The sequence below is a fragment of the Aquarana catesbeiana genome, linkage group LG06, assembly GCF_042186555.1.
Source record: "Aquarana catesbeiana isolate 2022-GZ linkage group LG06, ASM4218655v1, whole genome shotgun sequence".
Lineage (NCBI taxonomy): Eukaryota > Metazoa > Chordata > Amphibia > Anura > Ranidae > Aquarana > Aquarana catesbeiana.
This window is the reverse complement of record NC_133329.1, coordinates 13,490,681-13,624,347: the sequence shown is the minus strand read 5'-3', so window position 1 is coordinate 13,624,347 and position 133,667 is coordinate 13,490,681. Positions and strand designations below refer to the sequence as shown.

The following is a 133,667-nucleotide window of genomic DNA, read 5'->3' as shown; positions in this document are numbered from 1 at the left end:
CCACTGTGCCATCAATTGCAGCCACTGTGCCCATCAATTGCAGCAACTGTGCCCATCAAATGCAGCCACTGTGCCATCAAATGCAGCCACTGTGCCAGTCAAATGCAGCCACTGTGCCCGTCAAATGCCACCACTGTGCCATCAATTGCAGCTACTGTGCCCATCAATTGCAGCCACTGTGCCCACCAAATGCAGCCACTGTGCCCACCAAATGCAGCCACTGTGCCCATAAATTGCAACCACTGTACCCATCAAATGCAGCCACTGTGCCATCAATTGCAGCCACTGTGCCCACCAAATGCAGCCACTGTGCCTGTCAACTGTAGCCACTGTGCCCATCAAATGCAGCCACTGTGCCATCAATTGCAGCCACTGTGCCCACCAAATGCAGCCACTGTGCCCGTCAACTGTAGCCACTGTGCCCATCAAATGCAGCCACTGTGCCCATCAAATGCCACCACTGTGCCCATCAAATGCAGGCACATCACCCTGATGGCTCCAGTCCAGCCCCACATTGCGATTATCCATCCTGACCAGTGTCAGAGTGGAGACTGAATTCAGTCAGACTGTCAGCGCTGTGCAGGGAAGTGTCAGTGTGTGTGGAACAGAGGGGCGGGTGGCAAAATCTCAGAGAGAAGTGCAGTCTTGTCTGAGGCTGAGGCTAGCGGTGTTGGCACTTACCTTTAGCCACAGGCGCCAGCGCTGCTAAATCCAGTCCACCGCACCCACACTAGTCGACTCCACTCATCTCACAGCAGTGAGTGATGGCCGGGAGACCGGAAGTGATGCAGTGGTGCCGGAAAAAGCATCGCCCACTGTCCTCCGGACCCCGCCAATACAAAACAAGTTACTGGAGTATTAGACAAATAAGTGGAGAGTGGGAGTGTTTGCAGGCGCATCGCTTGCACCCCAAACACGCCCTAAACACGGGCAAATCAGCTTCCCAGCTTGCAATCAGCTGATTGCAAGCTGGAAAGCTTCCCACAGACCGCCGTGTGTCCGGCGCCTGGTCACTCTTAAAGTGACCTTTATTTTTATTTTTTTAGAACAGCTTGGGTGGGGCGGCGCCCATGTACCCCCCATGGACGGGCCACCACTGGCCGATTGCCCCTGCGACCTGGGCTTCCCCCATGTTGCCCCCGCCCCGCAGTGCAGCTGACTTCCCTCCTCTCCTGGAGAGTGAATGGGGAAAGGGGCTAGAAAATATGTCATTTACCAGACCCTTCCTTTTCTAAATGAACACAGTGAACACACTCACTCACTGTGTTCATTCATAACTAAAGCATAAAGTAAACTGTTTACTATGCTTCAGTTTGTGAATGAACAGGAAGCCGTTCAGCACAGAGCACTTTCCATTCAAATACTACCCAGTGCAGCTGAGGCTGCCGAGAAAGCCATGTGTGTTTGAGCTTTGGGGTGCACACCCTAATGTAACAGGCTGCGCACACCTATTATCATTGATTTCATTTACCCATGACAATAAGGATGAAATTGATGTGCTCCGACAGTGTCTGGAAATTAGCTGTCTATCTGCGGAAAGAAAAAATCTAAGTAGACTGGGTTTTTGGGATTTGACTGTGTCCAGAAGAATGGATAGTAAGGCTATGGAAGGGAAAGGGGTGAGGGGCTCATCGTAGACCTCTATATATATCTGAAAGACCTGCCACCAGAAAGGACGAATGCAATCACAATCCCACCAGATGTGCATATACGTTCCTATCTCCGAATGGCAGCACCCACATGTATCCGTAGAGGCTGGGAAGATCCGGTGAATGGTCACTGGGTAACGGTACCACCTGGATAGTAACTTATAATTTTTCTCTTTGGCGTAATAGAGGATATATGGGTAAAGAGAAACGCAGAGTGCCTATCCCCAGCAGGGACCTCAAACCCCAACTCCCTGGAGCACATTTTTGTGAACGCTGGAAGTGTTTTAATAATTATGGGTTCAAATAGATTTATAAATCTCTGACAGAGTGTGGCAGGGGACCTCTGGAAGAAGGCATAAGCGTTCAAACTCCAATAAGGGCCTGTGTATATATCACCTGAAGCCAAAAGCGATTTACAGTAGGTTGACAACTGAAATTTCGTCAGCCAGTTCAGCGAGGGAGATGTTGGGTACCCTTAAAAAGGACTCTGGGGTCCCCAGATGATGTCTATTTAGGCGAAATGCATCGGAACGGGCTCCACTGCTGCTATACACATTTCTTAAGCGTTGTTTACTCTTCTCAAAAATGTGAGTTTTTTAACCTTATTAAATTTCTAATTTTTTTACGGAATTACGCTATGTGGCCCTTTTTTGTTCTCCTTTCCTCGATATATACATGAACACATGGGAGAAACCATCCGTTTTTCTTATGAAATGGAGACTACTACCCCAATGACTGTGTGAGGAAATGGCTTCCGTGTCAAAGGTCTCCAGATCGGATGTCTTCAATTTTGGCATTTGCCAATACAAGCCTGTTTGACTCATAGGACGTACGTCCTTTTGAGTTCAAACCATCTGGTAAGCCTTCATCCTATCGGTGGTGGACTATATTCACACACTGTTTCAATATTGTTTTATTATTTATTCACCATTTTCGGATGTCCTAAAGATGCTATAAACACTTCGCGAATGTCCCTTTAAGGGCCATCCAGATTCATCACGTTTTTCACTTTACCTATGGACTCAATGTTTATGTGTTTTCTTGTTGATTTTTTATACAGAATTACTGAACATTCATTGCATTAGAGTTCCACTTCACTTATATTCATTATTTGTGAGATTTACTCTGTTCACTCAGAATTTTAGCGCTGCACTTTCCATTTATTACTAGTATTGCAATTGTCTCCTTGCTGTGTTAGCTCCTTTTTCCCAGGGCGCAGCACGGTATTATATTTGCACTTTTTAAATGGCTACGATTAAACTGGTAGACTGAGAGGGTCTGCTGACATAGAGAAACTCAGTCCTGAATGAAAAGGGTGTAATTACCGTATTTATCGGTGTATAACACGCACTTTTTTCCCCTTAAAATCAGGGGAAAATCGTGGGTGCGTGTTATACGCCGATCCCCGCTATCTGTGATCTATCGGAGCGATCGCCGCGATCACAGCCGACATTCACATAGCGTGTAGTTTTAAACATGGCACCGAAGAGTTCGGAGGGACTCGGCGGAGCTGAACGAGCGCCGCCGAGATACACATAGTCGAGTGTTCTCGGCTCTTTCCGGCGCCGTCCACAGTCACACCCAGTCCCGCCATTGGACCTGTGTTATGTCCATCATGGGGCGGGACTGGGCGGGACTGTGAGCGGCGCCGGAAAAAGCCGAGTACACTCGACTATGTATATCTCGGCAAACGATCTGTCCAAGCATGTAATGGACACTGGGGGCAAGGCTGCACTGACCACTGGGGCAAGGCTGCACTGACCACTGGGGCAAAGCTGCACTGACCACTGGAGCAAGGCTGCACTGACCACTGGGGCAAAGCTGCACTGACCACTGGGGCAAGGCTGCACTGACCACTGGGGCAAAGCTGCACTGACCACTGGAGCAAGGCTGCACTGACCACTGGGGCAAAGCTGCACTGACCACTGGGGCAAGGCTGCACTGACCACTGGGGCAAAGCTGCACTGACATGGCTGCACTGACAATTCTGCACTGGGGCAAAGCTGCACTGACAAGGCTGCAATGCACACTGGGCAAGGCTGCAGATGGACATGATAAGGCTGCATTGATGGGCATTTTAATGTAGTTTTTTTTTCCTTAAAATTCCCTCCTAAACTTGGGGTGCGTGTTATACGCCGGCGCATGTTATAGGCCAATAAATAAAGTATATGGCATGGAGCATGTAAAAACCAGGTCAGGCATCTGGTGCCTTCCCTTGGTTTTAGAAATTACCAGAAAGTTCTAGAAACTTGTGGGCAGAGGTGAGGAGGCATTGATCTGCATATTTATGGAAATCTGACCAATCCCCAAGCAAGAGGACTGGCAAGGCAGTTGAATGAGACCATAAATATGGAAGAGCCTGGCTAGCAGGAGTGGTTGTTGTTGTTGAGTGGAAGATGGAATGCTGAGGCTGAAGTTGTGAGGCCTGTTAGGGGGCCCTGGGCTGGGGGGCTCTGCCGCCAGGCTGGAGCTGAGGAGAAAAACGTTTCTGAGGGATCTCCACCAATCTGCAGTCTTATCCAGGAGACACCTTGCTTAGCAAGCAAAGACCTGTCCAGCAGGAGGCCTGAACAGCAGTCTCTGCAAGCAGCAGGATTCAAAGGACAGTGTGAATACCTGCTACCTGATCACCCCCAGGGCCAACAAAGGGAGAAAGCTGCCAGATGCAATATTTATCCAGCATTTATGGAACAGTGTCACAGCTTACCTAATTCCCTTGCTCTGGGACACTATGAAGACGGTCAGGTACACTGGCATTTTCTTCATAGGGGACATAGAGCTCCTGTTAGCAGTTGGGACTTGAGCAGCTGAGTGCTTTTTCTTCACTAAGGTCGGGTTCACACCTATGCAAATTGTATGCCGATTTCCCTGCATCCTATTTGCTTAGCAGGAGAATGTGACTGGCTCCCTATGGAGCCAGTTTACATATCTCTGTTGCGGCTTCGGAGCTCACTGCACAGAAACACTGTGCGTCTTTGGCTCAGTTTCAGGACCAAATTCAGGCATAGATTCGGCCCTGATTTGCCCCTGAAACGGGTAAGAGGGACGCACAGTGCTCCTGTGCGATCCGCAGCTGGTTCCAGTGTGAACTAAGCCTAAGGGGACATAGAGCTCCTGTAAATAGAAGGGAATTTGTCAGTTATCCAACGTAAGTCTTCCAGAGCTTTCTGTAGAAGCCTAGTGGAAAAATAGTTTGTCCTCAGTTGTTGCCAACTTCAAGTTTGAGCATCCCATATACCTTCCATTAACTATCTAAGTTAACATCCCCAATAAAACAAGAAAAACAACCCCAGCTTCTGACTGGGGTTTCTGACTGAGGATTCAAGTTAGAAAATTTGTGTTGCCTGGCTGTGCAGAATTAGGGGGACCCAAAATCTAGTGGGCGTAGCGCTACACAGCCACTGTCTCCCTCCACAGTGGGCAAATTGATAGCAGCGGGAGCCATTGGCTCCCGCTGCTGTCAATCAAATCCTGTGACACGGGAGTGGGGGGGTGGGCCGAGCCCTGCTGTCTGCGTCAATGCATGCAGCAGCGGGACTCAGGAGCGAGCATGCACAGGTGCCCCCATGGAGAGAGGCTTTCCGTGGAGGCACCGATGAAGAGGAGGAGCAAGGAGCGTCGGCTCTGTGCACAACAAGCACAGAGTAGGTAAGTATAGGTATGTTTGTAATTTTTATTTAAAAAAAAATAAGGTTTAGAAAACACTTTCAAATGACTCTTTTATGAATGAATATTTGGAGAAAAATTACTTGCCAAATAGTTACCCATTTTCTATTTTTTCCAGAAATCATTTCACCTCCTTTTTCTTTAAATTATCATTTGTATTTGCCAAATCATCATTTACTAATATATTTTGTTTTAAACAATGTGTTAATTGGGTTTCCCAACATTGCATCATAACCCCCCCCCCTTTTTTTTTTCTATAAACATACAATGTACATTCATTTATGACCACAACATCAAAAAGTCAATCCCAACAGAAGAACGGAAAGACATGAAGAATGTGTTTTGGACATCAAGAGACCTAACAGATATAAAGGACAATTAGGTATAAACAGAAGTGCCATTGCTTGGCCCAAGTCTTTCCAATGTAGTGTGACCCCGAAGGAGTCACTGAGTTTTGGGCCCTCCTATTTCCTGCACAGCCAGACACACCACATTTTTCAACTTTTATACCGAGACAAGAATCAGTCCATGGGCTTGGTTTTGTTGTTTTACTGTGGAACTTGGACAGGGTAAAGGGGTTTATGGAATACCCAGCTAATGTACAAATGTAAGAGGTTCCGGCGAGCATTGGACAGATCAACATAAATAGCAGGGTTGAGATACTTCTTGTGATCAGATTCCAAATTCTAGATAAAACATTGGATCTCTCCAGCCTGAGTTTTCTTTAAATAAGCCCCATGCTGAATAAAAATGCCCCTAATAACACATTTGAGAACTTCCCATTGGGTAAGAGGGAGTCAGAGGCATGTTCTACAAGAAAATTCTGAATGGCACGGGAGACATCTGCCACACAGAGGGAATCTTTTTAATAAATTATCATTCAGAACTCCAGCAAGATTTGGGCGAGTGACCTAAAGTCAAATGAATAGGGGCATGGTCTGACTATTAAAGTTGACCTTTGGAGGTGTAGAGAGGAGAGTCCAATAGTGATTGAGAGACAAAAAAGTAGTCTATGCAACTATAGGAGGTATGAGCAACAGATAAGGAATTGGGAGACATTGAAGGGTTACCAAGAGATGTGTCCATGGAAGGGGACAAAGCGACATTAAAATCTCCACCCACGATGAAAAAGGGGCCTCCCAAAAGCCACCAATTTGGAAAGGATCGCCGAGAGGAAAAGGCCCTGATCTTGATTGGGCACCTAAATATTGGCCATGGAAAAACAAGCTAGATATCTCAGTTTGAAAAAATAAAATGACCTGTACAATCTATGAGAGAGTCCAAAACATCCGGAGTGAAAGATTTGTTTAAAGCAATAGGTACCTCTTTGGTCTTAGCATGTGGATTAGGACAGTGAAACTAAAGTATTGTAATATTTATTGTGCAAAGCAGGGATTAGGGATGAGCCGAACACCCCCCGGTTCGGTTCGCACCAGAACCCGCGAACGGACCGAAAGTTCGCACGAACGTTAGAACCCCATTGACGTCTATGGGACTCGAACGTTCGAAATCAAAAGTGCTCATTTTAAAGGCTAATTTGCATGGTATTGTCCTAAAAAGGGTTTGGGGACCCGGGTCCTACCCCAGGGGACATGTATCAATGCAAAAAAAACTTTTAAAAACGGCCGTTTTTTCGGGAGCAGTGATTTTAATGATGCTTAAAGTAAAAAAAAAAAAGTGAAATATTCCTTTAAATATCGTACCTGGGGGGTGTCTATAGTATGCCTGTAAAGTGACGCGTGTTTCCCATGTTTAGAACAGTCCCTGCACCAAATTTCATTTTTAAAGGAAAAAAATCTCATTTAAAACTGCTTGCGGGTTTAATGTCATGTCGGGTCATGGCAATATGGATGAAAATCAGTGAGACAAACGGCATGGGTACCCCCCAGTCCATTACCAGGCCCTTTGGGTCTTGTATGGATATTAAGGGGAACCCCGCACCCAAATTAAAATAAGGAAAGGTGTGGGGCCACCAGGCCCTATATACTCTGAACAGCAGTATACAGGCGGTGCAAACAAGACAGGGACTGTAGGTTTGTTGTTAAGTAGAATCTGTTTGTAATTTTGAACATTTTTAACGTGTTTAGCTCCAGCCAAAAAATCTTTTCTAAGCTTTTTGGAAAACATAGGGAAGGGTTATCACCCCTGTGACATTTGTTTTGCTGTCTTTCCTCCTCTTCAGAAGATTTCACCTCACTTTTTTGTCCCAATGAAAAATGTTTTTTGAAAATTTGGGTTTTTTTGTGGAACAAGGATTGGAAAGCATCAGTGGAAAGGAGAAATTGTTTTCCCATATTAACTCTTACAGGAGAGAATTTCCCTTCCTAGGGGTAGATTTCATCTCACTAACTGTTGTCTCCTTCCGTTTGCAAGTAGGAGTCGTTTGTAAGTTAGATGTTTGAAAGTAGGGTCCTGCCCTATATACTCAGCAGAAATTTGGGCCTTAGGTTTTGCTGTGGCCACAACACTGTAAGCCCTCACAGGGCCCTGCTGTGAAATATTAGATCAAGAATTGTAATTACATGCCCCTGTTGAACAGGAGCTGAAAAATTAGGCCTTAGGCACTGGTGCTGGTGCCACAACACTGCAACCCCTCACAGACACTCTAGTTGGAACGCAGGAACGAGCCCTGCTGCAAATTATTGCTTCAAAAATTGTAATTACACGCCCCTGTTAGACAGGGGCAGAAAAATTGGGCCTTAGGCACTGGTGCTGGTGCCACAACACTGCAACCCCTCACAGACACTCTAGTTGGAACGCAGGAACGAGCCCTGCTGCAAAGTATTGCATCAAAAATTGTAATTACACGCCCCTGTTAGACAGGGGCAGAAAAATTGGGCCTTAGGCACTGGTGCTGGTGCCACAACACTGCAACCCCTCACAGACACTCTAGTTGGAACGCAGGAACGAGCCCTGCTGCAAAGTATTGCATCAAAAATTGTAATTACACGCCCCTGTTAGACAGGGGCAGAAAAATTGGGCCTTAGGCACTGGTGCTGGTGCCACAACACTGCAACCCCTCACAGACACTCTAGTTGGAACGCAGGAACGAGCCCTGCTGCAAAGTATTGCATCAAAAATTGTAATTACACGCCCCTGTTAGACAGGGGCAGAAAAATTGGGCCTTAGGCACTGGTGCTGGTGCCACAACACTGCAACCCCTCACAGACACTCTAGTTGGAACGCAGGAACGAGCCCTGCTGCAAAGTATTGCATCAAAAATTGTAATTACACGCCCCTGTTAGACAGGGGCAGAAAAATTGGGCCCTAGGCACTGGTGCTGGTGCCACAACACTGCAACCCCTCACAGACACTCTAGTTGGAATGCAGGAACGAGCCCTGCTGCAAAGTATTACATCAAAAATTGTAATTACACGCCCCTGTTAAACAGGGGCTGAAAAATTGTGCCTTAGGCACTGGTGGTGGCGCCCAGAACCAAAAATGTTCTTACAAGCTATCAGCGTGATGATTGAGGAGGAAGAGGATAATTACTCAGGGATAGTCACTCAGCATCAGCATAGGCAGTCTTTGAAGGGATCTGAGATTTCAAAAAAAATTATTCGGTTACATCAGCATCAGGTGCTTGGTAGCTGGTGGTGATCCAAGACTCATTCATTTTTATGAAGGTCAGCCGATCGACCGAGTCGGTGGACAGACGCACCCTGTGATCGGTTACCACGCCTCCAGCAGCACTGAATGTGCGTTCCGAAAGAACGCTGGATGCAGGACAGGCCAGTAGCTCAATTGCATACTGTGCAAGCTCTGGCCAGTGATCCATCCTCAAGACCCAGTAACCCAGAGGATTTTCGGTGGGAAAGGTGTCCAAGTCTGATCTTGCCCCTAGGTATTCCTGCACCATGTAAAACAGACGCTGGCGATGGTTGCTGGAACCGATCATACCTTGGGGCTGCGGACCAAAAAATTGTCTGAACGCATCGGTCAGACGGCCACCTTCTCCACCGCTCCTTCTTTGACTGACCGAAGCCTCAGCAACACGTTGTCCAGAAACAGGAGTTTGTAACCTCCCAGTCTCTGGGAACGCGTTGCACAGACCTTTCTGCAAGGCCTCCCGAAGATGTTTCATCCTCTGCTCCCTCTGCGATGGCAAGATAAGGTCCGCAACCTTACCCTTGTAACGTGGATCAAGGAGGGTTGCCAGCCAGTATTGGTCCTTCTCCTTGATACCACGAATACGAGGATCCTTACGCAGGCTTTGCAGGATCAGGGAGGCCATGCAGCGTAGGTTTGCTGAGGCATTCGGTCCGGAGTCCTCTGGGTCACTAAGAACGACATGGTCCGCAGCCACCTCCTCCCAGCCACGTACAAGTCCATGTGTTTCTTGGGACTGATCCCTTAAAGACTGCTGCTGATGCTGAGTGCCAGGCTCCACCTCCATACTGACACAATCTTCCTCCTCCTCCTCTTCCTCCTCGTCCTCTTCCTGTGTGATCGGCGGGCACGCAGGAACACTGTCTGGATAAAGGGGGCCTTGAGAGCTAAGGAAGTCCTCCTCTTCCTGCCTCTGTTCTGCCTCAAGTGCCCTGTCCATTAATCCACGCAGCGTGTGCTCCAACAGGTGGACAAGGGGGACAGTGTCACTGATGCATGCACTGTCACTGCTCACCATCCTCGTGGCCTCCTCGAATGGTGACAGGACAGTGCATGCATCCCTGATCATGGCCCACTGGCGTGGGGAAAAAAAACCAAGCTCCCCTGACCCTGTCCTGGTGCCATAGTCGCACAGGTACTCATTGATGGCCCTCTGCTGCGTGTGCAGCCGCTGCAGCATGGCCAACGTTGAGTTCCACCTGGTGGGCATGTCACAGATTAGGCGGTTCTTGGGCAGGTTAAACTCCTTTTGGAGGTCCGTCAGCCGAGCACTGGCATTATATGACCGGCGGAAATGCACACAGACTTTCCTGGCCTGCCTCAGGACATCCTGTAAGCCCGGGTACCTGCCCAAGAACCGCTGCACCACCAAGTTAAGGACGTGAGCCAAACAGGGCACATGGGTCATTTGTCCCTGTCGGAGGGCAGAGAGGAGGTTGGTGCCATTGTCGCAAACCACCATTCCTGCCTTAAGTTGGCGTGGCGTCAACCACCTCTGAACCTGCCCCTGCAGAGCTGACAGAACCTCTGCCCCAGTGTGGCTCCTGTCCCCCAAGCACACCAGCTCAAGCACCGCATGGCATCTTTTGGCCTGCATACTTGCGTAGCCCCTTGAACGCCTACGGAGCACCGCTGGTTCCGAGGAAGAGGCCATGGAGGAAGAAGAAGAGGAGGGGGTGGAGGAGAGAGGTGTGTCACAATCAGCATTTTGGATGCGTGGTGGCGGAACAACCTCCAACACTACTGCACCTTGTCCTGCATCCTTCCCAGCTGCCAGCAGAGTCACCCAATGCGCTGTGAAACTTAGGTAACGTCCCTGTCCATGCCTGCTGGACCATGAGTCAGCGGTAATATGCACCTTACCGCTGACCGCCCTGTCCAGCGAGGCATGGACATTGCCTTCCACATGCCGGTAGAGAGCCGGAATCGCCTTCCGTGAGAAAAAGTGGCGTTTGGGTACCTGCCACTGAGGAACCGCACATTCCACAAACTCACGGAAGGGGGCAGAGTCTACCAACTGAAAAGGCAGCAGTTGAAGTGCTAGCAATTTTGCCAAGCTAGCATTCAACCGCTGGGCATGTGGATGGCTGGGAGCAAACTTCTTTCGGCGGTGCAGCAGCTGGGGCAGGGAAATTTGCCTGGTACAATCTGACGTCGGTGTACCAAAAGCAGATTGCCCACAAGTACTTGGCTGTGACACACCTAATTCTACACCTTCATTCCTCTCACTGCAGGTCTCAGAGAGGACTGAAGGTCTAGTGGGGTTGGAAATCTCAGCTGATGAGGAGCAAGGAGAGATCCTCTTTGTTCTTTGGTGTGGGTCTTTTAGATACGCTTGCCAACGAACTGCATGGCAGGTCAACATATGTCTGGTCAAGCATGTGGTACCCAAGCGGGAGATGTTTTGGCCACGCGAGATACGCTTGAGACATATGTTGCAAATAGCAGCGGTGCTATCTGATGCACTCGTCTCAAAAAAGGCCCACACCAAAGAACTTTTTGAATAACGCGCAGAGACTGCAGCGCCCTGCACATGTGGAGCTTTGGGGTGTGATGCAGTCAATGTGCTGCCCTTAGGCTGGCCCCTGGAGGGCATCCTGCCTCGTTGGTGATGTGCTGCCGCCTCCTCCTCCTCCTCCTCCTCCTCCTCTCTCCTATCAGGCACCCACGTTGAGTCAGTGACCTCATCATCCCCTCCCTCCTCATCACTGGAGCAAACCTGGCAGTATGCTGCAGCAGGGGGAGCATGACTGCCAGATTGCTGTCCTTCTTGGGCACCCCCTCTGTCCGCGCTCATGTTACTGCCTTCATCGAGCTCAGTATCGTCATCAGAGCCTTCCAAACGCTGGGCATCCTCCTGGAGCATGTACCCAACACTGTGGTCAAACAGTTCGAGGGAATCCTCATGAGGACATGGTGGAGCTAGGGAAGGAGTCACTGATGACATTGAGCTGAGGGAAGAGGCCGCTGCTTTGCCAGACAAAGCACCCTGGGCATGGGTGAGAGAGGATGAGGAGGATGAGGACGGCTTGGTCATCCACTCGACCAAGTCTTCCGCATGTTGCGGCTCAACACGGCCAGCTGCCGAAAAAAAGGCCAAGCGTGTCCCATGGCCACGTGCTGATGAGGATGCACCGTCTCCACGACCAGCACTAGACACAGAGCCTGCTTGCCCTCTCTTATTGGCTTGTGACTGTCTGCCTCTCCTTCTTGGCCTTCCAGACATACTAATGGCCTGTAGCTGCACTAAGCTGGGATAGAACACCTGTAATTTTCTTCAAGTAGCTTTATATACTGTAACCAGACAAGCCTGCCTGTCAGTAGGAAGATAACAGGAACGGATCTAGCTGAACACTGTGAGCAGGACGCACTGTACTAAATGTAAATAGTCTAGCTGCCTGACCGTGGTACTAATAGGATCAAATAGAACACCTGTAATTTTCTTCAGGTAGCTTTATATACTGTAACCAGACAAGCCTGCCTGTCAGTAGGAAGATAACAGGAACGGATCTAGCTGAACACTGTGAGCAGGACGCACTGTACTAAATGTAAATAGTCTAGCTGCCTGACCGTGGTACTAATAGGATCAAATAGAACACCTGTAATTTTCTTCAGGTAGCTTTATATACTGTAACCAGACAAGCCTGCCTGTCAGTAGGAAGATAACAGGAACGGATCTAGCTGAACACTGTGAGCAGGACGCACTGTACTAAATGTAAATAGTCTAGCTGCCTGACCGTGGTACTAATAGGATCAAATAGAACACCTGTAATTTTCTTCAGGTAGCTTTATATACTGTAACCAGACAAGCCTGCCTGTCAGTAGGAATTTAACAGGAACGGATCTAGCTGAACACTGTGAGCAGGACGCACTGCACTAAATGTAAATAGTCTAGAAGATAACAGGAACGGATCTAGCTGAACACTGTGAGCAGGACGCACTGCACTAAATGTAAATAGTCTAGAAGATAACAGGAACGGATCTAGCTGAACACTGTGAGCAGGACGCACTGCACTAAATGTAAATAGTCTAGAAGATAACAGGAACGGATCTAGCTGAACACTGTGAGCAGGACGCACTGCACTAAATGTAAATAGCAGGAACGGATCTAGCTGAACACTGTGAGCAGGACGCACTGCACTAAATGTAAATAGCAGGAACGGATCTAGCTGAACACTGTGAGCAGGACGCACTGCACTAAATGTAAATAGCAGGAACGGATCTAGCTGAACACTGTGAGCAGGACGCACTGCACTAAATGTAAATAGCAGGAACGGATCTAGCTGAACACTGTGAGCAGGACGCACTGCACTAAATGTAAATTGCAGGAACGGATCTAGCTGAACACTGTGAGCAGGACGCACTGCACTAAATGTAAATAGTCTAGAAGATAACAGGAACGGATCTAGCTGAACACTGTGAGCAGGACGCACTGCACTAAATGTAAATAGCAGGAACGGATCTAGCTGAACACTGTGAGCAGGACGCACTGCATTAAATGTAAATAGTCTAGATAGAAGATAACAGGAACGGATCTAGCTAAACTGAATACAGTGTATATATATATATATGCAACACCTGGGATGCATGTATATACACAATACACTGTAAGTGCAGCTAACTGACTGACTGTTCTGCCTAATCTATCTAACTCAAATCAAATGACACTGTCTCTCTCTCTCTCTATCTCTCAGCACACCGGAACACACACTACACAGGGCTGCCGTGCAGGCGGCCTTATATAGTGTGGGGTGTGTACTAAATCCCCTGAGCCATAATTGGCCAAAGCCACCCTGGCTTTGGCCAATTACAGCTCTCTCTACTGTCGGCGCTGTGGTTGGCCAAGCATGCGGGTCATAGTGCATGCTTGGCCAATCATCAGCCAGCAATGCACTGCGATGCCGCAGTGAATTATGGGCCGTGACGCGCCACACGAATTTAGCGCGAACGGCCCATAACGTTCGCAATTCGGCGAACGATCGAACAGCCGATGTTCGAGTCGAACATGGGTTCGACTCGAACACGAAGCTCATCCCTAGCAGGGATATAATTGGAACGAAAATGTGCTTCTTGTAGGAATAATAGCTTAGTCCTAGCTTTGTGAAAAATGGTACCAAATTTGGTTCCGCTTCTCAGGTGTATTAAACCCCCAACTGTTGAATGAGGACATGGTTATAAATCATCTATCCGCCATTGTGGCAAAGAAAGAAAATGTATAAATATGGCCTCCAAGACCATTCACAGAATGAAAAAAAAAGGGAAAAGAACTAGAAAGAAAGAGAGGAAAGAAGAAAGTACAGTAATGAAGGAAGCACCTTACATCTCAAAAGTCAGATTCAAAAAGGCAGAACCTAGAAAAATACGGAGGGGAATTGCCACTAGGTGGCCATGTAGTACACAAAATAGCTAGATATTGTAACCATAAGAAGAAACAAATGTTAAACATAAAACAGTGCATTGACAAAGCAACTGTTTAACATATGTTTCCTCTTATGGTTACAATATCTAGCTATTTTGTGTACTTAATTTTATTAATTTGCACATTATATGTATACATGTTTATTTATTTTTATATCTGAGTATTGCTTTATAGATTTATTTACCAGAAGTCATTATCACACAGCGCCCTCTACACATCACCCCTTTTGAGTATCACTATACCCATTTTGGGGAGCAGCTTTATATCTTTAACATTTTTTAGTTTTCTGAGCGTTTATTATTTGGCACGGAGCACACACCAATTTCTCTATTGATCAGATGTAAGCAAGGATTCTCAAAACAGAAATGGTTTTCTTGGTTGGTTGCAATCCTAACTACTATGTCCCCACTCCCCAGTCCATTAATATGATAGCAACTTGTTGTCCTAAAAAAGGCTTTGCTGGAAAGTTTAGGAATCTGAGTCTACTGCTCAGAAAATGGAGCGCTGCCATTTTTGAGTTCCATGGTAGAACTTTGCCATTGAACTCCAATATACAGTATGTGTTTGTTATACACTGGGGAGAGCAGTGATTTCACAGAAATAGATTTTGCAGTAACATTTTAGGTTGATCAAATGACACCATGCAGACAGCTTAGCTCAAAATTTTGGTGAAATGTATTGATTTTTGCCAACAAATCAATGAAGGTAAAAGTCCAAATTTTACTCATCACAACTAGACACCTATTTGTCCTTTTAACCATATAAAACTTTATAGGCAGTTAGTTGCGATAGATGTAGCACCCTCCCAGATAGGCTACTAAGATGTTTGGTAAATTTAGTTCTTTCTGTTCCCTTTGTAATCATTGGTGCAGCTGTTGATTGCTTTGGGCTCTTCTGGGTCTCACAGGCTGCAGGTTTGACCAATTCCCCCTGCTAGACATGTGCAATTTGTTTCGTTGTTTTTTAACGAATTTCGACAAATTCCTTAATTCGGAAATATCCGAATTAACGAAAAAAAATTTCATAATATTCGTAAATTTGAATATTCGAATATTTGTAAATTCGTACATTCGTAAATTTGAATATTCAAATATTTGTAAATTCGTACATTCGTAAATTAGTAAATTAGTAAATCCATAGATTTGTAAATTTGTAAATTCGGAAATCTGAAATAATAATTAACTAATAATAACTTAACTATTACTAACTATTAAATTATAGGTTTTGTAATTTCCTTTCAAATTTGGCTGTTAGTGAACGTAACGAATACAAATTTATCCAAAGTTACAAATTACCCAAAATAACGAATGCCCTATCCAAACGAATGGAACGTAATTAATTAATAATAATAAATAATAATAATAATAACAATTTTTTTTTATTATTTATTATTAATTTGTGCTGTTCCATTTGTTTAGATGCGGCATTCGTTATTTCGGATAATTCCTAACTTTGGATAAATTTGTATTTGTTACGTTCACTAACAGCCAAATTTGAAAGAAATTACAATAGCTATAATTTAAGAAATAGTTACTATTGCAGATTTTCTAATTTTTGGGTTTTCGGTTTTTCGAATTTCCAATTTCCAAATTTCCAAATTTTCTAATGTGCGAATTTACGAATTTACAAATGTACGAATTTACAAATGTACAAATTTACAAATGTACGAATTTACGAATTTATGAATGTACGAATTTACAAATTTCTGAATTTACGAATGTTCAAATGTGTGAATTTACGAATGTACGAATTTAAGAATTTACAAATTTCTGAATTTACGAATGTACAAATGTATGAATTTACGAATGTACGAATTTAAGAATTTACAATTTCTGAATTATATGAATGTACAAATGTACGAATCTACGCATTTACGAATGTACGAAGCCAAATTTGAAAGGAAATTACAATATCTATTATTTAATAGTTAGAGTTACTATTTCACATTTTCTAATTTTCGGGTTTTCGGTTTTTCGAATTTCCAATTTCCAAATTCCTGAATTATCTAATGTACGAATGTACGAATGTACAAATTTCCGAATGTACAAATTTCCAAATGTTCCAATGTGAAAATTTCCGAATGTACGAATTTCCAAATGTTCGAATGTACGAATTTCCGAATGTATGAGTTTCCAAATGTACAAATGTACGACTTTCCGAATTTACGATGTACGAATTTACAAATGTATGAATTTACAAATTTCTGAATGTACAAATGTACAATTGTACGAATTTACGAATGTACAAATCTATGAATTTACGAATATACGAAGCCAAATTTTAAAGGAAATTACAATACCTATAATTTAATAGTTAGTTACCATTTCAGATTTTCTAATTTTCGGGTTTTCGTTTTTTCGAATTTCCAATTTCCAAATTTCCGAATTTTCTAATGTATGAATGTACGAATTTACGAATGTACGAATGTGCGAATGTACGAATTTACTAATGTAGGAATTTACTAATTGCGATCATAACGAATGATCCGAAAAACAAAACAAAAAAAAGAAACGAAAACGTACAAATTTTTTTGCAGTGCAAATGTCTACCCCCTGCATTCTAGATGTAGAAATGTAATCTAGTAATGGATTTTCTTTATCTGCAAAGGGATTACAATCCAGCACATCTCTTAGTAAAAGCAACACACTGCACTCACACAAACACTGGCTAGGCACACATTTAACCCTTTGATGGCCCCAAATGTTAACACCTTCCCAGCCAGTGTCATTAGTACTGTGACAGTTAATATTTTTAGCACCGATCACTGTAATAGTGTCACTGGTTCCCACAAAGTGTCAGTTAGTGTCCGATTTGTCCGCCGCAATATTAAGTCACTGATCACCACCATTATTAGTAAAATAAATAAATAAAAATTCCAGTATATTTATATAGTTTGCAGACACTATAACTTTTGCGTCAATATACGCTTATTGGATTATTTTTTTTTTTTACCAAAAATATTTAACAGAATACATATTGGCCTAGATTTATGAAGAAATTACATGTTTTAATTTTTTTCGGATACGTTTTATAGCAGAAAGGTAAAAATATATTGTATTTTTTTTTTCAAAATTGTCGGTCGTTTTTTGTTCATAGCCTAATAAAAAAAAAACTGCAGAGGTGATCAAATACCACCAAAAGAAATCTCTATTTGTAGGAAAAAAATGACATAAATTTTATTTGGGTACAACATCGCACGACCGCGCAATTGTCAGTTAAAACGTTGCAGTGCCGAATCGCAGAAAAATGGCCTGGTCAGGAGGGGGGGTAAATCCTTCCGGAGCTGAAGTGGTTAAAAGTAATAAATAAAAACATTGAAGTGATACATAATATTATTATTTTGCTCTATTATAAATCTGGACAGAAAAATAACCATATCTGTGCTTGTACTCACTTCTGAAAGGGTCCCAACCTTCAGTGTAACATTCCAGGTATGTATTACCTCTCACAGAGATTACAGGACCCCCCCCCCCCCGATATTGCCTGCCTGCTTTTTTTTCTCCGGAAGGACGAGCTCATCTTTGTTCAAGCATCAACCAGGGTCACTGGATGCTGGCTCAGAGATGACACAATTGTGCAAATCCTGGTGTTTGTGCAATTGGAGGCTGTGTTCACAAATATCTAACAGATCAGCCCCTGATGCAGCCTCTGAATTGCCACAAAGTTACAATGCTCCAGTCTGATCACTGAGGGAGGGGAGACTGAGGAAATTCTTCCCCCTGCCTGCAGCAGACTGATGACATCATCTCAGCCTTGGCAAAGTCGGTGACTTGGGATCAAGGATGACTTTTTAATGATTGTCACCAGCACCGGGACAAGGTCATCTAGAGCCCAGGGCAAAAAAGCCAACCCCCCTGCAGCTTGCTGATGGGACAGTGAAAGAGCAGGAGCAGACTGATGAAGTCATCTCTCTGCTCACTCTCTAATCTCTCCTGCTATCAGTATGCTCCTAGTGAACATATTTGTATCCAACACCCTTGATTGGGTTTAAATCCTGCCCCTTCCTCTCCTAGTCTGAGTGTTTCTGTACAGGACTTCCAAGAGGCTGATTTCAAGTGAAATGCAGGTACTTACACTTGTTTAAATTTTAAAAAATACATTTAACAACATGATAATGAACCCAGTGTTGAATTACATAGTTACATAGTTAGTAAGGACACCAGTCCATCCAGTTCAACCTGAGTGAGTACACACTCACATCAATCCCTACCCTCAAGGAGCCCACAATCCAAGGTCCCCAACTCACATTCATATACTAGGGCTAATTTTTGGACAGAAGCCAATTAACCTACCAGCATGTCTTTGGAGTGTGGGAGGAAACCGAAGTACCCGGAGGAAACCCACGCAGGCACAGGGAGAACATGCAAACTCCAGGCAGGTAGTGTCGTGGTTGGGATTCAAACCAGCGACCCTTTTTACTGCTAGGTGAGAGTGCTACCCACTACACCACTGTGCCGCAAATTAATTTGTTTCTTCAACTTTAACTTATGCTCACAATTTACTGTAGATGCAAATATGAAATAAAAATATTTAGTATACATTTAAAGCCGTGTATAATGGTGAAATGATGTGGAACAAAAATAAAACAATGTTATCTGTAATGCCGCGTACACACGATCGGAATTTAGGCCCGCAAAAGATCGATGAAAGTTTTTCGTTGGAAAATGCGACCGTGTGTATGCTCCATCAGACTTTTGCTGCCCGAATTCCAGCCAGCAAAAGATTGAGAGCATGTTCTTAATTTTTCGGTTGGAAAAAGTTCCTATCCAAAAATGTGATCGTCTGTGGCAGTTTTGATGCGCAAAATTCCTACGCATGCTCGGAAACAATTCCACGCATGCTCGGAAGCATTGAACTTCATTTTCTCAGCTCGTCGTAGTGTTGTACGTCACCACGTTCTTGACGGTCGAAAGTTCAGCGAACTTTTGCGTGACCGTGTGTATGCAAGGCAGACTTGAGCGGAATCCCATCGGAAAAGCCGTCATATCTTTTTCCGATGAGAAATCCGCTCGTATGTATGCGGCATTAGAGTTTTATTTCTTCTAAAACCTTGATAGGTGCATGCAGATCAAATTGTAGAACATAGGGCATTGCTAGGATTGTTAAAGATATGGGGAACCCCAGAAGAGCGGAATGCCATGTGGTGGGTGTGGTCAGATTGTGCCAAAAGTGTAAGGGGCTTAAAGGGACATGGTTTAATAAAATCTGAGTTTACATCCTATATACAGTGGAACCTTGGAGTACGAGCTTAATCCGTTCCAGGAGAATGTTTGTAATCCAAAGCGCTCGCATATCAAAGTGAGTTTCCCCATAGAAGTAAAATGAAATGAAGATAATTCGTTCCACATGGACTTCTACTGTATGCAATACCGCATGTGGCCAGAGGTGGGGGGGTGCTGGAGAGATTCGAAAATACTCGGAGACCACTCAGATGCACTCGGAAACCCTCGGAAAGGCTCGGAAACACTATTCAGTATTCCCAAGTGTTTTCGAGTGCATCTAAGCAGCTTCAAGCGGCTCAAAACGGCTCTGAGTGTCACTGGTGCCCCCGCACCTCTAGCCAAATGCGGTACTGCACACTGCAGAGGCTTGAATCCTGCTCCTTTTGCGAGACACCGCTCGCAAACCGAGTCAGGTTTAAAAAAAAAATAATAGCTCGTATTGCGAAACGCTCGTTAACCGCGTTACTCGCAATTCAAGGTATAACTGTACACTAGTAGAAAAAGCTAACTCCGCGCCAATGGTGACAATAGTTAAAAATGTGAATAAAAAAATTGTGAAAATATGAATGTGTTTAGGTGGTGAAAAACTCCAAATAAAAAATAAAAAAATTGAATAAATACACATAACCCAAGCTGCTCCCCAGTTTGAACATAAATGATCAGATGGTAAATATATATATATAGATAGGGGGCGCTAATGATTATTCAAATATATTAAAAATACATTATTGAAGTGCAACAAATGTAAATTGTGTTTAATGTGTACCTTGTGTACTGAGGAAAAAGGAACATAGATTTATATAAATAATAACAGTGGGATTAACCCATAATACACAGAAACCAACACAATGGTAACAATGCAATAGTGTACTAGTGATAGTTAACAGTGAAAAATAAATTCTAAAATAAAGTGAATCTTCCAAGATGTGCCAGTTCCTTGCTGTTGATAGATATAAAAATTCCTTCACCAAAAGACAGAAGAAAATACACCTTGTAGAAATGGATATCTGCTTACCAGATACCAATGACCCCTTTTTTTAAAAAGAGAGTAACTAGCGCTTTTGCAGGATTGTGCCTGCTCACATGGATGGCTGGATAGCTGGATGGTGATTAGGCATGAACCCCTCCGATCCCAATCGTTCAAGCAAGGGATATATGGGAAACAAAGTCTCCATAGTGTAAAACCTTTTATTAAAATGCTAAGATAATTTTAAAAAGCCAAATGGCCGCTTACATTTGTGGGTGCCTACCCGGCACCGGGGCTGCTTGTTTGTCAGGGTAAGATTGGTATCAGAGATCTGTCGCACCACATCAAAAGACGGCGTGCGTTCCACCTGGCATGAGAGACAACCAGATGACCGGACATAGGTAAAGATCGCGTGACCACGTACCGCTCTGACGTACATTTCGTTTTGAACGTCCTCAGGGAAGCGTACGTTGGTCACTGTGTTACAGGTTTATAAAGGAAAAAGGGCAGGTAAAACAGACGTAACAGGAAGAGTTCAGTTCGCATCAATAAAGTTGGTAAATTGAATGGTAATAGATAAAAAAGTTTGCTTCCCCTGGTGGCTCATAACCAGGTGGATCTAATAGTCGCTACAACTGGAAGAATTTCTTCGCTAGTAAAAACTGGCAATACGTCCCTTTGTTAAATGCTGTTCCCCCTAGTGGTTAATCCAAATAGTGACAAGAATTATCCTTATTGCGGATAATGATTGAGAATTCAATACTCAGAAAAAGGATTATTAAATCAATAAAAATATAATAAAGATATAATAAAAAATATTAAAAAAATATAAAAATATAAGTAAAAATATATAGAGATATGGGTAATCTTAATTGAAATGATGGGTAATTGGACCCTGTAGTACCGTGCAGCCACAGTCTCGGTTTACATTACCATGATGGATATACATTACTAAATGGTTATAGCAAGGTACAGTAGTCTCTTACATTTAAATTGAAATAGAAATAAAAATTAGAAAAAGGAAAAAAGGAAAATTTGTTAAAAAAGAAGAAACATCCTTGGCTCCATATCAAAAGTTGTAATGTTTTGTATATAAACTAGATTATTAGGTCATACAATTAAATTAGTGTAGTTACCAGATAGAAATATAACAATTGGCCACAAAAAAAAGTGATTAATATCTGTGGTATGAATACCATTAGTACGTGTCCTTGGGGCTAGTCGTTAGTCAAAAAGCAGTTTAAATCTAGATCTATATTCATTCCATGTGGTTGCATGGTCTGTAATTTATAGAGCCAATATGTTTCATTTTGAGATACAGCCCTTTTCATATGGGTACCCCTCCAGTTTTTTGAGATTTTATCAATACCATAGAACGTACACAGTAAAGGCTCACTGTTATGACAGAGTTTGAAGTGTCTGGAGACACTATGGTTAGGGTAACCATTTTTGATATTTGTAAGATGTTCATTAATTCTTATTTTTACTTGTCGTGAAAAATTGTAAATTCGCACATTCATAAATTCGTACATCCGTAAATTCGTACATTCGCACATTCGCACATTCATAAATTCCTACATTCGCACATTCGTACATTCATAAATTCGTACATTCATAAATTCGTACATTCATACATTCATAGATTTGTACATTTGTACATTCATAAATTCGTACATTCATACATTCATAAATTCGTACATTCGTACATTCATAGATTCGTACATTCATAAATTCGATATTCATAAATTCGTACGTTCGTAAATTCATAAATTTGTAAATTAATAAATTTGTACATTTGTACATTCGTACATTTGCACATTGGTAAATTCATACATTCATAAATTCGTACATTCATAAATTCGTACATTCATACATTCATAGATTTGTACATTTGTACATTCATAAATTCGTACATTCATACATTCATAAATTCGTACATTCGTACATTCATAGATTCGTACATTCATAAATTCGATATTCATAAATTCGTACGTTCGTAAATTCATAAATTTGTAAATTAATAAATTTGTACATTTGTACATTCGTACATTTGCACATTGGTAAATTCATACATTCATAAATTCGTACATTCATAAATTCGTACATTCATACTTTCATAGATTTGTACATTCATAAATTCGTACATTCATACATTCGTACATTCGTACATTCATAGATTTGTACATTTGTACATTCATAAATTCGTACATTTGTTCATTCATAGATTCGTACATTCATAAATTCGTACATTCGTACATTCATAGATTTGTACATTTGTACATTCATAAATTCGTACATTCGTTCATTCATAGATTCGTACATTCATAAATTCGTACATTCATACATTCATAGATTTGTACATTTGTACATTCATAAATTCGTACATTCGTTCATTCATAGATTCGTACATTCATAAATTCGTACATTCGCACATTCATAGATTCGTACATTCATAAATTCGTACATTTGTACATTCATAGATTCGTACATTCATAAATTCGTACATTCATAGATTCGTACATTCATAAATTCGTAAATTCATAAATTCGTACATTCATACTTTCATAGATTTGTACATTCATAAATTCGTACATTCATACATTCGTACATTCATACATTCATAGATTTGTACATTTGTACATTCATAAATTCGTACATTTGTTCATTCATAGATTCGTACATTCATAAATTCGTACATTCGTACATTCATAGATTTGTACATTTGTACATTCATAAATTCGTACATTCGTTCATTCATAGATTCGTACATTCATAAATTCGTACATTCATACATTCATAGATTTGTACATTTGTACATTCATAAATTCGTACATTTGTTCATTCATAGATTCGTACATTCATAAATTCGTACATTCGCACATTCATAGATTCGTACATTCATAAATTCGTACATTCGCACATTCATAGATTCGTACATTCATAAATTCGTACATTTGTACATTCATAGATTCGTACATTCATAAATTCGTAAATTCATAAATTCGTACATTCGTACATTCATAAATTTGTACATTGATACATTCATAGATTCGTACATTTGTACATTCATAAATTCGTACATTAATAAATTCATAAACTCATACATTAGTAAATTCATAAATTCGTACATTTGTAAATTTGTACATTAGTACATTTGTCAATTCGTACATTCGTAAAAATTGTACATTTGTAAATTTATAAATTCGTACATTCGTAAATTCACACATTAGTACATTTGTAAATTTGTACATTTGTAAATTTATAAATTCTTACATTCGTAAATTCATAAATTAGTAAATTAGTAAGTTCGGAATTTCGAAAATCTGAAAGAAAATTAACTAATAATAACTTAACTATTACTAACTATTAATTTATAGGTATTGGAATTTCCTTTCAAATTTGGCTGTCAGTGAACATAACAAATACAAATTTATCCGAAGTTACAAAATTTCGGAAATAATGAATGCCGCATCCAAACGAATGAAACGTAATGAATTAATAATAATAAATAACAATAATAATAGTAAAAACGTTTTATTATTATTATTTATTATTAATTTGTCCGTTCCATTTGTTTAGATGCATTCGTTATTTCGGATAATTCATAACTTCGGATAAATTTGTATTTGTTACGTTCACTAACAGCCAAATTTGAAAGGAAATTATAATACCTATGATTTAATAGTTACTAGTTCATATTTCGCAGTTTTCGGGTTTTCGGATTTTCAAATTTTGAATTCCCACATTTCTGAATTTTTAAATGTACGAATGTACGAATTTACAAATGTATGTATTTACAAATGTAGGAATGAACAAATTTTCTAATCTACAAATGTACAAACGTACGAATTTACAAATTTACATATTAACAAATGTACGAATGTACAAATTTTCTAATTTACGAATGTACAAATTTACAAATTCACGTATTTAAAAATGTACGAATGTGTGAATGTACGAATGTACGAATTTACGTATTTACAAATGTACGAATGTGTGAATGTGTGAATGTATGAATTTACTAATTGCGATCATAAGGAATGACCCGAAAAACGAAAAAAAAAAAAAAATGAACGAAACGAAAACAAACAAATTTTTTGGCAGTGCACATGTCTAGTGGTTTGCCTTGTTTACATTGGCACCCCGTTGCTCCGTCTTGCCACAGAACAATCAGTGGGTCACGGCGGCTGGACCCGCTGATTGGCTCCCGCTGTGTCCAATCACAACGGGAGCGGTGCTCCGGCGGTGCACGCGCACCCCCCTGGATCTCGTGCACAAAATCACGTACCTGTAAGTGATTTTGCACAGCTGAGCCTCCCTGCCACAGTATATATGCAGTGGGCGGTCCAGAACTTGTTAAAAAAAAAACTCCAAAAGCCACCAATGTTTCCTTTCCTATTGATTTCAATGCAATTGACCATGTTTGACGAATCATCTTCTCAATGATCTCAGTTCTGCCAAACTATCAATGTACTGAAACCTCTGAATTTCTCCCATCCCTACTTTTCAGAATACCAGTGCAGTTTGCTGAAGTTGTGCCCGTCGGCACCATCATCCCTCACAGTACAAAGGTTATTAAACAAAAGTACATGGAGCTTTTAGGGTGCCTTGTATGAAAAAGGCATCCATTATCATTAAATTTTTCTTAAGCTTTTATTTATATGCATCTAAAAATTGTTCAATAGACCATTAAAATGTATATCATTCCGGCCACCAATGTGTAGGCAGGTGCAGTCTGCTTTCTCCCCTGTAGGTGGCACTTGTCCAGAGCGCCGCAGCAGCTGGCGAAGAAGTCAAGTGAAACTTGGTTTCTCTATGATTTCTTTGGTCCCCTGGAGCAGCTTTCTGGTTGGCTACACTGCATCCAGGTGACTCTGGTGGCCATCTTGGGTCAAGCATAGGCTTTTTAACCACTTCAGCCCCGGACCATTTTGCTGCCCAAAGACCAGAGCACTTTTTGCAATTCCGCACTGTGTTGCTTTAACTGACAATTGCGTGGTCGTGCGACGCTGTAACCAAACAAAATTGACATCCTCTTTTCCCCACAAATAGAGCTTTCTTTTGGTGGTATTTGATCACCTCTGGGGTTTTTATTTTTTGCGCTATAAACAAAAATAGAACGGCAATTTTGAAAATAGCATACATTTGCAACGTGGCTAGTGCAAGGAGAAATACCCCGTCTGTCAGGGAAAACACAAGTGGGTAGAGAGAGGTTCCAGAGGAATAGGGAAAGCGTAGGGCCTACACTTTCACAAGCTCCCTCTTGTGTTGGACCGGCCACGCCACACTCTACCTCACACTCTACCTCCCTCACCAGACACTGTCTTCAGCTTGGGCCTACTACTGCTCTCCTCTGCTGCATTGGCTGTGAGTTCCCGGACAGGCGTTCTCCCCTCCGGGTTGTTGACTGTTGATTGTTCTGCAAGTTCTGTAGTACTATATTTACTGCATACTGGGCCTCAGTGTCATTACTGCCGACACACAACGCTGCACCTAGCCATCACTTGGCATACACAATATCACATATGTTTATCTAATGAGCAAATGGTATTTCCCAGAATTTTCCATGCTGATGAAAGCAGGGGATTGGAAGGCTACAACAGGTAACAACAAACAACAAAGCCTGGTAAATGCCCAGGAAAAAACCCAAGCCTACTTACCAACCTCCCCTCAGACAACCGAATGAACCTGTCTAACAGTATGCATTAAAAACAGGGGTTTAGTCCACACGCATCTGCAAATGCATGTGTAAGCCACAGAGCCACGTCACGGCACCCTGGTAAAATGCGCGCGGACTAAACCTCTGTTTTTAACGCACTGTTATGCCCTGTACACACAACCGGTTTTGCCGTCAGAAAAAACTCCGAAGGTTTCTCCGACAGAACTCTGACAGAATTCCATTCAAGCAGTCTTGCCTACACACGGTCAAACCAAAGTCCGACCAAAGTCAGACCGTCCAGAACGCGGTGATGTACAACACGTACGACGGGACTAGAAAGAGGAAGTTCATTAGTCAGTAGCCAATAGATTCCGTCTCGTACTTGCTTCAGAGAATGCGTAGTTTTTGGTCCGTTGGAACAGCATACAGACGAGTGGTTTTCCCGATAGGAATTGGTTCCGTCGGAAATATTTAGAACATGTTCTATTTCTAGGTCTGTCAGAATTTTCAAAAAAAAAAGTCCGATGAGACATACACATGATCGGAATATACGATGAAAAGATTCCGTCGACTTTTTCTATCAGACATTCCCTTCATGTGTACAGGCTTTAGACAGGTTAATTTGGTGGTCTGCGAGCTTGTTTTTAAGTAGGCTTGGTTTTTTTCCTGGGCATTCCCCGGGCCTTGTTGTTACCTGTTTTAGCATTCCAATGCCACTTACTGTGATAGCCAGCAATAGATGAGGGCGGTGGCAAGTTTTTTCGTTATCACGTTGGTGTTTGTATTGGTCCAGCAATGCACCAACACCTTTGCAGCCATTTGTGCTACTTGATGGGTGTTTGGTGTGCTCCTGTACCTTTAAGGAGGGGTGGGCTCCCCTTCAGTCTACCTGCTCTCATTTATCCATCAGAATGCATGTGCCTCCACTGTGGGAACACTCATATTTTAGTGTTAGGACCACAGATACCAGGGTGTCGTGACGAGGCTCTGTGGCTTATGCATGTGTTTGCAAATGCGTGCGGACTAAACCCCTGTTTTTAACGCATACTGTTAGACAGGTTCATTGGGCTGTCTGCGAGCTTGGGCTTTTTCCTGGGCATTCCCCAGGCTTTGTTGATAAGACCCCTTTCACACTGGGGCGCTTTGCTGCCACTACAGCGCTGAAAATAGCGCCTGCAAAGCACCCTGAAACAGCCCCGAGGGCTTTCACACTGGAGTGGTGCGCTAGCAGGATGGTAAAAAAAGTCCTGCTAGCAGAGGTAAATGAGTGGTGTGTATACGGCTCCTTCACCGCTCCTGCCCATTGAAATCAATAGAGCAGCTTGTCTATCCAGCTGGCATAGCGTTGCTGCAGCGGCGTTTTGCTAACGGTTTTAACCCTTTTTCGGCCGCTAGCGGGGGTTAAAACCGCTCCGCTAGTGGCTGAATAGCGCCGCTAAAACAACGGTAAAGCGGCGCTAAAAATAGTTCTGCCCCCAGGCATGATCTGAGCAACCCAATTAGTGATGGAACCATGAAGAGAGTCTTTTATGTAGCAACTGATAGGAGGCAATAAGGATATAGAGAGTGAAACAAATTTCTTGCAGTAAATCTTGCACATTGACCAGGGCGGGGGTTCATACAAGGAAATTGCTACTCTAGGAATACTTTAGATATATGATCAGGGCAGAGACGAGTATTCAGTGATTTTAGTGTAGTCAGGGTTAGAAGGAGGCATTTTCCTTCCCGTGTCATGTCTGGAAATATAGACAAAATCCAGGCACCATTATCGAAGCCAAAGCCCCGGGTCTCAATCTCACCGACTAATCCCAGGCAGTTTGTCCAAAACTTCAGCTTCCATAACTGTAAACGGGGTAACCAGGGCTTCCAGAGGCTCCTGTTACAGGTCTTTGGATACACCGGGCATGGCCTGTCCTCGTTCATTAACACCTGTAAGATTGTCTGGGATAACTCAGCCTACAACAACTATACGAAAGCGTCAGGATCGTACGGGGGAAACACCATGGACCGGTTGACCTACCAGCTGACGGAAAACATCATCCTGGTGGACAATCGCGGGTGTGCCGTTATGCGCAGCCATGAGAAAGGAGAGATATTTGCCCAGCTCGGTAAGTGTGACACATAGGGGGTGTATTTCTAAAAACAATTTGCAGAGCTATTCATCCTGAAAGACTGCGTGTACATTCATTCTACATGAATGGGGGCAAAATTCAATGTTACTTGACTATTTCTTCTCCAGGTTGGATGTTCTTCAATCATAAAAATAGTGTGAATTAAGGGAATACCGCAATATGGTAACTAGATGGAATCGATGAACATAATAAATAAATATGAATACACTATAGTTGTAATCACAGGTGTGCGCAGCCTATTGCATTAGGGTGTACACCCCAAAGCTCAAATATGCGTGCGTGTGTGTTTATGTATGTATATATGTATGCATGTGTAATAAATATATATATACTGTGTATATATATATATATATATATATATATATATATATATATATATATATATATGTATATATACTGTATGTGTATATATATATATATATATATATATATATATATATATATATATATATATATATATATATATACACACACACACACACTCATAAATAAACGTAAAAAACAGTAGAGCAGTGGACTTGTGGACTTGTCAGTAGGGCAGAGGTTGGTGTCAGCTGGGCAGTAGACGGTGTCAGTAGTTTTTTGTTTTTGTTATTAGTTTTTTTTGTATTATCTATTTTACAATTTTTTTTTAAATATTATTTAAAACAATTTTTTAGGAGCCCCATTGTGGGGACATTGGTGAAATATCAGCAGGGGGAATCTGCGCCGCACGGGGTGATTAGGGTGTACCCAGGCACACACCCTGGGCACGCCTATGGTTGTAATGTTGAGAGAATCTGCCCGAGTTTGATTCACAGGCTTTCACATTCTTATTCCTGCTTGAAATTTACAGACTTTGTAGCAAACCCAATAAAGTCTATGGAGGAGGAATCTTGTTATTCAAGTCTGGTCATTTGTAGGGCTACTAAGCAAGATATTGTCAAACAAAAGGTATAGGAAGCCAGGCATTGCTATGAAGGACATCTACCAATGCTAAAATAAAAAAAAAATAAAAAACATTTAACCACTTCAGCCCCAGAAGGATTTACCCCCTTCCTGACCAGAACACTTTTTGCGATTCGGCACTGCATCGCTTTACCTGACAATTGCGCGGCCGTGCGACGTGGCACCCAAACAAAATTGACGTCCTTTTTTTCCCACAAATAGAGCTTTCTTTTGGTGGTATTTGATCTCCTCTGCAGTTTTTATTTTTTGTGCTATAAACAAAAAAAGAGAGACAATTTTGAAAAAAAAGGCAATATTTTTTACTTTTTACTATAATAAATATCCCCAAAAAATATATTTAAAAAAAATGGTTTCCTCAGTTTAGGCCGATATGTATTCTTCTACATATTTTTGGTAAAAAAAATCTCAATAAGCGTATATTGATTGGTTTGTGCAAAAGTTATAGCTTCTACAAAATAGTTTTATGGCATTTTTTTAATATATATTTTTTTCATTAATAATGGCGGTGATCTGCGATTTTTATCGTGACTGTGACATATCAGACACTTTTGACACTATTTTGATACCATTGTCATTTATACAGCGATCAGTGCTACAAATAGCCACTGATTACTATGTAAATGACACTGGCAGGGAAGAGGTTAATCACTAGTGGGCGATGAAGGGGTTAAGTGTGTCCTAGGGAGTGAATCTACCTCTGTGGGGGTGGGGCTTACTGTGACATGACAGTGATCACTGCTCCCGATGACAGGGAGCAGTAGCTCCCTGTCCTGTCACTAGGCAGAACAGGGAAATGCCTTGTTTACATAGGCAGCTCCCCGTTCTGTAGCTCCGTGGGTCCTGCGGGCACGGTCATGGAGCATGCGGCGAGCGTGCGCCCACTAAGCCACGATTTAAAGGGGACGTACCTGTACGCCCATATGCGCAGCCGTGTCATTGTGCCGACGTACATCGTCGTGCGCTGGTCGGCAAGTGGTTAATAAAGAAGCTCCAACACATGCTGAGAGTGTGGCTTCTGTAAGACCACCCTTTTATAGAAAGGAGGCGGGGTTATCCATTCCTTCAAATTATTGGCTCCTGCGACTCATCTGACCAAGGAAAAGGCCATGTACTATATTATAGTTTGTTCTTAACTTTTGGTGGTGAACCTCCAAATGTTTGCAATTGATGAACTTCAAAAATTCTCCCGAAATCAAACCCAACCCTCATCCGTAGTAATACGGTGATAGTAGTTTTACCCAAATAGTATGTTATATGTTTAAATTCCATATGCCAGACAGTAAAGCCACCCCTTAGGTGTCCTGTATATCAAATCAATATATTTAACTTTTCTTTACCAATTCATATCAGTATATTTAGCTACATCCAGGTACAGTATAAACAGGTGCATCTAAAAAATTTGAATATCATCAAAAAGTTAATTTATTTCAGTAATTCAGTTCAAAAAGTGAAACATATATTTTATATAGATGTGTTACACAAAGAGTGATACATTTCTTTCTTTTAACCACTTACGGACCACCCGCGGTCATTGTACGGCGGCTGTTTGAAGGAGGATATCGTTGTTATGGCAGCAGCTAGCTGCCATAACCCCGGTATCCTCGTCTTCAGCGGGCGGTCCGCTACAAGGTAAAAGTGGTCTCTGTGGCGGATTCGCCGCGAGATCACTTTTATCGGTGGCGGGAGAGGGTCCCACCCCCCCTCCAGCCGCGATCCGGTGCCCTCCGCCGCTTACCAGAGCCGCCGGCAGCGGCGGAGGCGATCGTGTCCTGTCAGGAGCTGGGCATAGAGATGAGTGAGGGGAAGATGACTCCCACCCATCTCCATACAATTGCTGGGCGGAAGCAACGTCAAAACGTCACTTCCGCCCACAACTCTTAAAGGGCCATTTTTTTTAAATAATTTTTTTAAATGACATTTTTTTTATTGAATTTTAGTGTAAATATGAGATGTGAGGTCTTTTTAACCTCAGATCTCATATTTAAGAGGACCTGTCATGCTTTTTTCTATTACAAGGGATGTTTACATTCCTTGTAATAGGAATAAAAGTGACAATTTTTATTTTTTAAAAAACAGTGTAAAAATAAAAAATAAAAGGTAAAATCAATATAAAAAAAAATGTAAACGCGCCCCATCCTGGGGAGCTCGCGTGCAGAGCCGAACACATACGTGAGAAGCGCCCACATATGAAAACGGTGTTTAAACCACACTTGTGAGGTATCACCGCATTCGGTAGAGCAAGAGCAATAATTCTAGCCCTAGACGTCCTCTTTAACTAAAAACATGCAACTTGTAGAATTTTTTAAACGTCGCCTATGGAGATTTTTAAGGGTAAAAGTTTGTCGCCATTCCACGAGTGGGTGCAATTCTGAAGCATGACATGTTGGGCATAAATTTACTCGGCGTAACATTATATTTCACAATATAAAAAAAATTGGGCTAACTTTACTGTTGTCTTATTTTTTTAATTCAAAAAAGTGTATTTTTGCAAAAAAAGTGCGCTTGTAAGACCACTGCGCAAATACGGTGTGACATAAAGTATTGCAATGACCGCCATGTTATTCTCTAGGGTGTTAGAAAAAAATGTATAATGTTTGGGGGTTCTAAGTAATTTTCTAGCAAAAAAACCTGTTTTTAACTTGTAAACAACAAATCTCAGAAAGAGGCTCGGTCCTTAACCACTTGCCGCCTGCCATATAGCAGAATGACATCGGCAAAGTGGTTTCAATAACCTGACTGGGCATCATATGACATCCTAAGGATATTAAGCTGCTGCGCGCCCTGGGGGGGGCGCGTGACGATCGTTGTTGCGGTGTGTCAGTCTGACTCTTTACCACGTGATCAGCCGTGTCCAATCACGTTGATCACAATGTAGACAGGAAGAGCCGGTAATCGGCTTTTCCTCACTCGCGTCTGACAGACGCGAGTAAAGGAGAGCCAATCAGCTGCTCTCCTGACAGGGGGGTCTGTGCTGATTGTTTATTAGCACAGCCCCCCCTTGGATCCTGCGCAGGACCACCATCATGCTGCCCAGGACCACCAGGATGGCCATCCACACTGGACCACCAGATATGACCCCCCTAGACCCCCAGGGAAATGCAAATCTGTGCCCAGGCAGCTGCCAATCAGTGCCCACTCACAATGCAGGGATGCCCATCAGTGCCTCACATCTGTGCCACGTATCAATGCCCATCAGTGCCCAGCAGTGCCGCCTATCAGTGCCCATCAATGCACAGTAGTGCCACCTATAATTATCCATCTTTGCAGCCTTTCAGTGCCCATCAGTGTCGCCTATCAGTGCTCATCAGTGCCCACCTGTGCCACCCATGAGTGCCCATCAGTGCCGCCTATCAATGCCCATCAGTGCTGCATATCAGTGCCACCCATCAGTGCCGCCTACCAGTGCCCATCAGTGCCGCATATCAGTGCCCATCGTTGGTGCCCGTCAGTGCCCATCAGTGCCCGCTCATTGGTGCCACCTCATCAGTGCCTCCTTATCAGTGCCCATCAGTGAAAGGGAAAACTTACTTTTTTACAACATTTTATAACAGAAAAAAAACAAAACTTTTATTTTTTTCAAAATAGAGGTGACCAAATACCACCAAAAGAAAGCTCTATTTGTGGGAACAAAATGATAAAAATTTAGTTTGGGTACAGTGATGCATGACCGCGCAATTGTCATTCAAAGTGCGACAGCGCTGAAAGCTAAAAATTGGTCTGGGCAGAAAGGTGTATAAGTGCCCGGTACTGAGGTGGTTAAGTGGTTAATTTTGATGATTATGGCTTACAGGGAGTGACACCTGAAAATGCAGTATCATAGAAAATTAGAATATTACATAAGACCAATAAAAAAAAAAAAAAAAAAAAAAAGGATTTTAAATACATAAATTTGGCTTAGTGAAAAGTCTGTCCATGTACAGTATAGTGTGCACTTAGTACTTGGTCGGGGATCCTTTTGCATGAATTACAGCATCAATGCAGTGTGGCATGGAGGTGATCAGCCTGTGGCACTGCTGAGGTGTTATGGAAGCCCAGGTAATTTTTTGAGATGCACTTGTAGGTCTTACACGCTATTAAAATATACATTTTTATTTTTTTTTCAGCAAATTTGGTGCCTTTAAACATGAAGGTTGATTGGTGCCAAGGGTTTAAGTTGGCAGAAAGAATTGTGAAAGCCGAGTCCCTGGTGCAGCCATCAGATTTCATTTTCCCCATATTCGTCTACAGGTAAGAAAATACAAGCTGTATATCTGTACATTTCTATAAAATTCAATGCAATATGGTTAACTGGCGGCATTCTGTACACCATTTGTGTACAGAACACCCCCCCCCAGAAATTGTGTGATTGGCTCACTGATTTTCCCAGAAGTCTACACTAAGATACAAGTCTGATTTTGGGGATCCCCTACAACAAAAATGTATTTTTGGTGAGATGCTCCTAATGGAAAACACTTGTACAAGGGATGCAGAACCTGCAGCTTTCCTTATTAGTGCCCTGCAGGTGCAGCAGCTAATTGATAGTGATAAAACCACTCCCATACAGATTCACTTCGCACATGGACACAGACAAATAAACAGCTATTTCTCCAGAATAACATAAGTTTGTTATACTCCTTGCAATGTACAGAGATCACCCAGAACGGGAATGATTTTTTCCCAACAAAAGTGGAGTTACTCTTCAAGGTTGTCCTAGTTTTAGATAATGGGCTCCATTCACAAAGCGGTATTTTCCTCCTTAAAATTTGTGGTAAAATAGCTCAGCATTTTTTTTTTTAATTTGCAATTCACAAAAAAAACCTCTACTAAAATAAGGCATGCAGTATTTCATCAAAATACGTGGTATTTGTCTCATAAAACCTTGCAGTATTTTATCTCATGCAATATCCAGTGGGATGGACACAGTGGAGAAGACAGTTTTTGTTGCTAATAAAGAGGTAAAAATGGCCGTAGAAATATGCCAACTCACTAAATCAGTGCGGTCCCTGCAGCATATGCATTAACCACTTGACCTCCGGAAGATTTACCTTCTTAATGACCAGGCCATTTTTTGCATTACGGCACTGCGTTATTTTAACTGACAATTGCGCGGCCGTGCGACGTTGTACCCAAATGCAATTTGTGTCCTTTTTTCCCAAACAAATAGAGCATTCTTTCGGTGGTATTTGATCACCTCTGCGGTTTTTATTTTATTAGGCAATGAACAAAAAACGACCGACAATTTTGAAAAACATTTTTTTTTTTTTTACTTTCTGCTATACAACACATCCAATAAAAAAAATGTAAAAAAATAATTTCTTCAAAAACTTAGACCAATATGTATTCTGCTACATATTTTCGGTAAAATAAAATCCCAATAAGTGTATATTGATTGGTTTGTACAAAAGTTATGACGTCTACAACTATGGGATATTTTTATTTATTTTTTTTTACTAATAATGGAGGTGATCAGAGACTTATAGCGAGACTGCGATATTGCGGTGGACAGTCAGGACACTGAATCCTTAGTAATCAGTGCTAAAAATATGTACTGTCACTGTTTGAATGACACTGGCTGGGAAAGGGGTTAACATCAGGGGTGATCAAAGGGATAACTATGTGCCTAGCTGGTGTTTTACTAAACTGTGGAAGGTGCTTTTACTAGGGGAAAGGCATATATATATATATATATATATATATATATATATATATATATATATATATATATATATATATAGCACCCTCTACCTGAAGGTATGAAGGTAGGTGCTAGAATAGGATTTTTCTGAGTTTAGGATATAGGTGAAGGTACATTTAGACAGGTCTGTGCTCTAGGCTAGGCCTATTTGTTTTGATTTGGGATCAGGAGTGTTCAGTGCAGTGGTGGGTGTGGTCACCTGTGCTCTGATTCAGAGACGCCTCCCCTGCTTTCAGGAAGCTGGTTCTGGAACAGAGGTTGGACCTGAAGTCTGAGTGGCAGGCAGCTCATGTGAGGAGCTCTGACCAATTACCTTTCGGTATTGGCAGGGGGCGTGAATCCTGTATAAGCTGGGATCACATGCTGCTAGGGAGGAGTTCGGGCAGTGCAGGAAAAGATAGAATAGAGAACTAGGCTGCTGTACCAGGCATCCCCACGTGGGGGATGTGCCGAGTGCGGAGGAGGGCTGGAGGAGCCACTGAGATGTATTTCAGGATAAAGATCTTCACCATGGAGATGGAGTCGAGTGCCTGTGACCGGGGAACACTGGACTTGTACTTTGGAGAAGGTCAGTGCTAGAGACGCAAGAGGAAAGTTGCTGAGGATAGAGTCAAGCGCTTGTGACCGGGGAACATAGGACTTGTACTTTGGAGGAGGTCAGTGTGGAAGAAGCGGAGAGGAGAACTGGAGAGAGTACTGCAGAATGCTGTGGCCGGGGAACGCAGTGTTTGCAGTCATGGACTGGCTGATATCAGTAGTCTGCCTATTACCACGTCAGGCCAACGGGGAGAGGTGCCGAGTATCTCTGGCCTAGTGTCAGCGAAATTTGGTTGTACGCAAAGCACACAGCCAAATCTCCTGTTTCTAATCATAATAACAATTTCGTCTAATGATATAATACCATCTCACCTTTAGATCATATGTCTCTCCTCTGGTGTAGCTCATCCTCTGGTGTGTGCCTCATCCAGCCAACTAGACAAATAATCACAACCTCATCGTTCCAGTTCCACAATCACCCTGCAGCCACCCTCAGCTGTCTGCGTGAGCCACTTTATTAGCATATCAATAGGAGGTCTCGGAGCTCGAGGGTTCAGCCTCCAACAGCCAATAACACCTCTTACAAAGATTGTGACCTCACAGGATATCAATGACCATATAAGCATTTAACACAGGAAAATGCAACAACCAATGAACAATGACTAAAGGAGTCTTATGGGTGTGTCTGAGCAGAGACAGGGTGCCTGTATGTTTTTAGAAGCCACATGGCTTTCAAACATTAACCCTGTCTCCAACCAGAACCCAAAAGACTCCCGTATTTCCGTTGATAGAAATCCCTATTATACATTGTTCCAGAGAACAATGTATACCTGGATTATTCTACTGTCTTTGTGGACGAGAGATTATCGGCAGGCGTACACTCATTGGGCCACAAATGTGTTGATCAGGCACACAGGGGCAACACGAGAGCACACTCGTTAAACCGATAATGTCTTTGCAGAGCGAACACATCCCCACTAGACGATCGTTCTGTGCATCGCACAGGGGCCCTTAGCTGGTGGACACTCCACAAACATTTCTCTACATTGCCAAAGAGCTTTTCACTACCAAACGGATCTCAACCAGAGTTGGTCTGTCCCAGTCAGCTATTAGAGCGGGCTGTGATTGAACACACACTGGGAGACTTATGACAATACATTAATATAAAATTTTCCACAACACCTAGTAATGCAGTTTGGTAATAACTTCCAAAAGTCTGTGAAGCTACCAAATTCTTTGAGCCACCCGGGAGAGGTATTGTGTGCCTCTGGCTTATTGATTTGCTCAAGCAACACTATTTAAGAGACTTTAAAGTACATTCAGCAAGCTGGGGTTATTCAAAGTGATCCCTGTTTGTAGTATTGGAGGTGAAGCAAAGGTAATCTAACAGTTTTGCAGTAGAAGATTTGTACAGGAGGAGTGATACTCTGCAGGAGTCAGTGCAGGAGAGGAGGAGCAATAGCCTGCAGATAAGACATGCTGAAGAAATAGGCTGCGGATGTTAGAGGTGCAACACTAATAATTAATACTCTACAAATATGATGATCAGTCAACAAGTGCTATGGGCATCTCATATCTTCCCTTAGGCCCCTTTCACACTGGGGCGGTAGGGGGCGTCGGCGGTAAAACAGCGCTATTTTTAGCGCTGTTTTACCGCGGTATTCGACAAATATGATGATCAGTCAACAAGTGCTATGGGCATCTCATATCTTCCCTTAGGCCCCTTTCACACTGGGGTGGTAGGGGGCGTCAGAGGTAAAACAGCGCTATTTTTAGCGCTGTTTTACCGCGGTATTCGACAAATATGATGATCAGTCAACAAGTGCTATGGGCATCTCATATCTTCCCTTAGGCCCCTTTCACACTGGGGCGGTAGGGGGCGTCGGCGGTAAAACAGTGCTATTTTTAGCGCTGTTTTACCGCGGTATTCGACAAATATGATGATCAGGCAACAAGTGCTATGGGCATCTCATATCTTCCCTTAGGCCCCTTTCACACTGGGGTGGTAGGGGGCGTCGGCGGTAAAACAGCGCTATTTTTAGCGCTGTTTTACCGCGGTATTCGGCCGCTAGCGGTGCAGTTTTAACCCCCCGCTGGCGGCCGAAAAAGGGTTAAAACCCCTCGTACAGCACGGCTATAGCCGTGGTATTACCACGGTATAGCCGCGCTGTCCCATCGATTTTAATGGGCAGGAGCGGTGGAGGAGCGGTGAATACACCGCTCCTTCACCGCTCCAAAGATGCGGCTTGCAGAACTTTTTTTACCGTCCTGCCAGCGCACCGCTTCAGTGTGAAAGCCCTCGGGCTTTCACACTGAACAAACAGCGGAGGCTGTTTAGGGGCGGTTTGCAGGCGGTATTTTTAGCGCAATAACGCCTGCAAACCACCCCAGTGTGAAAGGGGCCTTATCCTACTCAAGTTATATCCCGCAATAAACGCAACAAAACTACGCAAATGACTGCTCAATTGGTTCAGAAGTGATAGATGGGGGTCTGGCGGCAGGGTGATTTGGTGGATGTTAGTAACCAGTGGTAACCACACCGCTACATATATATATATATTTTCTAACTTATACCTGACCTCTACCAGCCATGGATGAATTGGAATTCAGATCACAATGAATCTATTAATATTTAGGTCTTACTAATATACTGTTATTGTTTTAAAACATATTGTGGATCGAAATCCAATGTTACATTGTTTTTTTTTCCTTTCTTTTTATGTTTACTATGTATTACTTGGAGTATTGAGCGCCTAAGCATCTGCGTATGCTATATTCTTTATACTTACTTTCAAAATGTTAATAAAACTTTTTATAAAAATATCAAATATTAAATTAAAATACTATAAAAAAATCACACACAACCTTTAGCTACAATGTTGTTGTATTTTTATTGGTTGAAGAATGGTATTTATATATGTGTGTGATTTTTGATACTAGTTTCCCTGGTAACCTCTGGAGGAACTCTCAGCTTCCATGGAACCCTGGTTGACCAACCTGACTTTAAGGTCATTTTTGCTGTGTTATTTGGGAAGCCATTACTCTATCTTTGGACAGGTCTGTTAGAGATTAGCCATTCAGGGTTATTTACTAAAACTGGAGAGTGCAAAATCTGGTGCAGCTCTACGTAGAATACAATCAGCTTCCAGGTTTTATTGCCAAAGCTTAACTGAACAAGCTGAAGGTAGAAGCTGATTAACCACTTGGCGTCCGCGTTATAGCCGAATGACGGCCCCAGCGCGGACCTGAATTTCCGGGAGGCCATCATATGACGTCCTCCCCTTTGCACACTCCCCGTGTGCCCCCTGCAGGGCGCGCGCTGTGATTAGACATGTGCAGGATGAAAAAATTTGTTTAGTTTCATTTCGTTTCGATTCGTTATTTAACTAAATTCGTTAAGGTTAAATTTGTTGCATTCGTTACATTCGTTTTCGGAATTCGTTTCGTTCCGTATTCGAATTCGAAAACATTCGACCGCATTCGAAAAAATTCGACCGTATTCGAAAATACTATCAAATTGGAAAAAAAAAAAAACACATTCGAAAAAAACTGTCAAATTTGAAAAAATTCTACCACATTCGAAAAAAACTATAAAATTCGAAAAAATTATACCGCATTCGAAAAAAACATTAACTGAATATGAAAAAGTAAACTATATTTGAAATTCATATAGAATGAAATCGAATTCCAATAGAAAAGATTAGGATAGAATAGAAAATATAAAAGAATAGCATAGAAAAACAATAGAACAGAATAGAAAAAAATATAATATATTGTATTCTAATCTTTTCTATTTGAATTCGAATTCATTCTGTACCAAATTCCAATTTCGGAAGATGGTTATATATATATTATATTTTTTTTTTCTATTCTCTTCCATTGTTTTTCTATGCTATTCTTTTCTATTCTATTCTAAACTTTTCTATTCGAATTTGAATTCATTCTATGCGAAATTCGAATTTCGGAAGATGGCTTCTAAAATTAGAATTTCGTATAGAATGAATTCTAATTTGAATAGAAATGATTAGAATAGAAAATAAAAGAAATAGAATAGACTAGAAAAACAATAGAACAGAAGAGAATAAAATATAATATATATATTATATTTTTTCTATTCTGTTTCATTGTTTTTCTATGCTATTCTTTTTTATTCTATTCTAAACTTTTCTATTCGAATTTGAATTCATTCTATACGAAATTCGAATTTCGGAAGATGGCTTCTGAAATTCGAATTTCGTATAGAATGAATTTGAATTTGAATAGAAAATAATAGAAAAGAATAGACTAGAAAAACAATAGAACAGAACAGAATATATATATATATATATATATATATATATATATATATATATATATATATATATATACATATATATATTATATCTTATTCTATTCTGTTCTATTGTTTTTCTAGTCTATTCTTTCTACTCTATTCTAATCTTTTCTATTCAAATTCATTTTATACGAAATTCGAACTCCGGATGATGGTTTTATATATATATATATTATATTATATTTTTTCTATTCTGTTCTATTGTTTATATATATATATATATATATATATATATATATATATATATAAAACCATCTTCCGAAATTGGAATTTGGTACAGAATGAATTTGAATAGAAAAGATTAGAATAGAATATTTTATTTTTTTTCTATTCTGTTCTATTGTTTTTCTATGCTATTCTTTTATATTATTTTCTGTTCTATTCTATATTCTATTTGAATTCATTCTGTACCATTCTGTACCAAATTCCAATTTGGGAAGATGGTTTTATATATATATATATATATATATATATATATAATTTTTTTCGATTCTGTTCTATTGTTTTTCTGTTCTAGTTTTTTCTATTAGAGTACTATTTCATTCTGTTTCTGTATAACCATTTTCAGAAATTCAAATTTCGTATAGAATGAATTTGCATTCAAATAGAAAAGATTAGAATAAAATAGAAAATAATAGAAAAGAATAGATAAACAATAGACCAGCATAGATAAAAATAAAATAAATAAAATATATATATATATATATATATATATATATATATATATATATATATATATAAAACCATCTTTCGTAATTTGAATTTCTTATAAAAGGAATTCAAATTTGAATAGAAAAGATTAGAATAGAGTAGAAGAGAAAAGACTAGAAAAACAATAGAACAGAATAGAATAAAATATATATATTATATTTTATTCTGTTCTGTTCTATTGTTTGTCTAGTCTATTATTTTCTATTCTAATCTTTTCTATTCAAATTCGAATTCATTCTATACGAAATTCCACTTTCAGAAGCCATCTTCCGAAATTCGAATTTCGTATAGAATGAATTCAAATTCGAATAGAAAAGTTTAGAATAGAATAGAAAATAATAGAAAAGAATAGACTAGAAAAACAATAGAACAGAATAGAAGAAAATATAATATATATTATATTTTCTTCTATTCTGTTCTATTGTTTTTCTAGTCTATTCTTTTCTATTATTTTTTGTTCTAATATTTTCTATTCAAATTCAAATTCATTCTATACGAAATTCAAACTTCAGAAGCCATGTTCCGAAATTCGAATTTCGTATAGAATGAATTTGAATTTGAATTGAAAAGACTATTATAGAATATAAAATAATAGAAAAGAAAAGCATAAAAAAACAATAGAAGAGAATAATAATAAAAATTATATATAAATATATATATTCTATTGCTTTATTATTTTATATTCTATCTTATTGTTTTTTTTAGAAAAATGTTTTCTATTTTTTTCGAATTCGATTCGGATTTGTCTTCGAATTCGATTCGAATTTGTCTTCGAATTCGATTCGAATTTGTCTTCGAATTTGATTCAAATTAGTTTTCGAATTCGATTCCAATATGTTTTCAAATTCGTTCGTTTTTTTTTTCGGATTAGTTTAAATTCTTTACTTTTGTAATTCGGAAATTCGGATGCATCAAAAAAAAGCAGATCACCGGCTTATGTGCAAGGGACATCGGTCCCGAAGAGGAAGAGGCAATTCTGCCTCATCTGTGCCCACCAGTACCCCCTGCCAGTGCCACCTGCCATTGCCACCTGCCAGTGCCCACAATGCTCACCAGTGTCACCTATCAATGCCCAGAAGTGCCTCCTATCAATGCCCACCAGTGGTGCCAATCAGTGCCTCATCAGTGCCACCTAGCAGTGCTGCCTATCAGTGTCACCTACCAGTGCCGATCAGTGCCCATTATTGCCACCCATCAGTGCCCATCACTGCCACCTATCGGTGCCCATCAGTGCAGCCTCATCAGCGTACATCAATGAAAGAGAAAAATGACCTGTTTTCAAAATTTTATAACAAAATATAAAATAATATACACTTAAAAAAAAAAATGGTCTTTTTAAATTTTTTTAACAAAAAATAAAAACCGCAGAGGTGATCAAATACCACCAAAAGAAATCTCTATTTGTGGGAAAAAAATGATAAAAATTTCATTTGGGTACAGTGTAGCATGACCGCGCAATTGTCATCCAAAGTGCGACAGCGCTAAAAGCTGAAAATTGGTCTGGGCAGGAGGGGGGTTTAAGTGCCCAGTAAGCAAGTGGTTAAAGTAAATCTCTCCCATTATAGAAAACACAACTTTGTTGCGCTGGGATCAAAAAAGCAATGAAATAAATTATATGAATAAAAAGCAGCTGACACAATATGCAGGAAAAGCACAGTAGAGATATATAAGAAATGGTGTAGCGCTTATATGGGAACTGAATCACTCATAAATTTAATTGGACAATAAAGTCCACATAAAAATTCTTGTGGAGATCACTTGCTCCAACAACGTCACCAACACCCAAACACACTGCCTCTTACCAAAGGGAAGCTAAAAGCTCGCAAGACAATAAATCATTAGCGGCTCTTCAACAGCTAAGGGTATAGAGAAAAGCAGCAGAGCCTGCATTCACTATATCTGCTCTCCCCAGAAGCCTGCAGTTCCTATATCTGCTCTCCCCAGAAGCCTGCAGTTCCTATATCTGGTCTCCCCAGAAGCCTGCAGTTCCTATATCTGGTCTCCCCAGAAGCCTGCAGTTCCTATATCTGGTCTCCCCAGAAACCTGCAGTTCCTATATCTGCTCTCCCCAGAAGCCTGCAGTTCCTATATCTGGTCTCTCCAGAAGCCTGCAGTTACTATATCTGGTCTCCTCAGGAGCCTGCACTCACTATATTTGGTCTCCCACAGTACACAGAACATGGAAATGCAATTATTTTAGTAAATGTAAACTGCTAAATACCTTTTCTCATCAGCAGTATATAGCAGTCTTGTGACTTCTATCAGTGTCTGATTAAAACTTGTAGGAGAAGTTTTCATTCTTTTCTGACTGTCCTATGAGGCTGCAGGACCCCTGGCCCTCTGTCTGGACAGCGCTGATTGTCCCTGATCACATGCACTCTACCATGAACTTTACCAATACACACCAAACTGAGCATGTGCAGAGTGCCTCCAAGGCTCTGTATTATCAGCAGAAGGAATTGGGACAGTGGACGAAGGGGAGGATCAGAGAAGACAGGATTAACCTAGTAGGTTTCACAGTGAGTATAACACGCATGCTTTACTGCATATACACACTGATTTTACTGTTGTGGGATTAGTAGCACTTTAAGCTTTGACAAAAATCCCTGGAAACTGATTGGTTTCTATGCAGAGCTGAACCAGTTTTTGCACTCTCCTGTTTTAGTAAATCTCCTCCAATGTGTCTAATTGTTTGCCAAATGTGAGCTGAACAAGAGAGATTAACTACTTGCCGGCCAACTACTTGTTCTTTAAATAGCTTCAGCAGGCGCATGCCCACTGCACGTCGCCAGAGCTGATGTACATGACCGGCAGCCACGATGTCCTCCGGCCAACCGCGATCGCTCCACAGAGAGACAGAATGAGCATCTGCCAATGTAAACAGACAGATCCCCGTTCTGTCAGGGGAGTATAGTGTGATCGTCTATACCTAGTGATTAGGAACAGCGATCTCTCTCTACTCCCAGGCAGCCCATCCCCCCCACAGTTAGAATCACCTCCCAGGAAACACACTTAGCCCCTTAAACACCCCCTAGTGTTAACCCCTTCCCTGCCAGTGACATTTATACAGTAATCAGTGGTCTATTTTTAGCACTGATCACTTTATAAATGTCATTGTTCCCAAAAATGTGTCAAAGGTGTCCGATCTGTCCGCCGCAATGTCGTAGTCCCATCAAAAATCACTAGTAAAATAAAAATGAATAATAAAAATGTCATAAATAGATTCCCTATTTGGTAGACGCTATACGTTTTGTGCAAACCAATCGATATACGATTAAGGCGATTTTTTTTTTTTCTTACCAAAAATATGTAGAAGAATATAGAGAGATCTTCTGTCGTGTCAGTGATCGTGAACAGTGATTTCTGTCATGTTCCTGCCAGCCCATCCCCCCTACACTTAGAACACACCCAGGGAACAAAGTTAACCCCTTGATCGCCCCCTAGTGTTAACCCCTTCCCAATGATAATAATGGTCCCCAAAAAGTGTAATTTGGGGTCATATTTTTTCCGCCGCAATGTTGCAGTCCTGCTAAAAAAACGCAGATCACCGCCATTACCAGTAAAAAATAAATTAAAGTCCATAAATCTATCCCGTAGTTTGTAGAAACTATAACCTTTGCGCAAACCAATCAATATACGCTTATTGCGATTTTCTTTTTACCAAAAATATGTAGTAGAATACATATTGGCCTAAATTTATGAACTTTGTTTTTTTACATTTTTTTTTTTTGAATTTGTATTATAGCAAAAAGTAAAAAATATTGTTTTTTTTTTTAAATTGTCGGCCTTTTTTTGTTTATAGCGCAAAAAATGAAAACCGCAGAGGTGATCAAATACCACCAAAAAAAAGCTCTATTTGTGGGGCAAAAAGCACATCAATTTTGTTTTGGTACAACGTCGCACGACTACGCATTTTTCAGTTAAAGCGACGCAGTGCCGTATTGCAAAAAATGGCCCGGTCAAGGAAGTGGGTAAATCCTTCCGGGGCTGAAGTGGTTAAACTAATTAAACTAAACTAAATTAGTTAAATAACTAATTGAAACAAAACAATTGTTTTTTTTTGCCTTTCCTGGCCACAGCTTCCACAGTTCAGGTCCTCTTTAATGTATTTATCTGCTAAAACCCTACAGGGGGAAAAAAAATCATAAGAAAATATCTATTTGAAATTGTTTCTATTAATATTAGAATGAGGGGTGTATGGACAGGTCTAATCTGATGCAAGAAAAAGTTGGCTCTATTCATCTCTCACAGAATGCAGGAAGGGATATATAAACATTTACTTGTAGGTTGCTGAGTGACTGGTTCTCTTGTAGAAAAACTTGTAGGAGGATCTCCTAGAACCTTGTGTTTTATGATAACTTTAAAGAGTTTAATCTTTGTACTTTTGTATTTAGGCAATAAGGAACCAAGTTCAGGAAAGTGCTATAAATACTCAATTGAAAGTGAGCAAAAGGTTCTTTATCTGGTTTGAAAAGCTAGAAACAAATAAGAACATTGGGATTTTCCTCTGCTGCAGACAGAAGAAGACATAATTGCGGGAGGTAGACATGGATATGGACGAGCTCAGACAAGCCATTGATAATTTTAGCTTTGATAGATGTAAAGGGGGCAACAAGGGCTTCAATAGAATCCTCATCCAGCTGTTCGGGTTGATGGGACATGGAAGGTCCACATTTATTAACACCTGTATATACGTGTGGCAAGATGGTGAATACCAGAGCTGGGCAGAGGCAAATGCAGGAGAATCAGCTGTTACCTGGAAGAGACTACCATATAAACTCACAAACAACATCACACTGGTAGATAATCGAGGACTGCACAGCTATACGATTGGAGATATCTACGCTCAGCTCGGTAAGTGAGAATAATCTTGATGCTTTCAATGTCCATGGAACTGAAAACTAGAATAGTTGAATGACAATACTGAGGGCCAGAGGCTTCACTAGAGGATGGCTACTGGGGTTCATAGCCCCGTGTCTCTAGGGCAGGGGCCGGTGTTCTGCCGAGAAAGTTCCGCTTGGCGGATAAGGACCCCCCTCTACTACGCAGGCACTGCGCCTGTGCAGTAGGATCCGGCGGAAATAGCCGAAGGTGAATAGGTGAAAATCAGCTGTACACGGCATCTGTGAGAGGGCCCCTCGCTTCCCTCGCCACGCTTCGGCACGGCCTCGCTTCGCTTGGCTCTTTTTTATTCCCCCTCTAGGTCCACTTGGATGGTGGGGAAGGAACCTGGACCTAGGGCGCAGGCGCCGTGTACAGCTGATTGAAGATTTTGAGCTTCGGCTATCTCCGGCGGCTGATAGTAGTTCGTACTGCGCAGGCGCTGCGCCTGCGCAGTACAGGGGGGGTCCTTATCCGCCGAGGGAGCTTTTTTGGCAAGACACCGGCCCACCACCACTAAATGCGGGCACCCGGACCGCGGACATTTTTGTCGCTGTCCTCTTCATTGGAAAGCAGCGAGCGGCCAGTATCACAGGGCTGGATGGAGGCGGGAACTGCTGGAGTTAACTTTTTACTTTAAACAGCAGGTGATTGGTTGCCGGGTGATCCTAACAACCAGTCACCAGCCTGTTAATGTTAAAGGTTTATTTCAGTAGTTCCCGCCCCCATCCAGCCCTGTGATGCCAATCTCTGCTACTCTGCTTGCTGTACACCTGTGTAAGGTAGGTGAGTTCTACCTACACAGTGTGTGTTTGTGGGAGAGGGGTGCAGAGGACACTACAGTGGGGGTGCAGATGACAGAGGGCACTACAGTGAGGGGGTGCAGAGAACACTACAGTGGGGGTGCAGAGGACAGAGGGCACTACAGTGAGGGGGTGCAGAGGGCACTACAGTGAGGGGGTGCAGTGGACAGAGGACACTACAGTGGGGGTGCAGTGGACAGAGGACACTACAGTGGGGGTGAAGAGGACACTACAGTGGGGGTGCAGAGGACACTACAGTGGGGGGTGAAGAGGACACTACAGTGGGGGGTGCAGGGAACAGAGAACACTACAGTGGTGGGAGTGCAGGGGACAGAGGACACTACAGTGGGGGGTTCAGTGCTGGGCACTGGTGAGGCTGCATTGCTGGGCACTGGTGAGGCTGCATTGCTGGGCACAGGTGAGGCTACATTGCTGGGCACTGGTGAGGTTAAATTGCTGGGCACAGGTGAGGCTGCGTTCCTGGGCACAGATAAAGCTGCATTGCTGGGCACTGGTGAGGCTGCATAGATGGGCACAGCTGAGCCCTGCACTCTTTATGTAGCGCACTTCTGAGCCCTGGGGCTCTCTGGGGACCCTGATGTAAGAGGAGCTCTATGGGGACCCTGATGTAAGGGGAGCTCTCTGGGGACCCTGATGTAAGTGGGGGGACTCTCTGGGGACCCTGATGTAAAGGGGGATCTACACTCAGTTATGTAACATTATTTTATATATAGATATACATATATGTATAAAGAATCTCACAAAAGTGAGTAGACCCCTCACATTTTTGTAAATATTTTCTTCTATCTTTTCATGTGACAACACTGAAGAAATGACACTTTGCTACAATGTAAAGTAGTGAGTGTACAGCTTGTATAACAGTGTAAATTTGCTGTCCCCTCAAAATAACTCACACAGCCATTAATGTCTAAACTGCTTGCAACAAAAGTGAGTACACCCCTAAGTGAAAATGTCCAAATTGGGCCCAATTAGCCATTTTCCCTCCCCGGAGTCGTGTAACTTGTTGGTGTTACAAGGTCTCAGGTGTGAATGAGGAGCAGGTGTGTTAAATTTGGTGTTATCGCTCTCACTCTCTCATACTGGTCACTGGAAGTTCAACATGGCACCTCATGACAAAGAACTCTCTGAGGATCTGCAAAAAAGAATTGTTGCTCTACATAAAAATGGCCTAGGCTATAGGAACATTGCCAAGACCCTGAAACTGAGCTGCAGCACAGTAGCCAAGACCATGCAGCGGTTTAACAGGACAGGTTCCACTCAGAAAAGGCCTCGCAATGGTTGACCAAAGAAGTTGAGTGCACGTGCTCAGCGTCATATCTAGAGGCTGTCTTCCCAGAAGGAAGCCTCTTCTGAAGATGATGCACAAGAAAGCCTGCAGACAAGCAGACTAAGGACTAGGGATGAGCTTCGAGTTCGAGTCGAACTCATGTTCGACTCGAACATTGGCTGTTCGCAAGTTCGCCGAACAGCGAACAATTTGGGGTGTTTGCGGCAAATTCGAATGCCGCGGAACACCCTTTAAAAGTCTATGGGAGAAATCAAAAGTGCTAATTTTAAAGGCTTATATGCAAGTTATTGTCATAAAAAGTGTTTGGGGACCTGGGTCCTGCCCCAGGGGACATGGATTAATGCAAAAAAAAGTTTTAAAAACGGCCGTTTTTTCAGGAGCAGTGATTTTAATAATGCTTAAAGTCAAACAATAAAAGTGTAATATCCCTTTAAATTTTGTACCTGGGGGGTGTCTATAGTATTCCTGTAAAGGGGCGCATGTTTCCTGTGTTTAGAACAGTCTAACAGCAAAATGACATTTTGAAGAAAAAAAAACCCATTTAAAACTACCCGCGGCTATTGCATTGCCGACAATACACATAGAAGTTCATTGATAAAAACGGCATGGGAATTCCCCAAAGGGGAACCCCGAACCAAAAAAAAAAAATGACGTGGGAGTCCCCCTAAATTCCATACCAGGCCCTTCAGGTCTGGTATAGATATTAAGGGGAACCCCGGCCAAAATTAAAAAAAAAAATGACGTGGGGTTCCCCCTAAATTCCATACCAGACCCTTCAGGTCTGGTATGGATTTAAAGGGGAACCCCACGCCAAAAAAAAAAAAAAAAAAAACGGTGTGAGGTCCCCCCAACAATCCATACCAGACCCTTATCTGAGCGCGCAACCTGGCAGGCCGCAGGAAAAGAGGGGGGGACAAGAGTGCGGCCCTCCCCCCCTCCTGAACCATACCAGGCAACATGCCCTCAACATTGGGAGGGTGCTTTGGGGTAGCCCCCCAAAACACCTTGTCCCCATGTTGATGAGGACAAGGGCCTCATCCCCACAATCCTGGCCAGTGGTTGTGGGGGTCTGCGGGCAAGAGACAAGAGACAGTTTTTGACAATTCCTTTATTTAAATGCTTCTTCTTTCTTCTATCTTCCTTCATCTTCTGTTTCTTCTGGTTCTTCCTCCGGCGTTCTCGCCCAGCATCTCCTCCGCGGCGTCTTCTATCTTCTTCTCCTCGGGCCGCTCCGCACCCATGGCATGGGGGGAGGCTCCGCTCTTCTCTTCATCTTCTTCTTCATCTTCTTCTCTTCTTCCTTCTTCTCTTCTTCTCTTCTTCATTTTCTTCTCCGGGCCGCTCCGCATCCATGCCGTGATGTCACAGGGAAGTCCCGTCAAGTCACCGTGCGTCAGAGGGGGGCGGAGTCACCGGGTGGCCCCGCCCCCCGTTATTTAAGAACCGTCAGACGAGGAGACGCCTTCACACAGCGGGAGCCTCCCTCCATGCCAGCATGGGTGCGGAGCGGCCCAGAGAAGAAAATAAAGAAGAGAAGAAGAAGAGAAGAAGAAGAGAAGAAGAGAAGAACAGAAGAAGAGAAGAAAAGAAGAAGAGAAGAGTGGGAGCCTCCCCCCATGCCATGGGTGCGGAGCGGCCCGAGGAGAAGAAGATAGAAGACGCTGCGGAGGAGATGCTGGACGAGAACGCCGGAGGAAGAACCAGAAGAGCCAGAAGAACCAGAAGAACCAGAAGATGAAGGAAGAAAGAAGAAGCATTTAAATAAAGGAATTGTGAAAAACTGTCTCTTGTCATTTTTAACATTTTTGACAGTTTTTTAGTGAAATGGTAGGGGTAAGTACCCCCTTACCATTTCACACAGGGGGGGGCGGGATCTGGGGGTTCCCTTGTTAAAGGGGGCTTCCAGATTCCGATAAGCCCCCCGCCCGCAGACCCCCACAACCACCGGCCAGGGTTGTGGGGATGAGGCCCTTGTCCTCATCAACATGGGGACAAGGTGTTTTGGGGGGCTACCCCAAAGCACCCTCCCAATGTTGAGGGCATGTTGCTTGGTACGGTTCAGGAGGGGGGGGAGCACTCTCTTTCCCCCCTCTTTTCCTGCGGCCTGCCAGGTTGCGTGCTCGGATAAGGGTCTGGTATGGATTTTTGGGGGGATCCCACGCCGTTTTTTTTTTTTTTTTTTGGCGCGGGGTTCCCCTTAAAATCCATACCAGACCTGAAGGGTTGGATATGGAATTTAGGGGGAACCCCACGTCATTTTTTTTTTTAATTTTGGCCGGGGTTCCCCTTAATATCCATACCAGACCCTTATCCGAGCGCGCAACCTGGCAGGCCGCAGGAAAAGAGGGGGGGACAAGAGTGCGGCCCTCCCCCCCTCCTGAACCATACCAGGCAACATACCCTCAACATTGGGAGGGTGCTTTGGGGTAGCCCCCCAAAACACCTTGTCCCCATGTTGATGAGGACAAGGGCCTCATCCCCACAATCCTGGCCAGTGGTTGTGGGGGTCTGCGGGCAAGAGACAAGAGACAGTTTTTGACAATTCCTTTATTTAAATGCTTCTTCTTTCTTCTATCTTCCTTCATCTTCTGTTTCTTCTGGTTCTTCCTCCGGCGTTCTCGCCCAGCATCTCCTCCGCGGCGTCTTCTATCTTCTTCTCCTCGGGCCGCTCCGCACCCATGGCATGGGGGGAGGCTCCCGCTCTTCTCTTCATCTTCTTCTTCATCTTCTTCTCTTCTTCCTTCTTCTCTTCTTCTCTTCTTCATTTTCTTCTCCGGGCCGCTCCGCATCCATGCTGGCATGGAGGGAGGCTCCTGCTGTGTGACGGCGTCTCCTCATCTGACGGTTCTTAAATAACGGGGGGGCGGGGCCACCCGGTGACCCCGCCCCCCTCTGATGCACGGGACATGACGGGATTTCCCTGTGGCATTCCCCGTGATGTCACAGGGAAGTCCCGTCAAGTCACCGTGCGTCAGAGGGGGGCGGAGTAACCGGGTGGCCCCGCCCCCGTTATTTAAGAACCGTCAGACGAGGAGACGCCTTCACACAGCGGGAGCCTCCCTCCCTCCCTCCAGGCTACCCCAAAGCACCCTCCCAATGTTGAGGGCATGTTGCCTGGTACGGTTCAGGAGGGGGGGGCGCACTCTCTTCCACCCCTCTTTTCCTGCGGCCTGCCAGGTTGCGTGCTCGGATAAGGGTCTGGTATGGATTTTTGGGGGATCCCATGCCGTTTTTTTTTTTTGGGCCGGGGTTCCCCTTAAAATCCATACCAGACCTGAAGGGTCTGGTATGGAATTTAGGGGGAACCCCACGTCATTTTTTTTTAAATTTTGGCCGGGGTTCCCCTTAATATCCATACCAGACCCTTATCCGAGCGCGCAACCTGGCAGGCCGCAGGAAAAGAGGGGGGGACAAGAGTGCGGCCCTCCCCCCCTCCTGAACCATACCAGGCAACATGCCCTCAACATTGGGAGGGTGCTTTGGGGTAGCCCCCCAAAACACCTTGTCCCCATATTGATGAGGACAAGGGCCTCATCCCCACAATCCTGGCCAGTGGTTGTGGGGGTCTGCGGGCAAGAGACAAGAGACAGTTTTTGACAATTCCTTTATTTAAATGCTTCTTCTTTCTTCTATCTTCCTTCATCTTCTGGTTCTTCTGGTTCTTCCTCCGGCGTTCTCGTCCAGCATCTCCTCCGCGGCGTCTTCTATCTTCTTCTCCTCGGGCCGCTCTGCACCCATGGCATGGGGGGAGGCTCCCGCTCTTCTCTTCATCTTCTTCTTCATCTTCTTCTCTTCTTCCTTCTTCTCTTCTTCATTTTCTTCTCCGGGCCGCTCCGCATCCATGCTGGCATGAAGGGAGGCTCCCGCTGTGTGACGGCGTCTCCTCATCTGACGGTTCTTAAATAACAGGGGGGGGCCACCCGGTGACCCCGCCCCCTCTGACGCACGGGACATGACGGGATTTCCCTGTGGCATTCCCCGTGATGTCACAGGGAAGTCCCGTCAAGTCACCGTGCGTCAGAGGGGGGCGGAGTCACCGGGTGGCCCCGCCCCCGTTATTTAAGAACCGTCAGACGAGGAGATGCCATCACACAGCGGGAGCCTCCCTCCATGCCAGCATGGGTGCGGAGAGGCCCAGAGAAGAAAATGAAGAAGAGAAGAAGAAGAGAAGAAAAAGAGAAGAAGAGAAGAAGAGAAGAAAAGAAGAAGAGAAGAGTGGGAGCCTCCCCCCATGCCATGGGTGCGGAGCGGCCTGAGGAGAAGAAGATAGAAGACGCTGCGGAGGAGATGCTGGACGAGAACGCCGGAGGAAGAACCAGAAGAGCCAGAAGAACCAGAAGATGAAGGAAGAAAGAAGAAGCATTTAAATAAAGGAATTGTCAAAAACTGTCTCTTGTCATTTTTAACATTTTTGACAGTTTTTTAGTGAAATGGTAGGGGTAAGTACCCACTTACCATTTCACACAGGGGGGGGGCGGGATCTGGGGGTTCCCTTGTTAAAGGTGGCTTCCAGATTCTGATAAGCCCCCCGCCCGCAGACCCCCACAACCACCGGCCAGGGTTGTGGGGATGAGGCCCTTGTCCTCATCAACATGGGGACAAGGTGTTTTGGGGGGCTACCCCAAAGCACCCTCCCAATGTTGAGGGCATGTTGCCTGGTACGGTTCAGGAGGGGGGGGCGCACTCTCTTCCCCCCCTCTTTTCCTGCGGCCTGCCAGGTTGCGTGCTCGGATAAGGGTCTGGTATGGATTTTTGGGGGGATCCCACGCCGTTTTTTTTTTTTGGGCCGGGGTTCCCCTTAAAATCCATACCAGACCTGAAGGGTCTGGTATGGAATTTAGGGGGAACCCCACGTCATTTTTTTTTAAATTTTGGCCGGGGTTCCCCTTAATATCCATACTAGACCCTTATCCGAGCGCGCCACCTGGCAGGCCGCAGGAAAAGAGGGGGGGACAAGAGTGCGGCCCTCCCCCCCTCCTGAACCATACCAGGCAACATGCCCTCAACATTGGGAGGGTGCTTTGGGGTAGCCCCCCAAAACACCTTGTCCCCATGTTGATGAGGACAAGGGCCTCATCCCCACAATCCTGGCCAGTGGTTGTGGGGGTCTGCGGGCAAGAGACAAGAGACAGTTTTTGACAATTCCTTTATTTAAATGCTTCTTCTTTCTTCTATCTTCCTTCATCTTCTGTTTCTTCTGGTTCTTCCTCCGGCGTTCTCGTCCAGCATCTCCTCCGCGGTGTCTTCTATCTTCTTCTCCTCGGGCCGCTCCGCACCCATGGCATGGGGGGAGGCTCCGCTCTTCTCTTCATCTTCTTCTTCATCTTCTTCTCTTCTTCCTTCTTCTCTTCTTCTCTTCTTCATTTTCTTCTCCGGGCCGCTCCGCATCCATGCTGGCATGGAGGGAGGCTCCCGCTGTGTGACGGCGTCTCCTCATCTGACGGTTCTTAAATAACGGAGGGGGCCACCCGGTGACCCCGCCCCCTCTGACGCACGGGACATGACGGGATTTCCCTGTGGCATTCCCCGTGATGTCACAGGGAAGTCCCGTCAAGTCACCGTGCGTCAGAGGGAGGCGGAGTCACCGGGTGGCCCTGCCCCCCGTTATTTAAGAACCGTCAGACGAGGAGACGCCGTCACACAGCAGGAGCCTCCCTCCATGCCAGCATGGGTGCGGAGAGGCCCAGAGAAGAAAATGAAGAAGAGAAGAAGAAGAGAAGAAGAAGAGAAGAAGAGAAGAAGAGAAGAAAAGAAGAAGAGAAGAGTGGGAGCCTCTCTCCTTGCCATGGGTGCGGAGCGGCCTGAGGAGAAGAAGATAGAAGACGCTGCGGAGGAGATGCTGGACGAGAACGCCGGAGGAAGAACCAGAAGAGCCAGAAGATGAAGGAAGAAAGAAGAAGCATTTAAATAAAGGAATTGTCAAAAACTGTCTCTTGTCATTTTTAACATTTTTGACAGTTTTTTAGTGAAATGGTAGGGGTAAGTACCCCCTTACCATTTCACACGGGGGGGGGCTGGGATCTGGGGGTCCCCTTGTTAAAGGGGGCTTCCAGATTCCGATAAGCCCCCCGCCCGCAGACCCCCACAACCACCGGCCAGGGTTGTGGGGATGAGGCCCTTGTCCTCATCAACATGGGGACAAGGTGTTTTGGGGGGCTACCCCAAAGCACCCTCCCAATGTTGAGGGCATGTTGCCTGGTACGGTTCAGGAGGGGGGGCGCACTCTCTTCCCCCCCTCTTTTCCTGCGGCCTGCCAGGTTGTGTGCTCGGATAAGGGTCTGGTATGGATTTTTGGGGGATCCCACGCCGTTTTTTTTTTTTTTTTTTGGCGCGGGGTTCCCCTTTAATATCCATACCAGACCTGAGGGGCCTGGTATGGAATTTAGGGGGACTCCCACGTCATTTTTTTTTTTTTAATTTTGGTTCGGGGTTCCCCTTTGGGGAATTCCCATGCTGTTTTTATCAATGAACTTCTATGTGTATTATCGGCAATGCAATAGCCGCGGGTAGTTTTAAATGGGTTTTTTTTTCTTCAAAATGTCATTTTGCTGTCAGACTGTTCTAAACACAGGAAACATGCGCCCCTTTACAGGCATACTATAGACATCCCCCCAGGTACGAAATTTAAAGGGATATTACACTTTTATTGTTTGACTTTAAGCAATATTAAAATCACTGCTCCTGAAAAAACGGCCGTTTTTAAAACTTTTTTTTGCATTGATCCATGTCCCCTGGGGCAGGACCCAGGTCCCCAAACACTTTTTATGACAATAACTTGCATATTAGCCATTAAAATTAGCACTTTTGATTATTCATGTTCGTGTCCCATAGACTTTAACGGTGTTCGCGTGTTCAAACGAACTTTTTTCCTGTTCGCATGTTCTGGTGCGAACCGAACAGGGGGGTGTTCGGCTCATCCCTACTAAGGACACGGATTACTGGAACCATGTCCTGTGGTCTGAAGAGACCAACATAAACTTATTTGGTTCAGATGGTGTCAAGTGTATGTGGCGGCAACCAGGTGAGAAGTACAAAGACAAGTGTGTCTTGCCTGCAGTCAAGAATGGTGGTGGGAGTGTCATGGTCTGAAGCCGCATGAGTGCTGCCGGCACTGGGGAGCTACAGTTTATTGAGGGAACCATGAATGCCAACATGTACTGTGACATACTGAAGGAGAGCATGATCCCCTCCCTTCAGAGACTGGGCCGCAGGGCAGTATTCCAACATGATATCGACCCCAAACACAACTCCAAGACCACCACTGCCTTGCTAAAGAAGCTGAGGGTAAAGGTGATGGACTGGCCAAGCATTTCTCCAGACCTAAACCCTGTTGAATATCTGTGGGGTATCCTCAAAAAGAAGGTGGAGGAGCACAAGGTCACCAGCTCCGTGGTGTCGTCATGGAGGAGTGGAAGAGGACTCCAGTGACAACCTGTGAAGCTCTGGTGAATTCCATGCCCAAGAGGCAATGCTGGAAAACAATGGTCGCCACACAAAATATTACTGGGCCCAATTTGGACATTTTCACTTAGGGGTGTACTCACTTTTGTTGCCAGAGGTTTAGACATTAACCACTTAAGGACCGCCTCACGCCGATGTACGTCGGCAAGGCGGCACGGGCAGGCAAAATCACGTACATATACGTGATTTGCCTCCCGTGGGTGGGGGGTCCGATTGGACCCCCCGGTGCCCGAGGCAGTCCTGTTTTGTCCCCCGGCGATCGGAGGTGAGGGGGAGGCCATCCGTTCGTGGCTCCCCCCCTCGCGATCGCCGCCGGCCAATGAGAATCTTTCTTTGCTGCTGTATGCTAAACAGCAGCAAAGGAAGTGATGTCATCTCTCCTCGGCTCGGTATTTTCCGTTCCGGCGCCGAGGAGAGAAGACATCTATGTAAGTGTAAAACACAAACACACACAGTAGAACATGCCAGGCACACAAAACACCCCGACCCCCCCCCCCCCCCCCGATCGCCCCCCAATCACCCCTCCCCCCCCTGTCACAAACTGACACCAAGCAGTTTTTTTTTTTTTTTTTTTTTTGTGATTACTGCATTGGTGTCAGTTTGTGACAGTTACAGTGTTAGGACAGTTAGGGTTAGCCCCCTTTAGGTCTTGGATACCCCCCTAACCCCCCCAATAAAGTTTTAACCCCTTGATCACCCCCCGTCACCAGTGTCACTAAGCGATCATTTTTCTGATCGCTGTATTAGTGTCGCTGGTGACGCTAGTTAGGGAGGTAAATATTTAGGTTCGCCGTCAGCGTTTTATAGCGACAGGGACCCCCATATACTACCTAATAAATGTTTTAACCCCTTGATGGCCCCCTAGTTAACCCTTTCACCACTGATCACCGTATAACCGTTACAGGTGACGCTGGTTAGTTCGTTTATTTTTTATAGTGTCAGGGCACCTGCCGTTTATTACCGAATAAAGGTTTAGCCCCCTGATCGCCCGGCGGTGATATGCATCGCCCCAGGCAGCGTCAGATTAGCGCCAGTACCGCTAACACCCACGCACGCAGCATACGCCTCCCTTAGTGGTATAGTATCTGATCGGATCAATATCTGATCCGATCAGATCTATACTGGCGTCCCCAGCAGTTTAGGGTTCCCAAAAACGCAGTGTTAGCCGGATCAGCCCAGATACCTGCTAGCTCCTGCGTTTTGCCCCTCCGCCCAGCCCAGCCCACCCAAGTGCAGTATCGATCGATCACTGTCACTTACAAAACACTAAACGCATAACTGCAGCGTTCGCAGAGTCAGGCCTGATCCCTGCGATCGCTAACAGTTTTCTTGGTAGCGTTTTGGTGAACTGGCAAGCACCAGCCCCAGGCAGCGTCAGGTTAGCGCCAGTAGCGCTAACACCCACGCACGCACCGTACACCTCCCTTAGTGGTATAGTATCTGAACTGATCAATATCTGATCCGATCAGATCTATACTAGCGTCCCCAGCAGTTTAGGGTTCCCAAAAACGCAGTGTTAGCGGGATCAGCCCAGATACCTGCTAGCACCTGCGTTTTGCCCCTCCGCCCGGCCCAGCCCAGCCCACCCAAGTGCAGTATCGATCGATCACTGTCACTTACAAAACACTAAACGCATAACTGCAGCGTTCGCAGAGTCAGGCCTGATCCCTGCGATCGCTAACAGTTTTTTTTGTAGCGTTTTGGTGAACTGGCAAGCGCCAGCGGCCTAGCACACCCCGGTCGTAGTCAAACCAGCGCTGCAGTAACACTTGGTGACGTGGCGAGTCCCATAAGTGCAGTTCAAGCTGGTGAGGTGGCAAGCACAAGTAGTGTCCCGCTGCCACCAAAAAGACAAACACAGGCCTGTCGTGCCCATAATGCCCTTCCTGCTGCATTCGCCAATCCTAATTGGGAACCCACCACTTCTGCAGCGCCCGTACTTCCCCCATTCACATCCCCAACCAAATGCAGTCGGGTGCATGAGAGGCATTTTCTTTATGTCCTCCCGAGTACCCCTACCCAACGAACCCCCCAAAAAAGATGTCGTGTCTGCAGCAAGCGCGGATATAGGCGTGACACCCGCTATTATTGTCCCTCCTGTCCTGACAATCCTGGTTTTTGCATTGGTGATTCATTAGTTGAGTATTAGCGTAGGGTACAGCATTGCACAGACTAGGACACACTTTCACAGGGTCTCCCAAGATGCCATCGCATTTTGAGAGACCCGAACCTGGAACCGGTTACAGTTATAAAAGTTAGTTACAAAAAAAGTGTAAAAAAAAAAAATATATATATATATAAAATAAAAAAAAATAGTTGTCGTTTTATTGTTCTCTCTCTCTCTCTATTCTCTCTCTCTATTGTTCTGCTCTTTTTTACTGTATTCTATTCTGCAATGTTTTATTGTTATTATGTTTTATCATGTTTGCTTTTCAGGTATGCAATTTTTTATACTTTACCATTTACTGTGCTTTATTGTTAACCATTTTTTTGTCTTCAGGTACGCCATTCACGACTTTGAGTGGTTATACCAGAATGATGCCTGCAGGTTTAGGTATCATCTTGGTATCATTCTTTTCAGCCAGCGGTCGGCTTTCATGTAAAAGCAATCCTAGTGGCAAATTAGCCTCTAGACTGCTTTTACAAGCCGTGGGAGGGAATGCCCCCCCCCCACCGTCTTCCGTGTTTTTCTCTGGCTCTCCTGTCTCAACAGGGAACCTGAGAATGCAGCCGGTGATTCAGCCAGCTGACCATAGAGCTGATCAGAGACCAGAGTGGCTCCAAACATCTCTATGGTCTAAGAAACCGGAAGCTACCAGCATTTCATGACTTAGATTTCGCCGGATGTAAACAGCGCCATTGGGAAATTGGGAAAGCATTTTATCACACTGATCTTGGTGTAGTCAAATGCTTTGAGGGCAGAGGAGAGATCTAGGGTCTAATAGACCCCAATTTTTTAAAAAAAGAGTACCTGTCACTACCTATTGCTATCATAGGGGATATTTACATTCCCCGAGATAACAATAAAAATGATTAAAAAAAAAAAAAAAAAAAAGAAAGTAACAGTTTAAAAATAAGATAAAAAAGCAAAAAAATAATAAAAAAAAAAAAAAAAAAAAAAGCACCCCTGTCGCCCCTGCTCTCGCGCTAAGGCGAACGCAAGCGGCGGTCTGTCGTCAAACGTAAACAGCAATTGCACCATGCATGTGAGGTATCACCGCAAAGGTCAGATCGAGGGCAGTAACTTTTGCAGTAGACCTCCTCTGTAAATCTAAAGTGGTAACCTGTAAAGGCTTTTAAAGGCTTTTAAAAATGTATTTATTTTGTTGCCACTGCACGTGTGTGCGCAATTGTAAAGCATGTCATGTTTGGTATCCATGTACTCGGCCTAAGATCATCTTTTTTATTTCATCAAACATTTGGGCAATATAGTGTGTTTTAGTGCATTAAAATTTTAAAAAGTGTGTTTTTTCCCCAAAAAATGCGTTTGAAAAATCGCTGCACAAATACTGTGTGAAAAAAAAAAATGAAACACCCACCATTTTAATCTGTAGGGCATTTGCTTTAAAAAAATATATGTTTTGGGGTTCAAAGTAATTTTCTTGCAAAAAAAAATAACTTTTTCATGTAATCAATAAGTGTCAGAAAGGGCTTTGTCTTCAAGTGGTTAGAAGAGTGGGTGATGTGTGACATAAGCTTCTAAATGTTGTGCATAAAATGCCAGGACAGTTCAACCCCCCCCCAAGTGACCCCATTTTGGAAAGTAGACACCCCAAGCTATTTGCTGAGAGGCATGTCGAGTCCATGGAATATTTTATATTGCGACACAAGTTGCGGGAAAGAGACAATTTTTTTTTTTTTTTGCACAAAATTGTCACTAAATGATATATTGCTCAAACATGCCATGGGAATATGTGAAATTACACCCCAAAATACATTCTGATGCTTCTCCTGAGTATAGGGATACCACATGTGTGAGACTTTTTGGGAGCCTAGCCGCGTACGGGACCCCGAAAACCAAGCACCGCCTTCAGGCTTTCTAAGGGCGTAAATTTTTGATTTCACTCTTCACTGCCTATCACAGTTTCGGAGGCCATGGAATGCCCAGGTGGCACAAAACCCCCCCAAATGACCCCATTTTGGAAAGTAGACACCCAAAGCTATTTGCTGAGAGGTATAGTGAGTATTTTGCAGACCTCACTTTTTGTTACAAAGTTTTGAAAATTGAAAAAAGAAAAAAAAAAGTTTTTTCTTGTCTTTATTCATTTTCAAAAACAAATGAGAGCTGCAAAATACTCACCATGCCTCTCAGCAAATAGCTTGGGGTGTCTACTTTCCAAAATGGGGTCATTTGGGGTGGTTTTGTGCCACCTGGGCATTCCATGGCCTCCGAAACGGTGATAGGCAGTGAAGAGTAAAATCAAAAATTTTCACCCTTAGAAATCCTGAAGGCGGATTGGTTTTCGGGGTCCCGTGCACGGCTAGGCTCCCAAAAAGTCCCACACATTTGGTATCCCCGTACTCAGGAGAAGCAGCTAAATGTATTTTGGGGTGCAATTCCACATATGCCCATGGCCTGTGTGAGCAATATATCATTTAGTGACAACTTTGTACATCACTAACCTAGTCTCAAAATACCAACCTATTCATTCTCTTTGCTCCTCCCAAGACCTCCTGCTCTATAGCTCCATTGTCACCTAATCCCACACCCGATTTCAGAACTTCTCCCAAGCCTCTCCCATCCTCTGGAATGCTCTACACCAATCTGTCCGACTATCTCCTACTTTGCCCACTTTCAGAGGATCCCTGAAAACTCATCTCTTCAGAGAAGCCTATCTGCCCCCCCCCCACCTAACAACTTTACTTTTATTTTCTTCATCAGCCCATCCCCCCAGTTATTACCTCTTGGAAAAAAGCGAACAAACATGATGGACTTTTATGGTACCAAAGAGGAACTTATAGATAGAATATTTTACTAAATATTTTTATTAAAAAAGGTTAAAAAATTCAATACATTCATAAAATCATTGATTTTGATTATGACATCCACTAACAATCTAATGATTTTATGAATGCACTTTTTAACCTTTGTTAATAAAAATATTAGTAAAATATTCTATCTATAAGTTCCTCTTTGGTACCGTAAAAGTCCTTCATGTTTGTTCGCTTTTTTCTATATATTATATAGGGTGAGGTACCCCCATAGCCTACTTTCCTTCTTTTTTATAGTTATTACCTCTTGCTTTTCTTGCCCCTTCCTCTTAAATTGTAAGCTCTAAGGAGCAGGGCACTCGTATTCCTACTGTATTTAAGTGTATTGTATTTGTACTCTCTACCCTTAAGTTGTAGAGCGCTGCATAAACTGTGATATATAAATCCTGTATAATAATAATAAAAAATCACTTCAAGAGGAGGCGCATGCACAGCGGCACCTAAAATGGACGCTTAGTCCAGGAGCTCTGTCCCACCTCAGCAGCTCAGGCCTCTCCAACGGCACTACCGCCAGTGATAACCCCCTGGATCGACCCCCCACGAGCGGCGGTAGCCCCGGGGACACCCCTGATGTACTCGGGAGCAATGAGTAGGAATCTAAAGCCCACGTTTGAAGCCGCCCTGTCTCAGACCGGGACAGCCAAGATGGCGGCCGCCCCTCACCACTCTGCACCAGCCTGCCTCACCAGTGCACAGCCTCCCCCTCCATGCTGCAGCAAGGACTCACAGCAGGTAACCCTCCCCTGGACCCAACTTCCCCAGCACCCAATGAATCCCTCATAGAACACTCCCTGGCAGACCTGGACTTCTCCACTTTGGATGCCGCCCCCCCAGACCCACCATCCATTACAGCCTGGGGACTCAGGCCTACTTCAGTCAGTTAATGTGGCAGACCTGTTTGCCAAGTTTGCAGACCTCCTGGATAGAGGCCTGCACAATACAGCTAACAAGATTATGAGTGACATTAAAGCGGACCTCCAGAGCATAGGGACCCGCATGGAAATCATAGAGACAAATCTAGAAGCCACCATTGCCAGAACAAACCAAAATATTGCTTGTATACAGCTACTGCAGGAACAACTAGAGACTGCCAAGGCTAAAATTGATGACCTTGAGAACAGGAATACGAGGTACAATTTCAAAGTCAGGGGGCTCCCAGAATCCTATAAAGATATCCCTGAAACCATAAGATCTTTTATTAAGGACTTGCTCCCCGACACGCCTCAGCACAAACTGGAGCTGGACCGGGCTCACAGAGCTCTCAGACCCCCTAGGGTGGACGGCCTCCCCCGTGATTTTGTGGTGAAACCACAATTCTACTCTGTCAAGGAGGAGGTGATGATGAAATCAAGAGCCATGTCTAAAATTGTGTTTCAGAGTCATCAACTGCAAATATTCGCGGACCTATCCCCGTCTACTATCCAAAAAAGGAGAGCCTTAAAATGGTTACTTCAGATCCTGATGGACAAAGAAATTAAGTACTGGTGGCTATTTCCATTCCAACTTAAACTCCTCTTCAAAGGCAAAGCATACACCTTCGGATCCCTACAGGAAGGAGAAAAGGTTTTGCTGCAACTAGGTCTTATCAGCCAAGACCTGAATATTCCACAGCCTGGATCTCAGCCAAACTCGGCAAAGAGACAACTCCCAACCAGCCCCTTACATCCAGTCTGGGAAACTGCCAGATCCAAGAAGTCCAAGGAAACCATTCCTCCCTGAACATCCTCTTTTTCCCCTTTTTGCCCTTTATTCCTCCCAGCTGCTAACTGGGAGAACATGAACTCCCCATCTCTGCCTCGCGAGACGAGTATCCTTTAGGGGTACCCTCCCGCCTCTGCATATTCACCTCCAAGTCTGCCTTAGCCTCAGAGCATGTTATGTTAGAGGTGACCATATAAAAGCTGGACCCACTCTACGGGAGACTCTCTTGTCCTCCGACTTTATTTTCTGTCTTTCTTTTCTCCCTCATCAACAATGTATTGCTAATCATTTAATTGCAGAAGTCAACTAGGGGGTGACCCCTGATACCTACTGGTGCTCTCAGAGGTCCTCATCTGGTGTGTGGATTGCCTCAGGCCCCGTGGATACCTATTGGTAAGTGCTACTAATTACCTTGAGTGGCTCCCACCTCTGCTTGAACGACCCTCCAGTAAAAATACCCCTTAAGATAGTACCCCATAATGCTCAAGGCTTGAACTCCCCAGCTAAACAACGTAAAGTATTCCAAAACCTTCATGCCTAAAAGGTGGACGTGGTCCTCCTTCAGGAAACACATTTTCCTAAACACTTCTGCCCATCCTTTATCAACTCCAAATTCCCTTCCTTCTCACTGGCCAATGCTGAGGACAAAACTATGGGAGTGGGCCTTTTCATCTCCAAACGGTGTAAATTTTCCCTCAAATCTGAACTCAGGGACCCGGAAGGAAGCTATATCCTTATAGTGGGGGAAATGGATGACCAACTATACTCATTCATGTCGTACTATGCCCCCAACAAAGGCCAACTAGCCTTTTTTCAACACCTGTTGAAAACCCTAACTCCATTGTTGGAGAGCACAGTGATTTTTGGGGGCGACACCAACACAGCTTTTGACCAGGGGCTGGACAAGTCATGCCTCCCCGGCAAACGCCTCACTAGACCCACCAAACAGAGCCTCCGCATAGCCAAGCTGATCTTCCAGCATGGACTGGTGGATATTTGGAGAGAAGTGAACCCCACTCTGCGAGATTTCACACATTTCTCTAACCCTCACAGATCTTTTGCAAGAATAGACCATATCCTCATTACTCCAGCCTACATTCTACTGACGAACAGGGCTTGCATCAAAGATGTGATCTGGTCGGACCACTCCATGGTGATCCTGACACTTCAACGCCCGGTGGGTCATAAACCCTGTAGGCGCTGGAGACTCAATGAGTCCATTTTGAGTGACCTGATCAGAGCAACGGAAATCGAAAATAGTATCTGAAATTATTTCCTCACTAACAACACGCCAGAAACTAGCCCCTCATGCCTCTGGGCGGCATACATTAGAGGTCAACTGATTCAAATAGCCTTCCAGATTAACAAGGCTAACAAAGCAGACTTAGAAAAGTTAGAGCAGGATTTTACAGGCTTAACTAAAAAACATAAGGCCAACCCAAGAGCTGTTCCCACAACTGAGCTGGATGCAGCCCATATGGCATTGAACCTTGCCCTAACCACAAAGGCTGAAAAATGGTTGCGTTGGAATAGATCCCGGTTTTATTGTCATGGTGACAACATAGGTTCTTTGCTCACAGGCAGGCTTTCACTGAAATCTAGAACCCCGGCCTTCCCCAAATTTAAAATTCATGGCGGCACTCTGTCCCAGAACCCCCAGCGTATCATGGGGGAATTCCATAACTTCTACACATGCCTATACAGCGGAGAGAACACCCCATCTCGAAATGCCGTAGATTGTTTTCTTGACAATATCCAGATCCCCAAATTGGAGAACAAACACTGCCTGAAACTATTGTTTATATTCAGAATGTATAATGCGCTAATATTAACCTCCCAATATAACACGGTGTAACCTCCTAATGGTTAATCAGTGAATCATGTGCAAAATAAGCAAATTGAGCCTATTATAAATAACATAACATCCTTCACAATATCAAAACCCTATAACTAAATATCAATGTGATGATAAATATTGAGCACACACATTATACATTCTGAATATAAAAAATAAAATAAAAACAAAATAAAAAACTAAACAAGTGACCCTCTGATGATGTCATGAGTGACGAAACGCGTCAGGGTGGAGCTACACGACGTACACACATCAGGTCATTCAAGGAAAGCCAGTAGGTTCCTATCGTAAGCAGCAGGAGACGCTGTTAGCCTGATGTGAACTGTGAACTGTGAACTGTGTTTTTTATTTTGTAAGTGTACACCCTGAAGGGGGGTTCTCCCTTCCTTTTATCTTTAATAAAATGTGTTAAATGGGATTACGCTATGTTTGCCCCTTTCTGTTTTGGCTTATAACACCGATCCGCTGGCAAGCTGTTCTGATCGTCCATCAAGGAAGAGCATCGGCGGTGATTTCCATGGGTTATGACCAACACACTTAAATCAAGGTTGGATTCGGTAAGAGTTTTACAAGAGGGGGTTTCCTTGCACACCCCCCCTCTCTTCCTTCCAAGCACGTGTGACATGAAATAGTATAGAATGAAAATGGCTATCTTCGTTGATTACACTCTATAGACTGTCATAAGAATTCATTCAGGATCATCCACGTCAGCATTTAAAAGTGTACACGGACTTTATTATATGATTTTATTATATGACAATCTTTAGGTTGTTGTATTTAGGACTAATCAGGTTTTAGCGCTGCCATTAGCCTTTTTATTTATGTTTTAGCAGAGTTGTCTCTAATCTAGAGACACTTTTCAGGCAGCAGCTGTTGCCATTAATTTTGGCTGCTTACTTCTATCTTGCCTTACACATATTTCCTTAAGTGCTTGTGGTTGAATGTGACATTAGGCCTTGTCAGATTCAAGTTCGCTATACTTACTATTAAAAACCCAGGTTCTCTCCTAGCCAGGCTTAGGGAAAGCTTTTGGTTCGCCTGGAATGACTCAGCAATTACCTATTTGGGGATCAAACTGACCCCTGGGATTGAACTCCTCCACCAAGCAAACTACCCACTACAAAAAACTGGAGGAAGACCTCTCCAGGTGGTCCTGGCTCTCCCTATCCTGGTTGGGCAGAATTAATACGATTAAGATGACCTTACTCCCCCGCATCTTATACTATTTTAGAGCCCTCCCATCCCTGTTGACAAAGTTTGCCTAAAACATTTCCAAGCCAAACTCATCAAATTCATATGGGGCAAAGGGGGCCACATTTTTTCCAAAGCAGTCCTATCTAGAACTAGAGTGGAAGGGGGATTCCCAATCTGCTTTGGTACTTCCAAGCAGCCCAGCTGGCTCAGATATCAGTGGTGTATTAACGCTGGGAACAACCCGACTGGATACACATCGAGAGGTAGGCGGTCCCCCTTCACACACTGGACTACCTCCTCTGGAGCCCTAAGAAGCTGAGACCTCCAATCCTTTCCCGAACACTGTCACACTCATTCCCTTTTTGGGATAGCCTGAAAAGCAACAACTAACTGACCTCCCACACAGAACCGCTACAACACTTATTTCACAATCCGGCGTTCCCCTGGGCCTTAACATAAAAGCCTTCAAGTGGTGGCTCGACAAAGGGCTATACAGAATAGGACACTTCCTTAGACCTCTTGGCCCTCTCTTTAAAGCATTCTGTGTTAGTAACCTAGATATGCCTGCATCCAAATTCTTTAGATTCTCCCAGATCTCAAACATTTTACATAAACGTTGCAAAACACTTCCAAACCCCCCAAATAACTGCATATGAACAATCGTGTGGCCAAGCTGATGAACAGAGGGGGGGGAATCTCGGTGAAATACAAAGCACTGTCATCCACGCAGTCCAAGACACCTTACATGCTGGTCTGGGAGGACGATTTTTCCCAACATTGGAAACTGGAAACTTGAAACTGGAAACAGGAATTTCTCCCAATCTTACAAAGGCATTCTCAATTCCGGCATCATGGAAGCAAGTATGAAAGTGTTAACTAGATGGTACCTAGTCCCTTCAAAGCTGGCCAAAATATTTCCATCAGCATCCCCCCTCTGTTATCGGGGATGTGACCTAAGGGGCGATATGGTCCATGTGTGGTGGACTTGCCCCATTTCTGGTGCAAGATCTTCTCATGGATCCGCAAAATCACCTCAATCTCTGTTTTAACGTCCCCCCTCATAGCACTCCTTAACTTTCCAGTGAAGGAGGCCTCCAGGATTACACAACGTCTCTTTTTTATCTTCCTAGGAGCCAAGCTCACCCTGGCTAAAAATTGGAAAAAAAACATCTGTCTTAACTTCTAGCAAAAAGAAAGATCTGGATTATGAACCAAGAGAAGATGGCAAGTGTAATCCTGGACTACTCTGACAAATTCAAACACACTTGGGAACCCTGGGTAACATTTGTAGGAGGTACCCTTTAACATTGACCTCGACTGTAACTACTACTCGCTCATTCCCCCCCAGTCGACTCCCATTCTTCTCCACATCCCTTTTCATCTCTTTTTTTTCCTTTCTTTCTCTTTCTGTTACCTCTCTCTGTTACATACTGGGCCTCGGCCTGGTTAGAGTTTATACAAGGATGTGCAACTCTTGGAATTTCTTCGGGCTGGGGGTGCTGGGGTGTGGGGAGCCCTGCCACAGTGTGACCCCTTTTGGGGTGGCGGAGCTTTCCCCTCTCTCCCCCCTTGTCATTCCACACGCCAATGACATTTATTGCTAGACACCGAGAGCGCAATTGATATCCGGAATCCCTGACCAATTTGCACTGCAGGTTTTGTTTGATACGTATAAAATATTTTGTACAACCCTTCTTGACTTATATGTTATCCATGTGACCATGTTGGTCGACTCGGGGCTAATGACCCTTATTGTATCTTTGTTTTTAGCTGTTTTTTTTCTTGAAAATAAAATATATTGAAACTAAAAATCACTTCAAGTATCAAGCAACTACACTCAATATAAATAGGGAAGGAAGTGAGGGCAGATGTTCAATAGAGCCAGTAGTGACCATCACAAATGGTTATGCAATAATCTTATTCAAAATTCTAGTTTTTTTTTTTTGGATTAGAAATAAATAGGTTGAGCTGAAAAATAGGTGGAACTTGATTTTCTAATTAATGATTTCAAGTAATTTGTTCATTAGAATTTTTTAGGACATTATTTTGTAGCTAGTTATCAAAAGACCTTATTCTTGCAGGTAATCTTCTCCCACTGGGGCAAGCAGTGCAAGGTACCAGGGGATTCGAACTTCTTGACAGAATTTTTAAATCAGAGAAATTAGTGAAATACTCCGATTTCATAGTCCCGGTCTATGTGCACAGGTAAGTGAAAGACTCCTCTATTTTCTAGTCTCGTTTTTAAGTTAAACAGAGTATACTATATTACCAAAAGTATTGGGACATCCCAGTCTTAGTCTGTAGGGTTCACTATTGAGTTGGCCCACCCTTTGCAACTATAACAGCTTCAACTCTTCTGGGAAGGCCGTCCACAAGGTTTAGGAGGGTGTCTATGGGAATGTTTGACCGTTCTTCCAGAAGAACATTTGTGAGGTCAGGCACTGATGTTAGAGTAATGAAAAGAAACAAAAAGAGCGCACCAGCCTAGTGCATTATCCTTGACAGATTTATTAATTAAAAGCAAGATAAAATCTACTCACAAAGGTCGAAGAAAAAATCGCATTGTATATGGCACAGAGGCAAATAGTCCAGTGGTAGCAGTTTTCCAGGTCCCAGGAAGGAGGCATACGGACTACTGCTGGCTAATGCGTTTCGAAAGCTACCCTTCTTCATCAGAGCCTACTGATGTTAGAGTGAAGGCCTGGCTCGCAGTCTGCGCTCTAATTCATCCCAATTCCAATGTAAGAGCTGATTGGTGGAAAGGCGCACACCCCCATCCACACAGCAGAAGAACTGTGTTCTGAATAGACAAGCTTCGTTCTGAGCTCTCCCCCTCTCCCTACCGACACAAATGTATCTCATGTGTCATGAAAATGTTTTAAAAATGTCTCATGCTGATAACAGAGGAATGACGCCTCAGAGAGAAATGACACTTAGAGCTTTGGAGAGAAATACAGTAAGTAAACATTGCAGGTATATGTGCTTTGCTCAAATTCCATGACTGGGATTTAAAACCACTTTAACCAGTTCCTGACCGGTCGCCACAGTTATACTGCGGTGGGATGGCTTCCCTGAGCAAGCCGTCGTAGCTGTACATCGGCCCTTTAAGACAATGACCGCCAGGCACCCGCGATTGCTCGCGACAGAGTGAGAACCGGGATCGGTTTGTGTGAACACACAAATCCTGGTTCTCTCAGGAGAGAGGAGACAGATCATGTGTTCATACTAAGTATGAACACCGAGCGGTCTCCTACCCTAGTCAGTCCCATCACCCCCCACAGTTAGAACACATCTAGGGAACACATTTAACCCCTTGATCGCCCCCCTAGTGTTAACCCCTTCCCTGCCAGTGACATTTATACAGTAATCAGTGCATTTTTATACCATCAACCGGTGTATAAATGTCAATGGTCCCAAAAATGTGTCAAAAGTGTCTAATTTGTCGGCCACAATAACACAGTCCCGATAAAAATCGCAGATCACCGCCATTACTAGTAAAAAAAATAATAATCATAAAAATGACATACAGTAATTCTATCCCCTATTTTGTAGACACTATAACTTTTGCGCAAACCAATCAATATACGCTTATTGAGGTTTTTTTTTTACGAAAAATATGTAGAAGAATACATATCAGCCTCAACTGAAGAAAAAATTATTAAAAAGATAAAATATAAATTTTGAATATTTATTATAGCAAAAAGTAATAAATATTGTGTTTTTTTTTCAAAATTGTCACTCTTCTTTTGTTTATAGCACAAAAAATAAAAAGGTGATCAAATACAACCAAAAGAAAGCTCTGTTTGTGGGAAAAAAGGGACATAAATTTTGTTTGGGTACAGCGTCGCACGACCGCGCAATTGTCAGTTAAAGCGACGCAGTGCCGAATCGCAAAAAGTGCTCTGGTCAGGAAGGGAGTAAAATCTTCCGGGGCTACGTGGTTAGTGGTTAAGGTCCTTGTGGGTCAAAACATCTCATGTTTAGCTCTATTTTGGAATGTGTGTACTCCTTTGGATTGAATAAAGATTGATTTTTTTTCACAGAATTTTTATTGGATTTTTTACATATACTGTACAGCATTATACCCCAAAGGGGGGAAGGGAGAGGGGTGGGCATGAGAACAATATAGCATAACATAGGATAGGCATTGTTGGTGAAAAGTGGTGCCCTAAGAATAGGCCATCTTGACATCACCTAGGATCCATAGAGAGTCGTTGTAAGACCCAGTATGGTTGGTAATTTATTGTGACAACCTGCAACCTACATATACCAACTCTTTTTGGTGGCCTGTGTCCTGTAGCACCACCGTGTGAGTATAGTAAGGCCTCTAGCAAATGTCTGATGGCATCCTCATATCAAGATGGCTGCACCAAAGTGCTTTTGTTATAGACAGCAATTGCTTCATTTCCACCACACCCTCCCGAGGTCACTTCCTGTTTAATCACCAAAAAGAGGTTCCAGAGAGAACATGCTCAGTTGTTTTAGAGCTACCCAAAGTGTGTACCTGTTCCTTGCTGTGTGATATTGTTACCTGACCTTTGCTATGTTTATTGACTCTGATCCTTTGCTGCCTGCCCTGACCTTCAGCTACGTTTGACTACGTTCCCTTTTGTACCACGTTTTTGGAAACTGCGCTGGATTCACCTCCTGAGCATCCTTATCCAAGGTGTGTACCCCTGCTATTGGGTTCCACATACCCAAACATTGACATTTATATATAGGCATGTGGGTTAGGAGATCAGGAGCGACATCTATGCAGTGTCTGGAGGACACACCGGGGGTGGGGGGCACCTTACAGGCAGGCGGTACAATAAAGATTGATTTTATTAACATTCACCTGGTTGCCGACTCCACCTTGCATTGGCAGCTTAGCATACAATTTTCCAGACGTCTCCATTTTACAATTGAAGGATGTTGGGCAGGAAGGTGTGACAGGGCCACCCACCAAATAAATGCTGGCCAGTTCATTAGGAACCAGACAACATTATTTTAGTGTTTGGCCAGCTTTAAGGTGCAGAGACAAACCAAAGTCTCAGCACAGCACAAAGGAAGCTGAAGACCTCCAATGTGTCTCAGCAATCAATAACCAATCTTTACAATGGAAGGTGCACATTTCCAGAATGTATAACTGTTAGCATGGGGGAATTACATTTTGTATAATTACTTTCACTAATGCCGCGTACACACGAGCGGACTTTACGGCAGACTTTGCCCGGCAGACTTTTCAACAGACTTTATGATGGACTTTCCGAATGAACGGACTTGCCTACACACAATCCACCAAAGTCCATCGAATTCGTACGTGATGACGTACGACCGGACTAAAACAAGGAAGTTCATAGCCAGTAGCCAATAGCTGCCCTAGCGTGGCTTTTTGTCCGTCGAACTAGCATACAGACGAGCGGACTTTTCGACCGGACTCGAGTTCGACGGATAGATTTAAAACATGTTTCAAATCTAAGTCCGTCCAACTTTTGAGAAAACAAAGTCTGCTGGAGCCCACACACGATCGAATTGTCCGACAAAATCCCGTCCGCCGGGCAAAGTCTGCCGTAAAGTTCACTCGTGTGTACGCGGTATAAGTGTTAACATGATGGAATTGCTCTTATGTGTGAGTTAGCCAGAGGCCAAAGTGTTATACCAGGCCCTACACCAGAAGAACACCATCTTGACTACGAAGTCATTTCGAGGGAAGTAGCATGAAACACTGATTTTCCTCCACCAGTTCTTTACACATGTTACACTTTACACTTGCTCTACAGGCCAAAAGCATGAAGGAAAGCTCCTGTATACTTTGCAAGGCCTTGTACACTAGTGTCCAGGCTGAGTCCATAGGAGGGTTTTGCTACACAGCAGACCCTAACTTTGGGTCCCTGCCAGTAGAAAAGTAGACCATACAGCCTCCAATACATCCCTCCAACAGAACCTTCATCAAAGGCCACCACTACCTGCTTTCCCAAACTGGCTGTATCTCCTTCCTTTTACATGTCACTCTCCATTAGCCAGAACATTAACATGAAGGTTTACACTTCGTTCCCCGCTCCCCATTCACTGTAGGGCTTCACTTTCTCTCTGTACTCCCAGTAAATCAGACTTGACTGTTCACTTAACCAGCAACTTTATTTACTAAATAAAGTTGGCATAACATATAAGACTTCTTCAAACAGCTAGATTCTAGCACTCACATGGCAACACAACAGTTCATCACATGGATAGCATTCCTTTTTTAAGCAGGCAGTAAGTAAAACAGGAATCAGGGCTATGTATGGTGTCTCATGCATTTAGCTTGTAATAGTTCCCAGCCAATGGTAAATGCCAACCAATAGTGATTCTTCTCCTCGATGCCATGTATTCTCTGGTCCTTTCTCAGACATTGAAGAATGAGGGAGTCCATGCACCCCAAGTTTGCAGAGGCATTAGAAGCAGACTCCTTAGGATCACTGAGGATTAGAGTACCTGGAACTGCCTCCTCCCAGCCACGTACTACTCGCAAGGGTTCTGGCATTTACCGTAGCTTGTAATAGTTCCCAACTAGGGATGAGCCGAACACCCCCCTGTTCGGTTCGCACCAGAACATGCGAACAGGAAAAAAGTTTGTTCGAACACGCGAACACCGTTAAAGTCTGTGGGACACGAACATGAATAATCAAAAGTGCTAATTTTAAAGGCTTATATGCAAGTTATTGTCATAAAAAGTGTTTGGGGACGGGGGCGTGGCCTGACCTGGCATGGAGACAGTCGCCTAATCTCGGAGCTCCGTCCGCCACAGGATAAAGCTACCTAAATATCGAGGTACCAACGTCTTGCACCCACACTAAACTATGGGGACAGCATCACGGAACTCGTCGGCATCACGATCGAGATCCCCGAGAGATCTGGCCGGGACACAGGGGCAGAACATCCCTGAGATGTTCTGGATGGGCAGAGGCAACATGGCGCCCTCCCGCCAGACGTCGGCTCACTCCTCACAGCCACCCTCACAACCGCAATATCAATTAGTAATTCTGCCTCAAACGAACGACGGGGGTGATGGGATAGAACTCAGGCCCCATCCGCCCCTGAACATTCAAGACCTCCGCTCCATAGCGGAGGATATCAAGGGTACACTGTCGGCGGCCATTTCCGACCTCAAACTTGAACTCAGATCGCTTAATGACAGGGTGCAGGTGATAGAAAAGGCCACAGAAAAGCAGGAATTCAATATTCAATCGGTCACAGAAGATTTGGACTTTCACACCAGGCAGATGAGGGATATGCAGAGGCACCTGGAGGACCTCGACAACAGGGGCAGAAGGCATAACCTTCGCGTCAGAGGCCTTCCAGAATCGATAGACGGAGAGCAGATCTCCACAGCTGTGATATCTATCTTTAACAACCTCCTCAACCGCCCTACCCAAACCCCCATAGCCATGGAACGTATTCACCGGGCCTTGCGCCCTAAGGGCAGGGAGACCGACCCTCCAAGGGACATAGTCTGCTGCATTGTGGACTTTAGACTCAAGGAGGACATTATCAAAATGGCGCGGGGCAGAACACAGATAGTGTATGAGGGTACGCAGGTACAAATCTTTCAAGACCTCTCCGGAATCACGCTCCAACACAGGCGCGACCTCAGACCTCTGTTGGAGGCCCTGAAGGACAAACAAATAGCCTATAAATAGAAATTTCCCTTCTGCCTCCAAGCTACTGCTCATGGCCGTACTGCCATCCTCAAGGTTCCAGAAGACCTACCCTATTTTTGCGCCACCCTTGGTATTCCATCAGTGCCAGTTCCCAATTGGTACGCAGCCTTTCGCCCCCCGGAATTCTACCCGGGAGATGATGGGAGAAGATCCTATGGAGACACAAGCGCCTCCGCCCGCCAGGGCGCGATCTCCTTCAGCGTGCAGAAACCATGCCTCACACCGTTCCAACTACCAGGCTAACAGTCCTGACCGCTCGCTGAGATCCAGGGGCCCAAGAAGGGATCGTCACAGGCATGTTTGAAATACGCCTGTAAGACGTCCCTCTGTCTCTTTCGGGATCGATCCTGTCTGCTAGCTCCAGTTTACAGAACAAACCCCAGTTATACGTTTAATCTTTTTCGTTTTACACACTTTTTCTTGTTGTTTTTTTTTTGTTTCTTCTGCACACTAGTCATTGGAGTATACCCTGGAAGCCCATCTCTAATTGTTTAGAAAGGTCGCCTGCGGACACCTCTGCCCTTGCACCTCTTTGAACTTTCCTCACACCATTAGCTGCGAGGACAAAACTGTTCGCTCCTGGGACACTCCCATCCACCGCCCTTCAGACCAACACTGAAGCCCGCTCGGATTGATGTCCACGCCCCTTCCAGCAGGACTCCAACCGAACGCTCTTTCCCTCCCTCACAACTACAAGACCCAGAATGCTACCCGGCATCACAGCATGCCTGCGTCTTCAAGGCGCCTACGCAGACAGCTACGGTATGTGCAGAGAGGAGCTCCAATCAGCCTTTGATACCACGTCTCTATACAGGGACCCTGCACGCTTCTCCGTCGAAAGGTCACAGTCGGGACCTCCACAACAACCCCGGTCTTGCGATAGACAACACATCGGCCCTCATCTACCAACCGCACCGGACTTCATTCAATATGGAGGGCATCACACTTCATCCACCGGCGGGACGATATGCTGGACAAGCCCCGTATCAGTGAGCTCCATGCTGATTGGAGTTTGGCCCTCATGGTTACTCCAAAATGTGCTGCCACTATTTTGAGCAGTACACTTTCGAGCTTGATTCTGCTAACCCTGGAAAAATCAATTTCAAGTTGCTATCTTGGACTCCATCCATACCCTGCCAACACCGACTCCCACTTTGGTGGGAGTGACAAAGTACTTCCTGAGTAATTGCAGGCGAATCAGACCCTCACCACTTTGCTGGGCTAGGGACTGATGGACCTTAATAATCAGCACTTGAAGTCGCTTCACCTAAGGGTATATTTATGTTAATCTTTTATTGTTTTTTTTATATTTTGACGTTCTGCTGACTCTCAGCACCCTAGGGTGCTCACAGTGATACCTGAACCCAGGCTAGCCCCATGAAGTCCCTTTCGCACACGCCTAAACAATACCCTGAAGCTACATTCCTCACCCATTCGCTTCATATCCTCCTGTGGCGGAGGACTTTCTACCCTCCTTCGTCACATACCCTCGCGTTCTTCTCCATCGCCTGGTTTTAGGTCAACTCCCACACAGACCTGTTGTGGGTCTCTACGTCCCTTTAGGGACGTGGTGCCTCACGCAGGACCTGTACCCCACTGATCTATAGTTAGGGAGGTCAGTGGACATAAGATTCCACTCCTCATCGGTACATTTCTCATAGATCACACGGGTGTATCCTACACCACTTCGACAGCTCACCTAAACACACCCACCCTCCCCCCACTTCCCTACCTTGGCGGACATGACGGACGCACCCTCAACTCAGGGTCTCTCATCTTCCGTAACCCAATCACTTAAATTACACTCGGTGAACATAAGAGGTCTTAACACCCCTGAAAAACGTTCGAAACTACTACTCTCCCTCCAACAGTCTCGTACACACATTGCGCTCATACAGGAAACACACTTCCGCACAGACTCTATCCCTAAACTGCAAAGCAACTACTTCCCCCTGGCGTTTCACTCCTCAAATGTGGAGGCAAAATCCAAAGGGGTCACGATCCTAATCTCAAAACACTGCCCACTCCAGATAACAGACACGGTAAAAGACCCCCATGGACGATATCTCTTTATAAAAGGCACCATACATCAACTACCGTACACCATTGCGAACATTTATGCCCCCAACACAGGCCAAGTCCCCTTTTTCAAGAAGACTCTGCAATTGCTAGCTGGCTTCCAAGCTGGGACACTTATCGTTGGCGGGGATTTTAATATCCCACTGAACCCGTCGATAGATACTTCGAACGGGTCCTCCTCCATCTCATACGGAGCCCTAAGGGCCATTAAAATTCAACTAAGTAATCTGCTTCTACATGACACTTGGCGTACAATGCACCCCAAGGAAAAGGATTACACGTATTATTCGCCGCCACACGATAAGTATACCAGATTGGATCACTTCTTTCTTTCCCAAAACGATCTGAATAATCTTACCAAAGCCACCATTGAACCATCCCTTCTCTCGGATCACAATCCCATCTCTATGACCCTACACCTACAGACAGGGTCTCCAAAGACGCATATATGGCGTCTAGACAGCTCCCTACTGACAGATGAGCTCAACATGAACAGAATGACTAAATGTCTAACCGACTACTTTACCATAAACTCCACTACTGACGTCTCCCCCGTGACCGCGTGGAATGCCCACAAATGTGTCATTAGGGGAGAACTGCTCTCTATAGCTGCTAACCGTAATAAACTAAAACACGCACGCATCACCGAACTCACCGCTCGCATACACAAGTTGGAACAGGCCCACAAAGCTTCCACTGCAACAGCCTCGCTATCTGAACTGACACAGGCCAGAGAGGATCTTTTGGACGTATTGAACAAAACACTAAAGCGTAAATTCCTGCTAACACAAAAATTGTATTATGAATATGGTAACAAATCCAGCAAGCTGTTAGCTAGAGCACTCCATTCCAAAAAGGCCTCGCATACTATACACAAAATTTCTAACGCGGCTGGGGAAATTTTCGTTAAAAATGATGATATCTCAAAACAATTCGTACAATACTTCACCAAACTGTATAATTTAACCTCAAATCAACACGCCAACGTCCCACTGAACAGAAAAACCACCCTCTTGAACTTCCTAGAACAATACGGGCCGACACCGATCTCTGCAGAAGACGCAAACTCCTCAGATACACCCCTCACTACAAACAAACTCTCTGCAGCACTAAGACAAATGAAGACAGGTAAAAGCCCCGGTCTCGACGGCCTCTCAACTTGCTATTACAAATCCTTCCCTTCACTCTTGCTGCCGCAGCTTGAGAAAGCCCTTAACGCTCTAACCCCCTCCACAGACACCTACAATGAAATGCTTACGGCCCACAACATCACTCTCATCCCCAAAAAAGACAAAGATCCCACCCGAGTGACGAATTACCGCCCCATCTCCTTGCTAAACGTGGACCTCAAACTTTTTGCGAAAGTTCTAGCGAACAGACTATTGCCCTTCCTCCCATCTTTAATATCGCTTGACCAGGTAGGTTTTGTCCCAGGTCGAGAGGCAAGGGACAACACCACCAAAGCCCTGAACATACATCACTGGCTCACGAAAACATCTACGAAAGGATTCTTCCTTTCACTGGATGCAGAGAAGGCGTTCGACAGGGTAGCATGGGACTACATGGAGGCCACCCTTCAGGCGATAGGCCTGCCACCAAGCTTGCTCAGAATGATTTTAGCCCTTTACGCCGCCCCGACAGCTAGGGTTCGGATCAACGGCGGGCTATCGGACGCCTTCTCTGTATCCAATGGAACTAGACAGGGATGCCCTCTGTCACCGCTCATATTTATTCTAACCCTGGAACCCATGTTACGCAAACTCAAAGACAACCCCACTATCAAGGGTGTAGATATTCATCGCAAACAGTACAAACTGACCGCATATGCAGACGACATACTACTATTTCTGACAGACCCCATCACATCTATCCCCAACCTTCTCGCCGACTTCAAGCTCTTCCACTCCCTCTCCAACTTGCAAATTAACTTTGACAAATCCAAAGCCCTGAACATTACCTTACCCACCGATACAGTTGACCTCTGTAAACTTAATTTCCCATTCGGGTGGGAACGCTCAGCCATCTCATACCTTGGAATTCAGATCACAACTGACCTACGGAATCTGTACTCCAGTAATTTTGCTCCCCTGATTCTGTCCATCCAAAAAGACCTACAAAAATGGCATCTTGGCACCTTCTCTTGGCTGGGCAGAATCGCTATATTGAAGATGAACGTACTACCCAGAATCCTATATCTTCTCCAAGCCATACTAATCAGGTTACCACCGACATTCTTCTCATCTTACAAACGTATCTGCAGATCATTCATTTGGGCATCTAAACAGCCGAGACTTAACTGGGACAGGTTAGTCCTGCCCAAATGATTGGGTGGCCTGGGACTCCCAGACCTCCCGAAGTACCATTGGGCTTGCCACCTAACTAGATTAATTGATTGGCACAAACACTGTCTGCGAAAAGAGTGGGTAGTACTAGAAGATTCCTTTGCGGATCTCCCACTTGTCAACTCCCCTTGGATTCACAGTAGACATACTCCGGAAGCCTTTTCGTCCCACCCCTTTATCGGTGCCACCCTAACAATTTTTAAACGGGTATGCAAGACACTCCACATAACCCCAGCTCTGGGCCCCATGACACCTTTAGTTACCAACCCTGAATTCCCCCCGGGTCTACTGTACAAAGACCCCGCAATGGCTACGGATGACGCTCCAACAAGGGCCCACTGCTGTTTTCACAACGGCTCCCTGCTTTCCCACACAGATCTCACCACGACACTCTCTGAATATCATTTTCCTTTCTTCAAGTACCTTCAACTGCGACATTTCCTCCAACCCCATACAGGAGATCACCCCTGTGGCAGAGATCGCACCCCACTAGAACTCCTATGCTCTGATAAAGAACCCCAAGATCACCTGATAGCCTGCACATACTCCCTCCTGTTCTCTCAACATAACATCAAACAAGACAAGCTAGTTCAACAATGGGAGACAGATCTAGCACTAGACCTTTCCGCACAGGAATGGGACTCCATTTTCACCCTCATGCACAAGGGGTCCATGAGCGTTTCCACGCAAGAGAACAGATACAAGCTGTTCTCTCATTGGTATAGAACACCTGATAAGGTTCATCACTTCTGCCCAGCCGTCCCCCCAACCTGTTGGAGGTGTGGCTCCTCCAAGGGCAATCTACTGCACATATGGTGGTAATGCGATCTCATACAGCCGTTTTGGAAGGAAATTCACCGGCTGATTACTCAAATTTCCTCATACACACACGCCTTCACCCCTGAAAGATATTTACTCCACCACACCTCAGTCTCGACGAGATCCTACAAAAAGTCACTCACCATACATTTAGTCAATGCAGCCAACCTCTGCATCCCTGCTTTCTGGAGGAATGTGACACCCCCCACAATCTCAGACTGGATCCGGAGGGTAGATAAAATAGCTGAGATGGAAAAAATTATTAGCCAAGCCAATGATAACACTGACAAATTTAACACCACCTGGGCATGCTGGCTCCACTTCCGTCAACCCCCCCCTAACACTACCCCCCCTACCACTTCTGCACAGACACCACTTTAAGCACAGATGCCCTGACACCCCGAAACCCAACCTCCGCGGTGCCGCCTGCCCTACACCCTGTCCCTTTCCCTTACACATTTCCAACTTCGTTCTGAGACATACCCCCACCTTCTCACAGCCATATTCCACCTATGTCTTCCTGCCCTCCCTGATACCTGTCTGCAATAAACAAGGTCACTCAGTGGATTTACATTTCCATACACTTCTCATTTTTGCGGTTGCTCCCACTTAATTTAACATCTTCAGTTCCCGACCCATTCACAGTTCTGGTCCCGTTAGGGGTGAATGGACCGGGGATACGCCTATGACATTCTTGCTGTGACTATTGATGTTCTTACAATTCCACCCTTTAGAACCATTTTGTTATCTATTGATTTTCACTTCAGCTCGGGGAATCCTAATTACTTCTGAACTACATGTGCATTGACGGGAATTGACTTATTGTTCAGCCCCAACGTGAAGATTATTATGGAAATTATATATGTGCTCGCAGCTGTTGTACACCTACTGTATGAGATGTATGTCACGTATACTTTGTACATCTGTAAAACTTAATAAAATCTTTTTGAAAAAAAAAAAAAAGTGTTTGGGGACCTGGGCCCTGCACCAGGGGACATGTATCAATGCAAAAAAAAGTTTTAAAAACGGCCGTTTTTTCAGGAGCAGTGATTTTACCATTTCACACAGGGGGGGGGCCGGGATCTGGGGGTCCCCTTGTTAAAGGGGGCTTCCAGATTCCGATAAGCCCCCCGCCCGCAGACCCCCACAACCACCGGCCAGGCTCATCAACATGGGGACAAGGTGTTTTGGGGGGCTACCCCAAAGCACCCTCCCAATGTTGAGGGCATGTGGCCTGGTACGGTTCAGGAGGGGGGCGCACTCTCGTCCCCCCCTCTTTTCCTGCAGCCTGCCAGGTTGCGTGCTCGGATAAGGGTCTGGTATGGATTTTTGGGGGGACCCCACGTCATTTTAAAAAAAAAATTTGGCAGGGGTTCCCCTGTGGGGAATTCCCATGCCGTTTTTATCAATGAACTTCTATGTGTATTGTCAGACCGGCAATGCAATAGCCGCGAGTAGTTTTAAATGGCTTTTTTCCTTCGAAATGTCATTTTGCTGTCAGACTGTTCTAAACACAGGAAACATGCGCCCCTTTACAGGTATACTATAGACACCCCCCAGGTACGAAATTTAAAGGGATATTACACTTTTATTGTTTGACTTTAAGCATTATTAAAATCACTGCTCCTAAAAAAAGTCCGTTTTTAAAACTTTTTTTTGCATTGATCCATGTCCCCGGGGCAGGACCCGGGTCCCCAAACACTTTTTATGACAATAACTTACATATAAGCCTTTAAAATTAGCACATTTGATTTCACCCATAGACTTTTAAAGGGTGTTCCGCGGCATTCAAATTTGCCGCGAACACCCCAAATTGTTTGCTGTTCGGCGAACTTGCAAACAGCCAATGTTCGAGTCGAACATGAGTTTGACTCGAACTCGAAGCTCATCCCTATTCCCAACCAATGGTAATTTGCTCGCTATACAGTCCCTTTTCAGGGTCCAACTAATGTTTAAAATGACACCTCTCCATGTATAGTCCTTCTCAGTCCCTTAACCAATCTCAAGCCACACACTGGCCCAACTCCTTCCCACTCAAATAACTCTGCCATGGGAAGCTCAACAGGCCACACAGCAGACACATCACATTATATTAACCCTTCCATTACTAGACAGAACTTTTTAAGGCAATACACAAATGACTCAATTGGCACCTGCCTACATACCAGCAAGTGAACAAAGGCTTCAAATTCTATGTATGAATGTCCTTTAATCAGTATCACTGCTAGTGGTACCAATGTCAAATTCTAAATAAAAGAAATTGAATGTACTCAATGTAGGTGACAACATGGGCAGGATGTTGAATGTTCGGTTTCTATTGTTGTCGGAGCCCCTGCTGGGTATATTGACCACTCTCCCTAGGGCAGAAAGTGATGGCAAATCCATCATTTTACAGTTGTCACCAAAACAGGAATAGAGGAGAAATCTTCCAATGGAATGAGGGTAATAACAACAGCCATCCAAAGGAAATTCCCCTCACGTATAAAAGATTTTTCATTCACTTCCCCCAATGTCCCCAGGATGGAATATGAAGGATAATCTCACCAATGGGACATAGACAGCAAAAAGTAAACCTACATGGAGTTTAACCTTTCCCTAATCTGTTGAAAAAATACACTTTAATTCATGTTTTAATAAGGCAACATTGTACAATAAAATTGTTTATTTCTTTCTCTTTTTCTCTAACCCAACTGTATATCCTATCTTAGTGACTATAGAATTGAATGTCTTTTTTCCTCTTGTTTAGTGTAGGGCATCCAATTTTTCCTGATGAAATGAATGAATTGAAGAATATTTTTCAAGCAGCCGGAAGGCTGACCGGTAAGACTAGAACTAAAATGCATGGCAGATTTCAATCCCTCCCCCTTTTTTCCACTTTTTTCCATATAAGTATGGTGTCCTGGGTTTGGGGTTTTTTATATATGTGGGAGGAGGGATAGGTATCCAGGGGTTAACAGAAGAGTGCACAGGGATCTCTATGAAGTTGTCCTTTTGCAATAAAAAGTTTTAATACATATTATATTTTATAATATTTTTTATGTCATTTTAAATATATTTACCTTGGTTTTTTATAATATGTTTAATATCCATGAATTTGAATTTATGTACTATCTAGTATTTTGTTATGCATATGTTGAATTATGGTACTGGGATGAGGTAGTATGTCCGCTCCACAGCATTGTCCTGAGATCAATTGGTTATCAAACTATTGCTGTATATTTGTGAGTTCATGCCAAATAGATTGTATTATATAGGGCTTTGGCATGATGGAGTAGGTATTAGGCCCTTGTAGTTAGTAGTCGGGGGTCCATATGATTATCCAGCTATGGAGATCAACACTGCTATTAGATTACATTGAGCCTATGGACGATAGATTGTCCTCAGGCTACAAGAAAATAACCACCAACAGATTATTTAAAGTGGAGGTCCGCCCACCACTGCAAAAATTGAAAGCCAGCAGCTACACATACTGCAGCTGCCGACTTTTAATAATAAGACACTTACCAGTTCTGGAGTCCCGCAATCTCGGCACCACAGCTGATGTTTCCATCAGCTGTCGGGTGCATGCTGCCTCCATTGCGAGTAAGGGAACCTGACAGTGTAGACTTTCGGCTTCACGCCAGGAACCCTACTGCAGATGCGCGAGACTCCGACCCTCTCTCCTACTGGCCCGGAAACAGGGGAAGGAGGAGGGAGCCCCAGCCGTGACGTTAATAGCCGCGACTCAGGCTCGTGGAAGTGGGGAAAGCATACCTGTGAAAGAAAGGTATCCTGTTCCCCCTCTCTCCCGCCCCGAAAGGTGCCAAATGCAGCACCGGGGGGGGGGGGAGTACAAAGAGCGGAAGTTCCACTTTTAAGTGGAACTCCACTTTACCAGACTTGCCAACTGTCCAATCACAATCCCCCTGAGGAAGATACGTCACATCCCTGTATCAACACGTGTTGGGGCGGGGACAGGACGGCGCAGGAGACAGCTGGTCTATCTCTAGACGGAGGGACCTACGATCTCATACGATTTTAGCGTTTTATGCTTTACATAGAGTGGTGCACTGAAGCACTTTTTCCATGTGAGTACCCCGGACTGGGACTTTTGTTCAATAAATATATTTATTAAACGGTATCACACTATCCAGACCTTTTTTTTATCCTATATGTATGTGGAGACAGCGCTATTGGGCAGCCCAGGATCCCACAATATTCACAGAACCCAGAGGTGGTTCACATGCGCGGTTTGACTGAACTTAATTGTGAGGTCACACGCTCTGAAGTGAGCGGTTAATACCTAAGGGGGGGAGCCCCAGTGTGTGGACATATCAACACGTTTAGATCACCATAACAAGAATCAACTTTTTGTTTGATATAGACTTTTATGAATTAATTAAGTTGCACTGACTCATGAGATTCACTGTCAGTGCATCATATTCATGCACATTAGCACTTTATTTCACTATTTGTCACTTTATATATATGTCACAATTGAATGGACTTGAGGATCTAATCATGTTAATTTGATTCACGTGATTTTGCATCAGTTTTTTTTCAGGTTTCATAGCACTTTATTGCACTGTTGTCACTTTATTCAGTTTTTGCTATTCATGCCTTGTTCACAGTATTAAGATAGCACAGCATTCCTTTTGTATATATACTATTTAAGTATGAGTTTATGGGATGTGATCAATGTTAGCAGCTGTCCATATAGTAGTGTGTTTATGAGTGGTAGCCCGCAAGATTTCTCCATTTAGATAGATTTCAATTAAGGGTTTTTTAATTCAATGTGATATGTCCCTTGTGCTGATTTCTCTTCTTATTGGGAAAAATCTTCCTGCAGTCCATAGCTCCCAACTGTCCCTGATTTCGAGGGACTGTCCCTGATTTTAAACAAAGTCCCTCTGTCCCTATTTTCTCCTCATGTGTCCCTCATTTTGGTCTGATCTATATAGATGTATATAACGCACTACTTATATATCATTGAAAACATCACCTATGATGAAACGAGTCTGAGAGGGCACACACTGACATCACCACGCTGTTTGAGAGGAGGACGGGCTCCTGTGTTTGCCGCCCGCCATTTTTTTATGCGATTTCTACCATTTTATATGTAAGAGCAATACTAACTTTTTTATTAAATGGTCAAACTGTATTACGCTATGGTCAGTTTTTCTTTTTTCTGAGCCCATCCTGAGTACACCTCAAGTACGGCTACAAATTTGTGAGACGCTTAGGGGGTTGTCAGCTACAAGGTCCAATTCCTGTGTGTGTCCAGCGGTCATCCTTGCAAGCTAAAGGCCGTGGCTGGGTTACAGCCAAACGCCCTTTTTGCTTGCTATCTGGTAAGCAGGCCTTTCATACGGTGGTCAGGCACTCTTTTTCAATGTGTGGAGTAGGGATGGGCCGAACACCCCCGGTTCGGTTCGCAGCAGAACTTTTGAACAGGCCAAAAATTTGTACGAACGCGCGAACACCGTTAAAGTCTATGGGATGAATAATCAAAAGTGCTCATTTTAAAGGCTTATATGCAAGTTATGGTCCTGCCCCAGGGGACATGTATCAATGCAAAAAGAAGCAGAGGTACCAGGGATAACACAGAAGAATGGTCAGGCAAGCCAAGGGGGTCTGGTGCAGGCAGATAGCAGGATGGTCTTACAGGAAGCCGGGTCAGATAACAGAAGTATAGAGATCAGATCAGGTTTAGGCACACAGAACGCTGTAGAGCAGACAGCGGGGATAGAGTGTGACAAGCCGGTTTAAATAGCCCGCCTGACACCAGCGGGAGTGCACGCGCGTGTGCTCGTGCGTGACAGCACCCGTGAACGCGCGCATGCGCGGTAGAGCCCGTGGCCGTGTTCCCGTGCGCCTGGAGCGCCGATTACTGGCAGGATCTTCATGACATTGCCCCCCCCCCAAGGGGCAGCCTCCGGATGCCCCTTTGGAGAAATTTCTCTGGATGGGACCTTTTAAAAGATTGCAACAGATCTTCAGCATGAATATTGTCCTCAGGTTCCCAAGAATTTTCTTCGTGACCAAACCCCCTCCATTTTATCAGAAATTGATTCTGGTTACCTCTCTTCCTATGGTCCATGATAGCTTCCACCTCGAATTCCTCCTTCCCATCTACCAAAATTGGATCAGGAGGATCCGTACTTCGGCCTGGAAATGAATTAGTAATAGAGGGTCTGAGCAGAGACACATGAAATACTGGGTGAGCCTTTAATGAATCAGGGAGTTCAAGTTCATATGCCACCTCATTAATTCTCCGCTTGACAGGGAATGGTCCAAGGAACTTGGGACCCAACTTCCTTGAGGGGCAGGCCAGCTTGAGGTTTATTGTAGATAACCATACCTGGTCCCCGGGTGTAAGTAATAGCTCACCTTGCCTCTTTTTATCGAAGGTTGACCTATTGTACTCCTGGGTCCTGGTCATGGTCTCCTGCAAAACTTGGTTACTGGAAGTAAAGAAATTCAATTTCTCCTGAACTGCGGGTACTGTACACTCTGGAAGAGAATTAGGTAAAAATGAAGGATGGAAACCGTAATTTGCAAAAAATGGAGTCTGTTTGATAGCGGAATTAATAGATTTGTTGTAGGCGAATTCAGCCAATGGGAGCACAGAAATCCAATCATCTTTGGCAAAAGATGAAAAACAGCGTAAATATTGTTCAAGAGTTTGGTTTGTTCTCTCTGTTTGCCCATTAGTCTGGGGATGATAAGCAGGTGAAAATGAAAGCTCAATGTTCAGTGTCTTGCATAGAGACCTCCAGAATCGGGAGGTAAACTGTACCCCCCGATCTGAAACAATATTGACCGGTACCCCGTGGAGCCTGATGACTTCTTTAAAGAATGCCTGTGCCGTTTCTGTAGCTGAGGGAGTGCCCTTCATTGGGACAAAGTGGGCCATCTTTGACAGCCGGTCCACTATGACAAAAATCGAGGTGAAGCCCCCGGCCGGAGGTAGTTCAACAATAAAGTCTATAGAAAGCATTTTCCATGGCCTATCTGGGACAGGCAATCCCCATGCCTTGGTTCTGTACCCCTTGTTCCTAATACAGGTGGTACAGGATTCTACAAATTTCTTACAATCCTCGCGTAACTGAGGCCACCAGAAGGTACGCTGTACCAGATCAGTGGTCTTAGCTACGCCAAAATGCCCAGCTAGTGCATGGTCATGACAGAGTTCCAGTACTGGAACTCATAGCATTTCAGGTATAAAAATCCTACTCTCGTGCCAAAGTAACCCATCCTTAACTTGGAGTTCTGGCTCAACGGAAGCCTGCTTAATCTGGGAAAGCAGGTTTCCCTGAAGCAAAAGAAAATTCCCCGGGGACAAAATGGTGTCCGGAGGGGAAACTTCTTGGGTCTTGTGAAACATCCTGGATAGGGCATCGGGTTTGGTGTTTTTGGAGCCAGGGCGGTAAGTGACATGAAAAGAGAACCTGGAGAAAAAGAGAGCCCACCTGGCCTGACGTGGCTTCAACCTTTTTGCAGATCTCAAATACTCCAGGTTCTTATGATCTGTAAAAATTAAGACTGGGTGAGCGGCTCCTTCCAGAAGATAGCGCCACTCCTCTAACGCTGATTTGATTGCAACAACTCTCTGTCACCTACATCATGATTTCTCTCTGCCGTGGACAGCTTACGAGAGAAGAAGGCCACAGGATATAACAGGGCCTTAGTCCCCTGTCTTTGGGACAACACTGCCCCCACCGCAATTTCAGATGCGTCCACCTCAAGTACAAACGGCAGAGAGGAATCTGGATGTACAGAGGCAGAAGTAAAAAGGCCCTTAAGGGTCTCAAAAGCCTTTTGGGCTTCGGCAGACCAGTGGAAGTGTGTTCCCTGTTTAGTTAACTGTATGATGGGTATAATGATTATCCTTCTTCTGTACAAAGAAGATGCCTGCACCTGCTGGAGACGTGGACGGAGGAATGAAGTTCTTCTTTAGGTTCTCATCGATGTATTCCTTTAGTGCCCCTTGTTCTATCTCAGTCAAAGAAAAATTCTTCCAAAAGGAATCTCAGCACCGGGGAGTAACTCGATAGGACAGTCATAGGCCTGGTGAGGAGGTAAGGCCTCTGCCCCCTGCTTGCTGAATACATCTAAGAAATCATGATAAGCTGCGGGGATGGAGAGATCTAGACTGAAATCTGTGTCTAGGCAGAGCAAGGTAGGGCTCTCCTGAGCGTTCCGAATTCTGCAAAACTGTTGACAATATGAAGAGGAAAAGGTAACCTCACCTGTGGCCCAGTTAATGTCAGGGTTGTGAGCTTGCAACCAAGGCATGCCGAGGATTATGGGAAACAGGGGTGAAGCGATATCCAGGCATAATAATTCTTGATGAGAATTGGAAATAGAAATGGGTATCGGAACAGTCTCTTGGGTAACAGGTCCGGATTTGATGGCGGTTCCATCAGCTAGATGAATGGAAAGTCCATGGGCTTTAGGCAACAGGGGTATCTGGTGTTTAGTAGCAAAAAGAGAGTCCATGAAACAGCTGCAAGCTCCAGAGTCAATAATGGCGGTTATTTGCAGAGTCTCTCCTGGAAGCTGTAACAGGATAGAGAGAGCAAGGTGAGTAGTATTTTTAGCCAGAGGTGCAACATAGTCAGTGGACAGGGATAGGCACTTACGGAGCCTAAGAGGACAGTTCCTGACGTAGTGTCCAGGTTCCCCGCAGCACAGGACCAGGACCCCCAACTGCATAGGCTCAGGTAGGTTAAACGTGGAGGTAGGTGGTGTTGGTGACGTATGATGAGGAACTTTTGGAGTCACCCAGGTTGGGCGAGAAGGTCCCATAGCTCTCTCAGCCCTACGCTCCCTTAAGCGTCGATCGATCTGAATGGCGAGATCGATCAAAGCATTCAAAGTATGTGGTGTACCCACCCTGGCCAACTCATCCTTCAAAGAATCAGAAAGTCCCATTCAAAACTGATAGCGGAGAGCCGCATCATTCCAATTTGTGTCTGCACTCCACCTTCTGAATTCAGTCACATAGTCCTCTGCTGCCCTGCGACCCTGTTGAAGGGTGTGCAGAGCAGCCTCTGCAGTCACAGAGAGCTGGGGGTCTTCGTATAACTGACCCAGCGCGTCAAGGAAGGTGGGGAGGTTGGTCAGGGATACATCCTTTTGCTCCAAGAGGTGATGTGCCCAGGTTTGGGGGTTGCCTGTAAGCAGAGAAATTACGTAGCCCACCTTGGTGGCCTCCAGGGAAAAGGTACGTGGCTGAAGAGCAAAGAACAGTTCACAGGAGTTGCAGAAAGCCCTGAATTTATGTCGATCCCCGGAGAATCGTTCAGGTGTCGGGACTTTGAGTTCTGGAGGGAGCATCACCACCATTGAGGAGGGCCCAACTAAAGAAGCGGGAGCAGGAGGAACTCCCTGGACCCCAATAGGGTTAGATAAAGTTAACACTCGTTCCTCCAGCCGGGTGTATCCTTGCTGCAGATTCTTGACTGCTTCAGTCAATCCTCCCAGGTGTGCACATAGTTCCTCCATGGGAGAGGTTCCCTGCTCAGGCTCAGACATGGCTGTCTGCTACTGTCACATACCTGGTAGGTTTTGAGCCTGAAGTGCAGAGAGAGATCTCCCTTACAGCTCCCACTCCCGTTCCTCTGGAATGGAGACAGAGGGCACAGGAGTGAGGAGTGGTATGGGTGCCTGGCAGGATCAACAGTCACCAGAAGTTCAGGAGTGGTGGCACCCTCTGGAACCAGAAGCTGAAGAGGAGACTGGAGACTGGAATGCAGAATGGACCAGGAACCACAGCAGGTAAGTAGGCAGGAACTGAAGTGCTGGACAGGAACCAGGAACAAGCAGTAGGTAGCAGACTGGAATGCTGGACTGGAACCGGGAACAAGTAGTAGGTAGCAGACTGGAACGCTGGACTGAAACCAGGAACAAGCAGCAGGTAGCAGACTGGAACGCTGGACTGGAACCAGGAACAAGTAGTAGGTAGCAGACTGGAACGCTGGACTGGAACCAGGAACAAGTAGCAGGTTGCTGACTGGGATGCTGGACTGGAACCAGGAACAAGAAGTAGGTAGCAGACTGGAACGCTGGACTGGAACCAGGAACAAGCAGCAGGTAACAGACTGGATACTGGAGCGCTGGACTGGAACCAGGAACAAGCAGCAGGTAACAGACTGGATACTGGAGCGCTGGACTGGAACCAGGAACAAGCAGCAGGTAACAGACTGGATACTGGAGCGCTGGACTGGAACCAGGAACAAGCGACAGGTAACAGACTGGATACTGGTATCAGGCAGAGGGATGGTCAAACAAGCCGGTGGTCGGTATTGGGCGGACAGCAGAGGTACCAGGGATAACACAGAAGAATGGTCAGGCAAGCCAAGGGGGTCCGGTGCAGACGGATAGCAGGATGGTCTAACAGGAAGCCGGGTCAGATAACAGAAGTATACAGATCAGATCAGGTTTAGGCACACAGAACGCTGTAGAGCAGACAGCGGGGATTGAGTGTGACAAGCTGGTTTAAAAAAGCCCGCCTGACACCAGCGGGAGTGCGCACACGCTTGCCCGTGCGTGACAGCACCCATGAACGCGCGCGCATGCGCGGTAGAGCCCGTGGCCGTGTTCCCGTGCGCCTGGAGCGCTGATTACTGGCAGGATCTTCATGACAATAATGCTTAAAGTGGAACAATAAAAGTGTAATATTCCTTTAAATTTCGTACCTGGGGTGGTGTCTATAGTATGACTGTAAAGGGGCACATGTTTCCCGTGTTTAGAACAGTCAAAAATGACATTTCAAAGGAAAAAAAGTCATTTAAAGCTACTCGCGGCTATTAATGAATTGCCGGTCCGACAATACACATAAAAGTTCATTGATAAAAATGGCATGGGAATTCCCCACAGGGGAACCCCAAACCAAGATTAAAAAAATTGCGTGGGGTCCCCCTAAATTCCATACCAGGCCCTTCAGGTCTGGTATGGATATTAAGGGGAACCCCATGCCAAAATGAAAAGAAATGGCGTGGGGGTCCCCCTCAAAATCCATACCAGACCCTTCAGATCTGGTATGGATTTTAAGTGGAACCCCGTGCCAAAATTTAAAAAAAAATGGCGTTGGGTTCCCCCAAAAATCCATACCAGACCCTTATCCGAGCATGCAACCTGGCAGGCTGCAGGAAAAGAGGGGGGATGAGAGAGCGCCCCCCCCTGAACCATACCAGGCCACATGCCCTCAACATTGGGAGGGTGCTTTGAGGTAGCCCCCCAAAGCACCTTCTCCCCATGTTGATGGGGAGAAAGGCCTCATCCCCACAACCCTTGGCCAGTGGTTGTGGGGGTCTGTGGGTGGGGGGGCTTATCGGAATCTGGAAGCCCCCTTTAACAAGGGGAACCCCAGATCATTATTGCTAAGAATTACAGGCCTACAATATAAAACACTAAATTTCTATGCAACATAATTGTACCGCTTTGAGATGCAAAAATCTGAAATAATCATACCGCCAGGGAGATTAAAGGGGGCTTCCAGATTCCGATAAGCCCCCCACACGCAAACCCCCACAACCACCGGCCAAGGGTTGTGTATGGATGAGGCCCTTCTCCCCATCAACATGAGGACAAGGTGCTTTGGGGGGCTACCTCAAAGCACCCTCCCAATGTTGAGGGCATGTGACCTGGTACGGTTCAGGAGGAGAAGCGCTCTCTCGTCCCCCCTCTTTTCCTACAGCCTGCCAGGTTGCGTGCTCGGATAAGGGTCTGGTATGGATTTTTGGGGGGACCCCACGCTATTTTTTTTCATTTTGGCTTGGGGTTCCCCTTAAAATCGATCTGGTATGGATTTTGAGGGGGACCCCCACGCCATTTTTTTAAAAATTTTGGTTCAGGGTTCCCCTGTGGGGAAATCCCATGTCGTTTTTATCAATGAACTTTTATGTGTATTGTCAGACTGACAATTCATTATAGTAGTTTTAAATGACTTTTTTCCTTTGAAATGTCATTTTGCTGTCAGACTGTTCTAAACACAGGAAACATGCACCCCTTTACAGGCACACTATAGACACCTCCCAGGTACGAAATTTAAAGGAATATTACACTTTTATTGTTTCACTTTAAGCATTATTAAAATCACTGCTCCCGAAAAAACAGCCGTTTTTAAAACTTTTTTTTGCATTGATCCATGTCCCCTGGGGCAGGACCCGGGTCCCCAAACACTTTTTATGACAATACCATGAATATAAGCCTTTAAAATTAGCACTTTTGATTTCTTCCATAGACTTTTAAAGGGTGTTCCGCGGCTTTTGATTTGCTGCAAACACCCCAAATTGTTCGCTGTTCGACGAACTGGCGAACAGCCAATGTTCGAATCGAACGTGAGTTTGACTCGAACTCAAAGCTCATCCCTAATGTGGAGTCACTGTGGTGTCACTGAAGGACTGAATTATATGGACTATTGATTTTACCAATGCTAGTACACATATGGTTATTGGCGCAACTCTCCTTTATTTTATATATCAAAAAAGTGTTTCCCAGTGCTAAACCTTTCATCCAATTTCTAAATTTCTGCATTTGTAAATGTCAAAAGCCAATAGAAAGGAATAGTAGTGGTAAAATAAAAAGCACTTGCGAGTTCAAGTACTCATTTTTTTGTATAATTCTCTGATAAGGGGGCGTGGCAGGGGGGGGTGTCCTATGCCTGCATACTTTTGCTAATAGGTGTCCCTCATTCCCATCTCAAAAAGTTGGGCGGTATGCTGGAGTCCATAGGGTAAAACACCATGAATATATTAATGACACAATAAAATGCCCTCTATGATCTACCAACACAGAGAAGCTCCATAAATTCTCTGAATATCTGAAACATCTATGGACATATTTACATAGAAATCACTTCAGCTCCAGAAGGATTTGCCGCCTTAATGACCAGGCCATTTTTTGTGATACGGCACTGTGTTACTTTAACTGGCAATTGCGCAGTCGTGGGATGTTGTACCCATACAAAATTGATGTCCTTTTTTTCCCCACAAGTAGAGCTTTCTTTTGGTGGTATTTGATCACCTCTGCGGTTTTTATTTTTTGTGCTGTAAACAAAAAAACAACAATTTTGAATAAGAAACAATATTTTTTTACTTTCTGCTATAAAACCTACCCAATAAAAAACATTTAAAAATTAAAATGTCTTCATCAGTTTAGGCCAATATCTATTCTGTTCCATATTTTTGGTAAAAAAAAATCACAATAAGTGTATATTGATTGGTTTTCGCAAAAAGTATCGCGTCTACAAACTATGGGATAGATTTATGGCTTTTTTATATATTTTTTTTTACTAGTAATGGCGACGATCTGTGATTTTTAGCGGGACTGCTACATTGTGGCGGACAAATGAGACCCTATGTGACACTTTTTGGGGAACAGTGACACAATACAGTGATCAGTACTTAAACAAATGCACTGATCCCTGTATAACCACTTCAATACAGGGCACTTATACACCTTCCTGCCCAGACCAATTTTCAGCTTTCAGCGCTGTCGCACTTTGAATGACAATTGTGCGGTCATGCTACACTGTACCCAAACTAAATTTTTATCATTTTGTTCCCACAAATAGAGCTTTCTTTTGATGGTATTTGATCACCTCTGCAGTTTTTATTTTTTGCTAAACAATTAAAAAAAACCCGAAAATTTTGAAAAAAATAAAAGTTTTGCTTTTGTTTCTGTTATAAGATTTTGTAAATAAGTAAGTTTTCTCTTTCACTGATGGGCACTGATAAGGCGGCACTTACAGCCACTGATAAGGCGGCACCGATGAGGTGGCACCAATGAGCAGGCACTGACGGGCACCGACAATGGGCACTGATATGCGGCACTGATGGGCACTGGTAGGCAGCACTGATGGGTGGCACTGATATTCAGCACTGATAGGCAGCACTGATGGGCACTGATAGGCGGCACTGCTGGGCCCTGATGGGCATTGATATGTGGCACTGATGGGCACTGATATGAGGCACTGATAGGCATCCCTGGTGGCACTAGCAGTGGTAGGTATTGTGAGTGGGCACTGATTGGCAGCTGCCTGGGCCCAGATTTGCATTTCCCTGGGGGTCTAGGGGGCATACCTGGTGGTCCAGTGTGGATGGCCATCCTGGTGGTCCTGGGCGGCATGATGGTGGTCCTGGGCGGAATCCGAGGGGCGGCTGCACTGATAAACTATCAGCACAGACACCCCTGTCAGGAGAGCAGCCGATCAGCTCTCCTCTACTCGCGTCTGTCAGACGCGAGTGAGGAAAAGCCGATCACTGGCTCTTCCTGTTTACATCGGGATCAGCCGTGATTGGACACGGCTGATCTCCGTCAGAGACTCTTTACCGAGATCGGTGTTACGGTGTGTCAGGCTGACACACCGCAACAATGATCGCTTCGATGTGCACCCCCGGGGGCGGCAGCGGCTTAATATCCTGAGGACGTCATATGACACCCAATCAGATTATTGAAACCACTTTGCCGACGTCATTCTGCTATATGGTGGGCGTCAAGTGGATAAATGACACTGGCAGGTAAGAGGTTAACACTAGGGGTGATCAAAGGGTTAAGTGTGCCTGGGAGGTGCTTTCTAACTGTAGGAGGGAAAGATGCACTGGTGGAAAGCAGAGATCGTGTTTCAGCTGAAACACAAGATCTCGCTTTTCCTCACTGACAGATCAGCGGTGTGCCTTGTTTACACCGCTGGTCCATCTCTCCACAGAATGATCAGTGGGTCCCGCCGGACCCGTTGATTGTCTCCTGCTGTGTCCAATCACAGCAGGAGTGGTGCTACAGCGGCGTACATGGCACAGACACAGCGAATGTACATGGGGCGGTCCGGAAGCGGTTAAACTGCCTGGTTCATTTCTCCTGAGCCTCCGCCTTGGTCAAACATATCCGGGACCTCTGCTTTGTTCCTTTTGAAGACTTTTCTGGCTGATGTCCCTTCTGGTTCCTGATCCTGTCTGCTGCCTCCGACTACGCTGATCTCTGGCTTCCTGATTTACTGGCTTGTTCTGATTACCCACTTTGGCTACCGAACTCTGGCTATGTTTTGACTACTAGCCAAGGGATCCAGACCTCTGCCGGCCCTCAACAGCCTGCAACAGCAGAGACAGCGGCAGCCAATTAGCATTGCTGGCAGACATGTTTATACACATTTCAGAAAACAATTTTTTTACAGCATGTCGCATTTGGCAGGTCAGGATAAAATACCATTTATGAAAATGTTTTAAACGTATTCCCAGTGAGTAATACAATGAATGAATACAATACCAATGAATACAATACCAATGTTCGAGTGGAAACGATAAGTGTAAAAGGATTGTTCCTAGTATAGCATTGATGAAGACTTGAGATGTGGTGTCAGATGAGATAATAGCTCGTAGATAAAAAAGATGACATTCGCTTGGGAGATATGGTTACCATAGAATTTGAGCAAGTTCAGGAACAGAGGATTATCAGACCCCAAGGTGTGAGAGAGTGCAGATCTTATAGGTAAGTACATATAGAAGGTCTTTTTGTGTAAACCATATTCGTGGCATAGGTGTTGGAGAGAACGAATAACATTGCCATTAAACAGGTCTCTCACTTTAGTAATACTCATCAAAGGCCACAAGTAAAGGGATACATCTAGTACTAGAGCTCCAACAGTAGTAAGAGGCAGGTGTTGGAGGATGGATGTGGGTAGATGGATGTTTGGCGGTCTGTAGAAGAGCAGATCAGGTTTTCGCAGTTGCGTTGATAGGGTACCACCAAAATCTAGCTTGGTCAAGGGTAGTTGCTTAGTAGTAGGCCCAGATGTTTGGAGATCCTAGCATAGTGAAGGTTGTTGGTTTGCTCAAGATGGATCATTTGGTTCTAGGCTTCTTACCAGCCCAGATAACTGCTGAGAAGATAGCTTGGATTTTATTTATGCGTGAGCAAGTGTAAAAGTGGCAGGGTCTAGAACATATAAAATATCTAGGGCAATAGATACATTTTAGTTAGTGCTATACGGCCTGCCCACAAGGTGTTTTTAAGCCCAATGTTACGGGATAAATCCTGGAGCAGATAAATTAACTTGAGTAATTTGGAGAAGAGTGATACTAGCTGTATGCCTAAATAAGGCGGCATGGAATTTGATGCCTAAGAGAAAGGGGATGATGTGGGGATTTGTTTTTTGGTGTTAGAGTCAAGGCAAACACCTAATGTGGAGGATTTAGAGTAATTAATTTTACATAGTGATTAAGAACTGAAAGAATCCAAATTTCTTGCAATGTCAGTAGAGAATGAAGGGGGTCAGTAATAGATGTTATCACATCAGCATAGAGACCAATTTTATGCACTGTGTTGTCAATTGTAATGCCTGACATGAGAAGGCTAGATCAAATACAGTGCACCAAAGGCTCCATTACAAGTGCAAAAATTAAAGAAGATAGTGGACAGTACTGACGGGTTTCATTAGTAATTGTGAAAGGGTTTGATAAAATGCCTGAAGTTCATACTCTTGCGCTTGGAGAGGAATATAAAACAAAGGATAGTTTCCAAAATGGGTCCCCAGAGTCCAAATTTATGAGGCACAGCCTCCAAGTATCCCCATATAATTTATCACAGCGTTTCTCAACTCCAGTCCTCAAGACGTACCAACAGGTCATGTTTTCAGGATTTTCCTCAGATGAAATGGCTGTGGTAATTACTAAGGCAGTGAAACTTTTCAAGTCACCTGTGCAAAATAATGGAGAGCCTGAAAACATGACCTGTTGGGGCGCCTTGAGTACTGGAGTTGAGAAACACTGATCTATCAAACACCTTGTCTGCATCCAAAGAGAGAAGCAGAGAAGGCATTTTGTGATGTTAAGTCTATTGTATCAAATCAATGAAGCATCTGGTACCATCCAACACTTACCTGCTAGCCAAAAATCCCACCTGGTTCATACTGTATGTACCAATGTAGGGATAATAGAGGGCAAACGAGTTGCTACGCATTTCACAAATAGTTTGGTGTCGGTATTTAGTAATGAGATCGATAGATGATAGGATCGTCAGATGGTTTCTTGGGTTTAAGAATTGTGACTATAAGAGCTTCAAGGAATTCTGTAGGAAACGTTCCAGTGGATGTTAAGTATTTAAAGACATCAAATTGGTATGGGGAGAGAAGATAAGAAAAAGTTGTGTAGTATTCATTGCAAAACTCATCAGGACTGGGTGCTTTGTGTAAAGGGAGATTAGCTATGGCTTTTTTGACTGCCGCAATGGAAAATGGTTTAGGTTATTCTAGAAGTTGCTTGCGTATTACTGAAGGGAGTTGGATATCGGATAAAAAAGGCAGTGTGTCTTCATGTTTGCGCAAAGAATTGTTACCACGGAAGGTCAGATTATAAAGTTTAGAGTAAAATGAGGCAAACTGGCTAGTTATTTATTGGGAAAACAATAAAGCATTTGCCCGGAGGATCTTTAACAACTTGTCCACCACCCGCAGTCATTATACTGCGGCAGGTCGGCACGATCCTGCAAAACGTCGTAGCTGTACGTCGGTTTCTTTAAGCAGGATAGCAGGCACGGGTGCACCGCCAGGTGCCGATGCTCGTGGCCAGCAGTTGCGATGACCGCCGGCCACGCGCGATCGCGGGCATGGTAGGCAGAACAGGGACGCATGTGTGTGTAAACACACAAATCCCTGTTCTGTGAAGAGAGGTGAGGCAGATTGTGAGTTCCTAATAGCTAAGAACCACGATCTGTCATCTCCTATTGTCAGTCCCTTCCCCCCACAGTTAGAACACACACTAGGGAACACAGTTAACCCCTTGATCGTCTCCTAGTGTTAACCCCTTCCCTGCCAGTGACATTTACACAGTAATCAGTGCATTTTTATAGCACTGATTGCTGTATAATTGTCAGCGGTTTCAAAAATGTGTCAAAAATGTCTAAAGTGTCCGCCATAATGTTGCAGTCCTGATAAAAATCGCAGATCAACGCCATTACTAGTAAAAATAATAATAATAAAAATACTATAAATCTATCCCCTATTTTGTAGACGCTATAACTTTTGCGCAAATCAATCAATATACGCTTATTGTGATTTTTATTACCAAAAACATGTAGAATACATATCGGCCTAAACTGTGGAAAAAATGTGTTTTTTAAAAAAAAATTGGGGATATTTTTTATAGCAAAAAGTACAAAATATTGTGTTTTTTTTGTCGCTCTTTTTTTGTTTATAGCGCAAAAAATAAAAAACACAGGGGTGATCAGTTATCAAATCAAAATATAAAGGCTGCGCTGCAATAAATGACATGAAACGAATAAAATAATAAATGCATCTTGACAAATATCCATTTCTATGCGTGAATTATAACAGTGATGACATGACCCACACAATAATAGCCAAAAAAAAATTGATAGACAGCGTAAAGTCCAAACTGCAAAGTGCACAAAAGTATATAGTTCATATAAGAGCAAGATTTATGCCAGGAAGAGAGTGGTGAACATCCGAATGGTGTATAGCATATGATTGAATCACCCAGGGTTCAGTGATGATAGAAAAAACTCCTCCACCTATGTAGAAAGATGTCCCCTTACCGACTCCTAAGATCTCTTTTCAGGAGATCAAGCAGGCATATGGCTGTGTAACCCCAGCCTCGGGTACAGACCAAGAAGGTGACACTCATAAACTTCTAGGATGGGAATCCTCTGTGTGGCGAATGGTCACTCGGTTGTCATGTAAAAATAAGTAACAAAGGCTATTGTCCTATGAAGACTAAGGTTTGTCTATAAGCTGACTCCTAGAGCGGGTATCCAGCAACTGACAACACCCCAGGTATAGGGGCTATAGGAGGTACTATTGGTGCATAGTGAAGGGTTGGTCCCTGTGCTGGCTCACATAAAAGTGTTATCTATAGTAGCTGGTTGATCTTAGATACCGCACTCCAGGAGAGAATAACAGAAGAGCGCCTATGTTCAGCAGCTTGAGCAGGTCATAGCAGCTGCACCTTCGGTTCTGTGTCCTCCCAGTGTGGGAGGACACAGAACATACAAAAAGTTTCAGAGTATGTTCAGAGACAGGAATTTTAGAAACAGGGAGTGTAGCCAAAGAGGCAGACTTTTTCTCCTCCAAAGATGGTGCCTCTGAAGAAGCCCAGTGTTGTTTTTTAGGCTGAGGGGCTTTATTAGGAGAGTGAGCAGGGGAGAGGACAGCGCTCTCATCTCTCTCTGTGGTGGTCTGAAGAGAGTTTGGAAGGGTTGGAGCCCAGCTGTCCATCTCATCTGAGCCATCTGAGTCAAAGAGTTTCTCTCCCCTTTTTGCTGCCGTTGTGGAATTTGTGACAGGCTGTGCCTGTGTGTCTGTGAGCCGTGGAGTGCTCCGGTGATCTTGTGCCTTCTGCATGGCGGAGGAGGTGAAGTAATTTGTCAAACAGCGGGGTGCAGAGAGATACTTCTTCTTCCTTGACATGCCACCAGTGTTGCCCAGGTGTTACTCTGCTTCTAGGAGCCAAGGGAGGGAGAAATAGGTGCAATGGGTTTCAGTAATACCCCCTATAGAGCGGAGCTCTGGAATCAAGCTGCCATCCCAGTCTGAAGCTAGACATGCCCCTCACCGTTTGTTTTTTGATGAATTAAATACAGAGATAAGAGCTACGTTTAAGTCAAGACTGGCCGTGGTAGCCCGCAGCCAGGTCATCCATGTGGGATAAAAGCAGGTCTGCAGTGGAGCCATGAGTTGTGGTATGTTCCTCAACTAACTAATGGACACATCCAATCCTTTTGCTGACTTGCTTGCCAAATAACATCTCCCAGATCCATTAAATATAAACAAAGGGGCAAGTAATGTCATCGACGAGCATAGTATTTTTGTTCAGCTATCCTAGTTACACCTCTATTGTTACACTATCTTTGCCTCTTTGTTTACAAGGCGGGTTGATTCCCAGCCGATCGATGAATGGGGCCAGGTGATGTCATTGGGTCATTCCTAAAAGATGCGGTGGGAACTGTCACACATCACTTCCAATACAAACTATCTATAATTAACACACCATTTTACACCATGTACAGTGGACTCACCCGGTCTGAACAGAATGCAAGACATATAATAACTAATAGCGGTGCAAGAAATTATCTAGCCAGACACAACTAGAACAAGATACAAAAAAAAAGCCAGACAACAGACAAAAAAAAAGATTCAGAAATAATTCCTCGGTGCAAACAAACATGGCATGAAAAAAACACTTTCGAGGAGAAATATGTTAGGACTGTGCCTACTATCCTTTTTCCATGTCTCATTGTTAACTCTGGATTTTGGTTGCTGTACTAGCTATGCTTTTCAGCAATGCCATCTTCAGGTGCAGCACTACCTCTCGTGACAAAAGGTTGCAAAGATTTTTTGTATAGACAGTGGTTATGGTACATTTCTGCTTTTCTTGCATGGTGTAAGAGCATTTGCAACAGCTACAGTCGTATGCAAAAGTTTAGGAACCCCTGACAATTTCCATGATTGTCATTTATAAATAAAGACAACGAACACTGCTCAAAATCTACTCGGGCATTTATGCAGAGGAACAAGTACAATGTTCTGGAATGGCAATTCCAGTCCCCAGACCTGAATATCATTGAACATCTGTGGGGTGATTTAAAGCGGGTTGTCCATGCTCAGCAACCCTCAAACCTAACTGAACTGGAGATGTTTTGTAAGGAGGAATGGTTGAAAATACATTCATCCAGCATCCAGACACTCATTACAGGCTATAGGAAGCATCTAGAGGCTGTTATTTCTGCTAAAGGAGACTCTACTAAATATTGATGTGATTTTTCTGTTGGGGTGCCCAAATTGATGCACCTGTCTAATTTCGTTTTGATGCATATTGTGCATTTTATGTTAATCCAAAAAACCTCATTTCACTACTGAAATATTACTGTGCCCTTCAGTTATTTGATAGATCAAAATGAAATTGCTGATCCAAACACCCAAATATTTATAAATGACAATCATGGAAATTGTCAGGGGTTCCTAAACTTTTGCATACGACTGTATAACATATGAACAACAAGAAGGCCACCCCTCCTACTGTAAATTATTTTATTTTTTAAATTATTATTATTCATGTCAGGTCATACCCTTAACAGACATTTGAAATAATCAATGCTTAAATGTAACCCACTTCTCTTCTTTCTAGGCATCTATCCCATTGTTGTTCTTACCCACAAGAACTCTGGATTTCTAACTACTGTTGAATCCTCATTCAGGGATATGGGCGTTGAAAAGATTTTTGCATTGGAGAATTACACTCCAGAGGATCACCTTAAAACCAGAGGAAGACACGAGGAAGTGATGAAGTTCTTATATGAAGTCATTAAAAATGCTAAATTCCGAGTAGAACACGAGACATGCGATCCTGTGAAGCATATGCATGAAAACACACAGTTTGTCATGAATTATGTTCACGAGAGAGAAAAGAAGATGGAGCAGGAAAATCTGGAGAAAAGGAAAGCATTTGAAAGAACATGGAGGGAAAAAGAAGTAAAAAGACAGGAGGAAGCATTAGAAAGAGAGAGGCAAAGAGGAAGGGAAGCCGAAGAAGATCTGAGGAAAAAGATAGAAGATTTGGAGAGACAGAGATCAGCTGATCAAGCCAGACACGAAGAGGAACTTAAAAATGCAAAAAAAAAAAAAAAAAATTTTCGGAAAAAGAAATAGAAATAATACATGGGACTAAACATCACCCATGCAGGCATTATAAAAAAATTAATAACAATACCACATCTGTCAGAGTTAGGTTTTCCATAGAAGAGAAGAAACAATAGGGAGTACAAAACTTCTTATCTTTTCTTCATGGCACCAGCCTTGTACTGAGCAGCACACTTTGAGGACTCCTCCACACCTCCACAGAGGTTACTAGTCAACTAAAAACCTTGTACATGTAGCGCTACGCCCGCAGGAGCCACTGATTTTAACTGATTCTTCCCCATACAGTGTAGAGGCCGCCACTAACCCAAACAGCAGTTTTTTCTCTCTGACACTCTTTACTAAGGCTAGACTTCTCTGAATAGACTTTAGGTCAGGAACTAATAGGAATGGCCATCTCAGTAAGAGCCGCCACTGCCACTTATCCTTTAGCCACTTCAATACTGGGCACTATCACCCTGTTCTGCCCAGGCCGATTTTCAGCTTTCAGCGCTGTTGCATTTTGAATGACAATGTACCCATATGAAATTTTTATCATTTTTTTTTTCACACAAATAGTGTTCTTTTGGTAATTAATCACCACTCAGATATTCTTTTTTTTTGCTAAATAAATAAAAAAAATCTAAATTTTGAAGAAAAAAGTTTTTCTTTGTTTATTTTATAACATTTTGTAAAGACCGTATATACTCGAGTATAAGCCGAGATTTTCAACCCTTTTTTTTAGGCTGAAAGTGCCCCCCTCGGCTTATACTCGAGTCACCGTCGTCTGCCTACCCGATCAGAGTGTCATGCAGACAGACGGCGGCCATTCCAGTGTTCAAAAGCCACGCCTCCTCCTCGTCTGTGATAGGCGGAACGCTCACGTTCCCAGCGGTCAGTGTTCAGCCTATCACGGACATCCTCTCATCCTCGTCCATGGTATGAGCATGAGCGGATGTAATAGGCTGAACACTGACTGCTGGGAAATTGAGTGTTCTGCCTATCACAGACGAGGAGGAGGCGCAAATTTTGAACACTGGAATGGCCACCGTATGTTTTTATGACACGCTGATTGGTGCGATGGTGGATGCAGGGCGGCACACGGAGGCTGCAGATCGGCACACGGAGGCATGCACAGGACACAGAGAGGATGCAGATTGGCACAGGTAGGCTGCAATGGACACAGGGAAGTATACACAGGACACAGTGAGGTAGGCAGATCTGCACAGGTAGGCATGCACAGGACACAGGGAGGTAGGCAGATCTGCACAGGTAGGCATGCACAGGACACAGGGAGGCTGCAATTGACACAGGGAGCCATGCAGCTGCAGATGGGCAGTGTTGACCCTCTTTTCCACTTACAGTAGCTGCTGCATTTCTCACCCTCGTCTTATACTCGAGTCAATGCGTTTTCACAGTTTTTTGTGGTAAATTAGGGGCCTCGGCTTATATTCGGGCCGACGTATACTTGAGTATATATGGTACATACATTTTTCTTCTTCACTGATGTGCACTGACAGGTTGCACTGATGGGCACTGATAGGCAGCATGGATGGGCACTGATAGGTGAAAATTTCTAAAACAAATGTGTTTTTCTTTGTTTCTGTTATAACATTTTGCAAATAAATAAACTTTATTAATAAGTGTATTCCAAAGTGTTTTCCTGTTACATTTCTTTGGTGAAAAAAAACCCCAGATCAGTGTATATTGTTTAGTCTGTAGGAAAGTTACAGAGTCCACAAACTATGGGATATATATCTGAAAATTGATCAATCCTGATGTACTGATGGATAATCTCATTTCTTGAGGCTCAAAAATGACAGAACAGTACAAATACCCTCCCAAATGACCCCCTTCAGAACGTAGACAGTCCAATGAATTTAGTACGAGGCTTAGCAAGTTTTTTGAAGTTCTAATTTTTTGTCCCATTTTTTGGGAAAATTAAGAAATGAGAAAAAAAAAAATCAAATGTTTTATTTATTTTTTACATACTGTCACCAGTGCAGTACAGTTTCATGATATAACTTGTGCTGTGGTGATCAGGAACTGGCCGCGGGTTCATGCTTGGGGTCCGGTGCGTTCCTCTTCACCGGTTCAGGTGCCAATCATGTCCAAATATTTGCCTGAATTCTCACCTGAATCAGACCCAAAGACACACAGGACCCTGCCCCGGATCTGTGTGAACCTGCTCTATTGAGAGCTGGTCGCACTCGCCTGTCATGTGAATTGCATGCGAGGAAACCCACATATAATTCACATATGTGTGCACTAATCTCACCACTCAGAGAAGGTGCCGCTCCCCAGTCCTACACTGGAAACTGGTTCCTGGATGGAGTATCTTCCCCAAGCAGCCTGGGCGGCCAGAGCACTCAACCTGCTACAGCTGAGCTCTTTAAATCCTTTTTTTGCTAGTTCTGGATGGGACTCTGTAGTTTGGAGATCCCGAAGAGTTGTGGGTGGGATGGGATCTCCGTCCCTGTGTCTGGCTCTTGTGGACAGCCAGCAGGGTGTGTGCCCAGGTGCACACAGCCCATATAATGAGGGACTGGTGAGAGCAGTGAGTGGAGGAAGGTGGAGTGTGAGCAGCTTGCTGCTGCTGTTTGAAGACAGACTTGTGTCTGGAAAGCTGTCTGCCCTGTGTGGGAGACTGCAGCCCGTGTTAGGGGGTTTCTTTGCCCAGGGACTAGGAAAGGCTGGCCAGCCTTGACAGTCGGGAAGACTAAGGAAGTCAGTGAGTCCAGGGGGCTGGAAAGAATCAAATCTGTTGAAAGCAAGCAGAGGCACTGCTGACAAGAGAGCCAGGTGGCTCGGTATGTTTTTCATTTGTGTGCTAAATGAAGTTGTGAACCCCTGCGTGGGAATCCTGAATGGACCTTTTGCTTTTGTTCTTCTGTTTTAATAAACGTGGGCTACCCAGCCCTCAACTATAATGCCTGATGTGGACTCACTACACCGAAAGAGCATCTATCACTTTAGCTAAACACCCCAATATTACTATAGATATATATATATATATATATATATATATATATATATATATATATATATATACAGGTGAAACTCGAAAAATTTGAATATCATGCAAAAGTTCATTTATTTCACTAATGCACCTTAAAAGGTGAAACTAATATATGAGAGAGACTCATTACATGCAAAGCAAGATAATTCAAGCCGTGATTTGTCATAATTGTGATGATTATGGCTTACAACTCATGAAAACCCCAAATCCACACTCTCAGAAAATTAGCAATCAATAAAACAAGTTTTGTACATAGAACAATATCAGACCTCTGAAAAGTATAAGCATGCATGTGTACTCAGTACTTGGTTTGGGCCTCTTTTGCAGCAATTACTGCCTTAATGCGGCGTGGCATGGAAGCTATCAGCCTGTGGCACTGCTGAGTTGTTATGGAAGACCAGGATGCTTCAATAGTGGCCTTCAGCTCTTCTGCATTGTTCGGTCTCATGTCTCTCATCTTTCTCTTGGCAATGCCCCATAGATTCTCTATGGGATTCAGGTCAGGCGAGTTTGCTGGCCAATCAAGCACAGTAATCCCACGGTCATTGAACCAGGTTTTGGTGCTTTTGGCAGTGTGGGCAGGTGCCAAGTCCTGCTGGAAAAAATAAAGTCAACATCCCCATAGAGCTCGTCTGCAGAAGGAAGCATGAAGTGCTCCAAAATCTCCAGGTAGACGGCTGCGTTGACCCTGGACTTAATGAAGCACAGTGGACCAACACCAGCAGATGACATGGCTCCCCAAATCAACACAGACTGTGAAAACTTCACACTGGACTTCAAGCATCTTGCAGTGTGTGCCTCTCCATTCTTCCTCCATAATCTGGGTCCTTGGTTTCCAAATGAGATGCAAAATTTGCTATCATCAGAAAAGGGGACTTTGGACCACTGAGCAACAGACCAGGTCTGTTTTTATTTAGCCCAGGTAAGATGCTTCTGACGTTGTTTGTTGTTCAGGAGCGGCTTGACAAGAGGAATACGACATTTGAAGCCCATGTCCAGTAGGGATGAGCCGAACACCCCCCGGTTCGGTTCGCACCAGAACCCGCGAACGGACCGAAAGTTCGCACGAACGTTAGAACCCCATTGACGTCTATGGGACTCGAACGTTCGAAATCAAAAGTGCTCATTTTAAAGGCTAATTTGCATGGTATTGTCCTAAAAAGGGTTTGGGGACCCGGGTCCTACCCCAGGGGACATGTATCAATGCAAAAAAAACTTTTAAAAACGGCCGTTTTTTCGGGAGCAGTGATTTTAATGATGCTTAAAGTGAAAAAAAAAAGTGAAATATTCCTTTAAATATCGTACCTGGGGGGTGTCTATAGTATGCCTGTAAAGTGACGCGTGTTTCCCATGTTTAGAACAGTCCCTGCACCAAATGTCATTTTTAAAGGAAAAAATCTCATTTAAAACTGCTTGCGGGTTTAATGTCATGTCGGGTCATGGCAATATGGATGAAAATCAGTGAGACAAACGGCATGGGTACCCCCCAGTCCATTACCAGGCCCTTTGGGTCTTGTATGGATATTAAGGGGAACCCCGCACCCAAATTAAAATAAGGAAAGGTGTGGGGCCACCAGGCCCTATATACTCTGAACAGCAGTGCAAACAAGACAGGGACTGTAGGTTTGTTGTTAAGTAGAATCTGTTTGTAATTTTGAACATTTTTAACGTGTTTAGCTCCAGCCAAAAAATCTTTTCTAAGCTTTTTGGAAAACATAGGGAAGGGTTATCACCCCTGTGACATTTGTTTTGCTGTCTTTCCTCCTCTTCAGAAGATTTCACCTCACTTTTTTGTCCCAATGAAAAATGTTTTTTGAAAATTTGGGTTTTTTTGTGGAACAAGGATTGGAAAGCATCAGTGGAAAGGAGAAATTGTTTTCCCATATTAACTCTTACAGGAGAGAATTTCCCTTCCTAGGGGTAGATTTCATCTCACTTCCTGTTGTCTCCTTCCGTTTGCAAGTAGGAGTCATTTGTAAGTTAGATGTTTGAAAGTAGGGTCCTGCCCTATATACTCAGCAGAAATTTGGGCCTTAGGTATTGCTGTGGCCACAACACTGTAAGCCCTCACAGGGCCCTGCTGTGAAATATTAGATCAAGAATTGTAATTACATGCCCCTGTTGAACAGGAGCTGAAAAATTAGGCCTTAGGCACTGGTGCTGGTGCCACAACACTGCAACCCCTCACAGACACTCTAGTTGGAACGCAGGAATGAGCCCTGCTGCAAAGTATTGCTTCAAAAATTGTAATTACACGCCCCTGTTAGACAGGGGCAGAAAAATTGGGCCTTAGGCACTGGTGCTGGTGCCACAACACTGCAACCCCTCACAGACACTCTAGTTGGAACGCAGGAACGAGCCCTGCTGCAAAGTATTGCATCAAAAATTGTAATTACACGCCCCTGTTAGACAGGGGCAGAAAAATTGGGCCTTAGGCACTGGTGCTGGTGCCACAACACTGCAACCCCTCACAGACACTCTAGTTGGAATGCAGGAACGAGCCCTGCTGCAAAGTATTACATCAAAAATTGTAATTACACGCCCCTGTTAAACAGGGGCTGAAAAATTGGGCCTTAGGCACTGGTGGTGGCGCCCAGAACCAAAAATGTTCTTACAAGCTATCAGCGTGATGATTGAGGAGGAAGAGGATAATTACTCAGGGATAGTCACTCAGCATCAGCATAGGCAGTCTTTGAAGGGATCTGAGATTTCAAAAAAAATTATTCGGTTACATCAGCATCAGGTGCTTGGTAGCTGGTGGTGATCCAAGACTCATTCATTTTTATGAAGGTCAGCCGATCGACCGAGTCGGTGGACAGACGCACCCTGTGATCGGTTACCACGCCTCCAGCAGCACTGAATGTGCGTTCCGAAAGAACGCTGGATGCAGGACAGGCCAGTAGCTCAATTGCATACTGTGCAAGCTCTGGCCAGTGATCCATCCTCAAGACCCAGTAACCCAGAGGATTTTCGGTGGGAAAGGTGTCCAAGTCTGATCTTGCCCCTAGGTATTCCTGCACCATATAAAACAGACGCTGGCGATGGTTGCTGGAACCGATCATACCTTGGGGCTGCGGACCAAAAAATTGTCTGAACGCATCGGTCAGACGGCCACCTTCTCCACCGCTCCTTCTTTGACTGACCGAAGCCTCAGCAACACGTTGTCCAGAAACAGGAGTTTGTAACCTCCCAGTCTCTGGGAACGCATTGCACAGACCTTTCTGCAAGGCCTCCCGAAGATGTTTCATCCTCTGCTCCCTCTGCGATGGCAAGATAAGGTCCGCAACCTTACCCTTGTAACGTGGATCAAGGAGGGTTGCCAGCCAGTATTGGTCCTTCTCCTTGATACCACGAATACGAGGATCCTTACGCAGGCTTTGCAGGATCAGGGAGGCCATGCAGCGTAGGTTTGCTGAGGCATTCGGTCCGGAGTCCTCTGGGTCACTAAGAACGACATGGTCCGCAGCCACCTCCTCCCAGCCACGTACAAGTCCATGTGTTTCTTGGGACTGATCCCTTAAAGACTGCTGCTGATGCTGAGTGCCAGGCTCCACCTCCATACTGACACAATCTTCCTCCTCCTCCTCTTCCTCCTCGTCCTCTTCCTGTGTGATCGGCGGGCACGCAGGAACACTGTCTGGATAAAGGGGGCCTTGAGAGCTAAGGAAGTCCTCCTCTTCCTGCCTCTGTTCTGCCTCAAGTGCCCTGTCCATTATTCCACGCAGCGTGTGCTCCAACAGGTGGACAAGGGGGACAGTGTCACTGATGCATGCACTGTCACTGCTCACCATCCTCGTGGCCTCCTCAAATGGTGACAGGACAGTGCATGCATCCCTGATCATGGCCCACTGGCGTGGGGAAAAAAAACCAAGCTCCCCTGACCCTGTCCTGGTGCCATAGTCGCACAGGTACTCATTGATGGCCCTCTGCTGCGTGTGCAGCCGCTGCAGCATGGCCAACGTTGAGTTCCACCTGGTGGGCATGTCACAGATTAGGCGGTTCTTGGGCAGGTTAAACTCCTTTTGGAGGTCCGTCAGCCGAGCACTGGCATTATATGACCGGCGGAAATGCACACAGACTTTCCTGGCCTGCCTCAGGACATCCTGTAAGCCCGGGTACCTGCCCAAGAACCGCTGCACCACCAAGTTAAGGACGTGAGCCAAACAGGGCACATGGGTCATTTGTCCCTGTCGGAGGGCAGAGAGGAGGTTGGTGCCATTGTCGCAAACCACCATTCCTGCCTTAAGTTGGCGTGGCGTCAACCACCTCTGAACCTGCCCCTGCAGAGCTGACAAAACCTCTGCCCCAGTGTGGCTCCTGTCCCCCAAGCACACCAGCTCAAGCAGCGCATGGCATCTTTTGGCCTGCGTACTTGCGTAGCCCCTTGAACGCCTACGGAGCACCGCTGGTTCCGAGGAAGAGGCCATAGAGGAAGAAGAAGAGGAGGGGGTGGAGGAGAGAGGTGTGTCACAATCAGCATTTTGGAGGCGTGGTGGCGGAACAACCTCCAACACTACTGCACCTTGTCCTGCATCCTTCCCAGCTGCCAGCAGAGTCACCCAATGCGCCGTGAAACTTAGGTAACGTCCCTGTCCATGCCTGCTGGACCATGAGTCAGCGGTAATATGCACCTTACCGCTGACCGCCCTGTCCAGCGAGGCATGGACATTGCCTTCCACATGCCGGTAGAGAGCCGGAATCGCCTTCCGTGAGAAAAAGTGGCGTTTGGGTACCTGACACTGAGGAACCGCACATTCCACAAACTCACGGAAGGGGGCAGAGTCTACCAACTGAAAAGGCAGCAGTTGAAGTGCTAGCAATTTTGCCATGCTAGCATTCAACCGCTGGGCATGTGGATGGCTGGGAGCAAACTTCTTTTGGCGGTGCAGCAGCTGGGGCAGGGAAATTTGCCTGGTACAATCTGACGTCGGTGTATCAAAAGCAGATTGCCCACAAGTACTTGGCTGTGACACACCTAATTCTACACCTTCATTCCTCTCAGTGCAGATCTCAGAGAGGACTGAAGGTATAGTGGGGTTGGAGATCTCAGCTGATGAGAAGCAAGGAGAGGTCCTCTTTGTTCTTTGGTGTGGGTCTTTTAGATACGCTTGCCAACGAACTGCATGGCAGGTCAACATATGTCTGGTCAAGCATGTGGTACCCAAGCGGGAGATGTTTTGGCCACGCGAGAAATGCTTGAGACATATGTTGCAAATAGCAGCGGTGCGATCTGAAGCACTCGTCTCAAAAAAGGCCCACACCAAAGAACTTTTTGAATAACGCGCAGAGACTGCAGCGCCCTGCACATGTGGAGCTTTGGGGTGTGATGTAGTCAATGTGCTGCCCTTAGGCTGGCCCCTGGAGGGCATCCTGCCTCGTTGGTGATGTGCCGCCTCCTCCTCCTCCTCCTCTCTCCTATCAGGCACCCACGTTGAGTCAGTGACCTCATCATCCCCTCCCTCCTCATCACTGGAGCAAACCTGGCAGTATGCTGCAGCAGGGGGAGCATGACTGCCAGATTGCTGTCCTTCTTGGGCACCCCCTCTGTCCGTGCTCATGTTACTGCCTTCATCGAGCTCAGTATCGTCATCAGAGCCTTCCAAACGCTGGGCATCCTCCTGGAGCATGTACCCAACACTGTGGTCAAACAGTTCGAGGGAATCCTCATGAGGACATGGTGGAGCTAGGGAAGGAGTCACTGATGACATTGAGCTGAGGGAAGAGGCCGCTGCTTTGCCAGACAAAGCACCCTGGGCATGGGTGAGAGAGGATGAGGAGGATGAGGACGGCTTGGTCATCCACTCGACCAAGTCTTCCGCATGTTGCGGCTCAACACGGCCAGCTGCCGAAAAAAAGGCCAAGCGTGTCCCATGGCCACGTGCTGATGAGGATGCACCGTCTCCACGACCAGCACTAGACACAGAGCCTGCTTGCCCTCTCTTATTGGCTTGTGACTGTCTGCCTCTCCTTCTTGGCCTTCCAGACATACTAATGGCCTGTAGCTGCACTAAGCTGGGATAGAACACCTGTAATTTTCTTCAAGTAGCTTTATATACTGTAACCAGACAAGCCTGCCTGTCAGTAGGAAGATAACAGGAACGGATCTAGCTGAACACTGTGAGCAGGACGCACTGTACTAAATGTAAATAGTCTAGCTGCCTGACCGTGGTACTAATAGGATCAAATAGAACACCTGTAATTTTCTTCAGGTAGCTTTATATACTGTAACCAGACAAGCCTGCCTGTCAGTAGGAAGATAACAGGAACGGATCTAGCTGTACACTGTGAGCAGGACGCACTGTACTAAATGTAAATAGTCTAGCTGCCTGACCGTGGTACTAATAGGATCAAATAGAACACCTGTAATTTTCTTCAGGTAGCTTTATATACTGTAACCAGACAAGCCTGCCTGTCAGTAGGAAGATAACAGGAACGGATCTAGCTGAACACTGTGAGCAGGACGCACTGTACTAAATGTAAATAGTCTAGCTGCCTGACCGTGGTACTAATAGGATCAAATAGAACACCTGTAATTTTCTTCAGGTAGCTTTATATACTGTAACCAGACAAGCCTGCCTGTCAGTAGGAAGATAACAGGAACGGATCTAGCTGAACACTGTGAGCAGGACGCACTGCACTAAATGTAAATAGCAGGAACGGATCTAGCTGAACACTGTGAGCAGGACGCACTGCACTAAATGTAAATAGCAGGAACGGATCTAGCTGAACACTGTGAGCAGGACGCACTGCACTAAATGTAAATAGCAGGAACGGATCTAGCTGAACACTGTGAGCAGGACGCACTGCACTAAATGTAAATAACAGGAACGGATCTAGCTGAACACTGTGAGCAGGACGCACTGCACTAAATGTAAATAGCAGGAACGGATCTAGCTGAACACTGTGAGCAGGACGCACTGCACTAAATGTAAATAGCAGGAACGGATCTAGCTGAACACTGTGAGCAGGACGCACTGCACTAAATGTAAATTGCAGGAACGGATCTAGCTGAACACTGTGAGCAGGACGCACTGCACTAAATGTAAATAGTCTAGAAGATAACAGGAACGGATCTAGCTGAACACTGTGAGCAGGACGCACTGCACTAAATGTAAATAGCAGGAACGGATCTAGCTGAACACTGTGAGCAGGACGCACTGCACTAAATGTAAATAGCAGGAACGGATCTAGCTGAACACTGTGAGCAGGACGCACTGCACTAAATGTAAATAGCAGGAACGGATCTAGCTGAACACTGTGAGCAGGACGCACTGCACTAAATGTAAATTGCAGGAACGGATCTAGCTGAACACTGTGAGCAGGACGCACTGCACTAAATGTAAATAGTCTAGAAGATAACAGGAACGGATCTAGCTGAACACTGTGAGCAGGACGCACTGCACTAAATGTAAATAGCAGGAACGGATCTAGCTGAACACTGTGAGCAGGACGCACTGCACTAAATGTAAATAGCAGGAACGGATCTAGCTGAACACTGTGAGCAGGACGCACTGCACTAAATGTAAATAGCAGGAACGGATCTAGCTGAACACTGTGAGCAGGACGCACTGCACTAAATGTAAATAACAGGAACGGATCTAGCTGAACACTGTGAGCAGGACGCACTGCACTAAATGTAAATAGCAGGAACGGATCTAGCTGAACACTGTGAGCAGGACGCACTGCACTAAATGTAAATAGCAGGAACGGATCTAGCTGAACACTGTGAGCAGGACGCACTGCACTAAATGTAAATTGCAGGAACGGATCTAGCTGAACACTGTGAGCAGGACGCACTGCACTAAATGTAAATAGTCTAGAAGATAACAGGAACGGATCTAGCTGAACACTGTGAGCAGGACGCACTGCACTAAATGTAAATAGCAGGAACGGATCTAGCTGAACACTGTGAGCAGGACGCACTGCATTAAATGTAAATAGTCTAGATAGAAGATAACAGGAACGGATCTAGCTAAACTGAATACAGTGTATATATATATATGCAACACCTGGGATGCATATATATACACAATACACTGTAAGTGCAGCTAACTGACTGACTGTTCTGCCTAATCTATCTAACTCAAATCAAATGACACTGTCTCTCTCTCTCTCTATCTCTCAGCACACCGGAACACACACTACACAGGGCCGCCGTGCAGGCGGCCTTATATAGTGTGGGGTGTGTACTAAATCCCCTGAGCCATAATTGGCCAAAGCCACCCTGGCTTTGGCCAATTACAGCTCTCTCTACTGACGGCGCTGTGATTGGCCAAGCATGCGGGTCATAGTGCATGCTTGGCCAATCATCAGCCAGCAATGCACTGCGATGCCGCAGTGAATTATGGGCCGTGACGCGCCACACGAATTTAGCGCGAACGGCCCATAACGTTCGCAATTCGGCGAACGATCGAACAGCCGATGTTCGAGTCGAACATGGGTTCGACTCGAACACGAAGCTCATCCCTAATGTCCAGGATCCGTCTGTGTGTGGTGGCTCTTGATGCACTGACTCCAGCCTCAGTCCACTCCTTGTGAAAGTCCCCAACACTTTTGAATTGCCTTTTCCTGACAATCCTCTCTCATCCCTGCTGCTTTGTGCACCTTTCTCTTCCACATTTTTCCCTTTCCACATCACTTTTTATTAATGTGCTTTGATACAGCACTTTGGGAACATCCAACTTCTTTTGCAATTACCTTTTTGAGGCTTTCCCTCCTTATGGAGGGTGTCCGCACAATTGTCAGGTCAGGAGTCTTTCCCATGATTGTGATTCCTACTGAACCAGACTGAGAGACCATTTAAAGGCTCAGGAACCCTTTGCAGGTGTTATGGCTTAATTGGCTGATTAGAGTGGGACACTTTGAGCCTAGAATATCGCACCTTTTCACAATATTCTAATTTTCTGAGATTGTGGATTTGGGGTTTTCATGAAGCTGTAAGCCATAATCATCACAATTATGACAAATCACGGCTTGAACTATCTTGCTTTGCATGTAATGAGTAGGGATGAGCCGAACACCCCTCCCCCGGTTCGGTTCGCACCAGAACCTGTGAATGGACCGAAAATTTGCGCAAACTTTGGAACCCCATTGACGTCTATGGGACTCGAACGTTTGAAATGAAAATAAAGGCTAATATGCATGGTATTGTCCTAAAAAGGGTTTGGGGACCCGGGTCCTGCCCCAGGGGACATGTATCAATGCAAAAAAAAGTTTTAAAAACGGCCGTTTTTTCGGGAGCAGTGATTTTAATGATGCTTAAAGTGAAAAAAAGAAAGTGAAATATTCCTTTAAATATCGTACCTGGGGTGTGTCTATAGTATGCCTGTAAAGTGGCGCGTGTTTCCCGTGCTTAGAACATTCCCTGCACAAAATGACATTTTTAACCACTTGAGCCCCGGACCATTATGCTGCCTAAGGACCAGAGGTCTTTTTACAATTTGGCACTGCGTCGCTTTAACTGCTAATTGCGCGGTTATGCAATGCTGTACCCAAACGAAATTTGCGTCCTTTTCTTCCCACAAACAGAGCTTTCTTTTCATGGTATTTGATCACCTCTGCGATTTTTATTTTTTGCGCTATAAACGGAAAAAGACCGAAAATTTTGAAAAAAAATGATATTTTCTACTTTTTGTTATAAAAAAAATCCAATAAACTCAATTTTAGTCATACATTTAGGCCAAAATGTATTCGGCCACATGTCTTTGGTAAAAAAATTGTCAATAAGTGTATATTTATTGGTTTGCGCAAAAGTTATAGCGTCTACAAACTAGGGTACATTTTCTGTAATTTACACAGCTTTTCTTGAGGTGCTAAAATGGCAGGACAGTACAAACCCCCCCCAAATGACCCCATTTTGGAAAGTAGACACCCCAAGGAAATTGCTGAGAGGCATGTTGAACCCATTGAATATTCATTTTTTTTGTCCCAAGTGATTGAATATTGACAAAAAAAAAAAAAAAAGTTGTCACTAAATGATATATTGCTCACACAAGCCATGGGCCTATGTGGAATTGCACCCCAAAATACATTCAGCTGCTTCTCCTGAGTACGGGGATACCACATGTGTGGGACTTTTTGGGAGCCTAGCCGCGTACGGGGCCCCGAAATCCAATCACCGCCTTCAGGATTTCTGAGGGTGTAAATTTTTGATTTCACTCTTCACTGCCTATCACAGTTTCGGAGGCCATGGAATGGCCAGGTGGCACAAAACCCCCCAAATGACCCCATTCTGGAAAGTAGACACCCCAAGCTATTTGCTGAGAGGCATGGTGAGTATTTTGCAGCTCTCATTTGTTTTTGAAAACAAGAAAAAACATTTTTTTTCTCTTTTTTCAATTTTCAAAACTTTGTGACAAAAAGTGAGGTCTGCAAAATACTCACTATACCTCTCAGCAAATAGCTTGGGGTGTCTACTTTCCAAAATGGGGTCCTTTGGGGGGGGGTTGTGCCACCTGGGCATTCCATGGCCTCCAAAACTGTGATAGGCAGTGAAGAGTGAAATAAAAAAATTCACGCCCTTAGAAACCCTGAAGGCGGTGCTTGGTTTTCGGGGTTCCGTACGCGGCTAGGCTCCCAAAAAGTCTCACACATGTGGTATCCCCATACTCAGGAGAAGCAACAGAATGCATTTTGGGGTGTAATTTCACATATTCACATGGCATGTTTGAGCAATATATCATTTAGTGACAACTTTGTGCAAAAAAAAAAAAAAATTGTCTCTTTCCCGCAACTTGTGTCGCAATATAAAATATTCCATGGACTCGACATGCCTCTCAGCAAATAGCTTGGGGTGTCTACTTTCCAAAATGGGGTCATTTGGGGGGGTTTTGAACTGTCCTGGCATTTTATGCACAACATTTAGAAGCTTACGTCACACATCACCCACTCTTCTAACCACTTGAAGACAAAGCCCTTTCTGATACTTTTTGTTTACATGAAAAAGTTATTTTTTTTTGCAAGAAAATTACTTTGAACCCCCAAACATTATATATTTTTTTAAAGCAAATGCCCTACAGAATAAAATGGTGGGTGTTTCATTTTTTTTTTCACAGTATTTGCGCAGCGATTTTTCAAACGCATTTTTTGGGGAAAAAACACACTTTTTTAAATTTTAATGCACTAAAACACACTATATTGCCCAAATGTTTGATGAAATAAAAAAGATGATCTTAGGCCGAGTACATGGATACCAAACATGACATGCTTTACAATTGCGCACAAACGTGCAGTGGCAACAAAATAAATACATTTTTAAAAGCCTTTAAAAGCCTTTACAGGTTACCACTTTAGATTTACAGAGGAGGTCTACTGCAAAAATTACTGCCCTTGATCTGACCTTCGCGGTGATACCTCACATGCATGGTGCAATTGCTGTTTACGTTTGACGACAGACCGCCGCTTGCGTTCGCCTTAGCGCAAGAGCAGGGGGCGACAGGGGTGCTTTTTTTTTTTTTTTTCTTGCTTTTTTTTTTTTTGCTTTTTTATCTTATTTTTAAACTGTTCCTTTCATTTTTTTTTTTAAATCATTTTTATTGTTATCTCGGGAATGTAAATATCTCCTATGATAGCAATAGGTAGTGACAGGTACTCTTTTTTGAAAAAATTGGGGTCTATTAGACCCTAGATCTCTCCTCTGCCCTCAAAGCATCTGACCACACCAAGATCGGTGTGATAAAATGCTTCCCCAATTTCCCAATGGCGCTATTTACATCCGGCGAAGTCATAAAATGCTCGTAGCTTCCGGTTTCTTAGGCCATAGAGATGTTTGGAGCCACTCTGGTCTCTGATCAGCTCTATGGTCAGCTGGCTGAATCACCGGCTGCATTCTCAGGTTCCCTGTTGAGACAGGAGAGCCAGAGAAAAACACGGAAGACAGTGGGGGGGGCATTCCCTCCCACGGCTTGTAAAAGCAGTCTAGAGGCTAATTAGCCGCTAGGATTGCTTTTACATGAAAGCCGACTGCTGGCTGAAAAGAATGATACCAAGATGATACCTAAACCTGCAAGCATCATTCTGGTATAACCACTCAAAGTCGTGAATGGCGTACCTGAAGACAAAAAAATGGTTAACAATAAAGCACAGTAAACGGTAAAGTATAAAAAATTGCATACCTGAAAAGCAAACATGATAAAACATAATAACAATAAAACATTGCAGAATAGAATACAGTAAAAAAGAGCAGAACAATAGAGAGAGAATAGAGAGAGAGAGAACAATAAAACAACTATTTTTTTTTTATTTTATATATTTTTTTTTTTTTTTTACACTTTTTTTGTAACTAACTTTTATAACTGTAACCGGTTCCAGGTTCGGGTCTCTCAAAATGCGATGGCATCTTGGGAGACCCTGTGAAAGTGTGCCTAGTCTGTGGAATGCTGTACCCTACACTAATACTCAACTAGTGCATAGTAGCATTCAAAACATTCACCAATGCAAAGACCAGGATTGTCAGGACAGGAGGGACAATAATAGCGGGTGTCACGCCTATATCCGCGCTTGCTGCAGACACAACATCTTTTTTGGGGGGGTTCGTTGGGTAGGGGTACTCGGGAGGACATAAAGAAAATGCCTCTCATGCAGCCGACTGCATTTGTTTGGGGATGTGAATGGGGGAAGTACAGGCGCTGCAGAAGTGGTGGGTTCCCAATTAGGATTGGTGAATGCAGCAGGAAGGGCATTATGGGCACGACGGGCCTGTGTTTGTCTTCTTGGTGGCAGCGGGACACTACTTGTGCTTGCCACCTCACCAGCTTGAACTGCACTTATGGGACTCTCCACGTCACCAAGTGTTACTGCAGTGCAGGTTTGACTACGACCGGGGTGTACTAGGCCGCTGGCGCTTGCCAGTTCAATAAAAAGCTACCAAAAAAACTGTTAGCGATCGCAGGGATCAGGCCTGACTGCAGTTATGCGTTTAGTGTTTTGTAAGTGACAGTGATCGATCGATACTGCACTTGGGTGGGCTGGGCTGGGCCGGGCGGAGGGGCAAAACGCAGGTGCTAGCAGGTATCTGGGCTGATCCAGCTAACACTGCGTTTTTGGGAACCCTAAACTGCTGGGGACGCTAGTATAGATCTGATCAGATCAGATATTGATCCGATCAGATACTATACCACTAAGGGAGGTGTATGCTGCGTGCGTGGGTGTTAGCGGTACTGGCGCTAACCTGACGCTGCCTGGGGTGACGCATATCACCGCCGGGCGATCAGGGGGCTAAACCTTTATTCGGTAATAAACGGCGGGTGCCCTGACACTATAAAAAATAAACGAACTAACCAGCGTCACCCGTAACACTTATACGGTGATCAGTGGTGAAAGGGTTAACTAGGGGGCCATCAAGGGGTTAAAACATTTATTAGATAGTATATGGGGGTCCCTGACGCTATAAAATGCTGACGGCAAACCTCAATATTTACGTTCCTAACTAGCGTCACCAGCGACACTAATACAGCGATCAGAAAAATGATCGCTTAGCGACACTGGTGACAGGGGGTGTTTAAGGGGTTAAAACTTTATTAGGGGGGGTTAGGGGGGTATCCTAGACCTACAGGGGGGTAATACTCACTGTCCCAACACTGTAACTGTCACAAACTGACACCATGCAGTAATCAGAAAAAAAAAAAGTGCTGGTGTCAGTTTGTGACAGGGGGGGGGGTGATTGGGGGGGGATCGGGGGCGATCGGGGGGGGGATCAGGGTGTTTAGTGTGCCTGGCATGTTCTACTGTGTGTGTGTGTGTTGTGCACTCACATACCTGTCTTCTCTCCTCGGGCCGGAACGGAAATTACCGAGCCGAGGAGAGATGACATCATTTCCTTTGCTGCTGTTTAGCATACAGCAGCAAAGGAATGATTCGATTGACCGGCGGCGATCGCGAGGGGGGGGGGCACGAACGGATGGCCTCCCCCTCACCTCCGATCACCGTGGGACAAAAGACGACCGCCTCGGGCACCGGGGGGTGGTCCGATCGGACCCTCCACCCGCGGAAGGCAAATCACGTACATGTACGTGATTTTGCCTGTCCGTGCCACCTTGCCGACGTACATCGGCGTGAGGCGGTCGTCAAGTGGTTAAGGCAGAAAAATGGGGTCTGTAGCGGGTCGGGAAACCTGTGAGAGCCGAAGGGGCTGGAAGCTGCAAGGTGGCATGTCCTACACCTCCATGCGCCAAGCCACACCCCCCTCCCCCCAGATATTCAGTTTACAATGGAACATTGACCACAGGACCCACTGACAGAGATCATGGAGAGAAAGAGTTTTGTATTGAGATGCATACATGAGTCTGCAGTAAAAGTCCAACAGGAGAAGATTGAGAGACCTTGTGTCATGTCTACCCCAACAAAGGTGGTCAGACACTATAGCTGGCTACTGTGTGCTTCACTTATAGCAGCCCCCTTTCCCATAAGGCAATCAAGCCTACCGGTACTAAATTGCCCCCAGGACTTATAAACAATGCTATAGTGCCTGGCCACAATGCCAGGGCAGATGCGAACTGAGCAAAGCAAATAGATACTTGTGGATAGCAGACAGATAATGTGGTTCTATGACAGTCCAGGTAAAAAGGTAGGCTGAGTTCGGGGAATAGTCCAAAAATCCGGTCCAAAGTCATACACAGGGAAATCCAAACTAGCAAAGCAGGGCTGACAGACAGGGAGCTTGATCAGGAACAACACACTTATCACTCTCTATCATGAGCCAGGGACTGAGTGTTTGGCTTGCTTATAACAGGTGACAGACCACATCATCCTTGCAGGTGGACACAGACAGGGAGAATGCAATAGCCAAAACCTGGGGGGTGTGGCTAAGCAAAGCATGGAGTAGGACATGTCTGCTCCAGCTCCGTCGAGAATCCTGAACAATCATCCTGATTGCACCGTCATCCTACACCGCAGAGACCAGCGACACCTCTCCTCAGAAACTCGCCTACTATCTCCGGCAGGGGGTATTGCCGCCCGGCCATGTGACACCCCCGGCCATGATGGAGGCCTACCACCCCACTCAGCGAAGGAAGCTGCACGGTGCTTCTTTGCCAAAAATGTGGGAAACAAGGATCCCCCCTCTACTCCCTTTACCTGATCCTGCAGAGTTGCTCCTGGAGGTCGAGATGAGATCTCTGGATTGGATTCCCCAGCTACTGGCCGATGCATCGGCCTCCTCACATGTGAGTACTCTTACCCCATGCTTCAAATATGGCAGCCAAGTCACAGCAGAAGGGAGCTGACCCTGAGCCCACGCTTAGAGACATACTAGCTGCTGTTACATCTTGCAGCTCATCTATCACAGATTTGACAGGGGAAGTAAAGGGCATGAAGGTAGAGATTTCCCTAATAAGACATAACATGCAGAAGTTGAGAGAGCGCACCTCTGCCCTGGAAGGCCGCCTCAGCACCATTAAAGATAAGTGGCAACCCTTGCAGAGAGATGTCCATTATGTCCAGACTGTGGCCTCCACCAATGCATCCAGGCTGGAGGACATGGGAAACCGCCTGCATCGGCATAACGTGCGAGCAGTGGGTATCCCTGAATGGGCAGAGGGTAAAAAGTAGCTTTCATTGAGGCCTGGTTGACTGACACTTTTCCCCCCCATGTTTGCAGTAGAAAGGGCCCATCGGGTTCCCTCATGGCCACCGCAGAAGGCAGCGCTCCAAATTCTTGGATATCAAGAAAAGGCTGTGGGCTCTCAATGTCCAATATTACATGTGTAGCGCTGACAACTGTTGTTTCTAGCTCTATGTGTATTATTCAGTACAATAGTCGTGTTAGTGCCATCTTGTGGACAATTGATAAAGTACAATAATTTTATGTCTCAGGATTTAGTGACACGAAAGTGATTCATATGTTTACTTTGGAACTGTAGCTCTGACCCACTCACAATGCTCCTGGACAAAGTCAGAATTGAACTGCATTGTGGGGGGATATAAAAGGGTAAGCAGCGGCCATTTTAGGTCTCTTGTTTCCTGGGATGCGTGGTCTGCCAGCAGAACTCTGTGGGTGTGTGTGTCCTACAGGGTGGCGGCCTACTTTGCAAAGGAGCGGAGCAGCTGCAAGGATCTTGCCATCACATCACAGCGTGCTGGAGCAGCCGAAGTGAATCGTTCAGGAGACCCGTGGGGAGATAACCGAGGACTCCTGGCCGCTTGTGGACGGAACAGTGTGACGGCGTGGTGGTGTCTCGATACGGACTGAGAACTGCTGAAATGGAGACATCCATTTGCCCGGATCTCGTGTGGTGAGAGGGTTAGCACCCAGAAGTTTGTTTAACTATTGCATACACAGTTAGAACTGTTACGGAGTGTTGCTGGGACTAACAGTCCCACGGAACAAGTGAAGTTGGAGAATTTTATACCTGAATAGACTCCAGTATTCAAGAACGGATGCTAGATGTCTGGTTTCTTCATATAAGAACACTTAGTCAATCTGCTGGATTACAATTGTTTTAGTGTGTTATATTACACTGCGCAACACCCAGGAGGAACCCTTTGCGGATTACAATTATAAAAGCTAGCGAAGACTGAAGACGTCTGGACTACCTTTTCTTTTTCATTTGCAGGGCCCTGCATTTTAGTATAGTGACTTTAAGGTCTAGAGCAGGGGGAGCTCCCGGGTATAGATTCATACCAATATATACATTTCTGTGATTGTTATTGATTGTCATAATCATTTCTTATACTATCACACTACATTGGTGTGATAGTATATTCATTGAAATAACTCTTTATATAAATATATTACTTACTCAAAGAAAGAAGTTATTTTTGGTCATTATTGAAGTTTGTGCGCAGTGTTGTCATTTCTCCCACAGGTGGAGCTACCAGCACCCAGGTAGAGGTAACTATAACTGTAAGTGCATATTGTGGGTTAAAGTTGATATTCATATAATTACAACACTGCACTACAGTTGTGTCAAGGGGATTGAACAATTTAAGAAGGGTGAAGAGCATAGAGGACAGGCCCGCTTTAAACCAGCAGCTCCACCAAGAGTTATTGCTACACATGTTATACCCGGTGAAGCTGAAGGTCCTTGCCAACGGAATTTCTCATTTCTTTGATAACCCCACTTCAGCGATGAACTGGTTTGACATAGAGGAATGGATCCTGTCACAGCATCCTCCATAGGAACAGCGCAATGTCCCTCATATTAACCTTTGCTTTGCAGGTGCCTTATTGCAATTGAACTGACTGACGGGGAAGGTTTGTGACAGTTTTGTTTTCCCCATGCACTGTGCTTTCACCTAACTGTACCACAGCCCTGAAACACAGCGCTGTTCACTGTGCGTTTATGCAAGTAGAGAACCTTCTACAGTTATCTTATTCCAGCTCTATGCCCTCTGGTCTGCAATTGTGCCTCCCAAGAATGGTCCTGAGAGGACTCTACCCCCAATATTGCTGGGGAGTTGTCTGGTGTTACAAGGCCCTGTTGGCCGATCATTGCACTAACTTTTAGTTTACTGGAATTTTTTTGTCCTTTTTGTCTCTCCTCTCTTCCCTACAGACGGAACTGACTTCTACTTATACATTACTAAAGATTACCTCAACCTCCACCAGGTGGTGCACTGTGGAAAGATTCCACTACATACTGGGACTGGTTTAAATAGCCAAAACCCGGATGCTGGAATGAGGAGCAGGAGCACTTTAGTGATCCTGACACCTTGGACCAAGTACGATTAGGGAAGGAGCAGGAAAAGCAAATTAACAATCAGATAGAAAAGCAGAGACAGGGCGAGACCATTGAGCTGAAAATGATACAGGGGGAGCTGGAGAGGCAGACACAAATGGAACTAGCCAGACAGCAGGAGGAACAGTGAGATGAACAAGAGAGGCTGCAAAAGAAAAAGTAGAAAAAGCGGAGGCTTTTTTTCAGCAATTTTTTATTTGTTCTGGTACCTTGACTTCAGTCAAAACACAAAAAAGGAAAAACAACTTACTTCAATTAGTAAAGGAAACGTCCTCTAAAATCATAAATTGTATATGTAGCACTACTCTTGTAGAGGCCTCTGGTAATATCTGTCTCTTCCCGAAAACTACAGATGCTTTCTGTCCCCACAAGCATCAGTCCATACACACTAGCTCTGTAACTCAGGGGATGTATTTTAGATATACATTGCTTAAAGAACGATAAACAGGAGGAGGTTAGGGCACTGAATACTCTAATACGCTGCACAGTAACAGGAGGACACTCTTCTCCAAGCTTCCATTCCAGGATTCTGCTGATGGCCACTACTCTGAGACCCTATGATAGTTGTTTCAGTCCATAGCTTGCTCTGGCACTTACATCTTAAAATCACACAGTCACCAGGGATCACAATTCAGGGTCAGTACTCACTGTACACCTTCCAGCTTCCTCTGATCAAATCCCAATGAGAAAGACAATCCTTCTCCAGACCAGATCCCATGAGGTGAAGTCCCACAGCCAGCTCCTCTAAAAGGTTGCTTCCGGATCTCAGCTCTAACATATCTGAGACATCAAATAGCAGCAGCTACTCATTCCATGGGCTGCCACTTAGGACAGCATCCTCAGAGGCTTTGGTACCCTCTCTGCTAAGGAAAGAACAATCTCTCCATGGTTTCCCAACTATTTATCACCTCCCCAGACACCTTCTCTCCTCTCCTCTCCTCTCCTCTCCTCTCCAGGGATTGGCTAGGGCATGATAAATATTCACACTGGTTAATTGACTCTCCCAACCCCATATTCTTGAAACTTCTTCCAGAAGCATGGGGAAGCAATGAAACTCTGAGCCTGTGAAAACCGTGAACAGACCACAACAAACAATCACTGCTCCCTTGACTACAAAAGCAGCCAAAAACTAAATGTGCCTAGCAGCCTATGCTAGGAGGGTGCTACATCTAATTTAAATTGTTTTTCTAAAGATTGTAAAAAAGTGCCAAATATTTAGAAAAATATATAACAAATCTATGTATATGAGATAGAAATACTGTATGTAACAACAATTATGTAAGCACAATTTTCATGACATTTTAATAGCAAAATTCATTCTGTTAACTGCTTGCCGACTGTCAGCCACAGTTATACTGCGGCAGAATGGCACAGGCAGGTGAATCGCCGTCATTGTACAGCGGGCGCGTGACTGGCTGGGGGGTGCGCGCCCCCCCCGCCAGCCGTGACGATCGGATTCGATCAGGAACCGATCAATCCCCAGGCCCAGGGCCAATGATATCTGGCCTGGACCTGGTGATCGGTCCTGACGAATGAGATCCTTCCCCTGTCTGTGTAACTGTAAACACTTACAGGGGAAGTGATGTCATTTCTTCTCGTGTCGGTCTTTTCGTTCCAGACCGAGAGGAGAGAAGACATACAAGTAAGTGCACCAACACTACACTGACACCAGGTCACGTAGGCACACAATTCAACCCCCAATCACCCCCCGATCACCCTCCCCAATTAACTCCTTCACCACCTGTCACTGGGTCACCCAGTACAGCAATCAGATTTTTTTTTTTATCGCTGTACTAGTGTCATTAGTAACAGTGTTAGGGTAATTAGTATTAGGCTCAGATAGGTTTAGGGACTCCCCTAACCCCCCCCAATAAAGGTTTAACCCCTTGATTACCCCCTGTCACCTGTGATCACAGTATAAGTGTCACGGGTGATGCAGTTTAGCTAGATTATTTTATAGCATCAGGGCACCTGCCGTATTTTACCCAATAAAGGTTTAACCCCCTGATCACCCGACGGGTGATCAAAGTTAGGTTTTAGCGTCAGATAGGGTCTGCGTCGCCCCAGGCAGCGCCAGATCAGTGCCAGTACCACTTACACCCACGCACACACCATACGCCTCCCTTAGTAGTATAGTGTCTGAACGGATCAATATCTGATCGGATCAGATCTATACTAGCATCCCCAGTAGTTTAGGGTTCCCAAAAATGCAGTGTTAGGGGGATCAGCCCAGATACCTGCTAGCACCTGCATTTAGCCCCTCCGCCCGGCCCAGACCAGCCCACCAAAGTGCAGTATCGATCGATCACTGTCACTTACAAAACACTAAACACATAACTGCAGCGTTCGCAGAGTCAGGTCTGATCCCTGTGATCGCTAACAGTTTTTTTGGTAGCATTTGAATCAGTCGCTAACAGTCAGGAGCTTTTTTGCCTGTGAGTCTCACTAGTGTACCAGTAAATTTAGAGCCCAAAATGGCAAATCGAAGGTACACTAGTGAAGAGGCCTACATGTTTCTGAGCATGACAGATAGTGAAGTGGAAGTCACTCATCTGTCAAGTTCAGGCTCAGAATACGAACCTGTAGAGGACAGCGGCTCCATGACAGATAGCTCTGACGACGGAGTTGTGGTCCCTGCTAGGGTCAGGCGTACCAGACCCCAATCTTCTTCTTCTGTCCTTGAGGTGCAAGAGCAGTACTAACGCCACTATTCCTTCTGGTGAACTGGCAAGCACCAGTGGCCTAGTACACGCTGGTCATACATCCAGCACTGCAGTAACACTTGGTGACGTGGCGAGTCCCATAAGTGCAGTTCAAGCTGGCGAGGTGGCAAGCACAAGTAGTGTCCCGCTGCCACCAAGAAGAAGACAAACACAGGCCCGTCGTCCCCATAGTGTCCTTCCTGCTTCATTTGCCAATCCTGATTGGGAACCCACCACTTCTGCAGCACCTGTACTTCCCCCTTTCACTGGCCAACTCGGAATTCAGGTGGAAACAGTTGATTTTACGTCACTTGATTTTTATTTGCGAAGATTTCTTTAGATCTATTGTAGACCAAAGCAATTTATATGCTGATCAATTCATCACCGCTAATCCCCAGCCGACCCTTGCCAGAGATTGGAGACCAATTACGGTCTCCGAATTTAAGGCCTTCCTGGGCATATCCCTCCTCATGTGCATAACCAAAAAGAGTGAGTTGCGGTCATATTGGTCCACTGACCCAATTTACCATATGTCCGTGTTCTCTGCCTCCATGACCAGGGCATGATACGAGCAGATTTTGTGGTTCATGCACTTCAACAACAATGAACTCTGTCGTCCTCGTGGAGACCCTGGATACGATCGGCTCTACAAAATTCGGCCCCTCGTAAACCACTTCAACCAACGTTTTGCAGACTTGTTTACTCCCCATCAAGTTGTCTGCGTTGATGAGTCCCTGATTAAATTTTCTGGCCGCTTGTCATTCAAACAGTACCTTCCCAGCAAGCGTGCCAGATACGGGGTCAAGATGTATAAGCTCTGTGACAGGGCCACAGGCTATACATGTAGCTTTATGGTTTACGAGTGCAAAGATAGTCACATAGAGCTGACAAACTGCCCTGACTACATAGGGAGCACTGGCAAGATTGTGTGGGACTTGGTGTCACCCTTATTCGGAAAGGGGTACCACTTGTACGTGGACAATTATTACACGAGCGTGCCACTTTTTAGCCACTTGTTTGATCATCAGATTGGAGCAGGTGGCACCGTGTGACCTAATCACCCGGGCTTTCCCCAGTGGCTTGTAGATTCCCATCTTAGGCTGGGGGAGAGAGCCTGCTTCAAGTGTAATAACTTGCTCGCTATGAAGTGGAGGGATAAGAAGAATGTTTTCGTTCTTACCTCCCTTCATGCAGACACGGCGGTCCAAATTACTACGGCGACTGGTGTTGTGGAGAAACCCCTCTGTGTCCACGAATACAACCTTAATATGGGAGGGGTGGACCTCAACGACCAGTTGTTGGCGCCGTACCTAGTTGCCCGTAAGGCCAGACGCTGGTACAAAAAAGTGTCTGTTTATTTATTTCAATTGGCTTTGCTGAACGCTCATGTGCTATACAGAGCTTCAGGATGGACTGGATCCTTCCTTAAATTCCAGGAAAAGATCGTCAGAGCCCTTTTGTTTCCAGATGGTGCTCCACTTCACCTTTCCAATCCAAATGCAGTAAGCTGGCTGCATAAGAGGCATTTTCCTCATGTCCTCTCTGATATGTCGTGTCTGTAGAAAGCGTGGATTTAGGCGTGACGCTCGCTTTTATTGTCCCTCCTGTCCTGAACAACCTGGTCTTTGCATTGGTGACTGTTTCGAACGCTATCACACACTACTTGAGTATTAGCGTAGGGTACAGCACCACACAGTCATAGGCACACGTTCACAGGGTCTCGGGGTCTCGAAAGATGTGATGGCCATCACATTTTGAGAGACCCTAATCTGCAACGTTCAGTTTATATTTTTATTTACAGTTTTTATATAAGTGAAAAAAGTGAAAAAAAAACACGCAAAAAAATTAAAAAGCCAAAAATAGTTGTGGTTGTATTTTTCTTCTCTCTCTCTATTGGTCTCTCTCTTATGTTCACTCTCTACTTTCCACTCTACTGTTCGCTCACTATTGTTCTATATCTATCGTTCTCTCTTGCTTTTATTTTTACTATGTTTTATTGTATTTGCTTTGCAGGTATGGTATGTTATACTGTAATGTTTATTTTATTGTTAACCATCATTTGCTTAGCAGGTACGCCATTCAGCTGCAGCGCGGATTTATTTATCTTAACAGCAACAGTGTTTTCTCCCGTGATAGATAAAGCCGTGATTCCAGCACTGTAGGAGGTGATTTCACCACCACAGTTAAAAAAAGAGAATATATGCCGAAGCATGGGGGCAGCAGGGGCGGAGGAGCGATTTGCTACTAACTTTTTGGGGCGGATGCCCCCATGCTTCGGCATATATATGTTTTAGGCACACATTGCGTTAAAAAATGTTTTATTTTTTACAATTTTTTTTTATTTGCTTTGCAAATACAAAAAAAAAAATGGTGCATGTATGTCCATCATTAGAAGTGGGTGGATGAAGGGAGGTATTCTAATGGTGGTCATACCCACCGATCAATCTCTTTTTTTTCGTTCAGCCCACAGGCTGTATGAAAAAAAGTTTACAATATATGCCCAACAAGGACCAGCAACGTACTGGTATTTTGCTGGACTTTGAGTGGTTATACCAGAATGATGCCTGCAGGTTTAGGTATCATCTTGGTATCATTCTTTTCAGCCAGCGGTCGGCTTTCATGTAAAAGCAATCCTAGCTGCTAATTAGCCTCTAGACTGCTTTTACAAGCAGTGGGAGCGAATGTCCCCCCCACCGTCTTCCATGTTTTTCTCTGGCTCTCCTGTCTCAACAGGGAACCTGAGAATGCAGCCGGTGGTTCCACCAGCTGACCATAGAGCTGATCAGAGACCAGAATGGCTCCAATCATCTCTATGGCCTAAGAAACTGAAAGCTTTGAGCATTTCATGACTAATTTTCAATCAAACTGGTCTGACGGGATGGGATGAATCCGTCGGACAATTTCGACCGTGTGTGGGCTTCATCGGACCTGCAGCGGACCTTTTCTGTCGAAAATCAGACGGACTTTAGATTTAAAACATGTTTCAAATCTTTCCAACGGATTCGAGTTCGGTCGAAAAATCTGTTCGTCTGTATGCTAGTACGATGGATGAAAACCGACGCTAGGGCAGCCATTGGCTACTGGCTATGAACTTCCTTATTTTAGTCCGGTCGTACGTCATTCAAAATGTGTATAAACACATTTTGAAAAAAAAAACAATCTTTTTTACTTTTTGCTATAAAAAATATCCAAAAATTTCTTCATCAGTTTAGGCCAATATGTATGCTTCTACATATTTTTGGTAAAACAAAATCACAATAAGCGTATATTGATTGATCTGTGCAAAAGTTATAGCATCTACAAAATAGGGGATAGATTTATGGCATTTTTATTATTTATTTATTTTTACTAGTAATGGCAGTGATCTGTGATTTTTTGCGGGACTGCGACATTGCAGCAGACAGATCAGACACTTTTTTGGGATCCTTGACATTTATACATCGATCAGTGCTATAAAAATGCACTGATTACTGTGTAAATGTCACTGGTAGGGAAGGGGTTAACACTAGGGGGAGACCAAGGGGTTAAATGTGTTCCCTCGTTAGTGTTTCTTACTGTGGGGGGGAGGGGACTGAATGGGGGGAGGAAACACATCGCTGTTCGCAATTACTACAAACAGCAGATCTGTCTCTCCTGTTAGTACGAGGATTTGTGTGTTTACATACACAAATCCCCGATCTGGCTCTCGTGCCCACGATTGCGGTTGGCCGGCGGCGATCACGCCCCCCCCCTCCACAATGGTAAGTATTCCCTGCAGTAGTTCTTGTCTCTGCCCCTCCCATAAAGGTGAGATTTCCTGCAGTAGTTTGTGTCTCTGCCCCTCCCACAAAGATAAGATTTCCTGTAGTAGTTTGTGTCTCTGGTCCTGCCACAATGGTGAGATTTCCCTGCAGTAGTTTGTGTCTCTGCCCCTCCTACAATGGGGAGATTTCCTGCAGTAGTTTGTGTCTCTGCCCCTCCCACAATGATGAGATTTCCTATAGTAGTTTGTGTCTCTGGTCCTCCCACAATGGTGGGATTTCCTGCAGTAGTTTGTGTCTATGCCCCTCCCACAAAGATAAGATTTCCTGTTGTAGTTTGTGTCTCTGGTCCTCCCACAATGGTGAGATTTCCCTGCAGTAGTTTGTGTCTCTGCCCCTCCCACAATGATGAGATTTCCTGTAGTAGTTTGTGTCTCTGGTCCTCCCACAATGGTGGGATTTCCTGCAGTAGTTTGTGTATCTGCTCCTCCCACAATGGTGAGATTTCCCTGCAGTAGTTTGTGTCTCTGCCCCTCCCACAATGGTGAGATTTCCCTGCAGTAGTTTGTGTCTCTGCCCCTCCCACAATGGTGAGATTTCCCTGCAGTAGTTTGTGTCTCTGCCCCTCCCACAATGGGGAGATTTCCTGCAGTAGTTTGTGTCTCTGCCCCTCCCACAATTAATTCTTATAATCATGTTGGATGAAATAATGCTGCTGACACCTAAATTGCTTTGGGATTCTCTCCTCTGATTCTGAATTTCCACCTCCCATTACTATACTCTCTGGTAGAAGTTAACAAATAGATCATTTATGACAGATATTGAACTAAACTGGTTCTCTTGTGACAAAGGTTGTAGGAGGACATCCTAGAGCTTTCCTTATTGATATAACTTTAATGACTTTAATCTTTGTACTTTTGACTTCAGGCCATAAGGAAGAACCTTAAGGCAATTGCTGGAGATATACACTATCAGTTGAAAATTACCGTAGTAGGAAGTTCTTTTTCAAAGTATAAAGACAAAGAGCATTGGGATTTCCATTCACTGCAGTCATAAGAAGGACATAATTCCCGGAGGTAGACATGGATATGGACGAGCTCAGACCATTCATTAATAATTTTAGCTTTGATAGATGCAAAAGGGGCAACCAGGGCTTCAACCGATGCCTCATCCAGCTGTTCGGGTTGGCGGGACATGGAAAGTCTTCATTCATTAACACCTGTATATACGTCTGGCAAGATGGTGAATATCAGAACTGGGCAAAGGCGGATGAAACGCATGGAGGTCACCATGGAGGCCATACATTGGAGAGAATTCCACACAAAATCACAAGTAACATCATGCTGGTGGATAATCGAGGGTTGCCGAAAATGGACGGATATGGGAGTGGAGAGATCTTTGCACAGCTCGGTGAGTGTGAATAGATCATATGATTACGTTGTTTGTAGAAATGAAGTATTATATAGGAAACTATAAAAAACAGAAGGTGGGGGAAATAATCTCATAGAAAATAGCAACCAGTTTGTTGTCTGTGAAGTTCTAAAGTGGTTGGTGGAAAAAGACAGGGTCTGTTGCTGTGGCCAGAAAGAAAAACTTTAGTGAACAGCATTCTAATGCACCATTCAAGTCAGTGGTTCCCAAACTTTTCTCTCAGTTATTAAAAACAACCGCTGGACCTCACTTTGTAAAAAAGTTATCCTATGTGTAAAAATAATAGCTAGCTAGTTATAAGTATTAGGGCTTGTGTCAGCAAATATAGTATACTTTCAGGTGCATTCGCCTTGTATTTGACATCAGTTTAAAAAAATTGTAATGGTTCGAGTTTTATTTTATATTATATTGATTTTATATTAGAAGTACACTTCTAATATAAACTCAGTGTTTTTCCAGTTTGGTTTTTTTCATACTTACCTTCATTGTGCAGCTCATCTTGCACAGGGTGGCCCCGAACACCGTCTTCTGGGGTCCCCCGGTGGCTCTCGGGGCTCCTCCCCACATCAGATAACCCCCTAGGAGAAACACTCTCCCGAGTGGTTACTTTTCGGGCGCGCTCCCGAGTCCAGCATTCGGCGCGTCCATAGACACAAATGCCGGACTCGGCCCCGCCCCCCCCCCGCCGCCCGCATCATTGGATTTGATTGACAGCAGCTGGAGCCAATGGCTGCGCTGCTATCAATCTATCCAATTAAGAGCCGAGAACTCTGGGCAGGGGAAGAGCGCGTCTTCGGCTGGGAAATTCCAGGGTTTAGGTAAGTGAAACGGGGGTGGGGGGGGTGGGGCTGGGGGGGATGGTCACTGCCAGGTGTTTTTTTCACCTTCAAGGTGAAAAAAACACGAGGGTTTACAACCACTTTAAGATCATTCAGAATTAATTGGCAGGTCTATCTGAACACCTTCTGACTTGCAGTTCTGACTTGCCTTTCACCTGCTTAAAACTGCTTTTGCATTCCTATAAACCTGCATGGGGAAAAAAAAAAATTTAAGGGGAAAATATCTGTCCACACAAGTCCTATTGGAATCCTCTATTGCATACTTGTAGGGAAGAGCTCAAAGTTTGATCCAGACACCTTACTCCTTCACATAGGGGGACATGGTATCTGGGATATTCCAGATTCCAATAAGGACCCCATGCACAGACTCCCACAACCACTGGGCAAGGTTTGTAGGGATGATGTCTTTGTACTCATCAACATGGAAACACGTTGCTTTGCCAGGGGTTGCCCTCCCTGTCAAGGTACCCTCCTTGTTGAGTGCATGTACCCTGCTGTGGTTCAGGAGAGGGCAGGGATACTCCTCCCAGCCCTTTTCTGCCTAGCCCAGCTGCATTCTCAGATAAGGGTCTAGCAAGGAGTTTTGGGGAGACCCCATACTTTTTTTCTTTTTTGGTTGGGTGGGGTTCTCTCTTAAGGTGGAAATAAAGGAGTTGATTTACTAAAGGCAAATCCACTGTGCATTACAAGTCACTGTAGATCTGAGGGGAAGATTTGAAATGAGGGGAAGCTCCGCTGATTTCTATCATCCAATCATGAACAAGCAAAAATGCTGTTTTTTTTATTTTCCTTGCATGTCCCCTCTCAGATTTTACAGCGACTGCACTTCCAAGTGCACAGTGGATTTGCCTTTAGTAAATCAACCTCCCCTAGGGTTGAACTACTAAAGGGGAAAAAGACTGTGCACTCTGCATGAGCAGTTGCTCCAGAGCTTAGTAAATGAGCAGAAACTCTGCTGACTTCCATCATCCAATCATGTGTAAGCAAAAATGCATTTTCTATAAGTTGTCCTTGCACGTGATTGGGTACTCTTTGCAAAGTTATGCCTTACCTCATTTACTAAGCAACTGCACTTTGCAAAGTGCACAGTCTGTTTGCCTTGAGTAAATCAACCCCAAACTGTGCAGGCATCAGAGTAATGATGTGCAGCCTACCATGGAGCGAGTGCATGTAGACAGGAAGTGGCTGATAGAGTGAACTTCCTGTCTAGATGCACTCGCTCCATGGTGGACTGCACACCATTGCCCTGGACCATGCTTGTACATTTTGTGTCACATTGGGAAAATGAGAAAAAAGGTGAAAACAGGACATTGCGGAGGAACAAAAAAACATTGCAATTGTTTATGATGTACAAAACAAACCAAATATTATCCAGGATTTACATCTACATTAAAATCAAATGGAACCCTCATCATTTATTATTATAATGCAGTCAAGCTGCATATACAGCAATACACGTTGTGTTTTTTTTTTTGTAGCAATGTAAGCCAATCAGGGTTTTCTACTATGTACAGGGTACAGGGAACCATCTGATTGGAGGAGAAAGAGTAGAGGTGACCTTCATTATTTCACTTTCCATCCATCCCCACAATCTTATTCTTATGCCGCGTACACACGGTCGGAATTTCCGACAGAAAAAGTCTGATGGGAGCTTTTGGTCAGATATTCCGACCGTGTGTATGCCCCATCTGACTTTTTCTGTCGGCTTTTCCGACGGACTTAGATATAGAACATGTTCTAAATTTTTCCGTCAGAAATACCGAAGGAGTTTACCCCGTTGGCAAGTCTGACTGTGTGTACGCGGCATTAGGGTCAGGTTGGCTTTGCTTCCGAATATTTTTTTTTTTTTGATTTAGAAGTTTTGATCAGGAATTATTCATAGTCATTAATTAAGAGTCTTCTTCCTTCCAGGTAATCTGCTTCCACTGGGGAGAAACGTGGAGTTTACCAAGGGGTTCGGACTTGTTGACAGAATTGTTAGGTCAGAGAAATTAGTGAAAGACTCAGATTTCATTGCCCCCGTCTTTGTACACAGGTAAGTAGGGGACTCCGCCTTAATTTTTTAAAGCTCTGACTTCAATGCCATAAAGATCTTTTTGCACACGTGCCTCTAATATGGTTACAAATTAACATTTTACTTCAAGCGTAACTGTTCTTGGCTGGACATTAACCCCTTCATGATCAAAGGACATTGATACCCACATAGCCACATTCAGCAGGTTCAGTATGTGTGGGTGAACTAAACAATAAATATATAACCAATTTACATGTAAGGCTTTTAGCTGGTGTGCTGATTTGAATACACTGCTCACATTTATTACTAAAAGTGGGCAATAGAGTTGGGCAAATGGTTCGGGCCGAGGAAAAGTTCGGCCTGAACATCGCCTGTTTGCCCATTCAGCGAACACCCTAATTTGCAGGGCAGCTAGCATGCGGTTGTCAGCAAGTGGTTAATATATCCTAAGATCATTGTTTAAATGTAAGCAGTGTAGGTATCTAAATAGGACTTAGTATCAGCCTCTTGCAGTCCCTTACAGCAGACCTAAGACTGGAGGAGAAAGAAAAAATAGGAGACCATAATTTGGTCTGCCATGCAAGGGCTTGTTGATAGTAGAGGAAAGCAATATATGATATATGCTATATATATGCTATATGAGCTCATTGGTCTCCCTCTTCATTGTCCAATCACGGCCTTGGGGAGGGATAAGACCTGTAAATGTTACTAAACTCTGGTAAAGACAAAGTAGGTCCCCTCCTCTACTAGTATCTAGTGTGTGGCAGAGCTGTGAAGATCATAAGACTGATTGGAAGGAAATATAGTGTAAACCCTTTGCAGGTAAAACATCTCCCATATATGTATTTAGTTGGGTTCCTTGAGTTTGTTTGAAAGGCTTTATAGTATTGTATGTGTTAGAAATTCTGTACATAGCCCTACAGAACAGACAGTGCACAGTCCACATGGGCTTTTCTGCTTAAATGCAGACAGGAAATAGGAACTTTTATTCAGGGAAGAAAGGTCATAGAGCATATCATACATGCAGCTACAAACTTATGAGCACTGCCATCTACTGGTTGAAGAATATATCTCTACTAAATACTAATGTACAGTCATTGTTGCACAAAATACAATTCTGTACTCCAACACCCCCCACTCAACAACTATAAATACTAATAATAATACTATAAATCTGTTTCTTGTAAGCAGTTTGGTCCAAGCTTCTGATCCACTTTTATATCTCATGAGTAGGAAGTCTTTGTATCTCATCCCATGAATCTGGCACTGGTTTTTAATGCTACGCGAGCAACATAGGACAGTCGTTTGGCTGGGATGTCTTTATTGCTTCTGGTGTTTTTCCTAATTGAAGCCTCTTGTGTTTCTTCTTTTACAACGTTTGTATTGTCTGAGTTAATTTCTATTTCTGTGTCACTTTGTTGCTTATCTTCATGTGACACTGATGTGGAATCTCCCTCAGTTTGAAGCGTTTGTGTTAGTTCATGAAATTGTCGTTTACTGGTCATCACCTTGCTTGTTTTGTGAGCTTCTTCACTGACAAAAGATTTGTGTCAGGAGCAGGGGCATAGAGCACATTTTTCACAGGTATCTTTCTGGTGACACTCTGGGAAATAGGACAGTAAAGAAAACCATCTCCTCTTCCTTCTGATTCCATTATTTGCCCATTAGATGTGGTGATTTTTTTTTCTATTTTACTCTGGTCAAGGTGAATGAAGACATTTCTTTCATTTGTTATGTCACTCATTGAGGTAGATTTACTAAAACTGGAGAGTGCAAAATCTGGTGCAGCTGTGCATGGAAGCCAATCAGCTTCTAACTTCAGCTTTTTCAATTAGGCTTTGACAATAAAACCTGGAAGCTTACTGAAGGTTTCTATGCAGAGCTGCACCCGATTTTGCACTCTCCAGTTTTAGTAAATCTACCTCATAGTGCCTGACTCAACACACCATGCCTGCAAAGATAAGGTGCGACTTTTGGATTGAAAAACATATAGATTATCTGAAGCATAATCAGTTTCTTCCCTCACACTTTTGGCCCATTGTAGTTTAGTTTTTGCATTCTAGCTTTTCAGATTCTGTAAGCTGGTGTTCAATGACCTTGTTTCTTGCACACAAAACATTCACGTGTTTCTTGTTACTGTTTTTATTCCTATTTTTCGTCTTTAAAGCAGACTCTGCGATAGAAGCACTGACACTATTAATGCCTTCTGTTTTACACCTATATCCATCAACAAGCCCTTAACATATTCCAGTCTCAGTTCATCATCTGGATTTGTGCATCGAGTGCTGTGACATGTGTTTCATGACTTTCTGGTAAGCCACTGAGTAATAGTGCTGCCACATGAAAATCTTTTATTGCTTCTTCTATACCTCTCAGGCATTCAACCATTTCCAAGGTGTGCCTTATGTAATCCTGCATATCCTGGCCTTTAATCAGCTTGGTTTGGTATAGTTTTATAATCAAATACAGTTTATTACTGAGATTAGCTCTTTCATGCACCTTTTCTAATCCTTCCCACATTTCTTTTTCAGTTTCACACTAACATACATGTATGATTTGATCACCTTCTATGCAAAGAGAGGTTGTGCTTGAGGCTTTTTGGTCATTCTCTATCCATTCATCTGAAGGGTTTTCTGGCTTCATTTATACATTTCCACGTACCTTCTCTTATTAGCAGCATTTTCATCTTGAATTTCCAACACTGGTAGTTCTGGTTTGTCAGTTTTGCAAATTGGAGCTTTGTTGCAGATGTGTCACTGGCCATGCTGTATCTTGCACTTGTTTGCTGTAGCTGGCTATGACTGGGTTCTCGCTTTTCTCTGGGTGGGTGTCTGTGCTATGCCTGGGCCCATAACCTGTTAGAAATTCTGAGAAAAGGAATGGGTTAATGGGGGCTACTCCAAAAAATTGTCCTATAACGCCTGTGGTGGTTGAAGGACTATCTCGGTACCCAGTAAATGAAACAGGTTTAGATAAAAATTAAACATGTATTA

At 44.4% G+C, this 133,667-nt stretch overlaps 2 protein-coding genes across 3 annotated transcripts in view; both read left to right on the top strand.

Annotated features, from left to right (window-relative positions):
- Positions 1-27,847: 27,847 nt before the first annotated feature.
- LOC141147503 (uncharacterized) lies at positions 27,848-100,088 on the top strand. Of its 2 annotated transcripts, XM_073634736.1 has the most exons (6): positions 28,172-28,299; positions 33,375-33,498; positions 44,921-45,380; positions 66,804-66,927; positions 80,391-80,464; positions 98,767-100,088. In XM_073634736.1, exons 3-6 carry the CDS (start codon positions 45,074-45,076, stop codon positions 99,285-99,287), a joined length of 1,026 nt encoding a protein of 341 aa, XP_073490837.1. In that variant the 5' UTR covers positions 28,172-28,299; positions 33,375-33,498; positions 44,921-45,073; the 3' UTR covers positions 99,288-100,088. The 2 variants fall into 2 exon arrangements, with proteins under 2 accessions (XP_073490836.1, XP_073490837.1); XM_073634735.1 differs by lacking the exons at positions 33,375-33,498; positions 44,921-45,380 and having other exon boundaries at positions 27,848-28,299.
- Positions 100,089-127,338: 27,250 nt separating this feature from the next.
- The window catches only part of LOC141148160 (uncharacterized), a 13,916-nt gene continuing 7,587 nt past the window's right edge, over positions 127,339-133,667 (top strand). Inside the window, exons 1-2 of the mRNA XM_073635342.1 lie at positions 127,339-127,800; positions 130,572-130,695. Of these exons, the coding sequence (XP_073491443.1) occupies positions 127,473-127,800; positions 130,572-130,695 (452 nt within the window). The 5' untranslated portion in view covers positions 127,339-127,472. The remainder of the gene's footprint in view (positions 127,801-130,571; positions 130,696-133,667) is intronic.

What these genes read in the sequence shown, in the direction of transcription:
- LOC141147503 (XM_073634735.1), top strand. Translation starts at nt 27,924, where the DNA reads ATGTCTGGAAATATAGACAAAATCCAGGCACCATTATCGAAGCCAAAG. An exon ending in GTCCCGGTCTATGTGCACAG is followed by an intron (nt 66,928 to 80,390) that starts GTAAGTGAAAGA and finishes CCTCTTGTTTAG; the next exon opens with TGTAGGGCATCCAATTTTTC. An exon ending in AGCAGCCGGAAGGCTGACCG is followed by an intron (nt 80,465 to 98,766) that starts GTAAGACTAGAA and finishes TCTTCTTTCTAG; the next exon opens with GCATCTATCCCATTGTTGTT.